Raw genomic sequence first — 142,760 nt, forward strand, 5'->3', positions numbered from 1 at the left:
TCCTGCAGCACTATGATCACAGGCCACACCTGGCTTCCTAGGCAGTTTCTGGATGGAGGACTATGGTCAGGGCGTGCAATCACCCATAGCCTGGCCACCACAGGCCAGCGACAGATATAAGGGAGAGTGTGAGCCCTGACGACTCAGAGTCCCCGCCTGTGGGGAGGAAGAAGACCCCGCTGGCACACGCGCAGCAGGGCTGGTCTCGGCCAGGGCTGGCACATTCTGGTGACACATGCAGCTGAGCCTGGCTCAATAGCCTGAGTTCTCCTTCCCTCTGGAACCAGACTTGGCACCCCCTGGGGTCATTCTCCTCTTGCAGGACCACTGGTGGGAGGAGCCCGAGCTCTGCCTGCTCCCTGGCTTTGTCCCTGGGCTGGCTTCTTGTGCTGCCTTAGCTCAGCCCCGGGGCTTCCAGAGGGCAGAAGAAAAGGGCACAGCTCAGCATGTGCATGGCGCGGTGGGCAGAATCCAAGTGGGTTCTGGCCTGCTCACCCCTTCCGTGTGCACAGCCTGCAGCCTGAGTCCCCTCCCACCATCTGTGTCACCTTCAGCCACTGTCTCTTCCTCACACAAATAAAAAAAAATTGTTTTATGACTCTGGGGGTTTGACCCGGACAGGAGCCTCTGTGCTGAGCTGCATTCCCAGCCCTTGTTACTTCCTTTTTAACACAGGATCTCAATATGGCTTGGGTTGAGCTACAAGCTGTGATTCTCTGAGTATGGGGTCCCAAGCAGGTGCCTCCTCCTCTCTGCCACTGTCCCATCAGGCCCTGACCTGCAACTCAGCCCCAACCTCAGGACAGTGAGGTCCCCTCTGTGGTGCCACCCGCCCTGCAGTGGGGACACAGCCCAGTGGCGCCTCCCCCCGCCAAGGAGCCAGTGTTTGGCTTGTGGTGAACGGGCAGCGGCTGCTGTTGCCAGCCCCCTGCAACTGCTGCCTTTTCCACTCCTCCGGCTGCCTCCAGTCTCCTCCCGGCCTGCATCTTCCGACTGCCACCACCTGAGTGGTCCCTGAGATACAGCTGTGCCCCATCCGCACTGGCTCCAACACGCTTGCTCTAGGAAACCAGAAACCTGCCCCGCCCCTCACAAATGTTTCCTTTGCAGCACTGGGGACTGAACCCAGGGCCTTCCCAGAGCTGCAGCCCCAGCCTTTTTTTTTGAGCCAGGGTCTCACTATGCAGTTCAGGCCGGCCTTGTGCTCACTCTGTAGCCCAGGCTGGTCTCAAACTTGCAAGGATCCTCTTGCCTCAGCCTCCCAAGTGAGGGGACTACAGGTAGGTGCCACCACGCCTGCCTTGGTTTTTGGTTTATTTATTTTTTTGAGCCAGGCTGGCACTCAACCTCACCCGAGTGTCCAGGCCCAGTAGGGTTGTGCTCACCATATCTTGTGCTCCCTGGGTCTTTCCCACCTGCGCTGGCTGGGCGCCAGGCAGGAAGCACCAGGGTCGGTCCCACCACACAGGGACTCAGGCCCCCCCTACAGTGCCAGGTGGTCCCTAGACAACCGCCTTGCAGCCGCCAGGAACATGGCACCTGCTCCGGCAGGGAAGGGGCTCGCAGGGCCTTCCTGCCTGCTTCTGTCCCCCCCCCCCCCACGCCACCACAGTAGCCACCTGGTTCCAGAAAACATGGATTGTTAAGAAGGTGGGCGACGCTTTCACTTTTTTTTCTTTTTTTTTTACTTATTTAAAAAGGCCTTGGTGACAGGAATATAGTGTAAAAATCATTGGAAAAACTAAAAGGCATTGATACATATCCGAATATACACTTTGTACATAAATTATACTTCCTTTAGTCTTTCTGTGAGGTCCTGGTTGGGCGCTGAGGTCCAGTAATTGAGGGGTCCCGGCAGCTGCACGTTCAGGCCGGTGTAGTCTACCATGTACATTGGCCACTGCTGGAGAGAGGGACATACAGTCAGGATGCCAGGGACGCTGCAACACTCCGCTCTGCTTCTCCCAGGGCTTCCTTAGACCCTGCTTATCTTGGGCCTGCTGAGGTCCAGAGAGGGATGCGGTCTCTCCAAGGTCAAACAGCTTGCAGTGGGCTGAGAGCCTTTGTGTGACCCAGGGCTCCCCTTCAGGGCAGATGGTGCCTGGGATGACTTGGGGTGCAGACAACAGGCAGAAGGAGGCTTGGGTTTTTGGGGTCTCCAGGAAAAGGTGGATGGGAAACAGCCCTGGGTGCGGAAGTCTGAAAACCATTTTATTTTTGGGGGTTGTTGTTTTGAGACAGGCTCTCACCATATAGTTCAGGCTCGTCATGAACTCATAGAAACCTTCCTACTTTAGTCTCTGCCTTGCCTAAATTAATTTTCATATGTCTTCAACCATTCTTAGTTGGACTCAGGATTTCAAACTGGAGCTGCTGTCTTTTTTTTTAAATGCTACATTCCCAGCTCTTTTTAAAATTAAGACAGCTTCACTGAGTCACTCAAATGCCCAGGTTGAGCTCAAATTTGGGATCCTCCTGCCTCAGCTTTCCACCGTGTTGCGATTACAGGCATGTACTACGATGCCAGGTTTTAAGATGCTATCTTGAAATCAGAAAGAGCTCTCCAGGGTGTGTCCCTAGTGAGGAGAGGGGGCAGAACAGAGGAGCTCTGGAGGTGTGCGGCATCACACCCCGGGCACCCTGTGCCTCCCTGACAGGCATCGGGCGAGGGAGGCAAGGAGAGGGGCGGTGAGGGGTGGATCCGGGCAGCTTTACCACGAGTGAAATCTGGTTGGTAGACGCCACTGACTCTGGGTTGGAGGAGGAGGAGGAAGATGAGGAGGAGGAGGACACGGAGTTGCCTTCAGAGACTCTCTTCCTCTTGCGCTTGGGGGCGCTGTCTCGAGCTGCCAGGAGAAAGGGCTGCTAGGGCGGGTGTGGGGGCCTGCCAGGTCAGTCTCCCACCTCCCCGGGGAAGACGTGAAACAGAGCCTCCCCTCTCGAACTTGTGGGGATCGCCCTGCCTCAGACTCTGAGTGCTGAGGCACAGGTGTGCAACCCCACATCTGGCTTGTCGCTGCGTTTCAATCCCCTCCCAGTGTTCCGGGTTCCTACTTCCCCAGTTCCTTCCCAGACCGAGGACCTCCTCCTCTTGTGCCCACTCAACTGTCTGCTTTGCAGGTGCTGTGCCCTGCCCAAGGGACCCAGCGGGCCCAGGTCCTCCTCAGAACCTCCTGGCCCAGCCAGCCTGGGGGTCCGGCTCCCCAGCACCCTGAAGCCCTCCCATGCCCAATAATACCCACTCAACAGGAGGACCCTGTAAGGAGGTGGCCTTGCCACTGTGCATGCTGGGTCCTGGGACCGTCCCCTCATGGCCTGGGCCTTTATTCCTCTTAAATATAGTGTGATTAAGGTATCTCAGGAAGTGGGCATGGCAGTGTGCACCTGTAATCCCAGCTAGCCAGCCCTCCTGGGAGGCTGAGGCAGGGGAATTGCTTATGCCCAGGAGTTCAAAGCTAGCTGGGCAACAAGGAGTCACTACCTAAAAAGAAAAAGATCTTTGCTTGCTATCCCAGCACTCAGGGAGGCTGAGGCAGGAAGACTATAATAAGTTCCAGCCCAGCCTGGGCAATTTAGGGACTTAGTGAGGCGCTGTCCCAAAATAAAAAGTAAAAAGGTCCTGTAGGACTACTATGAGGTCTCATGAGATAGAGAAGCCAAGTGCCCCACCTAGCACCTGGTGACACTTACACTGAACCCATGTGATACAGGTTCTGGTGTTGTGTGACAACCCTGAGCTGAAATCACAGGTACAATAGGCAGGGAGGGTTCCAGGGAAAGAAACTACCTTTCAGTCAACAGTCCTAACTTCAAACCCGCTGCTGCCACTTACCAGCTGTGTGACCGCAGGACAGTGTATAGACCTCTCTGAACCAAGCGGGGAAAACGGTGAGACCTGAGTCTTGGGAGATGGTAGGTGCTAAGGCTGCATGAAGTAGGACCTGCAGGGGTTCTGCTGTTGCTAGATTTAATTGCTAGGAATGTAAGAGTTACAACAGATTTGTTTCTTTCTCTCTCTCTCTCTCTCTCTTTTTTTTTTTTTTTTTTGAGACAGGGTCTCACTATGTAGCCCAGGCTGGCCTTGAACTCATGGCAATCCTCCTGCCACAGTCTCCTGAGTGCTGGGATTGCAGGTGTGTGCCCCCATGCCCAACTCTTAAAAGAATTTTTTTAGACAGTTGTCACTAAGTTGCCCAGGTTGGGTTTGAACACACAGGCTCCTGCCTTAGCCTCTGAAGTGGCTAGGACAGGTGTGCAGCATGGTGCCTGGCTCCTGTTCCTTTTTGTCCCCATGGGGCAGAAGAGAGGCTTGCCCAGCCACCAACTCACCTGGCACCTTGGCATCATTGGAGGTTTCTGTACAAGGTCTGCAAACCAACAAAACAGGGTGGTGGTGAGGAAACGAGGTTCCCTTTCTTCTCTTGCTCCCAAATACGGGAGTATCAGTTTTGTTTTGTTTGAGACAGAGTCTCACTGTGTGGCCTTGAACTAAAAGTGATCCTCCTGCTTCAGCCTTCTGAGTGCTGGGATTACAAGTGAGCATCACCATGTGTGGCTTGTGAAGTACAGTTTGACTCCTCCATGTTCCCTAAAAGCCTATGTGTTGAAGGGTGGGGGTAGGAGGAAGTGAGGTCATTGGGGTTGTGGCCTCAACAGGGGTGCTGGGACCCCAGGCTGCTTGGCTCTCTGACTTTTGCCCCAGTGTAGAGTGTCTCTGTAGGCTCAAGGGACCAGGGACTAAAATCTCTGAAACTGAACCACTAGGCTGTGTCCTGATCCCTGAAAGAGTTGAGCGCTAATATGATGTAGTTTTGGATTCTGGCAGAATGTGACACTACACATTTGTATTCTCAGCTACTCAGGAGGCTGAGGCAGGAGCACTGCAAGTTCAAGGCCAGCCTGAGCAATTTAGTGATATGGAGAGAAATGATCTTGGAATAAAATACAACACAAAGCAATAAAGGGCTGGGGTTGCAGCTCAGGGCAGATGTCCAGAGCTGGGTTTAATCCCCATGCCTGTACTTTGGATTTGCAGGTTCTGTCCGTGCCCACAGGGTCTCGGCCGCACTCACTGGAGCTGGTTGATGATGACTATGCGCATGTGTTCCCTAGCCTTCAGGATCTTCTCCAGCCGGTGGATGTCATAGGTGTTGGGGTTCCGGAAAGGGATGTCGTCAGGCAGGCCTGTGACCTCCACAGCGTCTGGGCTGTCTCGGATCAGTTTGTAAGGGACCAGCACAGGCCGGTTCAGACCCAGGGCCTCACCTGGAGGGGACAGGGAGTCAGTGAGGTGCAGGTGTTCCCTTGGCTGGGGACAGGGGCCTCAGGGGGAAGGGAGCTTCCAAGGGGCGAGTGTCCGAGTGGGCAGGATGGGCGGCTTGGAGAGGCCTAGGCCGGCGTGGCACTGACCGTATTTCTCGTTGAAGAGCTCCTTCACCTGCTCACGGAGGATCACTTTCTCCCCCAGCCTGTTGGCATCATCCTCATCTGTGGGGACAGACGGGGATGTGTGGGGCTGTGCAGGTGGGCAGCCTGTCCTCTGCACCCACTTCCTTTCTTTCTTGCTGGAGTACTGGGGACTGATATAGTACTCTGCCCTGAGCTACAATCCCAGCCCTTTTTAAATTTTCTCTTTTGAGAGAGGGTCTCACTGTTGCCAAGTTGGCCAGGCTGGGCTCAAACTTTCGATCCTCCTGCCTCAGCCTTCCAGAGTGCTGGGATTATAGGTCTACGCCACCACATCCTGGCTTCTTTCTGTTTTCATACAGTGCTTGGAGGCCCAGCCTGGCCACATGCCAGGCATGGCATGAATGTGTCCTCAAGGATATCCCTGCCTGGGTCTGAGCGGGAGAGGGTGGGAGACAGGTGAGGCTTAGGCCCTGTACCCTTTCTGCTCCTCTGTTGGGCTCAGGACAGTTAGGCTCCGGGCCAGGGAGCTGCAGGCAGCAGAGCTAGGGAGGCCATGCTGGGCAACTAGGTGCCAGCTCTGACGTTCTGAGTCTGTTTCCCTGTGAGGGCCAGGGATCGGCACCACACCCAGGAAACACAACAGTTTCTGCTACTAGGTGACACTGTCCACTGTCCCTGCTCACTCAGGGCAGGAGCCAGGCTTTGTTGCACAGGTCAGACCTTTCCTGTCCTCTCCTGTCCCCTCCCTGAGGTCCTAGCCATACAGCTGAGTGGCCAGGCTGGTGCTGCCCCAGGGCTTGGCACTGGCAGAGCCGTGGTGAGGAGTGGGTGCAGAACTACCTGCAAAGGGGTGGCTGCACTGTCTAGGTGACAGCAGCCAGCTCCAGACTCCAGCCGGACACCCTGTGGGCTGAGGTGTCAGCCAGGCAAATGATCTACCCTGAGCTAAGGATGGCCAGTGAGTGGAGGTCACTCTGGGCATGAAAAGGATTTCTCCCTCATAAGAGGGAGAGGCGAGAGGAGGAAGGGCTGGCCTCTGAGAGCCAAGGCTGGAGGAGGTGCTTCGGAGAACTGAAGCCGGGTGTGGTGGCACATGCCTGTCATCCCAGCACTCGGAGCTGAGGCAAGATCACAAATTTGAGTCTTGCCTGAGCAACACAGCAAGATACTGTCTCAAAAAATAAAGTGATGCCAAGCAAAGCCCAGACCCAGAATCTCCTTGCTCCTGCACACCCATCCTTTGGTTCTCATTATTCCCTGAGCCTGGGCCTCCCCCTAAATGCTGAGGTGTGCACTGAACTACTGGATGAACCCTGATGGGCACCCCAAGCCAAGCGCCTGACTCCACCACTCCCCAGGCCCGCACCCTCCTGTCTCAGCCAACTGCCCCTTGTCAGCAAGTTCAGCTGGAACTGCGGAGGTCAAACTTGGCTCCTGCTCTTTCCCAGCCCACAGCAGCACATTCTGCCAGTCCTGGCATTGGTGACCAGATGCACCTAAAGGCAGTGACTCACTGCCTGGCTGCCACCAGCCCCTCCCACCCCATCTGCCTTTGCCCAACTGCCCCAGAGGTCCCCTGAAAACTCAAGCTGGAGCCCCCACTCCTGCTCAGAGCCACCCTGGTTTTCCATGTCCAGCCCGGCTGGGCTCCACTATCCCTCCCCAGTTTGGCCTCATCTGCTGCCCCCACTGACCCCTTTGAAGGCGGCCTCAGGGATGCCTGCCATCTGCCTACTGTGCTTCCCACCTGCCCAGCTCAGCACTGCCCCCTTCACTCAAGGCCTCCCAGACTCAGTAGCAGCACTTGGCTGAAATCTGGGGCCAGGCAGGTAGCTTGGAGGTTAGTGCTTGAATGACATATTCGAGACCCGGGGGTTCCATCCTCAGCACTACAAAACACGACAACAGCCACTAATATCCCTCCCCCAACTTGACACATTTTATGTGCTTGGCAGACTGGTTGATGACTCTGTCCATACTTGCCCTGGGCCTTGTGCTCCAGGACCCGGCCCGGGGGCTCTTGGAGCACTGTCTTGAACGTCCCCATCCCTAGCTTTGCTACCAGACTCCTTCTCCTGAGGCTGTAAGCACTGTGCCTGTGGTCGCACCTACATCTCAGGTAGCTTGGGCCTGGAATGCCACAGTATAAAGCACCCCTAACCTGAGGCTCCTCTTATTCTCTGCTGAGCCCTATGGGCCAGGTAAAGGACAGAATCCCCCTACCTCTGTGCCCGTGGCCTCAGAAGAAAGCAGGCGCCATGCCAAACCCAGGCCTGGCAGCCAGGTGTCTGCTGCCCAGAGGCCCCACCCCACCTGGCAGATGCCAGCTCTTCCTGGGAGACAGATCATTACTGCAGCCTAATTAACGAAGAACAGTGGAGATAATGAGGTGAACATGTGGCTGATGCTGGTTGGGGCATCTTTAGAAGCTGGGAAAGGACAGGTTTATTTTGAGCTCTCAAGAACATGACAGAGTCGAAGGTGGACGGGGTGGGGAGGCTGGGGCAGGAAGGCAGAGCCCAGAGGGCAGTTTGTGACTGGGGACAAATGACCCTCAGAGCTTGGGCAGTGGAAGCGAGAAGGGAAGGAGGCACTGTGGGAAATATCACTGTTCCTTGGATCCTCGAGAAATGGACACCCAGAGACAGATGGTAACTTATCCAAGATCACAGACAGGAAGTTAACTCATCCAGGATCATAGATAGTAAGTCAACTTATCCAGGATCACCCAGTTCAGAAATGGCAGAATGAGATCCTATGGGGGCGAAAGGGGCCTATCCCAGTCCTGTTCAACCTCCACCCCTAAGGCGTCAACCCAACTGGGATCCTGGTCCTGCTCAGGTCCCCTCCCCGAAGCCCACGCCACCCAGCACCTAAGAGGTTCAGAGACCCCACAGCGGGGACAGATAGGCAGAAGGGACTGCTGAGGTCTGTGCCACTTGCGCCTCTGCCAGTAGGACCAGACAATGCTGGGGGCACGAAGGGGATGCAATCCCTGGCTTTGCTCTGCACAGAGCAGAAGTGGAGGTTCTGGGGTGGCCTGCAGGGCTCCTTGGTTGGCCCAGTCCCCATGGTGCTCAGGCTCCTGCCACGGGGTCATCAGTGTGAGAGTTTGCTAAGGCCAGGTCTGCAGGGTGCAGTCCACACTGCAAAGCTGGGCCTTCCAGGCCCTCACGCCATGGCCTGGCCGCCTTTCCACTTCTGAGCAGGGCGGGCCTGGGGCAGGAGACATGGTGCCCGCAACTCTGCCCACTTTCTAAGGAAGGAAACTGAGGCCCAAACAAGCAAATTCAACTTGCTGGAATCATACAGGAAGCCGCAGCTCTGCTCAGCCTGCTGGGGGCCTGGCTCTGGGGTCCCTCCTGCCATGTGGCACAGCTGTGTGTGTGGGTCACCAGCCTTAGACACACACAAAGCCACCTCAAGAAGCCCTTTGTCATCTTCAGAGCAGCCAGTGGGCTTCCTGATGCAAGGCCACTCACCTCTGGCTTAAACACCTCCCACCTTCTCATACTAGTCTTTTTTTTTTTCCCCCACTTTCGCTATTCAAGCCCTAGAATGCTGCTTCCTGCTTTGCTCTCATGGTTGCCCACAAGGGCTTTTGTTTCTCTTCGGTCACACCCGAGGCTTTGTGCCCACACAGGGTCTACCACTGACACCGCCACCCCAGCCCTGAAAACCACTGCCCTGACCCATGGGGGTCACTCTCCCCAGCTCCAGTGCCTCTGTTCCCCCAGGGACCCCTGGAGCATGGCTCTAGTCGGGGCCCACTGGTCCCAGACACAGTCTTGGGGACCAGCAGCCCCTCCTTGGGCCCTGCTCCCCCAGCTTCCCTTCTGTCTCTCCTCAGGGTACGGATGTGTGGTCACCATGGTAACCACAGAATAATGCAGATCACACTGTATCATTTGATGGACTAAAAAAACCCTCCAATGCCCCAAAATAAGCTAGTTTTTCAGCGACGACCAGGTTGAATCTTGGCAGCTTGCGTGGGCTGGCCACCACTGTCCAGCATTTGGGGACCTTGGTGTGATTTGGGGCTCAGGCTGCTATGTGCTGCTGCCTCTTGGAGGCTTGGTTTGCTCAGGTGCAAAATAGGAAATAGCACCCTCGAAGTCCCTCCTGGTTGCTGATGTGCCCAGCACCAGGCTGGCACGTGGATCCCCAGTGAGCACTGGAGTGGTCACATTCTGTGTCATCTCCTGGTCCTGGCTGGGGGATGCTAGCTCCTGGGCAGGACAACCCTGGACCCCCGATGCACATGGTTGTCCGCAGAGTTGGATCTCTGGGCACAAGGGCTACTCTTTGCCAAGGGCAGGTTGAACTTGCAGGCAGCCTTGGCCTGGCTGCGGAAAATAACCATGCTCCAGTCCGTCTGCTAGGTTTCAGCTGTGCACATGCAGCCCCTGACCTCTCCTCTCTAGCTGTGTCCTAAGCCTCTGGGTGACTGAAAGTGTCAGCCCTTCTGTGGTCTCTGTCACCTGTTTCTGTTTTGTGGTACTGGGGATGGAACCCAGGGCCTTTGCCCCAGCCCTTTATTATATTTTGAGACAGGGCCTGGCTAAGTCACCCCAGGCTGGGTTCCAACCTGCAATCCTCCTGCCTCAGCTGCTCAAAGTACGAGGTTACAGGTGTGCACCACCGGGCCTGGCTTCACACATCCCTTTCATTTTCTCAGCTTGCCCTCTGTGCTTCATCCTCATGAGGACCTCCTGTACATGGCCTGGAGACCCTGCCGATTCCCCTACCCATCCCCTCTCCAGCTTTGATTGCTGAAAGGTGAGCTGCTCCCGGCAGGTCCTACAGGTCCTCTCCCATCTTCTCCCCTAAACGGCTCATCCCAGCGCTGCCACGGCCACCTCTGCACTGCCGGATCCCCGTCTGGCCTCAGGGGTTGTGGACCGAACCAGTGACAGTGATCAGCCCTCAGACCCGCCCTGGGGCCTCAGCCTTACCTCACAGGTGTCACCTTTGGGGCCCTTGGGGCTCACCCTCGGGTGACCCAGCATCTAAATCAAATCCTTTCCATACAGGATGGTGCCCAGTCTCCGGCAGGAGTTCCTTAGTTGCAGAGTGAACTAACTGTCTGACCCACCATTCAGACCTGTCCCCATCACAAGGCACAGACTCTGTCAGCTGCTCAGGACAAAATCCTAGTGCAGCCTTGCCCTCTTTCTCCCTCCTCCCATGTCCTTCACACTAGCTCTTTTTTGGAGTTCAGGCTGTCCTTGAACTCATGGCAATCCTCCTTTCTCAGCCTCCCAGGCATGGGATTATAGGCACGCGCTGCCACACGTGCCTGCACCACTTTCACAATACATCCAGGGCTTTGGCTCTGACTGACCCCGGCTTTGCTATGGGGGTTTTGTTCTCACTTTGTTCTGCGGTGCTGCGTGGGGTGGTGATGGTAGAATCTAGGGTCCTGTGCACGCCAGGCAGGTGCTTGTCACTGAGCTGTGGCCCAGCTTTTCCCCTGGCACTTTCTGCCCATGCCCTCCCTGTCTGCAGCTCAGACTCCTGGTGGCCTCCATGAGATTGTCCTGTCTCAGCTCTGCAGCACTTGTCACTATGAAATAGGGTGTTCTGCTTCCTCTTTAGCCATACCCTCCATGGGAACGTAAGCATCTTGAGGGCAGAGATCTCAGTCCAGCTGCGGGTATCTCATCTGGCCCACAGTATGCACTCAGTACGGTTTTGTTGGGCGAATAATGAACCAAAGGATGAACAATCTAAGAAGTCCAGACAGGACCAACGTTGTTGAAGCCTCTGGCCAGGAGAGGGTGCCAAAAAGCCACTGAGCTGGATGGGGAAGGAGGCAGGCACCAGGGCGTGGCCCCACTATCCTGGGATGGACCCCAGCCTGGGCCCTGGGACAGCCAGCCTTTTATACTAGTAAAACACGGGAGACCTCGGTTCAAATCTCAATCATCCTTTATAACATGCTGTGCAGCTGTGAGAGGGCTCCTTCCCCTCTCTGAGCCTTACTTTCTTCCGGGGAGGTTGGTGACCTAGTCAGCTCAGGCAGGGAGGCAGTGAAGCCCAGGGAGGGAGAGTTAGAAAGCATTTTAAGGACGCAGGGACACGTTTGTGTTTTAAGGTTAAGTGTGTTGCATAAATTTACAGAAGCAACAACAGTGAGAAATAAAATTAATTAAGTTTGGGGCAAATCTGGAAGAAATGTATTGTACAAAGGAAAAGCCATCTGGATTGTTAAGAGTTCTGTATTTTGCGAATTTTTCCTGTGGGCTGATATATATGCATTCCTTTTGTCTTATTTCAACTTTTCTTTTTTTCTTTTTGAGACAATGTCTCACTGTGTACACCAGGCAGGTCTTGAACTTGTGGTGATCCTCCAGCCTGAGCCTTCCAGGGGCTGGAATTACAGGCATGTACCATCACACCCAGCATTCCCTTTGAGTTTTATGAACCAGAATGTTCTGCAGCTGGCATGGCACCAGCCACCCAGACAGAAGGTGTCTGCTTACTGGCTCTGGTGCGTGTTTGTCCCCAAGAGCGGGATACTGAACTCGGACGCAGCCTTCCTGGGTATCCCTGGTCACCTGCACCCTGGTCCCAGTCTGTGTCTCTTTTTCACCCTGGGAGGAGCTTTCTCCAGTCCCAGAGGGAGCCCAGCCCAAGGCCCTAACCTGAGGCCTGGACTCCCATCCAGTGGCTCCCGCTGTTCCTCAGGGCCCAGGCAAAGCCCAAGCTCGCCTTCCAATCCATCCACCCCTGAGCATGCTGAGGTGAGAGGAGCCACTAGATCTCATTTGGGAAACTCAGGCCCTGAGGGCAAATCTGTCGTAACCAGTTGGGACAATGTTGAAGGCCTCCTGGGGTCCTAACCCCTTGTCTTTTTCTCTTATTGTATGCTACTAAGGACTAAACCCTGAGACTTTACCTGGAGCTCCACCCAAGGGACCCTTTTAAAAAATGTTTTAAGATAGGGACTTGCTAAATTGCTAAACTACCCAGGCTGGGTTCAAACTTGTGATTCCCCTGCCTCAGCCTCCCAGAGTGCTGGAATCACAGGTATTCATCACCAGGCCCAACATCAGAGCCATTCTTGGCAGCCTAAGGAAGAGCCCATCCCAACCTCACCCTCCTAGGATCCTCCCTTGGGGTCTCCTCCTGCCCAGTGCTGACCCTGCAAGCTGCATCCTTTACTGAGATGTCCAGGCCCTGCCTCCACTCAAAGCCTAGAGCTGCCTACACCAGGATGATCCCGGGAACCCTGCCTTTTTCCTGACCTAGGCAGGGGTTGGGGCAGGACAGGGGACAGGGGACAGGGGACAGGAGGGCACAGCCTGTTCAACACCCAATCCTGGAAGCTGAGGCCTGCAGAGGCTCTGCTCCAGCCTCTCCCCCAGCACTGTGGCCCCCATGCCCTCCACCCCACGGCCAGCAGCTCTTACCTGGCTTAGGGATGAGTCCTTGGAATGGCCTGGAAGAGAAACAGAAGGGGTTGGGGGAGACTGGGAACAGGGCAGCCACCTGGGGACCAGCAGCACTGGCCTCACTTGGGAGCCCTTGGAAAAGCCATCCCAGCCCACTGCAGAACTTGCACTTCAAGCTGGGTATAGTGACATATGCCGTCATTCCCGCACTCCTGCAGACTGAGGCAGGAGGATCCCGAGTTCAAGCCCAAACTGAGCAACTTAGTGAGACCATTGAAATAAAAATTTTAAAAAGGGTTGGGGGTATACCCAGTGCAGGGGCCTTGCATTGAATTCCTCAGTTCCAAGAGGCCTGGGTGCAGTATTGGGGTGCTGCTGGCCAGGCAGAAGGTACTCATGAAGGCCCTGGAGGCTGTGAGGGTGTCCTGGGGGGCTCCCTACACTCTCAGCAATCTATAGGTCATCTCACGCCCACGCATGAGACTTTAGAGGCTTGGGACCTGCCAGTTCCAGCCCCCATCCTCCTGGCTTTCCTCCCTCCCTGCCTCAGGCGAGGCAAGTACCTGGTAACGGTGAACTTGATCTTGTCAGCCACTGCAAGGATCCGCTCCAGATTCTGGGAGCCAAAGGTGCACGGCTTCCGGAAGGGGATTCCTGGGGGCAGCCCCTCGATGATCACCGAGCCAGGATTGCTCTTGATCCGCTTGTAGGGCACCTGCACTGGGTACTTGATACCCAAGGCTTCCCCTGGGGGAGAGAGGGAGCATGATGCCCATCAAGAGCAAGAGGGGGCACAGAAGTTTGCACAGTGGGCTGAGGTGGGGTGTGATGCAGGGGTTCCATGGCTGGCAGCCTGGTGCATCCACCCTGAGCAGTGCCCACAGTAGCCCTCCTGGTTCAGGGCTGGCCCTGCACGGGCAGGCAGATTCCGCAGGGGGTGCAGCCCAGACTCGGGGCCTTCAGTACTTCTACCTGAGCTTTGGCTTCAATTCTGCATGAAATTTTTGTGGAGGACTGTAGTCCCCATGCTGGGCCCCACCCCAGCTAGCCTGGTACCATCCTGAGCTTCCCGATCACGGCGGTCACAGTGGTCCCGTCCCAACTTGGGCTGGCTCGGACATCCAAGGCCCAGCTAGACGCTGCCTCTCTCAGACCCCTGGGCGGGGCGGGGAGGGATGGAGCACCCCATGGCAGCCCGTGGGGCTCCAGCAGCCAGCACCCTCCCCTTAACAGAGCTCCAGCCCCAGGAGTAACAGGGGCACTTTGAGGGGTGGTAGGTTAGTTTCCATCTCCTGGATCCTGGGTGCTGCAGGGCTGCCTCTATGTCCCCTTCTGCTTGGGCCGCAGGAAACAGTCTGATTTGTGCTCCGAGTGTGGCAGGAATGGACTCCCTGAGCCACCGTGCTGCCCTTGGTCATGGGGTAGGGCTGTCTGCAAACTGTGACTCAACTACTGTCAACTACACAATCCTGTGGTCTTAAACACATGTGCAAAGTCAAAGACTTACTATCACCATCTTACTTCAGAACAAGTTCATTCCTTCAAAGGAAAACCCCATCCGCCTCAGCCGTCCTGCCCAACCCTACATGCCTTCCTGCAACCAGTAACGTCCTCTCCACTGCCCTATATCCATTTCTGTTTTCTTTTTTTTCCGTTTTTTTGTTTTTTTTTTTTTTTTCAGTACTGGGAATTGAGCCCAGGGGGTGCTCTGCCCCTGATGTACACCAGCAGCCCTTTTTATGTTGTTCTGAGATAAGGTCTTACTGAGCTGCCCAGGCTGGCTTTAACCTTGTGATCCTCCTGCCTCAGTGTCCTCAGTAGCAACCCCATTCCTGGGTCAGCTGTGGTATAATGTCAGGCCCATCTAGGGCCTGTCATCAACAAGCTGAAAGAGAACCATCAGCTCTGGCCCTTGCTCCCCCTGGGAGGACACTGCCCTGTCCCCCAGCTGTCAGTGCAGTGTCTGTCCACCCCTGAAGCCGGGCATCTCCATCCGCCTTCCATCAGTGACACGCTCTCCTGTCAAAGCAGTGCTGTAAGTAACCCAGTCATAAACCCTGGCTCCTTTAAAGGCTTGGCAGAGTCAGCTTTCCCTCCTGCAGCATGCAGATGAGATGACTGGCGCTGCCTGCAGCCGTTCTCCAGTCAGTGGGACCCCAGGCTGAGGCAACAGACCACAGAAACAGACAGGAAGGACATCCCTGAGCTGCCAGATCCAGCTGACCCAGAAGGTTGCTTTGCTGTTGGACTTCTCATAAGGTTGAATCATGGCCAATTGCACTGTCCTCAGATAGCACATCTGTGATTTTTTTTTTTTTTTTTTCCTTTTTCTATCGGTACCGGGAATTGAACTCACAACTGCCTGCTTGCAAGGCAGGCACTTATGCCACTGAGCTAAATCCCCAGCCCCTCAGATAGCACATCTGTATCTTCTCCAATCCTGTATACCCCACCCTGTGTAATATAGGAATCTCTTCCGTAGCGGGCTAGCTGCTGGGGCTCTGCCCTTTATAGAGGACTTTGTGCTCTTGCTTGCTTTTGCAGGTTTTGCAGTGCAGGGCCTTGCACATGCTGGACAAGCACTCATCTCTGGGCTACAGTTCAGGCCTTCTAGGTCTGACCACAGGGCCTTTGCATGTGCCAGGCTCCCTGTCCAGTTGGACTCCCCTCCTCTGCAATCTGCCTGGCATCTCTTCACTGGTGGAGCTCTGAGACTGCGACCCCAGCTGGTTCCTCAAGCAGCCTGTGAGTTTCTGGTGTAGCTCCAGAAACAGCGCCTCCTAGTGTTAGACTCCATATGGCGGCGACACTGACCATATTTCTTATTGAACAGGTCCTGGACCTGCTCCCGCAGTGTGTTGGCGATGTCGATCCGGGACAGTCTGGCATCGTAATTTTCTGCAAAGTGAAAACAATCATTCTGGATGCTGTTGGCTAAAACGGCACTCAGAGCCTTTTGGGGAGCGTGACTGTCTAATTATGGGGAGTTCCTGCTCTGGCAATTTCAGGCCTTGGAGTGGCCCTCAGAGCCCCTTAGCCACCTTCAGCTCACAGATATGTGTGCTCTTCCGAAAAGACGCATGCTCTGTTCTGCGGCAAGGAGCTGGAAATTGACATTTAAAATGACCGAAACAATAAATAAGCCCCAGGGGTGGTGAAGAGTCACAGAGAGCGGGTTCCCATGCCTGGTGGGGTAGGGTGGGGACAGAGCTGGTAGGAGTGGGGTCTTAAAGTCATGAGCCGAAGTCTGGGGACATCGCTCAGTGGGACAGTGTTCCTTGGTTCCATTCTCAGGACTATTAAAAAAAAAAATTAGCCTGGGTGTGGTGGTGCACACTCAACATCCCAGCAACTCTGGGGGACTGAGGCAGGAGGATTCCAAGTTCTAGCCCAGTCTGGGCAATTCAGCCACTTAACAAGATGCTGTCTTAAAAGTTATAAAAGGGCTGAGGAGGTAGCTTAGTGTAAAGGCCTGGGTTCTACTCCCAGTAATGCAAAAAACATAAAAAGAAAAAAAAAAAAAAAAGGCAGAAAAGGCATAAAAGGCATGGGCACTTGGTTTCTAAGCCCTAATCCAGCCTCCCCCACCTGCCAGCAAGGTCCAGCCTGGTAGGGCACTGCGGCTCACTTTGTCTCTGGTCCCTGTGGCTGGGGGTTGCCCTCCCCACACCCCACTTGGGCTCCCAGCACAGCACCTCCCTGAGCTCAGCCTTACCTGGGAAGCCCTGTCTCCTTGGGCTCTCGTCCACAAGGGGGTCCCTGGAGTCCCTCTCTGGGGCAGGCAGGGGAGAGAAGCCAGGTGAGGAGGCGGCCGGGCTGACGGGGCATCGGCAGGGCTGGTCCCCGGGGGAAGGCAGGGAAGGAAATGGGAGGGGCGGGCAGCCCAGGGTCCACCCGAGCTCAGGTACCTTGACTGTCAGTGACAGGCTCCTTGACACCCTCGGTGAGCAGCTCTGGCCTGGAAGACACGGCAGGACTGTGACCTATGCCCCTCGGGTGTCCTGGAAAGCAATGCCCTCTCTTTGGGGCTTCTATCCTCTACACAACTGTACAGCAGACCCTCCCAGCTGGAGGGCCATGCCCAGCCTGGTGTCCCTGCTCACCCACAGGAGCTAGGGTTGCTCTTGGCTGGGGAATCAGCCTCGGTGGCTCCACTGGACTGACCCACTGACACCCTCGCCCTCAGTTCCAGGACATTATCTGATCACTGCCGCCTGGGCTTGGGGTGCACAGCATGTGGGGGGATATGGAATGGGATGGAGGGAATGGCTAGTAACAGAATGGGCTACTTTATGCAAAATCTGAAGCTAAAGCTGGGTGCAGTGGCACATGCCTGTCATCCCAGCACTCAGGGAGGCCGAGGCAGGAGAATGGCAAGTTTGAGCCCAGCATGGGCAACTTGGTGATTCAGCAAAATCCTGTCTCAAAATAAAAATGAAAAGGGCGGGGGACGAAGCTCAGCGTGAAGGCACTGGGTTCAGTGTCCAGGACGAGGGGAGAAAGGAGAAAAAGACAAAGGAAGGAAAGGGAGGGGCTTTGGCACCCAACGAGGAGGACGGAGCCTGGCGCTGTTCCTGGTGCTGCCCCTGCCCGGCAGTGCCCAGTGCTGCCTGGCGGCGCCTAGGGCCAGGCCGGGCCTCACCTCTTGATGATGAACTGGATGCTGTTGCTGGCCTCCAGGATCTTGCGCAGCTTGGCGATGCCGAAGCAGTTGGGTCGGCGCAAGGAGATGCCCTCTGGCAGCCCCACCACGAACAGCTCCTCGGGGTGCATCAAGAACTTGGAGTAGGGCACCTTGACTGGTTCTGAGATGCCAATGGCCTCAGCTGAGGACAGAGAGTGGACAGCAGCTGTGCAGGGCCAGCCAGCAACCAGGCCCAGCCCTGGATGTCAACCTCACCTGTGCCAGATGGGGAAAGACACTTTCCAAGAGCTGGGGCCATAGTTCCCTTGCTCCTGGGGGTACATGTGGTTTGTCTGAGGTCACAGAGCAGGGGATATGACCTGGACCTGAGGAGCCCAGAGCCAATGCCGGGCCATCCCCACCCCCGGCCAGTGTAGAAGCCACTGACAGCTGCTGAGATGTGGCCTGGGGTTTACCTAATACCACCTGTCCTCGGTCTCCTCTCACTGAGGCCAGCCAGAGAACAACCCATACCACTAAAACTTACAGTGCACGCTGCATACCTGTCATCCCAGCACTCTAGGAGGCTGACGCAAGAGGGTGGCAAGTTTTAGTCCAGCCTGGGCAACTTAGTGACTTGGTGAGATGCTGCCTCAAAATGAAAAATAACTGAAGAGCTGGGCATGTTGCTCAGTATAGGACCAAGGCTTCAATCACCAGTATAGGAAAACAAACACACCACCGAGTTCTTGTGGGTTTAAGTTCATGTGTCAAGAAGAGCCAGACCTGAGGCCCTGGCCAGCCTCCTAGTCCTGGTGCCAGGCCTCACTTCTCTCATCTGTGAAATGGGTCTCAGCACAGAATTTCGTGAGGGTGCAGTGAGGGTATGTGTGAAACCAAGACACGGCCTCACTCCAGCACACAGGGAGCTTAATGAGGAGCAGCACTCCTTCCTCTCTTCTTTCTGTCTGTCCTGGAATTTTTTCTTTTCTTCTCTTTTTAGGTTTTTTGAGAGGGTCGCTATATAATTCTGGGTCACCTTGAACTCACCATGTAGCCCAAGTTGGTTTCAAACTTATGGCGAACCTTTTGCCTCGGCCTCCCAGTGTGCTGGGTTTACGCTTGTGCCCCTGCACCTGGCCTGTGGACTCCTGAAGGAAGAGCTGTGGCTTAGGAGTCCCCAAGTGCTCGAGGATTGAGCTCTTTTAGCAGTCACACACCAGAGTCACTACCTCTGGCTGAGGCGGACTGCGAACAGGAAGGAGGGTGGCAGGCAGAGTGTCCCCAGGGAAGCGGCGGGCAGCGGCTCTGTCCACTGGGCTGCTGTCCCTCTCGTGCGTGACCCCGGCCTGGTGTACGCCAGCCCTCACACTCACCGTATCGCGTGTTGAAGAGTAGCTCCACCTGTTTCCGCAGCGGCCGGATCACATCGCCGTGGCTGTCTGGAGGAAAAAGGCGCCTGCTGAGTGGCCGAGAGCACGCTGCCTCTGGGCTGGCGCCTGGCCCTGCAGGCACAGGGAGAGACCCCGAGGCCTGGGCTGCACCTCTGGGAAGGCTTCTCCAGGGTGAGCCGAGTGGGGCTGTGATTCCAGCAAGCAGCCAACAGTCTGTTAGACAGGCCCCACCCGCCCCGCCCCCTGTGCCCCACCAAGTCCTCAGCTTCCTCTCTCACCCCAATCCCGCCTCCCTGCCACTGGAGAGAGTGGGAGGAGGGGAGGAGGCAGAGACTGGGGACAAGATGGTGAGGGGCAGGGGAAGGAAGTGGGTGGGTAAATCCAGGCAGGTCAGGCTCACCCTCCACGGGCCGCTCCTCTGGCCGTGGATCCTCGGTGGGTCCTTTGTCTGCAAGAGAAGACAGTGCTGGAAAACCGTCTGTCACCTCCTGCGCTCACAGGGAGGGCAAGGGTAACACAGCCCAACACCTCCAAAGGAGGTGCACCGTTCCAGAGGTGCCTCCCTCCCCACCTCCTCAGGAGGACATGTGGGAATAAGACAACTTCCATCCTCTTGGTGTGACATCAGGGGTCACAAGTGATGTCAGCTGGCAGTGACACTACAAACAAGCTGGGAATAGAGCGAGAGGCAGGTGACAAAATGGCTCTGGCCCTGGCTGGGACAAGCGGCTACTGGGCTTCAGGCTGAAGATGGCTGCAAAGTCTGACGCCTGACACACTGCACACTCTGAGCTCAGGAGGCAGCCACCACTTGTGGTGTACAACATGTCATCCCAGCACTCGGGAGTTAGTGATTTATCGAGACTTCTGCCTCAAACTGGAAAGGGGTGGGGAGGTAGCTCAATGTGAAGGCTCTAGGTTCAATCCCCAGTACTGGAAAGAAAATAAAAACAAAACAAAACAAAGGCCAGGATCTTGGAGTCTAACTCAGAACAATGCTGAGAGATGGCACGCTGCCTCCTCAGCCCCAGCCATGCTCCCTCCACCTCAGCACCTCGCTGCAACTGTGTGATCTCACTGCCCCACGCATGGACTCACTAAACTCAGCAGAATTTGAGAAGAGACATGACCAGACCTCCAAGATGCCCTGAAGCCTATCCAGGGGCGGAGGTGCCTCCCACACAGGCTTCCCAACCTGTGCTCAGTACCTGCGGCCCCTGTGGGCTGCTGCCCAGGACTAGCTCGAGTCCACCTGACCTAACACCAGACCCTCCCTTCAAAGTCACCTCACCACATACTGCTGGGCCCTGGGACCTCCAGGACACCGCAGAGGCAGTGCTGGGTCATCAGCCTGGGATGTTACATAACACAGTGAGGTTTTTCATTCTTTTTTCCCCTTTTTTGTGGTACTGGGGACTGAACTCAGGGCTTTCACACTAAGTTAAAACTTCAGCCCTTTTTATTTTGAGCCAGGTCCTCACTAAGTTTCCCTGGCTAGAATCAAAACTTGTCATCCTGCTGCTTTAGCCTCCTGAAGTGCTGGGACAACAGGTGTGTACCAGCCAGCACACACCTGTTTTCTTAATAATCTCTTTTTTTTTTTTTGTCTTTTTTCTTTTCATCGGTACCAGGGATCGAACTCACGACTACCTGCTTGCAAGGCAGGCGCTTATGCCGCTGAGCTAAATCCCCAGCCCCTAATAATCTCTTAAAAATAAAATACTAAGGGCAGGGGATTTAGCTCAGCGGCATAAGCGCCTGACTTGCAAGCAGGAGGTCGTGAGTTCGATCCCTAGTCCCGATAAAAAGTTTAAAAAAAAAAAAAAGAGCAAACAAAAAAAAATAAAGTACTGTACCTGTCATAATTTTTATTTTTATTATTTAGAACAGCATCTGTTGATAACTGCTGGAGGCAGGAACTGGTGATAGGAGACTCATGAAATTTATGTGTGTGGCTGAATCATTTTGATTTTAACATGTTTTTGAACATTTCTAAGATGTTCAAAAATACATGTTGAAATCTACCCCCTCATGACTTGACAGCTGTTCTATTTTTGCATACATTTAAACTTTTCTGTAACGAAATATTTTCAGTATCACAAAACTAACATAAATGATTTCCCTTTCATCACATTAAAAAAAAGAATCAACCCCTCACCCACTACTACAAGCCTGTGTAGCCTAAATCACTGTGGTGGCGCAGGTTTATGTTTTTATGGCTTTTTTTGGGCACCAAGGATTGAACGCAAGCCTTCACACTGAACTACCCCCCTAGCTCTATTTTATTTGTTGAGAAAGGGTTTCACTAAGTCACTAAATTCCCCAGGCTAAGCTGGAATTTGTGCTCCTCCTGCCTCAGCCTCCCAAATTGCTGGGATGACAAGGCAGTACCACCACACCAGCCCTTGCCCAGATCACTTCAGGAGTCAGCTCTGGCTCTGTCTCCACCCCTCTGTGGTACATTCTAGAGACCAGGACCACAGTGTGTCTTGCTAGATTGCTCCCATTAGCCACAGGGCCCCTGTGGCTTCCTGCCTTCTAAGAGCCAAGGTCCTGGTCCTTTCTCCGAAATGTTCACTCTAGTGGTACCCATGGGGTCACCTCATTGACCTCCTTTCCCTCCCCACTCTGCTCCCATTACCATTGCTCCTTGTTTTCTAAGACTCAATGGGTCTAGGCTACCTCAGGGCCTTTGCACAGGCTGTTCCTCCAGCAAGTGCCTTCCCCATATCCACAGGGAAGTCCTGCAGGTCTGCTCCAATGTCATTTTCTCAGCGAGGTCCTCTCTGGACTCGCTAACCCCACAGCGACCATCCCTCCTGTCCCATGCACCCCTATCTGCTCACTGTTGCTCTGTGCCTTGGTGTCAGTCCCCAGGGCTTCCGCCCATTGGCTGACTGCTCTGATCCCTGCTCTGTGTCCAGGGTCAGGCACACAGGTGCTTGGTGCACAGCTGCAAAAAAATGAATGAACAGATGAACCTGTGTGGGGTCTCTCGGGAAGCTGATGCAGTAACCAGGTAACCTGCCCAGCTACAAACCAAGCCCAGTCAGGACCAGCTGAGGCAGGGCTGCTGGGCAAGTACAGGGTCAGTGTCCCTCATCAGAAAGCCTGAAAGCCAAACTGCTTGGCAATCCAGAACCTTTGGAGTTTCCCACAAGATCTCTGAGCAGAAAGCTCCATACCATGAAGCTTTGTGCCATGCACAAAACTGTTTTCCAAGTGACTTTCAGGCTAGATACATGTGGAGGAAATGGACCTTGTGTTTGAACATGGGGTCTTGGGCTGTGGATGTAGCTTAGTGGCGAGTGTGCACACATGTCATGCAGAACTCCAGGAGGCTGAGGAAAGAGGGTCACAAGCTCAGACTCACACGGGGTAACTGAGCAAGCCCGTTTGCAAAATAAAAAAATACCTACCGGAAAGCCAAAGAAATTAAAATCAAAGTCATTGTTCTCCATCAGTTCAGTGGCTGGTTCCGTCCCCACCTACAGACCAGAATCCCTGTGGAGCCCTCCCTCTAACCCAGGCAAAAGCAACTGTCTCCCGGGGTGGGGTGGGTGTGAACTGAAAGCCACCACTTTATAAACCCTCTACATGGCCAGAGACAGTGGTACATGCCTGTGATTCTAGCATCTGGGAAGGCTGAGGCAGGAAGGCTGCAAGTTCAAGGCCCAGCCTGGGCCACTGAGGAACTTAGTGAGGCCCTGATTCATAGCTCAGTGTGAAGGTCCTGAGTTCTACCCCCAACACTGCAAACAAACAAACAAACAAATCCAAATTCCAGACCCTCGTGGTTGCCAACCCTGTGGGGGAAGGGATGCTCTGTTGTTCTGAGGCCCTCTTCGGCAGAGCCAGACTTCTGACACCCAAATCCCGAAGCTGGGGGCACCCTGGCTGCCCCTCCCCACTGCTCTAGCACAGCCACCGAACTCACCGGCCGCCATTTCCATGCCGTAGCCGGAGTCCTCAGAGGGCAAATGATCCGGCAGCGAGTCCGTCATCTCCTCGGAGGCTGGTGAAGGGTCTGCAGGGAGAGCTCCGGGTGACCAGGGCCCCATCCCCTGCTACCGCCATGGTCCCTCAGGGCCCAGTGGGCATGGGCCGTGACCCTTTCGGAAGCCATGCGCTGGGGTGTGATGACTCAAGTACCCAGGGCTGTAGGGTCTCTGGGGACCCTGTGCCGAGTGTCCTTGGTAGGGACATCTCTTCTTTTTGAACCCCAGGCCTCCACACTGAGCTATGTCTCCAACCCTTCTTATCTTTCATGTTGAGATGGAATCTTGCTAAGTTGGCTGGCCTGGGCTGCAACTTGTGATCCTCCTGCCTCAGCTTCCCAGGCTGCTGTGATACAGGTTTATTCCTTCTCTACAGATGTGGAAAGCGAGATGCAGGTTCGTGCTCTGAGTCCACAGCACCCTCAGGTTCTCTCTTTGGCCTCACAGATCCCAGGGGAGCTGGGGCAGGGAGGTGAGGGTGGGGTGACCCTCAGGAAGGTCAGAGGCAGCTCCCATCACAGAGGGCAGGGACACAGCATGCTCAACACCCCCCACTGTCACTAGAGTTAAGCCAGGGAACACAGCTTGGGGCTCATCCTGGTGGACAGGCAACAGTGTGGCAGCCATAGGTCCAGCTCAGCTCCTCGCCCCTCACCTTACCTGGGATGGTGACCTGAATGATGTCCAGGTCCTCAGGCTCAATTTTGATTGGCCGCAGCATGCTCGGTTCCCCGGAAGTTCCTGTGAATAGGGAACAGAGATCCCATCAGGTTTGCTGGGGTGGGGGTGGGGGTTGTGTCTCAGCACAGCCAGGTGGCTTGGTTCACCCCAGAGCATTCACACATCAGGGCTCAGGCAGGCCTGACTTGGCACTGGGTCCCCAATTTACATAGCCGGTAAGAGAGGCCCACAGAGGGGATGCTGCTTATCCATGGACATCAGCAGCATACATGACACAGGCTCAACTCTCACATACTTTGGGCTACTGCAATGTGAGGCAGACGTGTACCCTGCGTCCTTGGGGGCCCGAGGCTGAGCTGGTGCTCACCCTCCCTGCCTGAGGCACCCCACATACCACCCTGCCCCTTCTCACCTGCCCCGAAGTCTTCAGAGACACTGCCTTTGTCTGACCTGGAGAAGGGAGGCAGGAGGTAAATGGGTGGCCACTTTGCTTAGGGGGTACCCTGCTCAAGACATATGCCAAGCAGAGGCCCCGGGGCCCAAGGGTGGCACCCTGACCCCACACCTTGCCACTTCCAGCATGCTGTTGCTGAGAATCACTGTCTCCTGTGGCCCCACCACGCTCCTGTGCGCTGTTCAGTGTGGATGGCCTATGTGGTCACTGTCCCCACCAGCCTGGGAGCCACCTGGGGCCCCTGGGATAGAGGGCTGCTAAACAGAGGGCCAGGGCTGAATGGGAAAGAGATAAGTGGCTGGTCCCGCTACCTTGCAGCTCAGGGCCTAGGTGGGACCCCTGGAGACCTCTTGGGGACAGTGATCAAGGCCATGCACTGGGCACAGGGCCTGTGGGCACTCAAGGGCACTGGCTCCTGACAGGTGTTGCCTGGCTTAGTTCTCAGAGAAACAAGTCCCCTAGTAAGGGTGCGGGGTCCACACATGCTGACCAAGGACCTGTGTGGGGCTGGGCCTTACCAGGTGGTGGTGGCCAGGTTGAGAATGGCAGCCCTGGATCCCTCTGTGGAGGTGTCCTCGGGTGGGCTGGCTGGCTCCAGCTTTGTGGCATCTTTGGTAAACTTGTTCCCTAGGGGTAGCCGGGGATGGAGATGAAGGTGCTGTGGTCGGGCCTCCACAGGAGGCTTGAGGGGTGCCCTTGGGCTGTGGTGTGGCTGCAGACCCTCCTTGTGGACTGTATTCAGCCAACAGCAAGGACAGGAACTCCTGAGGGCCGTGTCCCCAGGGAGGGAACAGGAGCCCTGGGCTGGGGAAGGTTGGGGACTTGGGGGGACAGAGAGCAGCAGGCAAGACAGGCAGCAGCCAGGGGGGTGACTCCCTGTCCCAAGGACGTGCTAAGCGGAGACTCACAGGCAAGGGGCTGCACCTGTGTTCAGTCATGCTGGAACCGGAGGAAGGTCTGTTTTTGGGGTGGTATTGGCGCCTGAATCCAGAGCCTTCACATTAAATTATATTCCCAGCCCTTTTTAAAAAATTTCTTATAACAGAATTTCACTAAATTGCTTGCTGAGGCTAGGCTGGAATATTCAATCTTCCTGTTTCAGCCTTCCAGAGTACTGGAATTTACAGGGGTGTGCCCCATGCCCAGCTAGGAAAATGACCTTCTCACTCCCATTTCACAGATGCAGAAACTGAGGCCCACAAGACCTTGCCCAAGGAGGCAGAACCAGATCAGGGCCCAGGAGCATCACATTCAAGGCCTGTGGCTTTTCTTGCTTCTGGCAGAGCCTGCTTCTTCGTCCCACATTTGTCCCCTACACAGGGAATCTGCGTTTAGTGTCCTCTTGTCCAGTCCTCCCGCACAAGGCATTCTCTACTGTCCTGCTGTGGCTCTGGTACTACAAACTGGGGGTGCAGCCAGGCCCCAGTTCCCCCCACTGCCCCTTCGTTTGCACATGGGGAAAGGAACACAGCATCTTTACAGGACGTCTGTTTCATCCCAGCATTTTGGGAGGCTGAGGTAGGAGGATTGCAAGCTCAAGCCAACCTAAACTTGAAAGTAATCACCGTCCAGGGCACATTAAGCTGTGCAGGGTTTCAGTCTCCTGACACTGGGCCCACAGCTGTCCCAGGATACAGAAGCTGCAGCCCAGTGAGGGGCCAGGAGAGTAGGGTGCAGGGTGACCACTTGGTGCACACTTACCTGTGAAAATCCGTTCATCGAACATCCTGAGAAGAGAGGAGAGAGCTGAGGAGTGCATGTCAGGGACTCTGGTTCCCTTCCCGTGACATCCCTGGGTCTCATGTACGCTGCTGCAGTGGGACCCAGGCTCTGGGCTGGCTGCGCATGGGGCAGGGACGGCCACAGGCTGGAACCTCAGGACATCTGGGATGGTGTCACCACAGCCAGGGCCACCCTGGTGGTCCCTGAAGCAGCCAATCCACTTGTCACACCCTTTCCACCAGTGATTGGGAAGGAGTCATTTGCTTATCCTGTGAGTAGCCAGCACCACCAGTGTCCCCTCGGTGACAGGCATGGGGATGGCACGAGCTGGATCAGTCAACGGATCACAGCACTCAGGGTATCTTAGGAAGAAGAGGAAACCAAAGGGTGCTCTGGCTTGGGGCTTCCCTGGTCACCAGGGCCACAAGATAGGCCCACGGGGCTGCTTAGGGGATCGGGCAGAGGGGACCTGCATCGTGCAGATCAGTCTCCTGGAGGCCAGGCTGGGAAGACATGGACAGTGGCAATCAGAGGCCAGGGCAGAGCTGGTCATGACTGGGGCCAGTGACTGGGAGGCTCTGTGGGGCTAGACAAGGGGAAAGGGCCTTGGTTACTAAATGCAGGGTGCAGGCAGCGTGGGACAGGTGCAGGGTGGGGAGCTTCATGTTCAGCACCCCCAGAACACATGAAAACAGACACATACCACACACGCTTATACCATACTCACACCCCACCCCCCCCCCCCACCACACACTACACAGATATACACATCCCCGGCAAATGGGCTGGATAGGGCCCTGCTGGGTGCAGGCCCCCTCTGGGGTCACAGCTCCATGCCCTGGCCCACCTATGCCTGCATGAGATACCTGTCCCTCTTGGTTTTGTGTGTGTGTGGTGCTGGGGACTGAACCTGGGGCCTTGTCCCTAGGCCAGCTCTCTGCTATGAGGCCATATACCCAGGCGCATTTCCAGTTTATTTATTAACCAGGAGCATGGGGGTAGAGGGGTGGGGAGCAGGGACTGCAAGATTGCAGGGCCCAGCCAGGGCAGGAGCTACCCAGGCTGTGGGTGGGCTTGATGGGCAGCCAGAGGCCTCCACACCCCATCCCGATGCCTAGAGTCCCTCCTACTCCTTTCTCCCCCTTCTCTTTTTTTGAGGTGGGAGATAGGGGGCTGGTGATGGAACTCAGGGCTGAGTGTGGCCAAAAGACCTCCTCTGGTCCTTGTCCTCCAAGCAGGTGGCCCCAACTGTGTCCCTGTGGGAACACAGACCTGGGAACTGGAAGCCAAAGCACAGCATGGATTGGGGTCCAAGGAGACTGGTACCCCAGTAACAAGCCCTATGGGTCTGGGAGACAGCACTCAGGCAGCACATGCCCAGGCCTCCTGGGCTGTGCAGACTCCCTCTTGGTCTCCATCTGGAGTGACAGAGAAGAGGGCTTGAGGACTTGAGTGGGGCAGGGTGTCACCCACATCTGGTCACCTCACCCCAGCACCCTGTCAGGTCAGAGCCCCTTCACCCCTCCTGTGCAGCCTGTGCACCCACACCCTCAGCTCCATCTGAGCCCACAGCGAAGTCCAGCCAAGACCCAGCCTGTACCTCTTTATGACAAAGTGGATGCTATGTCGCTCCTCCAGGATCCGCTTCAGCTTGGGGACCCCATAAGTGCAGGGGCGCTTGAAGGGGATCTTGTCTGGGATGCCCACGATCTCCACGGCCTCTGGGTCACAGGCAATTTTCCTATAGGGCACGGGGACCATGTGGTCCAGACCCAAGGCTTCCGCTGGAAGAAGGGGACAGCTCAGTGGGAAAGGGAGGCTGCAAGATGCCCAGGGATGGGGCGCAGGGCACTGTCGCCTTCCTATTGCCTCTCAGTACCACTCTGGCTAGACACAGTGGAAATATCACATCATGCTGCATTTTAAAACTTGTTTATTTATTTAATTGTGGAACTAGCAATTGAACTCATGGCCTTTTCACTGAGCAACACCCACAACCTTTCTTAAGTTTTGACAAGAGGTCTCTACAAATTACTATGTTCTCCAGGCTGGGCCTGGACTTGCAATCCTCCTGCCTCAGCCTCCCAGAGTACTTGGATTATGGGGGCACCATCATGCCTGGCTGCTTCTCTTTTAAAAGATGCCCGTATCCTCCCAACTCAGTGACAGCCGAAGCCGCAATGTGTTACACCTTCATCTTGGACTTTGCCTAGCCCTCTTGGCCCTTCACTGCCCCACCTGGGTCCCTAGACCCTGCCGCTTCCCCAGCTTGCCAGGTACATGTCCCAGGCTTTTCCTCCTGTCCTCTGCTCCAGATACCTGCATGCCTGCCTTCTCTGGTGTCCTCTTAGGCAGTACTGTATCAGCCCAGATCTTCTCTTTCCCTCCCTGCCACACTGGCCTCATCTGCTGTCCACTGTCACCACCTGTCACTAGGTATGCATTCATCAAGGTGTCCCTCTGTCACCGAGCCCCCACACCCTGTGATCCAGACAGGCCAGGCTGCAGCAAGGGCTCCCACAGCACTGGTGAGTGAAGGAACAGGTACAGGCCAGGGGCTCAGTGGGCACGGCCACGTCTTCTCCCATGTCACCAGACCCGAGAGCAAGGCACCAGGAGAAGTGGCAGCCCAGCCCATAGCATGGCAGGCAGTGCCTGGCTCAAGAGTGAGACCTTCGCTTCCGTCCACTGGCCCCTACTCTCGTCCACTTGTTCTGAAGCACCTACTATGTGCTCCACACCATGGTACTGCCTCGGGTCCCTGTTCTGGTTTAAATAAAAGTGTTGGCTGGGCACAGTGGTACACATCTATAATCCAAGTATGGGATCCAAGCATGCAGAATGAGCTGCTAGAATGCGGCTCGAGTGGAAGTCATGTGCCTGGATGGAAAATGCAGACCCTGGGCTGTCTTTCTCAGCTCTGTCCCTCTCTGCTTCCTGCCTCAGGAGGCGAGTACACTGCCTGCTAGGGCCCTCCACCGCCGTACCTCGGAGTGAGCCACCCAGAATAAACGTCTCCCACTTCATGCTTCGTATATTAGAATGTCTGCTTATGGTGACAAATTAGTGATCAATACCTGGGAGCTCTCAGGAGACAACTAAGCTGTCTGGGAGCCCTCTCTCCTGCTCTGTGACTTTGAGTGGACCCTTGCCAGGCTGTGGGTGGGCTTGATGGGCAGCCAGAGGCCTCCACACCCCATCCCGATGCCTAGAGTCCCTCCTACTCCTTTCTCCCCCTTCTCTTTTTTTGAGGTGGGAGATAGGGGGCTGGTGATGGAACTCAGGGCTGAGTGTGGCCAAAAGACCTCCTCTGGTCCTTGTCCTCCAAGCAGGTGGCCCCAACTGTGTCCCTGTGGGAACACAGACCTGGGAACTGGAAGCCAAAGCACAGCATGGATTGGGGTCCAAGGAGACTGGTACCCCAGTAACAAGCCCTATGGGTCTGGGAGACAGCACTCAGGCAGCACATGCCCAGGCCTCCTGGGCTGTGCAGACTCCCTCTTGGTCTCCATCTGGAGTGACAGAGAAGAGGGCTTGAGGACTTGAGTGGGGCAGGGTGTCACCCACATCTGGTCACCTCACCCCAGCACCCTGTCAGGTCAGAGCCCCTTCACCCCTCCTGTGCAGCCTGTGCACCCACACCCTCAGCTCCATCTGAGCCCGCGGCAAAGTCCCACATCCCCTAATATCCCTTAGAGGGCCACAGGAACCAGCAGGCTCCCTTGGGACCGGCGACAATGTTTCCCTGTTGATGTAGCCCTGGTGTGTTGGTGGCTTTGGCAGCCAGATCTCACTATGAAGTCACACTTAGCTCGTTGTCAAATTAAACTCTTGAAATCTGAACAGCTGTCAAACCGTTTCTTCCCGGCAGCTACTTCCTGCGTCACCAGCACCCCCCTTCGGCACCCGTGTAATCCACGTGAACGTACCCCATGGTCTTCGGTCCATAGGGAACACTCTTTCTAGCAGCCAGGAGGCTGGGGAACCGGGACACGGGCCCCCATGGCTGCCTGCGGGCAGGAGTCTGGCTATACACAGAGCCACCATGCACCGTCTGGTTCTCTATCACGTTCCAACACATTCCAGGTAACAATGTTCTCCACCCAGAAGGCTGCATTTCTCCCCAATTCTTCCCTCCCCCCTTATGCATCATACCCATCATTAGTCAACTTTTATTTTTGCCTTTTTCTTTTTTTGTTTTTTTTTGAGACAAGGAGTTCTTAAACTCAGTATGTAGGCCAGGCTAGCCTCTTGGAGATCCTTAAACTCTTGGAGATCCTCCTGCCTCAGCGTTCCAAGTGCTGGGATCACAGGTGTGCATCACCACACCCAGTGACCAGCCAACTTTTCAACCAGATTTGGTGGCTGTAAGCAGGAGGGGCTGGTCCCCCAGATGATACCCTCACTCACAGGTCTCCCAATGCTCTTGGGTCTTCCTTGTCCAAGGGTGGCTCAGAGAGGCCTCACCATGCCAACCTCAGGTCCCCTCCTGACTCTGCTCCACCTGCTGTGTATGGAAAGAGCTCAGCATTCTCCAAAGTCCAGAGATGCTTGGGGCCTGAGGCCGGCGGGCTGCTGAGGTCTCTGTGGCTCTGCTGTGCCAGGCCAGCTGGCAGGGCCTCCCTGGCAGACACACGGCTCCCGCCTGGCTCATACCTGCCCGGCCTGCACAGGAGAAGCAGGAGTGGTGGGATGCGCTGCACCATGGGCACTGGTAGCCCATGGCCGTGCTCAACCACACCTGGGCAGAAGAGGGGACTCCATTCCCAAGAAGGGCCTGGACTCCCTGCCTGTCCACCCTGGGCCCTCCACAGGGCAGTCCTTCCTCCCCAGCCCCAGCTACCACACTCCTCTGCTCACCAGCGCCCTCTGCTGTGTATTCATGTGCAGGAGCCCCAGCCCCAACCCGCGACCCTGTACGCATGTGCCATAGTGCCTGCCACTGTCCAGCTCTGGGCCGCGCCGCACGACCCTGTGTGCCCCTGCATAGCACCGTACACAAAGCTTCAGTAAAACCCCTCAAGACCAGAATGCCAGAGCCACAGAGTCGCCAGGTCCCGGGCACAGTACTGGCCCTTAGAGAGCAGCAGCCAAATGTCCGAGGCAGGGAGAAGGTGCCTGCAGAAGGGTTGTGGGGATGCACCAGGCCCGGACTGGAAACCTGAGGCTCTCCTGGGGGTGACGCCCACACTGAATCCCCAGGAGTATTTAGCGGGCATAAAGGCTGTCAGGCAGGGGGCACAGCACACTCAGAGGCCATGCGGCAGTGCCTGTGGTGCCATGGGGAACCTCCTACCATGCAAGGCCAGCAGATTCCTCTGGACCCTGGGGTGGCGAGCGTCCCCCACCCTGCCCTTCTTCCTGCAGTGACTCAGACTCTGGGGTTCCTGCCCCCCTGAGGAATCTGGAAAGCAAATATTGATACAGCCGCCTCCACCCAGACACAGGGAGGGTGACAGGAGCCAGTGAGTGCAGGCACGGCAGATGGCTTGCGCCACCCGTTTGGGGACCAAAGTGGCTATAGCCGGCGCCCACTCACCATATCTGCTGTTGAACAGGATTTGCACGCATTCCCGCAGCGTGTTGATGTCCTCCGTGTCCTTGATGAAGGCGTCCCACTTCTCTATGGGAACACACGGGCCACCATTGAGGGTCCTTGTGAAGGCCAAGGACAGTTGAACTCTGCCATAGCCCTGAGTCCAGCTGGCACCTAGCCTGTCTGTCCATCCCCACCTGGCCCCACGAAACCCAAACCTTCAGACCTGTAGGACCCTCCCAGAAACCAGAGGACAGGGCTGGGGCATAGCTCAGTGGTTAGCAGTTGCTCTGTACTCACAAGGCCCTGGGTTCTATCCCCAGCACTGCAAACTAAGTTAAAAACAAAAACAAAGCAACCTCTTGGTACTGACCACTGAACCTACGGGCCTCGCACCTGGCTTTCTCTCCCAGAGCCGGACCTGAGACCAGGGGGCTTTTCCCAGCACTCGGAGGCTGAGGCAGGAGGAACACTGAGAGTTCAAAGCCAGCCTGAGCTACATAGTGATTTCAAGGTCAGACTGGACTACACAGTGAGACCCTGTTTTAAACAGACAAAAATAGGCCAGGTATGGTGGCACTCATTTGTAATTCCAGCACTCAGAAGGCTAAAACCGGGGGAATCACTGTGAGTTCAAGGCCAGTCTGGGCTACAAACTAAGCTCAAGGCCAGTCTGAACTGCATAGCAAAACCCTGTCTCAACAGGACAAAAAACCAAAACAAACACCCCCCCCCCCCCGAAAGTCTCTCATTGAAGGGGAGGCTGAGACTCAAAACAAAACTGCTGGGAAGTATTAGTTCAGTTCAACCAAATCTCAAACTGTCCTCCTTTTCTGTGTGGTATTTTTAAAATCTGTCCTTCATTTTTATTTTTGCAGCACTGGACATTAACCCTGTGTCCTGCAAGCACTAAGCAAGTGCTCTACCATTAGGCTGTAGCTGCAGCCCCGCATTTTTTGTTATTTTGCTTTGATACCCTTTAAAAACATAAATTCTAGCATTCCAGGTACCTGAGGCAGGTGAATCACCAACTTGAGCCCAGCTGGGGCAACTTAGTGAGACCACGGTTCAAAAAAGTGGGGGAACAGAATCTCACTGTATGAATGTCTACTTTGTATGCTTTAATTTTGTAATTTGGACAACTGTTTCTAAGATGACAATATGTAATCTATTAACTAGTGATTTTTTACTGTATATTTTTTTTCTTGAAATTCTGTATTACTTGTACCTTTTTCCTGCTTTGTTTTGTTTTTTTTTTCTCTTTAAATAAAAAAAAAAGTGGGGGAGAGGGGCTGGGGATGTAGCCCAGTGCAAAGACCCCAGGGTCAATCCCCAGGCAGCCTGCAAATGTGACAGCAGCCTCAAGCAACACTATGAATGTGGGCTCTTGCAAGACTGAACCAGAGTCCTCCAGCTGAATTTTTCCTGAATCTGAGCCCACAGAAACCATGAAGCAATAAACATTTGTTCTAAGCTACATTGAAAGCAATTTGTTATGCAGCAGTAGCAGTAGCAGGTAGCTATTACACCCTATTGTAACTCACAACCCCTGGGCAGACCTGTTTTTGTTTCTTCCACCAAGACTCAGTGGGCCCCTTTGCATGTCGGCCCCACAGCACATGGATGCCCACTGCGGCTGGAATGCTGTGTGGGCCCCACCTACCTGACTTGTCGTGAACAATGGAGAACAGAATACGCTTGGAGGCGTGGACGTTCTGAATGAGAGGTCCAGTGGGTCCTGTGGGCTTCTGTCCTGGACAAAGCAGAGAAAAGCACAGGTTCCTGGTGGGCCCAAGAGGGTGACTCCAAGCCCAGGCATAGCACCTAAGGCTCGGAGTAGCAGCCTTGCCTGCCCGGTCACCCCCAAAATGAGCCTAGGCCGCATGAACTCGGCCCAGTGTCCTGGAAGCATCTGAGTCACTGGGGAGCAGGTTCTGCTATCCAGATGTTGTGTCAGCAAGAGCAGGACACGGGGCCAACTTTTCCAGGTGAGGATGCAAAGCATGTATATCCTGTCCCCCAACTCAGCCCACACGCTTGAGGGGGTCTGGGTCTTTTCACCTCCTCATAGATATAAATTCACAAATATAACTTCCAGGTATGCTGATGCATCCCTGAAATCCCAGCACTCTGGAAGGCTGACGCAGGAGGATTGGAAATCCTTGAGTAACTGAATGACTAACTGAATGAGACCTTGCCTCAAGGAAGGAGCTGCAGATGAAGCTCTATGCAGAGGCTCCCTTGAGTTTAATCCCTAGTATGGAAAAAATCCCACCAATTAAAAAAAAACCAGAAAAACCCAGTGCCTATAACTTACAAGCACTCACATGCTACTCACCTAGCACTGGGAGGTGGGGGTTACAGACCAGTTCTCAAATTTGAGCTTATGGAACCTCTCACAGACTCAAAAACACGCTGCTCCTGCCCTCAAAGTGCAGTCCAGCCACGCTGGGGTGGGCCTGCCACCCTGCATTTTTTCTGCTTTTTTGGTGGGGCTTTTTATTTCAATGCTGAGGGTAGAACCCAGGGCCTTGCACTCCCAGGCAAGTGCTCGCCCCTGAGTTGCACCCTGCGCTGAAAACAGCATCGCCAACATACTTCCCAGAGATGTTACGTGGTTGCTGATGCTCTTTCATTGCAGCTCTGGCAAGAGGATTATAGACTGAGCGTCCCTGACCCAAAACACTGAAATCCGAAATGCTCTCAAATCTGATCCTTTTGAGACCTTGCACTGTACCACATGTGGAAGATTCCATATCTGACCTTGAACAATGATCAAAGTCAATAAGCAGGTGTACTTCAAATACCATATAAAATGATCTTAGCACTCGGAGGCAGAGGCAGGAGGTTTGCAAGTTAAAACCCCATCTGAGTGATTTAGTGAGAGCTTGTCTCAAAATAAAGAATAAAAAAGGGCTGGAGAATGTAGCTCATTGTGAAAGCCCTGGGATTTCAAGTCCTGGTACTGCATGAAAAAAAAAAATGAACTTTAGGTTATGTGTATAACATGTAGATGAAATAGAAATGAAGTTTGCCCTTAAACTCAGATCCTATCCTAAAGGTCCCTCATTATGCACATGGGAATATTCCAAAACCTGAAAAAAATCCAAAACCTGAAACTTTTACTTTGTAACTTCTGGTTCCAAACATTTCGGATAAAGGATGTTCAATCTCCACACACATCTCCATGTTACAGATGAGGAAACTGAGGCTCAGAGTGGTAGATCTTTGCCTGGCACCCACAGCCACTGAGCAGAAGGTCAGAATCTGAACCTAAGTCTTCCTCCCCTGAACTGTTCCCCAGCACCTTGGATCCAGTCTGGGTATACAGTAGATGCTCATTAAAAGCATGTAGACCAAGTGTGTGAGCTGCTTTCAGGCTTCTCAGGGAGTCTCCCAGGCATTTCTCCATCCCGGGGCAGGGACCATTCCACAGATGCCAGGGCAGAGACTGGGGGTCCAGTTGGGTATCAGCCAGGACAGCACCTGCCCAGCCCACTGCTGCCTGGCCCTACCTTTGACTGGCCTCCCCCGAGCAAGCCCACCCTGAAGCACCCCAGTGAGCCACCCAGTCAGGCCAGCAGCATTACCACAGCAGTCGGAGAAGTCCTGGGCACTGGAGGCCTTGGGTTCAGGCACTGGCAGGCCCAGACCCAGGTCGCCAGAGGCAAGGGGACAGGCGACAGGCTCCTGCTTGAGCTCGCGGATGATGGTGTGGCCAGGCAGGCCGGGGCTGTAGAGGAAGCTGGCCATGGAGGAGGTGGCGGCGCTGGGGGGTAGGTCCTGGGGGTGCACCTTGGGGGCCTGGCTGTGCAGGCTGCAGTCCCGGGATGTTTTGGGCAGCAGGGAGACACCGTTCAGCTCCACCAGGGCCTTAGAGTCCTGCCCGCCATCCTCAAGAGGCCTGGGTGGAAGAGACAGAGGGACATCTGGGGACCCACTTGGGCTCTGGACCTCAGGCCCCCCACCTCCCAGAAGGCACAGGCCTCACTGCAGGCCTGTCACACCTGAAATGGCCATCTCTGGTCCCCCACCTGTCCCCACCTTCACCTGCCCAGCACTGTCAGTAGAACCTTGCAGTGGGTACAGTGTGACACGCCAGGCGGCTGTGGATGCTGGGACCCTGGTCTCTGCATGTGCCACCCTGCAGCCAGTTGCAGCTGCCCCAGCCTGACTGTCTCTGGTATCCTTTGCTGGGCCGTGTCTCTCGTGGTCCCTCTGCGACACAGGGGTCCCCTAGGAACTGACCCCACGCTGCCCCTGGACTGGGAACCTTGGCCCCAGAGTCTCAGGCTCTTGCCCTCTGGCTAGCTCCGTGCTGCCCACTCACCTCTTGAGCTTGAAGCGGATACGATGGCTATGTTCCAGGATGGCCATGAGCGCCTTGGGGTCATACTCAGCTGGCCGGCAGAAGGCCAGGCCCTCGGGCAGCCCCTGCACGGCCAGCAGGCCTGGCTCCCGCAGTAGCCGCTCATAGGGCAACGGTACCACGTTGGCCGTGCCCAGGGCCTCACCTGTCAGGGGAAGACACAGGCTGAGCACAGGGTGATGGGTGACCAGTCTCCCCCTCCCTAACCAGTGCATGTTCAGAGCACAGCCAGTCCTGGGTGGGCCCTGCTATCTGTACCCAGGGCCTGAGGGTCCCTGTTCCCCGGCAGTCACTCAGACACTGGGGGAAGGACAGTGGGAGCTGTAGCAGGGGCTTGGGAAGGAGAATACCAGGCGAGAGAGGTGGCATGGAGACACAGGCCAGGAGCTGGGGGAAGAACAGAGAGGGGATAAGGGAGAAGGGAGGAGAGGATGTCAAGAAGGAAAAAAGAAGGGACTCAGAAAAAGAGGGAGGAGCCAAGAGTGCACAGCTGGAATCCCAGCCACTCAGGAGGCTGAGGCAGGAGGATCACAAGTTTGAGGCCAGCCCAGGAAACATAGCAATATCCTGTTTTAAAGTTTAAAAAGTAAATAAATAGGCGCTGGGAATTTAGCTCAGTGGTAGAACGCTTGTCTAGCAAGCTGCAAGCCGTAGGTTCTGTCATTAGCACCAAAAAATAGAAAACAAAAAATCTTAAAAAACAAAAAACAAAAAAGTTAATAGATAAAAAGGGCTGGAACTGTAGCTCCATGTGAAGGTCCTGGATTCAGTCCCCAGTGCTAGAAAGAAAGAGAGCAAGACAGATGGACAGACAGACTGAGGAGTGTGGGAGAAAGAGGAATGGAGGGCAGAGAAGGGTAACACAGCCAGGGCTCTGGACACACGTGGTCACCCCAGCCCTGCAGGTCCTGCTAGGGCCACCTGACTCTGCCTGTGGTGAGCACAGGCCCAGGTGGCAGAGCTAGCCGCGTGTGACAAGCCTTCCTGTGCCCCGCTCCCTCGGCCTCCTCTGGAATCAAAACAGCAGTTTCCTCAGAGACCTTTGTTCCACAGACCCAAGGCTGTGGCAGGGAGAGGAAAACAGGGCAAGTGAACAGTAAATGAGGGCAGTTCCTGGTCCAAGGTCATCTAGCAAGCGTGAAGGTCAAGGCTGGGCCTCCTTGAGGCGCTGCAATCCGACACTTCCCCAGGGAGAGCAAGTCAGGTCCTTCTCCTCCCTCTGCCTCAGACTTGGCTGAACTGTCAGCTTTCACTCAGTCATTTGACAAACACGCTCTGAGCACACACTATTTCTGGACTCTGAACTATAAGCTGGGGACATCGAGAAAGTGCAAACATACCCCCTAGTGAGGAATAGGGCACAGCAGGTGTCAAAGGGGCTTTAACCCAGGGGAGAAGGCTTCTGGAGTAAGCCTCTGTTGGAGCACAGGCTGAAGACACAACTTCTTCATCAGACTCATGCTTTGGGAAGAGGCCCTTGGTCCCAGGGCAGGTGGGTGACAGAGTGGAGGGAGCAGGATCCAGTAGCAGCCCGAGAAGGAGACCCAGTCTTACTATAGAGGACGTCGAACACCTCCTCCACCATTTTGCGCAGCAGGTACACGTCTGAGCCGTGCTCCAGGGAGGACCGGGGGGCGCTTCGACCGCTGCCCTCACCCCGCAGCACCTTCTTGGGGTACTCTGCCTCTGCATCCTTCCACAGGGACCCTCCTGTGGGACACACACATGGGTTACCACAGGTACACCTGGAAACCAGCCTTCAGGCTGGGAGGCCCCTGCCTGGCTCGGGCTCCAAGCCTCACGCACGGGGAGTGAGTGATCGAGCCCTGCTTCAGACACCCGCCCAGAGCCAGCACAGTGTGTGTGTGCATCTCATCGCTGGCCACACCCAGGCAGGCTCCTCCACTCCCTGGCCCCTGCCACCTGACTCAGACCTGGGGTTTCAACCCACAGCTGCCCCTTATCCCGTCCTGGGAAGAGGCAGGTCCACGGTAGGCTGAGGGCCATGTGGGGAACTGGGGACGTCAGTGGGACGTGATAGAAGCCACAACAGAAAGAGCCTGATGGCTCTGCCTTCCCCGCCCAGCTTGGAGCCTGCTCTCTTTTGGGATCCACAAAGCTTGAAATAAATCAGTCGAGTTCCTGGCACTATAAATAGTGGCTCTTTCTGGTTCTTGGAAGAGCAGGTGCCCCTTTCCAGGCCGCGGTGTGGGCCCCATCTCAGAGGCCTGGGCACTGGGCTCTGCCACGCCCACTGTCCTCACCTCCCCACTTAGTGAGCAGATGGCCACGCCCACCACCTCCATTGGTCACACCCACTGGCAGGACGCAGGTCTACCACACCCATCACCTCACTAGTGCCTCACTGTGCCTGCACCCTGCCCCTTTCTGCAAAGCCACAGGCTTGGAGTGCCAAGCTGAAGGGGCTGGCTGGGGAAACAGTAGTACCCACTAAGGATGTATCCGCTGCCTGGGGATGTCCTTCCCCGAAACGCTAGTCCTAGGGACCTGGCTGCCAGATTTGGAGGCTAAGAACAGTAACAATGGCAGCTGGCATCCACTGAGCATGAACAGCCAGGTTCCAGGCACAGCACAAGCTGCCTTCCACATACCCAGTAGGTCCAGACTGGGCCTCCCTTATCCAAAATGCTTAGCACTGGAAGTGTCTTGGACTTGGGGATTCTTCTCAGATTGATCATATTTGCAAGTAACTCCCCCACTTCGAGGAGGGAGGGGGCTCAAATCTAACCACGGAAGTGATTCTTCATCCACAAAGCCTGAGGGTCACACTGTGGGAAAGTACTTTCAGCATGCCCTGTTCTGACAGTGCCCATTCACATGGGGTGGGGGGAGAAATTTCCTATTCATGGCATCCTACAGTGCTCAAAGGCTTCAGGTTTTGGAGTGTTTGGGATTTGGGGATTAGGAATACATCTGACTCCAATCACTCCCATCTCATCGTAGACCGTGGTTTCGAGTCCAAGGTGTGGGCCTCAGTGCTCATCTTGGTGCTGGTCTTTGGGACCAGGCCCCGCCTCACCAACGAGGTGAAGCTGGCCTCCCACAGGAACTAGAGAGGAAGGGACACGAGCCTGGAGGGTGAGGAGTATCTGACCAGTGTGGGGCCAGCACACAGGACTGGGGCCTAGGGCAGGGAAGAACTGCCGGCTGCAGAAGGACCCCAGGCTCTGAGCTGTGTGGCTGGCCTTTTTGAGGATCCAAGACCCCCAACAGGGGGCCCATGCTATGTATCTTGGTGGCACGGCCACCCCCCAAGAAATGGTACTGCCCCCTGCAAGAAATGGTATTGCGTCTGCCCACCTCCATCCCGGGCCTTGGCTGTTTGGCTCCCGAGATTAATGCAGGCCCTGAGCCTCAGTTTCCCAACTACAAATGGGGGTGATTGTTTCACGTAAGGCGATGTGGTTCCCACACATGGTCTGGCCCAAATCCCTCAGTCCCCATGAGCCTCTAGGAGGCAGCTCAAAAAATAACCGTGACAAAGACAGAGCCCACCCTGATGTCAGGAGGTGGGAGCTTGAGGGGGTCAGGGAGTCTCACATGCAGGCACCCAGTAAGCCTTTTTTTTTTTGGTATGGGGAATAGAACTCAGGACCTTGTGCTTGCCGGGCAGGCACTTGCGATGCTGAGCTATGTTCCTGGCCACCCAGTGGATTACAGCATCTGGTCCCTGTGCTCAGAGATGCAGGTGAGAGAGGAGGTGGGCTGCAATAGCAGGTCTAGGGCCTCTGCACAAATGTGGGTGGGGTCCAGCCACTCTCTCGATTAGCTGAGGGGCTGTGTGGCCATGCAGGAAGCCCAGTCAGCTTCCTCTTTCACACTGGACACCTGGTGGGTGGGCCAGGACGGACAGGGGTACTCACGGCAGAACCTGAGGAAGTCTGGCTGCAGCTCCTTCCTCGCACTCAGAAACATCCGGCCCTTGGCAGTGCCCACCACGAAGGCGCTGTCATCATGCACGGCGATGCAGGCCACTTCAGCATTCAGCTTGGACAGCGCGGAGCACTGAGGGCGGCAGGAGTGTGAGTGGGGTGCTGGGCAGGCCCAAGGCCCCTTTGGGGGTGTGGGGTTGAGAGTTCCTGGCTGCGGGGAGGGGTCTTGCCCAGCACTGTTCAGGTCACAGAATGCACAGCAGAATGAATGAATGAGGACCTGAGTCTGGCCCAGGGGTAGAGGAACACGGGTGACAGGAGGAGAGGATGAGCCCTCCTCAAGCAGTTCTGGGCTTATTTCCTGCTGTGGCCACCTCCTGCTATTAAGGGACAGGGACAAGTTACAGCCTTCTCTGGGTTCTGGGTTCATACCAGGGATTCTCTTGAGCTTCCAGTAATGCCAAGGTGAGGGTAAAAAAGCCATAACCCAGGCTCACCTATATGGGTACAGGGCTCACTGCTGCCTTCTATGGCTCAGAGTTGAGACTGGCAGCCCCAGGATACAGGGATAACCCACAACTGAGGCCACCATGTTGCCAGCCCATCCATCTTCCTACAAACCTCCTGCCTGATCTGTGCTGGTTTTTTGTTTGTTTTTGCAATCCTGGGCATTGAACCCAGGACCTTCACACTGAGCTACATCTTTGTACCTTTTAAAATTTTTTCTTTTGAGACAGGGTCATATTAAGTTACTAAGTTGCGCAGGCTAGGTCAGAACTTGTAATCCTTGTGCTTCAGTCTCCCTAGAGCTGGGATGACAGGAGTACACCACCAGACCTGCCTTGATTTCTATCTAAGCCTGCTAGTGTTTGCTGACTGCCAGGAAGTCTGTCCTTTGCCTGGAGTCCCTGTGCTGTGTGACTGCATATGGTTTTCTTGACCTCTCTGGGCCATAATCTGCCTCTTCTGCCATCCCCAGGTGGGTGTTGCCCTGGTAAGAAAGCTGAGGGTGGCAGGGGACCAGTGGACCTGCTCCCCAAGATGTCCCACTGGTATATTCACTGCTTGCTCTCTAAGATGGAAACAAAGTCTTACTGTCCTCTTTTGCAGCTGCAGCACTATAGAACATTAACCTGAAATGAAATACTCAGCACGGTTACTTCCCCTGAGAGAGTGGCTGTCGGGGCTGCAGGGGACACTTAGCCACGGTCCCTGTTCAGCACAGGGGACATACTCACCGCATGCGCATGAGAATGGGACAAGCTGGGAGGGTGGGGGAAGAGGGCCTGGCACTGCGGACAAGGAGCTGAGGAGCGCCCTGGACTAAGTCACTGCCAGCAGGAATACCATACCGCAAAGTGCCCTCCAGGAAAAACTGTAAAGGCCTAGGGCAGGGAACTTCTCTTGTTTATGCCACCAGGGCAACCACAGGGCCGCCGCCTCCTCTGTGATGGCTCAGGGACACCAGCACTGCCCAGGGTAAAATAACTGTTTAGGGCAAAGGACAGGGTTCTTTTCCACTCCACCCAATATCGTGGGCACAGGTCACCTCCGGCCATGGAGCACTGGGAATGAGACTTGTAAGACAGAACAGCTAGACTGTATATGTTTCATTTTTAAAAATATGTTTCATTTTAACTAGTCAAAACCTAATGTAAATAAGCTAAGGTGTGGTGGCAAATGCCTGTAATCCCAGGAAGACCTCAAGTTCAAGCCCAGTATAGGTGGAGTTCCCAGTATCATAAAAAAAAAAGAAAGAAAGAAATCAATGAAGGTAGCAGCATGTGGCCAGTGGCCTTGGTGTTGGCCACAACTACCACCTGAATCAGCCACATCCCCACTGCCAAACTGGCAGTGCAGCCAGATGCTGAGCAGAGGTCACTGTGGAGACAGAGGCACCCAGGCCAGGTTCTCAGGGGTGTCTCCCACCTCTGGCCCAGACCAAGGGAGCCCTTGGGCCACCTCCAGGAGGAACAATCCGTGACAGGGTGCTATGTCCCTGGGGACATGCTGACATTGTACTCAGGCAGGATCTTGCATTCAAACCTGGTCATGCAGTGTGACTTCAGGCAAAATGCCACCTTTTCTGAGCCCAGGCAGTATCATCCTAAACTGTAGCAATATGGCTGAAAACACGACACAACACAAGACAGTTGTGTAAAGGTGGCCCTGGGGAGACTGTATTACACACTGGCCCATTCTCATGATAGAAGCTCCCCAGAAAAAGGACGGAAACACCCCTCCCTCAGGGATCAAGTGCTATAAGCCTCAGTATACAGGTGACACAGCCAGCAGAGTGACTATAAAGCCTTGAGACACTATTGTGACTTGTGCTTTCTTTTTCTCCTTTTTAAAAAAGTAGTATTAGGAATTTTTTTTTTTTTTTGTCTTTTTTCATTATCGGTACCGGGGATCGAACTCACGACTGCCTGCTTGCAAGGAAGGCGCTTATGCCACTGAGCTAAATCCCCAGGCCCCTGTATTAGGAATTAAACCCAGGATTTTCACACTGAGCTATACCCTTAGGCCATTTTTAAGTTTGTTTTGCTAAACTGCCCTAGACTTGTGATCTTCCTGCCTTAGCCTCCCAGAATGCTGGGATTATAGGCCTGTGGCGACACTTGGTTTATGGCTCCTTTCTGGTGGTGCTGGGGACTGAACCCAGGGTCTTGTGCATGCAAGACAAGCACTGTACCACTGGGCCACTTCCCCAGCTGTTCCTTTCACGTCCAGGACTCCAGCTTCCTAAGGAACCACCCTCCACACCGCGGCCCCCAGGGAACTTCTTAGGAGAGATTTGTGACCTTGCAGGATGGGATGTGACCACTAAGAGGTAACCCAGAAGGACCAGGGCCAGCGGGGTGAAGGCTGGGAGGTAGCACTTATTCCAGGGCTACATTTTGAAGAACTGGACCTTGCTTGGGCCTCCTGCCTTGACAAGGTATCACGATCCTGCTGCAGACACAGAGGCACCGTGAAGAGGGCTGTGCTTAGTGGCCCAAGGGCCAGGCAGGCGGGCACTCACCATGGAGTCTAAGGCAGACAGGAGGCTGGTGATGATCTCGTCTTTGCGGGCGAAGGCTGAGTTCCAGTGGTCAGACCCGCAGCCGTTAGCAGGGAGGTCACAGCGCTTCCCTAGCAAGGCCATGGTCACCTGGAGGGGAGCAAGGACAAGAGGTGGGTGGTGGGCACACCAGGAGGCCACTCATCCCAACCTACGGGGCTTGGGGGAGGAGCCCTGTTTCCTGGTAGGTGGGACCAACGTGGCATTCCTGAAGTGTGCGGAGTATAGCTCGCTCTCCCCAAAGTGGGCATGGTCAGGGACTGACTTTCCTGTCACTCAAGAACCTCATGTGCAGACTCATGGTGAGCCTCTACAGACCTGTATGCATGAAGTCTCGCATGCAGGGGCCTGGTGCACCCCAATCTGCACCCCCACACAGAGCTCAACACCAAGACCAGACCGCCAGGGAGGCCCAGTGCACACAGCTCAGGCTACAGCCCTGTGCTGCTCACACCACCATGGGGGTGTTTGCTGCCCACATCGGCTCTGCACTCCCATCTCTAGCCCCAAACACCCTCACTCACAGGTATTTTGAATTTTTCTGCCCCGTAAACACACTAGAGGCCTTCCTGATTTTACAGGTCTGGTTCCTTTTCGTTCCATGGCCCTTCTTGGGCTACTGTCATCTGCTAAGTGTCCCCTCACTTTTCACTGTCAAGCCTGCTAGGAAGGCACCTGAATACCCCATCCCCAGCATGACCGGCTCGATCCCCTCCCTGGCCTCCCACAGGGCCCTTCCTATGTCACCATGGCTCTGTACCAAGCCACAAACCCCTGGGGATCAGGCAGAGGGCCGAGGCCTTTGGGTCTCCACCTACTTTCTGGTTGTGAGGCTCAGCCTCAGGGGCACAGGCAGATTCTGCAGGATGAAGCCTGGGTCCCTCAATGGGGCACCCTGAGGAAGGCCTCTGCCCAGTTGGGGCTGCCAGTGGGGCGGAAGCCATGGGTCCCACTCTGCCTACCCCCAACCCCTGTCAGGGATCCTGCAGCGTAGTGCTGAGAAGGATTCTGAGGCCTGGTATCTAATGTGCATCAAGCCCCCGGGGTCTTCTGCAGCCACCACAGTCCCTGGAGCCTGCCTCATGTCCCACGTTTGTGCATGGTGAAGGCGTGCAGTCCTAGACATAGCCTGGCCTCTGGTGTGTCAGGAAGCCAGAGTCCCAGCAAGGGACAGAGGGCATCACACACCAGGGCTGAGAAGTATCCACTTCAGTGACAGAAATGGCCACAAGGGTTTAGGATGAGACTCCAGTCTGCCCTTTGGCTGGGGTAAAGACTGAAAGAAGTGGCCGAGTCAGCATTTGGCCAAAACATAAAGCAGCTCCTCCTGTAGATTGCAATTTCATAAAAGTCTGAGATCCAGAGACATGCTAAAGGCCAAGAGGTGGCCACTGGCTATGCCCTGGGCTGTTCTGTGGCTTGAAGGCTACGTAGGCATTGCAGTGTGGTTCCTCACTAAGAGGTTTGCTTCCTGGGGACCATGTCTCCTAGTCACCCCCGGTCACTGCCCCAACCTTCCCCGGAAAACCTCTGGCCACAAGCGTCCAGTTGCGAGGTCCAAATCAAATTAGTGCAGAGCAGGAGGCACCAGACGGTGCTCAGCCCTGGCCTCCTGGCCACTGACTGCACTGGCTTCTTCCGGCAATGTCCTAATCTATTTAGGAAGGGACAAGGACTAAATGGGAGGCCAGGGAGCAGTGGGCTGGGGACCGCACATGATCTGAGGCCATGTCCCGGCTCTCTGGGCCCTAAGAATCCTCTGTCCTGAGCCAGGGTCTAAAGGGCGCATTGGGGGAGCATCAGGGGCCTGAGTGACTGCAGCTGGGATGCTAGAGCCCAGGAGGAGCCCAGGTCAGGTCTGCCAGGACTAGGTAGGTGAATCAGCTCTACCACGCTACGTGTAGTGCAACCAGCAGTTCATAGGTGCCAATGTTCACAGATAAACAGAAACAAGTTCCTGGAGGAGGGAACACAGACATAGCTCTGAGACCTCAGCCATCTGGACACTGACCAGGAAAGGGGCAGGCCCTGGGGCTGGGTCCTTCTCTCCTCCCTGTCCTGCCTGTCCAGCTTCTCCTGTGCTGCAGCCTCCTCCAGTGCCAGTTATAAACTTTTCCAAGTTTCTGATTTCCATTTCTAGCCCCATCTCTGCTTCTAAAAAAACTCAGGGGTAAGGCCGGGTATTTAGCTCAGTGGTACAGCACCTGCCTGGCAAACTCAAGGTTATGAGTTCAATCCCTGGTACAAAAGGAAAAAACAAAAACAAAAACAAACCTCAGGGGAGTCAGAAATGGTGGCACACACCTATACCCTCAGCACTCTGGGAAGCTGAGACAGGAGGACTGCAAGTTTGAGCCGAGCCCAGGCAACTGAGATGGAGAAGCATCTGCCCTGTTACCCTGTGAGACCAGGTAATCTGCCCGGTCGCCTGATACTGATGGGGGTTCTAGGTCTGCCCAGGTCCAGCCCCACCTGGGACCAGGGGTGGCTTCAGGGACAGCTGGGATACTCCTCCCTCCCACCCCATGCCCAGGAAGCAAGCAGCAACACCTGGCATGCATACCTCATCTCCTCCTCCCATGTCCCTTAGGGGATCTGCCCTGCTGCAGTCACAAATGACCTGCTCTCGTGCTTCCTGCTTGGGGTCTCCAGCTGAGTGTGAGTTCCACAAGGCCAGTAGCTGTGCCCACCCCCTATACCCCAACCCTCCCTCCTGGGAACCCCGTGGGTTTTTCGTGGACACCCAACAAAGATCTAGGGAACTCATAAGGTCTAAGTAGGTTAGCTGTGTGTGGTGCCACACTGCTGTCATGGCAGCACTCTGGGAGGCTGAGGCAAACAGATCATATGTTTGAGCCCAGCCCGGGCAATTTAAGACACTTAGTGAGAACAAGTCTCTAAATAAAAAATTTAAGAAGGGCTGGAGATGTAGCTCAGTGCAATTCCCAGTACCCCCCCCAATAAAATTACCATCTGATCTTCCAATTCCACTTGTATGTGCCCAAAAGATTGAAAACAGCGTCACAAAGACATTATCCACCTTCATAGCAGTATTATTCACGACAAGCCAAAATACAGAGGCCACTGAAGTCCCTAGCAACAAATAGGTAGAGAAAATATGCTATAAGGTCCAGGTGGTGGAAAGTTACTCAGCCTTGAAAAGGAAATACATTCTCATATGAGCAACGACACCAATAAAGCAGAATAAGACAAGCAGAAGAGGATGACTACTGTCTACTTCTAACCAAAGAGACACACAATATGGTGAAAGTCACTGAGACAGAAAGGAGGGCAGTGGTTGCCAGGGGGTGCAGAGGACCAAGTAGATTTCAGTTTTGCAAGATACAGTGATGACAGAGATCAAAAGAAGTTGGCAGTGATGGCTTTGTGGCACTGGGAGTGGTTTTGATCCCACTGATAAATGGCTAAAATTTTGTGCAATGTGTATTTAACGCAACAAACATCTGGGAGGCCTCCATGGTGGCACAGTCCTGGGATCCCAGCCACTTTGGAAGCTGATGCAAGAGGACTCCAAGTTTGAGCCCAGACTGGGTAACTTCATAACTTCATGATATCCTGTCTCCAGATAAAAAAACAAAAAGTCATGAAGACCCCGGTTCAATCCTAGTGCTGCATATAGCAGTCGGGTAGCAGGCTGCATGCCCTGGGGGTCTACTCTGGAGCTAAATGAAAGTGGCTGCCTGGTGGAGTTTGAAGGACTGAGCAACTGGGGTGACAAAGCACCCCTCTGCTCCTGAGGTGAGCAGGCAATCAGCAGCCTGCATACTCATGCACACACTTATGCACACATACACATGGAAGTCCTTCGGGCCGGTGCCAGCGCAGCCCATCTGTGACCATACAGAGAGCTGGGTTGTGGTGACAGGAAGTGGGCTCTGCTCAGCCCCTGCCATGACCTCTTTGAGAGGCGCCCCCCTGTGCTGGCTCGAGCTTGGCTGCTCTGGACACACAGACACTTCCAAGTCCATCCTATGGCTAGGCTCCCATGAGCCCTCATCCCCAATCATCAAGAGGTGTCTGTGTCCCCAAGAGCCCTGGCTCCTGGACAGTAGCCATTTCTTCTGCTTCTGTACCCCAGGTTAGCAAGGCCAGAAGTGGCATCCAGGAAGTATGAGAGACTCTAGAGACATGGAGAGGGGGGTGGTGGGCAGCAGGGCATTGTAGGTGGGGTGGGGTGTGCAAATGCACTGGGGCACAAACTGATATCAGGCTGGAAGGGCCAGGCACAGAGAGGACTCCGCCCTGATTCTGGGATCGCCCTAAGCAATTCCTAAGTCACTTGGTCCCCAGAGCCCGGCCTGTGCTGTGGCCTCCTTTGTGGTGTGAGCAGAGACAGAACCTTGAGGTACTCACACACCAAGAAGCCACAGTGCAAATGAGCTCCATCCTGGGCCAGGGGCCAATTCTCTGACATTTTCCCCCAGGGTGGTGGGCCTCAGTGACTCACTTTCAACCAACCACCCTGAAAGTGCTACCTTGTGATGCCATGGCTAGTCCCCAAAGCCACTAGGCTTCCCCCAGCTTCTGCTTCAAAGCTGATAGCTGCAAAGTGGGGCCATCCTGCTGCTACCATGTCAAAGTCAAGTGGGGCTGGAGACACCCAAGGGTCCCCACTGCAAGGCCAGCAAGTAAGGAACTTTCGGAAATGACCCCAACCTCAGTCATCTTTCACTTGCAACTTTAGGAAAGATCTGTGTGAGCCCACCTAGCTAAGTCCACACACTCCCAAACTGTGAGATTAAAGTAAGACAGGCTGTTGTCTGACACAGGAAATCTGGCGCTATTGGCCACATTCTGTGATGATGGATATACCCAAGGCCAGACCATGCAGGTAGTCGGGTAGCCAGGGGGCTGTGCTGGTGACAGAGCTTGGGAAGACAGTTTAGGGTATCCACACACATGTGCACAAGGTCCCCGATGTGGCACAGAACTGAGGTGGGAGGAGACAAGGGACCAGTGGGCTCCTGCCTTCCTTTTGTGAACCAGGATCTACTACAAAACAACTGGTCTACAAGAAGGGACTTTGCTTTTGTTTTTGAGACAAGGTCTCACTATGTAGTGCAGGCTGACCCTGAACTCATGGCAATCCTCCTGCCTCAGCCTTCCAAATGCTGGGATCACAAGTGTACACCGCCATAACCAGATTTCCAAAAGGGACTTCACCCTTACAGACTCTGGGTAGGCTCAAGAGTGGCTTCCAAAAAGACATTCATACCCTAATCCCAGGAGCCTGTAAATGTGACCTTCGAAGGGAAAGCCACTTCTACAGATGTGACTGAGAGAAGGAGCTTGAGATGGGGATTATCCTGGATGAGCTGCATGGATGATAATGCATCCTTCAGGCCCATTAAGAGGCTGGGAGATCTGCACACACCGAGACATGGCCCTGAAGACTGGGGTGCTGTGGCCACAAACCAACAGATGCAGTGGCCACCAGCAGTGGAAGGGGCAGGAGCAACTTGTCCCCAAAGCCCTGCAATGCCAGATTAGGGTAGATGGCAAGAATTTCAGACCTCAGACCTGCAGGACTGTCTGTGAGAATAAAAATACCTAGTTTATGGCATTACGTCTGTGGTATACGTTACACATCCCTAATCTGAAATACTCTGAAGTCCAAAACTGGAAAATTGACATGTCATGTGCGGAAAATTCCAGACCTGACTGCACACATGACAGGCATGGTTACAATTTAGGCACACTAAAAATAACACACAAAATGACCTTCCGGCTCTGTGCGTAAAGTGCAGACGAAGCCCAGGCATGGTGGTGCATGCCTGTGATCCCAGCACCCTGGGAGGCTAAGGCAGGAGGACAGCAAGTTCCAGTCCAGCTTGGACCGTTTAGCAAACCCTGTCTCAAAAATCAAAAATTTTAAAGAGGGCTGGGGACGTAGCTCAGTACAAAGGCTCTCGGTTCAGTTCTCAGTACTGGGGGTAGGGGAAAAGAACTACGTTTTCTAGACCCTGGTGAAGCATCTCTTACTCAAGCCTCACTGCCCTGTGGACCAGCTGGGGTGTTAGAGCTGATGGAGAAAAAAAAATCCACTCAGCCGGTGGAAGGCAAAGGCAAGTGCACAACACCCAAACACGGCCCCCGCACCATCCGCCACCATATGCTTGTGTTTCTGCACTCCACAGCCTGAGAGAACAAACAGAAAGCAATATCTCCCGCCCGGCTGGGAAGGAGGCTGCTTCTTCCTCCCCACAGCCCTACCTACTGCAGCCAGCCAGCTCCTGCCCAGGATACCCAGGGTGCTTGGATTCCTGGAGTGCAGTCCCCTCCCAGCTGTCCACTCACCCCTCACCACTGTCTTCCCTTCACTGTAGCTGGGAGAGGACATCACAGGCCATGGTCCAGCCTCCCTGACTGCTTATTAGCCTGACAGCTTTGGGCTGGGCAGTGGCAAGGCCTCAGACCCTGGAAGGCAGTCTGGAGTTGGGGTCCTGATCCTGGCTCTGCCCCCAAACCGGCTGGCACTGTCTCTCCTCCCGCTCAGAGCCCTACAGTGTCCCAACATCTCAAGCCAGGTGCTTGGAAGGAGCAGCTTTCCTGAGCTGTATCAGGAAGCTTTTTGTTACTGTGACAAAACCCCTGAGTCAGGCTACTTTATAAAGAAGAGATTCGTTCATACTCACATAGCTGGAGGCTCAGAGTACAGAAGGCAGGACTCAGGGCTGGTAAAATTCCCATATGCCCCACTTTTTGGTTGCAGGAGACGAGGGTGGCATGAGGGAAGGGAAAAATCATAGTTCCTGCACTGCATGTACCTTGGGGAAACTCTGTGGTTCTCTGGGCTCAGACCAGGTTCTCCTCTAGGACTGCTGGGAGAAGTGCACAGCCAGTGTGAATGACCTTTGGGTGCAGCTCCTTTTGACAGCCTCTGCATCTGCCTCCTGGTCTAGTTACAACAGACGAAGATTCCCTGCCAGCTGGTGCTCAAGGAGCATACATCCTGTTTTGTGCCCCAGCCATAGGATGGGTCTAGTATCTTGAGTCTGCTGGGAGCTTAAGACAGATGCTGAGTGGTTCTCAACCTCATATAGCACCTTCTTCTGCCTCTACCACAGGGCTGTACCCACAGATTCTGCCAACCCAGGAGCGAAAGTAATTGAGAAAAAAAAACTGTATCTGAACTGAACATGCATGAACTTTTTTTTTCATCCTAATTCCCTGAACAATACAGAATGACAACTATTTACATCTCACTTACTTTTCATAGCTATAAGCAATGTCATGAAACTGCAAGGAGAGGCCATGCACAGGTTATGTGCAAACTCTATGCCTTTTTCTATGAGGGGCTTGAGCACCTGCAGTCAGGGAACTGTCCGCAAGGTTACCAAGCACCACAGCACCTCACTCCCAGGCATGCTTATAGCGGAGTGACCCAGAGACACTGCTCAAACAGGGACAAGTTCCCAAGTCAAAGGGCGGAGCTGGCCACATGCAGACATGGGGCTGCTCAGTCCTCTCCCTTGGGCCCAGTGGCCTGCAGCCCCTTTAAGCCAGGAGGACTAGTGCCACCACCCAGGAGGGAGGTGACAGAAAAAATTCCTGTTACAGGAGAAAACCAAGTGACCCTCCTAGGCCTCTGCCACTGCACTCATGACAGTCACAGAGTCCATAGTGTGCATTTTCTTTTTTTTTTTTTTTTTTTTTTTTTTGTCTTTTTCCTTTTTATCGGTACCGGGAATCGAACTCACGACCGCCTGCTTGCAAGGCAGGTGCTTATGCCGCTGAGCTAAACCCCCAGCCCCATATAGTGTGCATTTTCATCCAAGACTCTGGCCCACAATTCTTGTCATACTTTCCATACTGTGCAGGTCAGCCAAGTGCTCTACCACTGAGCAACAGCCCCAGCATTTCTTTATTAAACTTCCAAATGTCCTCTGAGATGAGGTGGATGCTGAATGAAGCAGAACAAGTGATTGTAGGCCTGGCTCCAGGCACAGCCCAGGAACAGGAAGTCCCACCCTTCTTTCCAGAAGTCCACCATTCGACTACTAAATCTCACATTTTTCATCTGTGGCATGGGCCATATCACACCTGCTTCCTGCACAATGTTAGCTGAACTAGAATCTAGTTTTCTGTTTTTGTGGTACTGAGGATTGGACCTGGGGCCTTTGCACTGAGCTACATCCTTGAACCTTTTTATTTTTTATCTTAAAACAGGGTCTAAGTTGCTCAGGCTAGGCTTGCATTTGTGATTCTCGTACCTCAGTCTCCCATAGTTCTGGAATTACAGATGTGTCCCACCATGTGCCACTCATTCTAGGATCTACAGCCTTGGTCTCCAGGACTCTGGATAAATTGCACAGTTCTTCAGTTCTTGCTGTGAGGAAGTCTTGTCTAAGCCTCAGTGCTGAGTTTCCCCTGTGGTCTCCTGGGGAATGTGCAGATACCTTGGTACCCCTTGCTCTGTTACTTATCCAAAAAGGATATCCTGGCCCATGCTACAATCTGAATGGACCTTGAAAACAAGACGCTGAGTGAAATAAGTATGGGAATCAATTTTCTACCACTGTAACAAAAGGCCCGGGAAAAACTTAAAGGAGGAAAGAGACTTCAGTCCATGGCTGGTTCCATTGGTTCTGGGCTACCATGAGGCAGGAATAACAGAGTGAAAGTGCCTGGAACAGGAAAGTTCCTCGCTTCATGGTAGCCTACATGCAAAGGTGAGAGTCTAAGGGCCAGGGGTTTAGCTTAATGGTGTAAATACCTGCTTGGCAAACGTGAGGTCCTGAGTTTGATCTCCAGTACCCCCTCTTCCCCCAAAAAGAGTGAGTCTGAGAGAAAGTCCCAAAGACCAGGACTCCATGATCTATTCCCTCAACCAAGCCCTGCCTGTTGTTTCCATCACCTCCCAAGAACACGGATCTCAGCAATGGATGAACCCACTTGATGAAGTAAGAGCCCTAGTGACCCAATCACTTCCTAGATCACTCATCAGCACCTAAGTCTTCAATGGGATGTGTCTTTAAACCACAACAATAACCTATTTGCACAGACAAATGCAGCACAATTTCATTTATATCAGGTTAAGGCAGAGGCTGAGGCAGGAGGATTGCAAATTTCAGACCAGCATGCACAACTTAGTGAGACCCTGTCTCAAAATCAAAATAAAAAAGGCAGGAGGTATAGTTTAGCACAAAGACCCCAAGTTCAATCCTCAGTACCAAAACACAGAAACAAAAACAAAAAACAATAAAAACAGGGTTCACAGCTGGAGGCTGCCCCATATGCAGTCACGTGGCCAGGGTGACACAGGCACAGGCTGCAGGAGCTAATTTTGCTCTACTCAGTGAACTGAGTGCTAAACAGAACCCTTAGGCACTCTGGAAACCGTCCCTCAGCAAGCTAAGTGTGTATCTGGTGACAGACACAGTGCTCACCCTACCACTTGCGCACCCATCCAGGACTCGTAGCCCTTGGGGACAGCCTGAACCCCAGACCTCTACATACCCAACTTGGGTCACAGCACAGCAACATTCTCTCCTGTGGGCCATTTTTCCCCTACGCTAGGGACTGAACCCAAGATCTTTGTACTGATCTACATCATCAGCCCTTTTTATTGTTTATTTTGAGGCAGGGTCTAAGTTGCCCAGGCTGCTCTAGAACCTGTGATCCTCCTGCCCCAGCTTCCCAGTGCTGGGATGACAGGCATATGCCGCCACACCCAGCTCGGACACTTACTTAAACTTAAGGACATTGCTGGGGATGGAACCAGAGGCACAGCCCCAGCACAGATTCCTGCTTTATCCACTAGACGAGGTCTTTCAGGAAAATAAATGTTACTTCTCTGAAAATGAGCAGTAATTCAGACGGGACCCTAACTTCAGTAGCAGCTCGTGGTAACTCCTAATGCATCCTCCCTGGCATCGGCTCTGCTGGAAAACACATCAGACAGACAAACCTCAAACACCAGGGCTGAGCGTCACCAAGATGATGAAAGCACCTGGCCTCAAAGGGCTGAGGCATGTACAGTTCAAAGGCAGGCCAAGCCCCACAGCAAGGGCAGGTGGTGGCTTGCTCAGCAGGCGGGGGCAGGGAGCTGGCAATGTCCCACTTTTTGTCTGAGTGCCAGTGATGATCGGTCAGGGAGAGGCTCTTTGCTTGTAGTAGGTGTAGTGATGACCCTGTAATCTCAGCACTCAGGAGGCTTACGCAGGAAGATCACGAGTTCGAGGCCCATCTGGGATACACAGTGAGTGCAAGGCCAGCCTGAACTACATAGGGAGACTGTCAAAAAAGAGAAAAGGGCCTGAAGCACACAGAAGGGCCCTGGATAGAAATTCCCCTAGGACTCTACACCTGATTTTCCTCTCTTTCACTTTCTATTTTGTAAATTTTCTAGGTAAGTAGGTGACGCTTTTATCATTTGGAATAACAGAACCTTCATTCATAGACCACCCACCTGCCCTGCAGGACAGGAAGGAGGTCCCTGGCACAGGGAGCCTCCTGGCTTCCCTGGGGAGCTGGGGACAGCTCCCCTGACACCTGCTCCTGGAAGGCTGGCTGGCTTCATGGCTGCAAGATGTGGCTCAGCCAGGTCATACTTGGGGACTTGGCAACCCAGGACCCTCTGGTTAAGGCTTCTCTCCTGCCCTGGAAGAGCCCAAGGGTCTCAGCAGCTCAATGGCTGAAAGAGGACAGTGCCTGAGTCTGTCCCTAGGAAGGGAGGTGGCCTGGCTGGGTGGCCAGACAGCTTTGCTGGGTCAGGTTACCAGCGGTTATTTAAAGCTGGCTCCTGCCGCCCCAGTGGCCTGCGTGACGGGGATGGGAAAATGCAGAGCCGCCCGGTGGGCCGCGTGCCTATGGCAACTGGCTGCGTGGCCTTGGAGACTAATCTCTGGCTGCAGGCAGCTCTCCGCGGGGCCCAGGCTGGGGGATGGCACAGTCCCCTCTCCCTGCCAAGGTGCGCCTGGCCAGCTCACTGGCACACAAGTTCCCACGGCCACAGCCTCTGCCACACACATAAGTGGGGACAGTCCCACATGTGGGGACAGGGCCACCGCTCACTCCATCCATCTGACACTACAGTTGGTCCTGCATAGCACCAGGACTAACAGCAGGTGCCCCTTCCCCTAGGGGATCCTCAGGGAGACACAGGACAATGATAATAAGATAGGCCCCCAATTAAAACCAAATGCTTAGATAATGGTGTGTCATCTCAGCAGGCCGGGAGGCTGAGACAGGAGGATGGCAAGTTCAAACCCAGCCTAAGCAATTTCATCAAAACTCTCTCAAAATAAAAAACAAAAAGGGGCCGAGGATGTAAATCTGTGGGAAAGACCTGGGTTCAACCTCCCATACTTCAAGAAACTTTATGGGGATGTATGACACACTGGAGCCGGTGGTGGTGGTCATGTGGGTGTAAACACAGAAACAGTCATGTCTCTAGATTCTCAGGTTGAAGACTACACTATAAGCATACAGTTCTGCTTGCCCTAGAGAGACGTGTGACACACAAGCAGCGTAAGAAGGTCAGGAGCCCCCAGAGGAGCTGATGCCAGGCTCCTGCAGGTCTCGGCTCTCTCGTCCTCAGGGGGCCCTGCACTTCACAGCCCTAGCACCCCTGTTCCTTGCTCACAGATACTGAGCAGATGCTGAAACAGTGCCAACTGCCTGATGCCCAGCAAGCCTGGCTGCCAGTCGGGGCCGCCCACATGTCAGGATCAGGTGTGGTGGGGAACGGTGGCTCTGGTGGCTGCAGGGCTTGGCACAGAAAGTGGTGGGCAAAGCCACTAGTGTGGTTGCAGGTGGAGCCAAAGAGCTAGGAAGATGACCAAAGCTATGGGAGCCTGGACAGTGATGGAGAGGGACAGGCGTGAGACCTGGAGGCACCGATGGCCCTGAGTGGGTGACCGGGCTGGGCTCAGGTCCCCATGGGCAGGAGCAGAGCGGAGTTTGCGTTCTGTGCACTGCTGTGGCCCAGGGCTTATGACATCAGGCTGTCCCCGAGTAGAGTGTCACACTGCTCTGCTGCGCTGCTTCCTGCCTCAGTCATGCTAGAGATGCACTGTTGGGTGACTCTAATGTCATGCAAACCACAGAACACATTGAGACACATGGAGGCGGCTGCAATGTCACTTGAAGATAAATTTTTTTTTTGCAGTACTGAGGGTTAAACCCAGGCTACGTCTCCAGCTCTTTATTTTGTGATGGCATCTTGCTAAGGTGAACTTGCAACACTTCTGCCTTAGCCTCAGCCTCCTGCAGTGCTGAGATTTCAAATCTGCAACATCTGCCTCATGAGGTAATACAATATTCAGGAGTCACTGTCACTTATATGGTCCATTTTGGACAGAAATGTTGTTATGCAGTGGCATGTATGAACAGGCACTTAGCGAGACCCTGCCGTTCTTATTCCTGTCTGCAGGAGTCTGAGTAGCAAATTCAGCTGGAGATTAGGGACCCTAGCAGCTGCTCCTGCCTTACTTCTGGCTCATCTGCATGGCATGCATGTATTTGTTCTTTGTATTTATTTTCGTGGGCAGGGGAAGGAATCCGGCCTCCTGTACTCCAGCTGAGCGCCCTGCTGTGGAGCTGTGCCTGGCCCTATGTTGTCTTGGGCAGCTCCGGCTGGGTGGAAATGCCAATGGGTGACCTAATATGGGTGCTGGCTTGGGGCTCTACCCTCCCTCCACCTATTCTGGAGCCCATGGGGTGGGAGCAAGGATCTCCGGGAAAGTTAGACCCTGCAGGTTGCCACTCTCTTGCAGAGCCTGGGTACTGCCCCTCCTGGGACTCAGTTCCCTCATCTGTAAACTCTGCACTTCAGCTGGAAGGGCCTTCTCAGCCTCGGGCCCAGCACACCCCTTCCATGGTGCAGCTCCCCATGGCCTTCTCCATGGCCCCTGCCCACCCAATGCCTAGTCCCTCACCCACAATTCTTCCTCCTTCTTTCCCATCCCGTCCCAGGGGCTCCCCATGCCAGTCCTAGGCCTGCCTATGCCTCCCCCCAGCTGACCCCTCTATCCCATGCCTCCCTGGGCCCCTGATTAATGGGTACACATTTTCACCATTCTAGTGACAGCGCGGCCTGGAGCTGGGGCTGAACCAGGTGGGTCTCTGTCCTAGACTCAAAGCTTACAGACCATGGTTACCCAGAGCATGTGCACAGGATGGAGAGCTGACATCTGGCCAAAGTGCTGGCCCCAAAGGATGGATGATAGGGTATGAGGCCTGGGGCAGCTTGGGTGGTTGGGGGCAGGAGATAATGGGGACTAGTGAGATCCAAGACACTTCACAGGGTTCTCCAATGCTTATGAGGCCCGTCCAGTTGAGTTCTGATAAAGCAATAAAAGGTAGAGTCAGTGGTATGGTTTGGAGTGGTTTGTGCCCTGAAGACTCACGTACTGGAAGTGTGGGCATGTTGGGAGGTGGTGGCCCTTTAAGAGGCAAGGCCTAGATCTCCAAAGGGTGCTGTGACCCTTGGGAGGGATTCAAGCTGCTGTCCCTGACTGGGTGGGCTCACAAGAGAGCAGCCTGTCATAAAACTAAGCCTGGTGCGATGGTGCACATCGTCATCCCTAAGAGGCTGAGGCAGGAATATCCTAAGTTGAAGCCCTGCCTGGACAATTTAGTGACTTAGCAAGACCCTGTCTCACTCGAAATAACCAATAAGAAAAGTAGGGATTGTTGCTTGGTACAAAGGTTATGGGTTCAATTCCCAATTAAAAAAAAAAAAAAAGAAAAAAAAGAATGGGACTGTTGCCTGCTTGTTCCCCTGCCCCTGCCCCGCTTACTGCAGCCATTCAGCCATTTTTGTCGTGACAAAAAGGCAGCCCTTGCCAGGCACTGGCACAATGTTCTTCAGTCTCCACCAGACCCAGCCTTGGGTCCTGCATCATACATGCACACAGCTGCCTACTGTACCACAGGAGCAGTGAACAGAAGGATACGGGACGTGTAAGTGACCCTACTGTCACAGGCAGGCGGCCACCTTTCAGGGCTCTGCCCACCTAACACCATGACCCTATCTCCAATGCCTTCCTGTGCACTTGCAAGGAGCCAGGAGTGCTGGCAGATAGAGATTGGGAGCCCTGGCCAGGGAGGTTATTGTGCACCAGAGGCAACACCTCTGGTTTGTGAACCCACAAGTACACACACACATCTCAGCACATGTGCACCTTGCCTTCGACACAGCCCCCACCCTATCACATCAGATACCCCAGTGCCATGGGAGGGAGGCAGGAGTGCAGATAACCAACCACCCACGACGGTGCAAGGACCTGGCCATATCCGTAGCCTGTACTGCCATCTCCCTCTGGCTGTCACACGTACCTCTGCCCGGGCTGTGCTACTGTTGACTGACCGCTCTCTGGGGAGGAAGCAAGGACCACCCATGCTCCAGCCCCAGGTAGCTCTGGGGACCTGGCTCCAGCAGCTCTGCTCCCTCACACTGGGCAGCCCACTTACCCTCTCTGAGCTGCACTCTCCTCTACCCCTTCTCTTGCAGGTGGGGCAGACAGGTTGATGATTACCTTCCTGTCCTCACATACCTTCCGGGGCGTGGACCTGACTAAGCTGGGATCACTGCCCTGAGCCAGGGTCATGGCTGTCATGTTGTGAGTAGCAGAGCTGAGCTGGGCATGGGCCCCTGGAGCCCTTTACCCAGCAGCAACTCTACCGGCACAAGGGCATCCCCCACCCCACCCATGCAGGCTGAGAGAGGGAGAGCCCAGGTAAAACAGTGGAGAGTTCCAGCTTCATGGCAGGGTCAGCCAGGACCAAGACCAGGACCAACAGCCGCACCCGTCCCCCAGTGTCCCTGAGCATCCCTGGCAGCATGCGCAATGCCAGCTCTACTCCCCACACCAGTGCCCTGCGGGAGAACATCCACGAAAGGCTGTCCGCTGTCCGCTGTCCACAGGCTGGTTATTCTAAACCTGTCCTTCCTTTCTTCTCTGGCACTAGAAACTGAATTCAGGGTCTTTATGTGGAGCCATATCCATAGCCCTTATTAAATTTTTAAATTTGAGACAGGGTCTTGCTAAATTGCCCAGGATGAGCTTGAATTTGTGATTCTCCTGTCTCAGCCTCCCAGAGTGCTGGGATCACAGGTGATACCCAGCCCAAACCCAAACCCACTTTTTCTCCCCACTCTGATAGAGGGCAAAGAGTCCTTGTGGGGCCAAAGGGAGGCTGAGCACAGGCTTCTCAGAGCCATCATAGAACCCCCAAATGTGAGGGGCCCCCAGTGTGGAGCCCTTATTTTCTGAGCTAAAAATGGGGCCACAAGAAGAGTCCTGCATCAAGACCAAGGCCGTGGAGGACCAGAGCGTGGGCCAGGGAAGCTGCTGCTCAGGCCAGGTCACCTGTCTTGCCCTATCACTTGTGGCAGTGGTGAGGAAGGTCACAGGGGACTCTACACCGAGCACAAGCCCAGCTGTCACCATGTCCAGCAACCACACGCTGCTTCAGGTCTCCAGAGCCACCAGTGACCTGAGATGAGGTGGACACAGCCTGAGGACCAGGACAGATGCAATGTCATTCCAAAATACCCTGGGCCTGTGAGTCTGAGCCTGGGTGCCTGCTCAGGAAGAGACACCACCTGTCCCTGAAGTCCCTGGGCCCTTCCTCAGGAAGCTCCTTAGGGCTGTTACCCCAACCCTAGGGCCATGTCTGCTGGGTCCAACAGGTCATAGCAAGGCCCGAGGGTCCTTCCAGCTGTGGCCAGCAGCCCTGAGGAGCCAAAATTGATGCCACTGTCCCTTGGGGACAGTCCCAGCCTTCACTGCATTCTCCCTGGACCCCATCAGCCCACTTAGCAGCTGGTTCAGGATGCAGGAGGCTTGGAGCCGTGAGAGGCCAGAGAGCCTGGACAACAGTCCTGGAGGGGGCTGTAGTTCGTGATTCTGACAGCTCTGAAAGCTCATCAAGTGGTCTCAGCCCAGAGCTTCAGCTTTCTCACATGAAAAAGAGGAGGCCAGCACATCCTGAGGCCAGCTCTATCAGCGCACAGCTCTGAAGGGCAAAGCACCTAGGCATGGGGGCACATGCCTGTGGTCCCAGCTACTCACGAGGCTAAGGCAGGAGGATCCCTAGAGCCCAGGAGTTCAAGGCTAGGGTGGGCAACATAGCAAGACTGTGTCTCAAAAATGTTAATAAAAAAAAAAAAAAAAAAAAAAAAAAAGCATAGTCAACCCCATCCAGAAGGCCTGGGAACAAGCGAGGGGGGAAAACACACAAGAGGGCCCAGAAGAGACCCCACTGTGGACCACATGTGCCTCAACTCTGAGCACAAGTCACACCAGCCAATGTGACAGAGATCAGAACTCCTGAGGCCCGAGGAACAGTGAGCCCCTAGCTGACTCTAGGGGTCATGCACAAGCCAGGCTGTGTGTCAGACAAACCCAGGGATCCAATCTGGGGACAAATGGCTCTGTGAGCTTTTATAAATGCCTAAGTTTGATGGTTTGTGTCCAGATGTCCCCCCACAGTCTCACGTGCTCACAGGTAGGACTTACTGGAGGTGGCTGGTTCAGGATGTGATACTGAGATTAAGGTGGGTATGGATAATGGAAGTCCCACCCTGCATGTGGGTGGCACCGATCCACAGGCCTGGAGCCTGGATAGGATCGAAGGACTGGTAGAAAGCAAGCTGCTGTTACTGCTGCTACTTGCTGCCTCCTGCCTGCCTGCCATGGACTGCTTCTCCTCTGCGAAGCCAACCTGCATGGGAGCCAGGCAACTATGGACTGAATCCTCTACAAACTGTGAGCCTAAATAAAACCCTTCCTCTTTTCACTCTGGGTGCTAGGTGTTTTGTACCAGCAATAAGAAAAGTAACTAAGACAATAAGCCACACAGCTACCATCATAACCAGACAGGATCCATCACTCCCCAGGCCTGATTCAGCTCTCCCTGGCTCCAACAGCATCATCTGCTCTCTGTGGCAGGTCCACATCTCCCAGACTGTCATGGCAGTGCAGCCACAGGGGGCACAGCACTGGCTGCAGCACCAGGCTGACTCTGGGCCCTTATCACCTCAGAAAAGGCTGCACTACCTGGCAAGACTCCCAGCACTGAGGGAAGCTGAGGCAGAAAGGTAACAAATTTGAGTACCACCACGGCAACTTATCAACCGTGTCTCAAAATGTGCCAGGGATATAGGCCAGTCTAAAGGCCGTGGGTTCAATCCCTAGTACCACAAAGAAAAACAAATTGCCATGGGCCGGAATGGGGGGTTTGCAAGACTAATGGATATAGTCACAGAGTCTCTCTCTTTCTCTCCCTCCTTTTCTTTCTTTCTTTTCTTTCTTTCGAGACAGGATTTCAATATGTAGTTCAGGCTGGCCATGGAAATCCTCCTGCTTCAGCCTCCTGAGCACTGGAATTACAGGTATGTGCCATCATGCCTGGCCCATAGTTTCTTTTTCAGGGTGATGAGAACTTTCTGAAACCAATAACCACTGTACATAAAATGGTGAACTTCATGGTGCAAGACTATCTTAACCAAGAATACTAATAAATAAATAAATGACTACTCAACCATTTTTCCAAGCTGGCTGATCATTTTACACTGCAGGCAGCAGGCATAAGCAATCCAGGTTGGGCACCTCTTTGGTTTCATTCTGGACCTGGGGATAGAATCCAAGGGTGTCCCACCACTGAGCTACTACTGTTTTTTAAATTTATGAGACAGAAATGCCAAGGTGGGGCTCAAAATTGTGCAGTGCTGGGATTTCAGGTGTGCGCTACCTTGCCCAGGTGATCTTGAAAGCAGCAAGGTCTGGGGAGGAGGCTGGGAGGCTAAAACGGGGGTCAGGCTGCACCCCTCAAGGGCTGAGCAGAGGCCAGGAAGCCTGGTGCCACAAGAGGCCAACAGCCGAGCCCAGCACCCGTGATCTTAGCATACTTTCCGTTGCCAGGTGGCCCCATATACCCTCTACATATTCCCAGAAATAGGAAGCTTCCCCAAGTCTAAGCTAGGAGACACACAAGAACCTTTTTCCCTTTAGGCTGACTCCTGTCCTGCCAGAAACTGAGGGCATGCATAAAGGCAAAGCTTTAAGGGGATGAAGATTCTGCCCTCTTCCTCTCCATCTGGACCATGGGTGTGATGACTGGAGGGGACATAGCCATTTTGTGACCATGAAGACAAAATCCAAAACTCTAAATCAAAACCACAAGTACTTCACTCCTCTTTTGATGGTTACAATGACCAGCTACAAGACAGATATAACAAGTATTAATGGTGATGCGGAGAAATTGGAACTCTTATCTGTTCTATGTGGGGATGTAAGCCTATCTGTTCAGACTCAAAGTTCCTCAAAAGGTCAAACCAATTTATATAATTTGACATTTTCATTTCTAGGTATTTATCCCATAGTACAGTATTTATGGTAGCCCACAGCTGGGCAAAATAGGCTAAGGCAGAATCTGCTCTACAGGAAAATAAGGCCAGTGATATAGCTCAGTGGCACAGCACCTGCCTGGCAAGAGTGAGAGGTCCCAAGTTTGATTCCTGGTACAAAAAACAAACAAAACAACCCCCCTCCCCCAAACCCAATCAATCATGTCTACAGGAAAGTACTGAACACTGTGTTAGAGAATAAAAACCAGATGGTGAGAAAGCAGAGTAGTTACTTTCACACCAAGGCCAAAAACTCCAAACCATAGCAAGGCAGGGACCATCTGTATATGAAAAAACACTGAATTATATACTTTTAAGAAATGGTGGGGCTAGGGGTTTAGCTCAGTGGTGTAAGTGCCTGCCTGGCAAGAATGGGACTGTGGGTTCGATCCCCGGTTCCCAAAAAAAAAGAAATGGTTTTTGCTGGGTGTGAAGGTGCACATGCCAGTAATCCCAGTGCTCTGGGAGGCTGAGGCAGGAGAATTCCAAACTGGAGCCCAGCCTGGGTGGTTCAGCAATATCCTGTCTCAAACAAAAACAAAAGGAGCTGGGATGCAGGTCAGTAGGAGGATCCTGGATTCCATCCCCAGGCCACACAGGAAGTAATAAAACACAGTGAGCTACTAAAAATTAAAACGTGACAGGGAAGAAGGGACTGAAGCCACGGCTGGGCCTAACCCCGGCCTCTGCCACTCATGGTTTCATCTCACAAGGGACAAGCAGAATCTTTTGCCTCCGCCTGTCCTCAGCATGGGGGAGGGGGGGGGCGCGACAGTGACTCAGAACCAGGAACCTCAGCCCAGGCTGGTGACCAGGATTTAGTCAAACACCAAACTTCCCGGCACAGCCACTGTGTGGCCTCTGGTATGGCACATGTGCATGTGAGTGCACACACATGATTCCTGCATACACACATGTACGGTGTCACACATGTCTGGACTGCTTATGCTCATAGAAGGGAACTCCAAAGGGCACTTCCCACAGTCACCAGGGGAGGGCATGGCCAGTGAGGTGGGACTGGCACTTAGAGGAGGCCGCCCTTTCAGAGGACCCCCAGCCTGCTTCTGGTTCCTTGCACTGCCTCCACAGCCTGGCTCCAGCTGTCTCAGTGTGCAGTCTGTGATGCAGGCTGTGGCTCTGAAGCCAGGAGGGGACACTTGGGCTCAGGGACTATGGCTTAGAGTAACAACAGAACGCTGAGCCGGACATACAGTTGCATTAGCCCAGTGAGATGGCTGCACAGTACATGAAAACACACTCTAAGAGGAAACACACTCTAAGAGAAAGAGCTGGGTGTGGACAGCTGTGATCCCAGCATTCTGGGAGGCTGAGGCAGGAAGGTAGCAAGTTGAGGCTGGGCAACTTAATGAGTAAGACTCTATCTCAAAATAAAAAGGGCTGGGGATGTAGCTGGGCATGAAGTCCCTAGATTTAATCCCTAGTCTGCCAGAGAGTCCCCCACGACCCCAGCAAACTGGGGGAGCCGGAAGATGGGAAGAAAGGTAGCAAGAAAGAGGGCCCCGTTCTAAGGCCCCTCCTGGGGAGCTCCACCCCACAGGCCAGCCCACACAAGCCTAGTCAAGGCTGATCTTGGCCAGTGCTGAGCAGCTGGGGGCAGCCAAGCCAGTGGTTCCACTTGAGGCACAGCTGAGCCCGTATTCCCTGGGCAGAGGGTAGGCACAGAGTGGGGAATAAGGGTACACCATTTCTCTCTGGGTGGGAGTGGGGGTTGCATAGGGCACAATTTGAGAAAATGCTCCCACCAGGGCCAACACCCAGCTTCCCCAGATGAGCAAGGTTCTCCCAGGGACCCTGTGGGACAGGAAAGCCACAGTGCTCTACTCAGCCAGCTCTGAGAGGGGAAGTCATCCTGAGGCCACATGGGGACTCAGTGGCCCAGCCAGCACTTGAACCTGTGACTTGAACCTGGCTTCAGAGGTTCCAGCATCCACGCTGTGATGTAGGCAAGGCTCGGCCAAAGCCTCTGACTCAGGCTACACTTTGAGGCGCCCCATGGGTGGGTGGAGGGTGATGGGCTAGGATCAAAGGGAGCCTGCGGTTTCCCACCTGCCCAGCTGGGAGCCTCTTCTCTGAGCCCCACCCCTGTGCTGGCCTCCATGCTGGAAGCTGCCACACCTGAAAAACCAGCTCCCAGATAAACAAGAGACACTGAGGGCCTAGTCCCAGTCCAGAGGTGCTGGGGCTGCCAGGACCACCCCAGAGCTGGATGGGTGGGCAGAGGGGTCCTGCCTGCCGGCTGCCACCCAGGAGCGCCCGAGGGCCCTTCCACAGCACTAGGGTGGAAAGGTGGAGCTGCTGAAGGCTTCAGGAAACCAGAATGGGGGGAGGTGATGGTGGGGCGCAGGGGTGAATGCTGGGGTCTGTTGTGACGGCCTTGCAAAAACTAAAGGTAAAACTGTCTAAATCTCACTGGCAGAGAGCTCGTCAGACAGGCTTGAAGTCCTGGGTTCCGTTTCCAGCAAAATACACAGAGGAAGCCCCAACTCTACACTAGGGGTACACACCTCCAATCCCAGCACTCCAGAAGCCTGAGGCAAGAGGACCCTTGCAATAAATTGCAATAAAGTCTGGGCAATTTATTGTCTCCAAATTAAAAACAATAAAAAGGGCTGGACATGTAGCTCATTGTGAAGGTCCTGAGTTCAGTTCCTCCCATTCAAAAAACTTAGAATCTCCCAAGATACCCATGCCGACCACAAGGTCAGTGAGAAGCGGTTTCCTCAGCAGGCCACGACACCCAGGAAAACCACGGGTTTGCCAATCAAAACCATCCAGGTCTCACTGGGTGCCCCCTGTACAGTGCCCACGTGGCCCCCCATCAGGTCCAGCTGATCAGATCACTGTCACAGGTGGCAGGCTGGGACTGGCCCCCGGCAAGCTTCTGTGGCCACCCAAAACCTCAGTGCTGCCCACAGAGGTGTCTGTGGGAATAGCCACTGCTAACTCAGGCCACCCTGGCAATGGCGCAGCCCAAGGGTCTTGTCAACTGAAATTTTATGGAGAGCCCCACAAAGTTACTGAGCTAAATATGGCTGTCACCCAGCGCAGAGGAGGCTCAGGGAGCTGGAGCCCTGCAGCGCTCTATGGAAATCTACAAATGGGTTTTGAATGGGTCCCACAAACAATGCCTTCTGTTTGCCTCTTTTTTTTTTTTTTGTCTTTTTTCGTTTTTATCGGTACCAGGGATTGAACTCAGGACTGCCTGCTTGCAAGGCAGGTGCTTATGCCGCTGAGCTAAATCCCCAGCCCCTGTTTGCCTCTTTAAAGAGCAAAAACCAAACCAGCTGTGGTACCACAGACCTATAATCTCAGCACCGTGGGAGGCTGAGGCACAAGGATGGCAAGTTTCAGCCCCACCTGGACAACTTAGTGATTCAGTGAGACTCTGTCTCAAAATAGAAAAATTGAGAAAGGGCCGAGGGTGTAGCTCAGTCTAAAGGCCCTGGTTTCCATCCCCAGTACCACAAGAAATAACAATAATAATAAACATGAACAATTTAGGCTCGGGGTACAGCTCAATGTTCAAGCCCTTCTAGCATGCAGTGGGTGCTAGGTTCCATCCCTGGGACCCCTACATCTAAAAAACTCAATTGAATAAATTGAGCCCCCTGGAAATGTTAAGCTACTTGCCCAGGGCAAAGCAGCCCCTTTCTTCAGGACCCTAAGTCCCAGGCCAGATGTTAGTGGTGACATCAACAGCCTCCTTCCCAGAAGAGATCTAGGATTTCTATCCCATGCAGCACACAAGGAGAACAGAGTAGCATGGGCTGGGACCACCCCAGCTCCTTTGTCATTGAGGAAGGGGTTCCAAGAGCCGAATGAGGTGTGTCAGGCACTGCCAGCCTCCTGCTATCTGGGTCTGGGGTGCCCACCTCGGCTTTGGGGAACAGGGGCCACAGGGCCCTGAGGGTGGCAGAAGGAAGGTGTAATTTCATCGCAGGGCTTACTGTTTTGAGTCACCAGAAACGCAGGATGAAATTCCAGCTCTGAGGACAAAAGTGCGCAGCTCCCTGGCCCCGGGTCAATGCAGGAAGTGGGGCAGGGCTGGGGGGCAGGACAGCACTTTCCCAGGAAGGAGAAACACCCCTCTATTTGGGATGCTGAGAGGGGTGGAGTTTGGCATATGGCCTGCCAGACAGCCTGCCACCAGGAGAAACCTGCTCCCACCATGCTCAACCCAGGACAGCCCTGTGAAGAGAACACACTGCCGGCCAGTGACTGCGAGTGAAGACGGGGACCAGCCTCTGAGTGCGAACCCATTTATGGGACTCTGGAAACTCGAACTCAAGACAGCACAGATCAGCATGGCCAGGGGCCAGGACAGGGGAGGGGACTGTTGCCAAGAGGCCTGAGGTCACCCTGGGACAGTGGGACTTTCTTTGTCTTGATAGGTGGGGCCCCGGAAGTACACATTGGGCAAAGTCCTTTAACGGCGCACGGAGGACACAGGTGTTCACCAGCTTTGTCGCCGGCCCTGCGTGACAAAAACAACCAAAGCAGGGCAAGCCCTTCCTGGTGAGGACCTGGGGTATTACAAGCACCTGGAAGACCTCTCAGATCCCATCCAGACACTCCCTCACTAGCTGGGGCAATGACAGACAGATGGATGGATGGATGCAGACTCTGGCAGCTGATGCACCTGGCTATGTCCTGACCAGCAAGTGGGCCCATCCTCACCCTGCCCTCTGGGGCAGCCGGAGAAGGTCTGCAGTGAAGGAAGGGATTTCAGCTGCCCCCCCAGCTTGCTCAGCAGCCTCAAGTTATCCCCATCTCTATGCCTGCCTTTCTGCCCTGTAGGTGCCCATGTGCCGACAGTGAAACCCCTGCCAGGGTCCTTCAGAGCATGGTGCCTGCCCAGCACAGGCCAACTAGGAATATCACTTCCATCCCAGATGCAAGCAACGTGCCCAGACAGGCTTAGAGGTCACAGATCAGGGGACCCCAGCTTCTCACTAGGTGCCTTGGGCTCACAAGCACCCTAGAGGCCACATTCCCCACTGCTGGGTCACAGGGGACCCCAGCCTGGGATGGCAGTATTGCAGAATGCAGTCAATCTCAGCAACCACCGTGCAGGGGTTTGAAAGGCCTGAGTAAAATACGTTGAAATGTAATCTCTGCTGTGAGGTTTTAAGGGGGACCTCAAAGACAGACGTGATGAAGATTAGAGGGCCTCATGAGGGTGGCCCCTTAATGGCACTAGTGGCTTAGAAGAGAAAGAGAGAGCAACTGAGCTGGGCATGATGCTGCATGCCTATAATCTCCTCACCCCAGGAGGCTGAGGCAGAAGGATGGCAAATTCAAGCTCAGCCTGGACAATTTAGTCATTTAACAAGAACCTGTCTCAAAAATATATACATACAGAGGACTGGGGATGTTGCCCAGCATAACATCCTGGGTTCAATGTCTAGTCCAGAAAAAAAAAAAAAAGAAAAGAAAAGAGACTCGCCCAGGGGGGCAAGCTTGCTTCATCTTGCCATATGGTACCAAGCCAGCTCTCAACTCTACAGAATCTCCATCAAGCATGGCCCACGATCTCAAACTTGTAGGGCCCCAATCGGAATAAACTGCGTTCTTTCACAATTGCCCAGCCTGTAATCTTCGGTTATGGAAATGGACATGGGCCAAGATTCGCCATACTGTCTTTGGCCCACAAGCATCCTAGAGGCAGGATCTTCATCATGGAAATGAGAGGCTTTAGGAGAAACTGTCTCCCAGTGCTCCCATCTAGCTGTGCAAACTGTCTGCTTCTGTTTTTGCTTTTTTCTTTTGAAGACAAAATCTTGCTATGTAGCCCACACCAGGCTCTGACTTATGATCCTCCTGCCTCAGTCCCCCAAATTAAGGGATAACAGTCATGTGCTACCATGTTTAGCTAGGCTTTACAAATTGTGGTGGAGGATCCTAGCTTGGTGTCCAAATGAGGGTGTTTCTGAAAATTCCCTACCTCCTTCCATGGACCACACTGGCACAGAGGGCTCTGAAACAAGGAATTCCAGGCTGGGGAACTCCAAAAGGCCTGGAAGCCACCCCAAAGTCACCTCCCATGTCACCTAAATTTCACAGCACTAATGGGACCCTGAGGCCACATATGGTCAGGAGAAAACCTGACCCATGTTAGGGTGACCGTAAATCAGGCAAACTTGCTGCAGACTCCCATGAGCCTTGGGGGACCCAGTTATACCCTCTGGCCCCTAACAGTCTCCTGCTCAGAGGCAGCAGCTGTAGGGCTGCAAGATGACCTCAGCCCAGGGTATGCCTCACATGAGCAGCTCCCTGCCGAAGCATACCCCAAGTGCTGCGTTGTCCTATCTGAAACCCAAATTTAACCAGGCGTCCTTATTTTCATTTGCTAAATCTGGCAACTCAGAGCAGGTGGTCCTGAAGGAGTGGGACATGTGGACCTGCAAAGAGCTCTGGGACAGCCAGACCCAGAGGCTGAGAGGAAGGCATCAGGCAGGAGAGTTCTGCTCCCTGCCATGGCACCCCAAGAGCACCCCAAGTCTGTGCATGGAAAAAGTGCAGGACAAGTGTCATCTTGACTGAGAACCCACCACACTCAGGGAGCCATGAAGCTAAACCACCATCAGTCCTAGAGACCCAGAGGAAAGGGAGTAGGTCCCAGGACCAGAAGTCTTACATGAGGGAGATAGAGTCGGGGTATCAGCCAGGGAGGGAAGAAACTGCTACAGCAGTGGGGCTTCCCACAAAGCTCTCTGTCCTCCAAACCCACAATGCCTACCTCTATAGCCGAGGGACATCTAGGCTTGGAACTTCTGGAAGAGCCAGGAGTGGTGGCACAGACCTGTCGAGGCAGAAGGACTACCAAGTTCCAGCTCAGACAGGGCACCTCACTGCCTCACAGACTTAGTGAGACTTCGTATTGGAAAATAAAAAGGGTAGTGTCTACCTGACAAGTGCAAGGTCCTGAATTCAGTTTCTCATACAAAACAACAATAAAAAAACAAAAACAAAAGAGAAAGAAAGAAAGAAAAGCGAGGATTTAGCTCCACGCGAAGACACTGGGTTCCATCCCTGGTACTGCAATCACAAAACAAAACTCCAAAAAATGGCAAGGAAATCATGGGTGCAGCAGCCCTTCTAGAGAGCGTGGAGCCAGCCGGGGAACAACTCTGCTGCTTGGAGGGTCTGCTCAGGGATACTGGCCTGCCTCCTACCAAATCCCAACATCTATTTCTGAAACCTGGACGGCCCAGCCACCAAGTGCAGGCCCCCTCCCATAGTCTCCCCTCCTCCACCTGCCTCTGGGGGTCCCTCCTGTCTCCCTGTGGGTGCCAGGCCTTCTTGGAAACCTCTTTTCAAGCCCGAATCCAGCATGCGTTTCCCTGTCAGTCTTGCACCCCAGGGACCCCTGGAAGCCCCCACAAGCTCCACTGACCTGTGTCCCCAGACACAAGGAAAAGGGATGGGATGTGATTCACAAAGCAGAGCCTCATGCATGGGTTTTGGGGAAACAAAGGTGGGTGTGATAGGGCGGAAGAGTGGGGATTGGGAAGGAGGGAAGAAGGGACTCAGGGAGAGCTGGGTCTCATTCATTCATTAATGCAGGCATGCAGTCATTCAACAGGCGCTGGGGTAATCACCTGCACCCTACCCGCATCCAGAACAGAGATGAGAGCAACTAACTGCGATCAGTGTTGGGACAGAGTAAGGACAGACAAGACATCATGGGGACACAGGCGGTCCTCTGATCAGCCCTGGGGACAAGGAAGGCTTCAGCCTGAGGACAGCAAAGCCATGCCATGGCCGGAAGGTGGAAAGGGAAGGGTAAATGCCTAGCTTGTTCCCTCTTCTAGTCAGGCAGGGCCATTAAAGGGGGCCCCATTACCATTTAGGGAGGGGTGGGAAGAGCCCCTGTGGGAGTGGGACAGTGAGAGAGGGGTAAGTGCAGGGATGGGCTGGGAGGAAGCAAGGCCACCCCGTACAGTGCTGACCAAGGTACAGCCCGGCAGAGACAAACTCCAGATGAGGCAGCACTGGGAGACAATGTCTGTGGTTCCAAGGTCATGTTTAAGACATGAATGCCCCAAACCCTTCGCCCAACAGATCACCCTGAGATGCTTGGTTAGGGTTTCCAAGAGTGGGTGTCACCAAACTGTGCACACCCAGGGGTTTCTGCCCACAGCAGGCACAGCTGCCTCTGAGACCCCTGTCATTATGGCTGCCTTTGGGATTATTCCCAAGACTGCCACCGTGTCACAGGCCAGCTGGGCCCCTGGGAACCTGCTTTAAATGAACAGACAAAAATTATGGGACAAGCATGCTGCCAGTGAATGACCATTCTCTGAGCACCCCGAGGACCATTTTCTTAAGGAGGTTAAGTGTGGCCCAACTACACTGTCTCCTTGAGACCCACTGCCCCACCTCTAAGAACCTTGAGTTCTCTGCTATTTCCTGAGAGCAGGTGGTACACTGTGGAGTCTTGGCCCTTCCTGCACTCCTGTGCCAGGTTCCTCTGGGACCCTCTGAGTTGGAACTGCCAATTTCTAGGTCACCCTTCAAGCTGGCTGCAGAACAGGATGCCCAGAAGCACTGGGTTTGAAACTGCCACCTCAGGCCCAGGCCTGTCCCCAGGTCTGCCACAGATGCCTTCGAGGCCAAAGTCAAGCTCACACACTCCTGGGCCCCAAACAGGTGATCCCTGATAGCCCCCTGATGGCCCCAGCTCCCTGCCAGCCAGCTTCCCATTTCATGCTCCTGGTCCAACTATGGAATAAATAATCGATGCCCAGTGCCCTCTCTCTGGGAATGACACTGCTGAAATAAAAGCGCTGTTTGCAGGCCTCTCCCAAGCCCCAACCTCCAAGAGCCAGCATCCCTGGCAACAGGGCAACTGAACACGTAGAGAGGCCAGCGGTAACCACAGGCAGCCAGGGTGGCGCTGGCCACCCTTCCCCTCTACCCTGCTCCACCAGTGGCCCTTCTCAGAGAGCTGTGGAGCCTGCCCTCCCGGCCCAGGGCACTCATGGCACCCCGCAGGCACAATGCCACCCACGTGCCCAGCTGGAAGACCCCACCTCCCTGGCTCCCTCCACTGAGCCCTGACAGGGACACAGGAGTCCCTGACCACGTCTGGTCCTGATAGGCCGGGTCACTAAGGCAGACACCAGAGCCTGAGTCCCTGTGGCTCAGCCAGGAGGGCATAACTCAGCCCCACAGCGTCTACAGCCTGGGCCCAGCCCAGGGCACCCACTCCCTCCTGAGCGGCCAGCGGCAAGCTAATGTCCAGCCTTCATCCCAGGGACCCCGAGGGAGTGGGGGTGCCCATGAAGCTCCCAACCCCGCCCTCCTTCTCTCCGCCCATCTGCACAACTCAGAGACCACCCACAGCTTCCCTAACTTGTTCCTCTGAACCTTCACCCAACGCTCTTCTGAGTGTGCCCCCAACTCCGGACTCAGTCCTAACGATCCAAGGTGCGGGGCAGTGTGGGACTCCACCTGTGAGTGGGGGAGCAGGCAGCCCGAGGATGGGGCGCTGGGAGCGCGGCCTTCCCAACCCCCCCTTCCCAGCCTGCAAGGAAACGCACTGACCTCATTTGCCCACTGCAGCAGCCTGCGGGTGCCGGCCCGGGGTGCCCCTCATCTCCGGCCCCGGTTGGGGGAGATAAAGGGGGTGACAGCTCTCGACTCCCGCCCCCTCCCCACAGGTGGGGGGCGTCCGCGCGTCAGTCCGCCCGTTCTCTCCCCGGCCCCGAATTCTAATCCCGGTCACGTGCCTCCCCCGTGCACCCAAAAGCCGGACCCAGATTCGGGAACACCTTGAGAGGGAGGCGCGGGTGGGGGTGGGGAGCAGGGGTGGGGGAAGCAGGGCCCGGGCGCCCGCCCCCCTCAAAAGTTTCTCCTACCTTGAAGGATCCCCAAGCGCTCCTGCCAGCTGCGCCCCGGCCCGGCCGGCGGCCAGGACGCGCAGCCTCCTGCCTCTGCCTCCCTAATTAATCCGGAGAATGGGGAAGGCGCGGCGGCGGCGCGGCGGCGGGAGGAGGAGGCGGCGCGGGCGGGCGTGGGGCGCGGGGAGGGGCGCGGGGCGCCGGCCGGGGGCTGCAGGGTGTGGGGCCCCCACCCCCGGAGCGGGCTGCGGCGGTGGCGGCGAGGGCGGGGCGCGGGGCGCGGGCGCGAGCGGCGCGCGGGGAGGCTCTTTGTTCTGTAATCCCAGTAAGATTGCCAGCCATTCGCCCCGGCCCTAATCCCAGCCCCGCGCAACACCACCCTCCATTGGCTGCCATTTACATACGGGATTAGCCCGCCCGCCCCGCGCCCAGCGCCCCGGCCCGGGCACCGCGCACCCCCCTTCTCTCCCCGGCCAGGCCTGCGAGACGGCGCCCTGAAGCTCCGGGCGCCAGGTTAGAGAGCTCTCCCCGAAACCGGGGGCGCAGCAGGGTGGGAGGGTCAAGGTCACCCGGGGAAGAATCCTAAAGCGGGAGGGGGGACCCGGGAGAGGCCGATCTGTTCCACTGGGCACCCACTCGTACCGGGCCCGAGTTGGTCTGCGTCTCTCTTGAGCTTTGTCTCCCGGGACGTGGCATGCCCAAGGTCGTAGCAGACGGCCTGTATTTTTCTGCCCAGCAATCCTTCTGATCCCCACGCATTCTTTTACAGCCCCCACCCCATACCAGTGATTTAGGGAGCATAAATTTTGGGAGCACATGCCGCCCCTTCTGCCCCAAGCCCCTACATCCTAATCAGCACAGGAAGTCTGATTTTCCCTGGCAGGGCCGCGAGTCCTGGGCTGGGCCTCCGCTAAGCATATGGTGGGGACACAGCCCACCAGATCCTTGTCCTAGGGAGCTCCAGGCCCAGAAGGGTGATCAGGGGAGACTGCGGATGTGGGGAACCTAACTTGGCCCACCAGACTCCTCGTGGCCTCCTGGGTATACAGTAGGCCCTGCAGAGTTAACTTGGGCACCCAGGATCCCCCATGGTCCAGAGGACTCCTTCCTCCTGGCAGCCAGAGGCCCTGTGCCCTGGGAGGGTGCTGCACAGAGGTGCAGGGTCAGGGTTGAGACCTCTTAAAGACCCCCTCTGTGCAGACTTGCAGAGTCATAGCACCACTGCCCCATGTTGGCCTAGGCTATTGAGTTCAGATTGTAGGTCTTCCTCTTCCCGCCTGCTGTAAATTTAGGATCTCACTTCTCTGAGCTTCCTCTTTTGCCTACCCTCAGTGTCTCAGTCACAGTGTGACCTCCGAAGGGGATAATGCTGGCATCTGATGGGTGCTGGGCATCTGCCTGCTGGGCATGGTGGTGCATGCCTGTAATCCCAGTGCTTGGAGAGGCTGAGGCAGAAGGATCCTGCATAGGAACCCAGTCAGGGCAATTAGTAATTTGGTAAAACTCTATCTCAAAATTAAAATGAAGTAAAAGGGGCTGGGAAAACAGCTCAGTGCAAAACCTCTGGGTTCAACACCCAATACTGCAAAATATACACAATTAATTTAAAAACCTCGGCCTCACTCCTTCCTTGCAGGCCTGGTACTCTGGGTCCCTCGCTCAGACACACAGTCTGTTCTGGCTGCTGTAGGCACTGGCTCTGTAGCCCTGCTGCCCCTGATTATGGTGTCTTGCTCTCTCTGTGCTGGCCCAGGAGGGGCCAGCCTAAAGCATGGCCTTGGGTGAGCCTCTCTGGAGGATGCCAGTCCCTAGAAGGATTGTCGGGGCACCTAGTGTGCTGGCAGAACCTCTGTCACCCAAGTCCTCAGGCCTGGAGGCTTGGAGGCCTGCTGAGGCCACAGCACCAGTGTGTGTGCTCAGCGCTGCCCTCTGCAGGCGGAATTTGGCACGGCGCGGCTGGGAGCTGGATGAGGGAGGGATGCTGCCCTCCCTCTGGCCTCCGAGTTAATCTTGCTTCCCAGGAGTGCCTGACGGCCAGCCTGACTCCGCCGCACCCAGGAAGCAGTTGGTACAATTGAAGCAGGAGCCTGGCTTCATGAAGGAGCTGTGGTGCACACCTGTAACCCCAGCACTAAGGGAGGCTGAGTTTAACCCAACTTGGGCAATTTAGCGATTTAGCAAGACCCTACCTCAAAATAACACATAAAAAGGCCTGGGAATATAGCTCAGTGTGAAGGTACTGGGTTTAATCCCCCGTATTTCAAAAAATAAAAAAAATCATTAATACATTTTATTTAACCTCCTATACCTTTTTTTTTTTTTTTGTACCAGGGATCAAACTCATGACCTTGTGCTTGCCAGGCAGGCACTTATGCTGCTGAACCAACTCCCCAGCCCAATCTGCTATAGCTAAAACTTTGTCATTTTAACATATAGTAAAATTGAGATATTTCATATTCTTTTTCGTGTGCTAAGAAATCCAGGAGTTTTAGTTTTATTTTGCATTTTGAGGCAGCATTTTGCTATGCAGTTAAACTGGCCTTGAACTTCCTATGTAGCCCAGGCTGGTCTCAAACCTGCCATGATTCTCCTGTTTCAGCTTCCTGAGTGCTGGAATTGTAGGTGTACACCACCACACTCAGCTCTAGGATTTATTTCACATACGCAGAGTATCTCCATTTCTTCTTTTTTCTTTAAAAACATTTCATTTAAGTATTTTTTTGCAGTATCAGGAATTGAATGTAGGCCCTTTTCAATGGGCTACCCCTGCAGCCATTTTTTATTTTTGTGTTTACCCAGGCTCTCACTAAATTTCCCAGGCTGATTCAAATTTGAGATTCTCCTGCCTCAGTCTCCCAGGGTTCTGGGATTGCAGGCACACACCGCTATGCCCAGCTTATGTATTCTTAAAGCTACAAGCCCCTTTTTTCCCCAGTGAATTCATGTAGACGTTCAGTTCATGCAAGAGATGAGCCTGGAATTTCCTCTGAAGAAGCAGGAATACCTCAAGAGCTGTCTGCTTCAGGACACCCCTCCTCCATTGAGAGGCAGCCTTACACTGGCATCTGTACTGAAAAATCATAATAATGATGATTCTAGCATCCATTCAGTGCTTGTTCTAACTCAGGCATGATGCTCATGTCCTACCGGTATTATCTCAACTAATTCCCAGTGAGGGGATAGTGGTTGTCCGTGGCTGTAACTAAATACCTGAGACAGTTAACTTACAAGGAGTAGAGCTTTGTTTGGGCTCAAGGTTTTGGAAGCCCTGGTCTACAATCAAAGGTTCCTGGGGCTTTATGCCTGGTGTGGCAGGGGCAGGTGGGGGAGCAAATCTACTTGCCTCAGAGCCAGGAAACAAAGGAGATATAAGAAAGGATAGGGTCACATAGTCCTCTTCAAGCATGTGTCCCCAGTGACCTGAAAACTCTCACATATCGGCTGTGGTGGTAAACGGCTGTACTCCCAGCACTCTGGGAGGCTGAGGCAGGAGGATCCACAAGTTAAAGCCCAGTCGGGGCAGTCTAGAACTTTGGCAGGCTCTGTCTCAAAATTTAAATGTTTTAAAAGGGCAAGGGTGGGGATCAGGGATATAGCTCAGTGGCACAGCACCTGCCTGGCAAGTGGGAGGTCCTGAGTTTAAGTCTCAGATGTTGAGAACTATTGAAGCTGGAGACTGACCTAGGATGTGACCCAGATATAACCCTATCAAAACAGCAAAGAGCACTTGGTCAGCCACAGGAAGACATTGCTACAGCCCAGAAGAATACCACAACTCTAGATAATCCAAGCCATGGGTTGCTAGGCAGAGGGCTGAAATTGACATTGTCCTTCCCAGTGTATAAATAAACATACTGGGCTGGGGATTTAGCTCAGAGGCATAAGCACCTGCCTGGCAAGTGCAAGATTATAAGTTTGATCTCTGATACCAAAAGACAAAAAACTCAACAACAACAACAAAATGCTGCACTGGTTGAGCAGTGCCTTTGTTCCCGTTAGAAGAGTAAGTGCTCCACCTGACCCCGGCTTTGTTTTTCTTTATTTTTTCTCATCCTCTCAGTGTCCTTCACCCCAAGAACCTCTGGAGCCTCATGGGTCATGGCCCTCAGTACCACAGAGAGAGGAAAAAAAAAAGAAAAAAAGAAAAGAAAAGGCCTGGAGATGTTGTGCTGTGTGAAGGGCCTGGGTTTAATCCCTAACACCACCCTCACTCCCCAAAAAACCTCTAAAAAGTGCTTATTTACTTTTGCAGTCCTGGGGGGATGGGAATCTAGAAGCATTCCAACACCAAGCTACTGTCCCTAGCCTTATTTCATTCCAGAACAGGATTTCGTTGAGTTGCCCAGGCTAGCCTTGAACTTGTGGTTCTCCTGGCCCCAGCTTTACAGTCCCTGTGTTAAGGAGTGGGTCTACCCTGGGAGAGCTCTGGGGGAGAGCCCTTACCTTGTTTGCACAGACCTGGCCTCCAAATAACATAGATGCAGATTTAGTGGGGTTTCAGAGTCCACCCAGAGAAGAAGCAGCCCCAGAGGATCTGGGGTCTGGCACCCTCGGAGACCCAGCACCCCAACTGGTACTGGGGCCAAGGATCAGGTAGGAGCACAGAACCAGCACTGCCTTGCACCTCCTCTTCTTCTGCTGCTGCTATGTCTGGGCTCTCCAGCCTCCCCTTGGGGTTCCCTGCAGCCCCCCACTCTGGCATGAACCAGAAAATGACTGCTCTGCTAGGTGAATTTAGGTACAAATTAGTGAAGACTTAGAACAACTTCAAAGCTAGAGGACAAGAGACAGGAAAAGTGTGGTGGATTGGTAACTGGTGGTCAACTTAAACGCCGGCTGAACTGAGTCAGGTGGGGTGGAGTGTGGATGGGCCACCTGAGGACTGCGGCCAGCATGAAAACGAGACCCGGAGAGGAACGGTAGTGCTGTGGGTTCCCCTAAGTGCTGTTGTTTGGAGCCATTGGTTCCCCTGGAGGAACTTGTCACATTGGCTCCCCTGATATGAACTTGGCTGTTATTATCAGAGGAGCCCAGGATCTTGTTGCTGAGAATGACTGCAGTTCACTTTGGGGGAGCTTTGGTCCGTCCTTTGAGCATTGCTTTCTGGCCCCAGAGGGGGACATGTGAGCTGTTTAATCTCCAGGAGAAGCTTGTCACGCTGACTTCCTGCTATGCACTCAGTTGTTCTCATCACTGGAGCAGCTCAGGACCTCATTGTCACTGAGGATGCCTGTGGTACTTTCCAGGGGAGCCCTGGTCCTTAGTTTGAGCATCGCTTCTTGGCTCCAGTACAGAACTCTCGGACTTCTGGCACAGATCCTTTACTCTGCTGGCACAGACTTTCTAGCTTCTATCACTGACCTTTGGACCTTCCCAGCAAAGATCTGTGGGGCCTGACTTGCATGCGTCATTATCATGGGCTCTGAGTTTTCAGCTGGACTCATGCAGGTGATTGCCATGGGATCTGAACTCTTGGTTGGATTTTCTAGGTGTTTAGTTTTGTGGACAGATTTCCTGTACTTTCTTTGTATTTGACTCTGGGTGACTAGCATAAAATACTACTATAAACTATGCATCCTGGGGCTGCGGGTTTAGTTCAGGGGCACAAGTGCCTTCCTGGCAAGTGCGAGGTCATGAGTTCGATCCCCAGTACAAAAAAAAATTATGCATCCTATATGTAATCATTTTCCTTGCAACCCTTGACTACAACATAAAACATCTTAAAAAAAACTTTCCTAGAAATGGAGGGAAGGGAGGAAAAAGATCAGTGGCAAGCTTTGGGGGCTTTTGGCTATGTACCCCGTTGCGCTGCCCATCATGCAGCTGCCACACATCTCCTCAGGGAACAGGAGAATACTGGGGAACGGAGGACATGAAGCAGCCAACCATCTTGTCGCTGTGATATCATAGCACAGCAAGAAGTGTGTCCATAGCCTGGCTTGGAAGGGGCACATCTGTAGTTCCAGTGTTCTGGGAGGCTGAGGCAGGGTACTTTCAAGTTCAGGACCTAGGCAACTTAGCAACTTGGTGAGATTCTGTCTCTAAATACAAATTCAAAAAGGCTGGGGACAGACTAGATTCAAATTCACACATCTTTCTACTTTAGTTGCCTAAGTCGCTGAGAGAGCAGAAGGGCATGACCTAGCCTGACTGCTAAAATATTTATTTCCTGTTGTAGGGTTTTCTGGAAGCCAGGACTCTGCTTTGGTCCCAGCCCCATGAGGGTCCTGCAGAATCTCCCAGTCTCCCTGCTGTCCTCCACACCATTTCCAACCCCGAGGAGTGGTTGGGTGAGGCTTTGAGCCAGGTGGGCTTCTTCTTTCTCCCTTCTTTGGGCACCGAAAGCCACCTTTGAATGCTGCTCCCCCTGGCCCTTCTTGCTCTGGCTTCCCCCTTGCCCTGGGTCAGCCACCTACCAGCCAGTCACAGAGGCCCTCGATCCCACCCCACACTCAGCCTCCAGGAGGAAATTTTGTGTCGCTTGAATGATTATTTGATCACTGTCTGACTCATCCATTGCTGTGGCTTGGATGTGGTGTGAGTGCCCCCTTGGCTGTGTGTGTTGAAATGGAAGCCCCATTAGGAGGCACTGTGGTGAGGAGGCATTTCTTTCTGGGGTTTAGCACTGGGCCTTCAGGTGGTGGTTAGGGTTAGAGTGGAGCGCCTGTGACAGAGCCCTGGCTTTTAAGAAGAGGGAGGCCAGGTGAGGTGGTGCATGTCTGTTATCCTAGCATACTGAACACTAAATGCTTTGGAGTATGTGCTTCTATAAACAATGGAGGTGTGCACTTTTTTTTATTTAGAGAAAAAAATAAAACAGAAAAAAAGGGTAGAAATAATACAGAATTTCACAAAAAGATAAGAAATCACTCATTGATAGATTACATATTGTTATCTTAGAACTAGTTCAAGTTACAAAATCAAAGCATAAAAAGTGGACAGTCAAACAATGACAGTACAAACTATTCTGTTTGATGAACTAACAAAAGCTTAGTAGCATGGTTATCTATCTTGCACACTTAAACATACATACAGTTATGTCCTTCAGAGCACTTTCTTTCCCTTTCATTATTACAATATCTATTATAAATTTTGGATCTTATTATTCTTTCAGTTTTTTATTATTTTTTACTCTAGACAGACAATATATTTACAAATGTGAATCTGATTTATTTCAGCTATGAGGATAGTCTCAAGTTGCCTCCATTTATCTATGAAAGCCTCAAGATCATCCTTTTTGTTACCAGGGATTGAGTTTGCAACCTGACACTTGCCAGGCAAGCGATTATGCTGTTGAGCTAAATCCTTGGCCCCAAGATGATCTCTTTTTATGGTTGAGTAATATTCCATTGTATAAAAATATCACATCTTTTTCTTGTTTTATTTTAAAGAGGATAAAACAAAACAGAACAAAGAAGATCAGAAGAAAACGTTAAGTGACACAGATTTCAAAGCAAGACAACAGGAGATCTACAATGGCTAACATAGTATCTCTTGTTTTCTTCTAAATAGTTGTCTCTATCTTCATACACAATGAATTCATACAAAACAAAATAGTATAAAACTGATCAGAACAGTGTAATGAAGGTAATATAGGCCTTCAAAACCAGACGATAGAGAACTCAACAATGGGTATTGTAATGTCTCTTGTTGTCTTCAAAATAGCTGTCCATACCTTCATGTATGTTAAAATTAAATAATACAAAACAGACTAAAATCACTCTGAACAAAGAATAAAATCATCACTGGATTTCACAGCATGACAATATGAAAACAGCAATGGATACCATAATGTCTCTTTTTCTTCAAAGTAGCTGTTAATTTCATCATGCTTAATATAATTGATTCTTGTAAACTGTTTAGAAGTTCTAGGCATGTATACCTATTCTTCCTGCATTAGAGGGAAAAATGAAACAAAGCAAAACAAAGCAGATTACTAGAAAAATACAAAAGAAAAAGCCAAATATATATCAATAGCAAAGAGCCCAAAACAATGACGATATATGCCTTCAGAACAAGGTGGTAGGAATATAACTAAGGTTGTTATTTTACATAGGGATCTTCAAAAGAGTTCCTCAGATCTCAGATAAAAACATGCAAAATTGTTCTAGTCCTATGAATGTTAACTGTTTTGTTTCAAGAACTTAGAGAATTTGTGGCACAATCATCTTAGCTATCCTAAGTGTGTTTATACAAAGTTAGATACTTTTTCTTTTCCCTTCCTTTTTCTTTATCCTCCTTTTCCCTGAGATATAATGTCTCCTGTACTTTGAGCAGATTCTTACCCTTTCACTGTATTTATTGAGGATTTTGTATCTTATTTACTCTTACCATTTCTTTTACTTGGGAGGCAATATGGTATTTGCACATGTGAGTTTGATTTACTTCATTTATGACTATGGTCTCAAGTTGCATCCATTTACTTATAAATATCTCAATGTGATCCTTCTTTATAGCTGAGTAGTACTCCATGGTATAAAAGTACCACAGCTTTTTTATCCATTCCTCAGGTGATGGACACTTAGATTATTTCCAAGATCTGGCTATTACAAATTGTGCTGCTTGGGGCTGGGGATTTAGCTCAGCGGCAGAAGTGCCTGCCTTGTAAGCAGGCAGTCGTGAGTTCGATCCCCGGTACCGATAAAAAGGAAAAAGACAAAAAAAAAAAAACAAAAAAAAAAAAACAAAAAAAAAAAAACAAATTGTGCTGCTATAAACATGGGTGCACATATTCACTGTGGTATGATGCTTTCAGTTCTTCTGGGAATATGCCTAGAAGTGGAATAGCTGGAACAAATGGAACTTCCAATCCCACAATGATTGCAGCAGTCTACACTCCCACCAATGGTGCAGGAGTGTTCCTTTTTCCCCATAGCCTCCCCAGCATCTGTTGTTGGTAATTTTTTTTTTTATCCTGGCCATTCTTTCTGGAGTGAGATGGAATCTCATTGTGGTTTTAATTTGCATTTCTGTAAATGAGTAATGATGATGAACATTTTTTCATATATTTATTTGCTATTTGTATTTCTTTATCTGAGAAATGTGTATTCATCTCAGATGCCCATTTTTGGATTGAGTCTTTGAATTTTGGGGGTCTGATTTTTAAAAATTCTTTATATGTTCTAGACAGAGGTCCTTTGAGGGACAGTTGATTAAGATTTTTTTCCCAATTCATGGGTTTCCTTTCTACTATGTTGGAGATTTCTTTTGACATGAAAAAACTTTTTAATACGATGAGATCCCAGTTTTTGATTCTGGGAAGTATTTCCCATGCAGTTTGATTTTTATTCATGAATTTCTACCCCTATGTCTTCAAGATTTCTACCTGCTTTGTCTTGCTGCATATTTAGTGTTTCTGTTTTAATATTTATATATTTGATCCATTTTGACTTTAATTTAGTACATGGTGATAGGTATGGGTCTAGTTTTAGTTTTCAGTGTATAGAGAGCCAGTTGTTCCAGCACCATTTATTAAGGAAACTATCTTTCTTCCAGTGAACGTGTTTGGCCCCTTTATCAAATATAAGGTGGCTGAGTGTGTTTGTAGTTGTGGTTGTATCTTCTAATCTATTCCATTGGTCTTCAGGTCTGTTTTTATTCCAGTACCAAGATGATTTTATTACAGTAGCTTTGTAATATAACTTCGTCAGAGATTGTGATGCCTCCTGCCTTGCCTGTGTTGCTCAGAATTGCCTTTGCTGTTCTAGGTCTTTTCTGGTTTCAGATGAATTTTAGGAATGATTTCTCTTGATCTGTGAGGTATGCTAGTGGTATTTTGATTGGAATTGCATTAAATCTGTATCACAATTTTGGGAGAATGGCCATTTTCTCAATATTTATTCTTCCTATCCATGAATAAGGGATGTCTTTCTATATTCTGAGATCATCTTCAATTTATTTTTCAGGGTATTATAAATTTCCCTGAATAGATCTTTTACTTCTTTTGTTAGATTGATTCCTAAGTATTTCATTTTTTTGGATGCTATTGTGAGGGGTGTGTGTGGCTTTTCATTTCTTTCTCAGTGGATTTATTATTTTTATATAGGAATGCTATTGATTTTGAGTGTTGACTTTGTATCCACCTACATTACTGAATACTACATCTTTTTCATCCGTCTTCTGCATAAAGACAAAGAGGTCATCCAGGAACTCTTTCCTTTCAGGATCACCATCTAGTTCATATAGCTTGGCAAAATCTTGGGAGATCTCTCTTCCCCGGCCTCCATCGGCATCATCACTCCAGGCCAAACCGCCATTCTGCTTAAGTTGCTCATCTGGATTCCAGCTTGACTGCCCAGCCATGGAAACAGAAGGTGGGGCCTTGGAAGCATCTTTGGTATGGTCTTCTTTAGTTTGCTGTCCCTGTTGGGGGAGCCCTGGTGCTGGAAGCAGACCTGACATAGGTGCTCCCTGGGGGTCTACACGAGCTGCTCTCTGCATGTGAAAATATTTGGAAGCAACCTGGGCCTCTTTTTCAGCCACTTCTGCAACATCATCTTCCCCATCCTCATCTTCCAAGACTTCCTTTTCCTCAGGTTCTGAGTTCACATTGCCCCGTTCAAAAACTCGGGCCACTGCTGTGGCTGGTGAAACTCTGGCTAAGGGACCCAGGGCAGAGCTGCTGGCAGGTCTCCTGAGTGTGGCAGAAAGGAGAGTGGGCCGTGTGACTAGCTTTTGGGCATAGAGGAACTGGGCTTCTTTCACCTGCTGTCCCTGCTTCTCTCGGCATCCATCTGCAGAGGGGCCAGGTGCGCCTGCTTCTGGTGCTGTTGCTGCAGCGGCTCCATCACTGCCATGAGCCTCACTCACAGACTGGCCTGGCTCTGGACCAGGCCACAGCCTAGCAGGCACGGTGGGCTACGCTGTGAGGCTCTGGCTGCAGGCTGTACACTAAGCAGCCACTCAGGCCCCAGGCCCGTTAGTGGGAGATTATATGGTTACCATAGTATATCCTCCTATCTTTGGAATAGTTGTCTGTGCTCTTAAATCTAGTACAAGTAGACAAACTGGAACAGAAAAAAACCAAACTAAACAGAGCCATGAAAGCAATATGGGTTTCAAATCATGGTACAAGATTACCAATGTCCTTTACCTTTCCTGTTTAGATAATTCCTCCCCTTTCACTTTCTCAGTGTGCGTTGTACATTTTGGATCCCACTAACTCCTTTAGTTTTTAGGTTAGGGAGGCAACCCACTATTTACCTAAGTGGTTTTGAACCTTTTTACCCCGAACTTGGTCTCAAGTTGTATCCATTTACTTACAAGAGCCTCAAGGTTTTCCTTCCTTATAGCTGAGTAGTTCTCTACTGCACAAAAGTGTCATGACTTTCCAACCTATCTGCAGCTGCTGGATGGGCTACCCCTATTTCTCTCTGGTTCCCTGTCACATAAAGCATTATTTTCTCATCTTTGACTTTCAGTCCATAAACTCTCTTTCAGGTTGATTATACTTCCCATACAGAACATCTTGATGGACTTTATCTCCTGATCTACTCTGCCTGTGTTTCTTTTTATTAGTGTGTCGAGGTCATCCATATTAGTGATTAAGGCCAGTCTTCTGTGCCTCATCTCTGCCATGCTATTTTTATGCCACTGGTTGCCTACTTTCCCCCTTTATTTCACTGTCTGCCCCATTCAGTAAGCCTCCTCTGTCGCTGTTCTTGAAATCATGGTTTCTTTTTTCCTCTCTCTAGAATGTTCTTCGGTATTTTTTGTAGGGTTGGACTGGTGGTCATGAACTCTCCCAGTTCCTCTTTGTCACAGCAGCATCTTGTTTCTCCGTTAATTTTGAGAGACAGTTTTGCAGGGTACATCAGTCTGGTTTGGAGGTTATTTTCTTTCAGGGCTTGGAGTACTTCACTCCAAGCTCTTCTTGATTTAATGGTTTGTGTTGGGAAGTCTGTCATGATTCTGAAGGGTTTTCCTTTATAGGTGATCTGTTTCTTGTCTCTAACAGCTTTACTATTCTGTTCTTATATTGAATTTCTGGGATCTTGATTATTATACGCCTGGGTGTAGCTCTGTTTTGGTTGTAGGTGGCTGGAGTTCTGTATGCATCATATATCAGAATATCATTTCCTTTTCCTATATTTGAGAAGTTTACCTTAATTAGTTCTGTGAATAACCTTTGTAGTTCCTTTGTTTGTAGCTCAGCTTCTTCATTTAAATTCTTTATTCTCAAGTTATAGATCCTTTTGTTGTCTTCTAGCCTTTGTATTGTTACTGTTTTTTTCCTTGTTATTTTTAAAAAGTTTTCCCTTTCATACTCCCACATTGCAAAATTGTCCTCCAGTTTGAATAATGTATCCTTAGTTTCTTTCAAGCTGATTTGCCATCTTTCCATAGTTTTTAATTTCCTGGTGATCTTTCTGTTTCTGCTCCATGTATTGTGTATTTTTAAAATATTCTTCACCAGATGGTTCTCTCCTGTGTTTGAGTTCCTCCCTTCTTCCATTTGTGTCTGCTTGAGGGGTACTTAGTATCTCTTTTATTAATCTTTTTATATCTTGCTTTATTTGGCTAAATATCTCACTTTTGAACTCATTTATGAGGTCCTGAATATATCTCTTTATGTCCACTGGTACCGTGTCTGATGTTACATGTTTGCTATTCTCATTGTCCTTTGTATTTACCTGTTCTGGGTCAATGTTCTCAGGGTTGGGACCTGGGGACTTTTTGTTGTTGCTCCCTCTTCCCATGTTTTTTGCTTCTTCCAGGAGGCCCCAGTTTCTTTCTTTGTTGGTTACAATTCTTCTGAAGCATGCTGGCTAGATGACCCTTTACACTGCGTGCTGGCTAGATTACCCTTCACACTGCAGTGTGTTAGTGAATTGCAGACAGGGACAGCATACGCTGGCCCCTCCCCTCCGGATCAGTTACACTGCTGTGGCCTGTACTACAGAATTACTTTGTGCCACCTCCCTCCGGACCAGCCAAACCTCTGAGGCCCCACTGGGCCAGTGTGGTTCATGTGTGCCACTGCTGCAGGGACTTGACCTCGGATAACCTATTGGGTCTCAGTCAGGTCACAGGACCCAGGCCTAGCTCACTCAAACACTATATAAATTTAAATCACATGATAAAACAATATTATTTTACTTTATATTTTAAGAAAATAGAGAATTGTTATGGTTTGATGATGACTACTTCCAAATCCCAAATTGAAACCTGATTGCTATTGTGGTGATGCCACAAGGCAGAGCATTTGAGAGGTGTTAGGGCCATGACTGCACTTTCATTGGTGGAGTTAATGTGGGAGAAGTACTATTGGCTTCCTTTAGTGTCTTTGTTCTTCTTCTTTATAACATCTGCTGATACACCATGAGGATCCTTCCCAGATATCTGCACCTAGATTTATAAGTACCCATTCTCCAGGACTGTGACAAAGTATTTTAATTCATTTTAAATTACTCAGCCTATATTACTATGATACAAAAGCAGAAAATGGACTAAAGTAGATTGTTAGTAAATAGAGATCATATTTTATAAGAAATGCATAGCATGTATAAACTGAATCTTTAAATTTTTCTTGAAATATTTGAAGTTTTTGCATAAAAATTTTAAAGAATGTCATATTGATACTCATTGCAGCTTTCCTATGTTCTCTTTGAAAATAGGAGAAAATGCATAGTACATTTTCCTCCATGTTTTATATTCTAAATATGTATTTAAAATTTTCATGTCTGAACAATATTCGCCTTAAATGAAAAAAATAAGACACACTATGCATACCCTGTTAATGTTATTTTAAACACTTTGCATCTCCAATATTTCATATTAAAAATTTTCACATGGATTTTTACAAGTTGTGTCTCATTATTTAGATACTGGATATGTTGCAATGCAGCAGGTTCATATTTCTAATCATTTCTTCATCAGTAAAACTTGTGAAGAAGCACAAAATATAGAGAAATTACATTAGCATTCAGTTTAATTAGTCACAACTATCTGATTTGATATTGTTTCTGTATTTAAGCCTTGATGACCTTGATTCAAAATTACCAAGGTGAGAGTTATTCAAATCATTTATGTCACTCAATTTTATTAATTTTGTAACTGAAAATTATTGCATAACTAAACCTAATATTATTCGTTAGAATTCATAATTAGCAGTCTAAAATGTTGATACATCGATAATGAAATGGTCCTGAAATATACTGTCCAAGCAGTTTTACTAACACATTTACAATAATTACCTAGTCTCTATGAGTAATAAAGAAGTAATTGCAATTATTTGAATTAAAACTTTCATAAGCACCTGCCTTGTAAGCAGGCGGTCGTGAGTTTGATCCCCGGTACCGATAAAAAGGAAAAAGACAAAAAAAAAAAACAAGCATGAAAACTTTATATGACACATATTACTAAATTATTAGTAATTTTCAATTACTTAACTTATATTTCACTTGGTACTTGACATAGTTAAAGCACTGCTTGAAAATAGCATTTCATAAAGATGAAGTTTTTTTCTCATCATGAAGCAAGTTACTATTCTTTAAGTAAAATTTCTCAAAGTTAGCATGCATCTCTACAAAACACATTAGGAATATAATCAAATTTATGCTATGAAATATACAAACAATTCACTTATTTCACAAGTGCAATTCATTCATATTTATTATTTTTATATTTATTAAATTTGGAATGGAAACAAAACAGAAAAAAGCATTAAAACATTTCTAATGGGAAAGAGAACCATTTTAAAATATTTATTTTGATAATTAGATATCTACATGCAAATAATAAGTAAGACTGTCATCTCAAACATTGAAAAAATTCAACAAAACAAAGACAGATATGTGTAATAAATTTTTTTGAATAAAACACAGAAATATATGTGGCCAAAGTAAAAACAGACAAATGAGATTATATAAATCTGGAAAATTCCTCCAACACACAGAAACACACACACATCCCAGAATGAAATTAAAAACTGTATATTGTGAGAAAATATTTTCAAACCATGTATCAAAGGTTAATTTTCAAAATACATAAAGAGCTTTATGGCAAGAAAATAGCCTAATTTTAAAAATAAGTAATGGTGCCATTACATTTGTGCATGTCTGTAATTCAAGATACTTGGGAGGCTGAGGCAGGAAGATTGCTTGAGCCCAGGAGTTTGACAACAACTGGGTAACACAGAAAAAAACAATCTAAAATGAGTAAATTTAATTAAATGAACAAAAAATGCTAACAAATAGTTTAAAAACCTGAAAAAAGTTCTTAAAATATCAAATTATCAGCAAATATAAAAGCATGATCAACATCATGAATCATCAAAGAAATGCAAATTAAAACCACCAAATGTTACCAACTTATACTACTTGGTCTATTATCAAAGAGATGGAAAATAGCAAATGTTATTTAGGGAGGAGAGAAAAAGGAACTCTTGTAGATTGTTTGCAGCAATTGAAATTAATAACACTTTTTTGAAAATGGTAAAGAGATTCTTCAAGAATTTTTAAAAAATGTAGAATTACTGTGTAATCTAGTATTCTACTACTGGGTAAATATCCAAAAGATAATCAGCATGTCAAAAAAGACACTTACACTCTTATGTCTACCACAGCATTATTCACAATAACCAAGATATAATATCAGTTTAAATTTCCACAAGTAAATAAAGAAAATGTGACATGCAAAAATTATGCAATGCTGTTCAATCTTGGAAAAAATGCAGTCCTATCATTTGTGACAAGATATATGAACCTCGAGGACATTAAATAAAATAAACCCAAAACAAAATGACAAATACTACATAAATCCATTTATATAGATGGCTGAACTCATACAAGTACAGAGGATAATTATCAGGTCCTCACCTAGATCCCCAATCTCCTAAATGAGTGTAAGGTCAAGGTTTAAATAAAATGAGACAAGGGGTATGATTTTAGGGCTGCATGAGGGTCAAAACCCTTCAGCTGAGCTCAAGACTGAGAGCCGAAACAAAGACTTCTCTTTGTTTAAGTCCAGCAACAAAGGGCAGGGAAACTGAGGAAAGTGTGGGAAATGGGAAGGACCATTTGACCATAGGAGTCATTTCAAAGACTTCTCCAAACAGTAAACTATGCCAGTTTAGGAGAATCATCTTATCTACAGGATGACACTTATGGCAGGATGCAGACTGCAGGAGTGCAATTCCTTCAGCTGCAGCCTCTATTTACTTAATTAGTGCTGGAGCCAAGGTGTCCTCTGCTGTGGCCTTGTCTTGCCCTTTGAGGTATCTCTGGCCTCACAGGCAACTACAGGCCTCAGCCAGGACCAGGGATTCATAGAGGTTCACTTACTATGAATCAGCTCCCTTTACCAGGTAAGGGATTGAGGCTAAGACACACTCAGAGATAAACATAGCCAATTAGTAAAATTTAAATCCTGCTCAGAGCCGCTTCATAGTGGTCTCCAACACGTAATGATGACAGCTAGGGGTGAGCTAAGTCAGGGCTTGAGAAATGCTTAAAGGATGCAAAATTTCAATTAAATAGAAGGAATACATTCAACAGATTTACTATTCAATAAGATGAAATAAGAGCTGTACTGTGTAAGAATTGTTAATAATAGTAGTAGCAATTACTATCAATATAATGTGTTCTTGAAAATCAGTGAGAACAGATTTCATGTTACTCATTAAAAGTGATAATTTGTGAAAAAGTACGTATACTAATTACCTTCATTTTACAATGTACTTTGTATATGTATTTCCAGTCACCTTATTGTACATGATAAATATATATATTTTCAATTACACATAAATCAGACTTACTTTTATTCTACACTGCTAATTGAACTTTAGTTTTCCTTGTATCTGCATAGCCTATAACTTACAATCTTTCTTAGCTACAGTTACTTTTCTTCTTTTTAATCAAACTAAAAACTTTTTTATGTGATTGAGTTTCATGTTTCAGTGAGAAAATATATCTGAAAAGAATTCCACAAGCTCCTGCTTCCATCTGTCCACCAAACTCCATGGATATCATGTTCTGTTTTTTCTCCAAATATTGTGAATGAATTGTATTCATTGTTTTAATAAAGTTTCATCACTATTCTCTCAGGAATGTCATTTCATTATTTGTTTTCTCCCTTGAATATCTTTTATCCTCTTGGCTGTATTGTCCTTAGTAGTAGCAATAACATTGCTATTTCTTTGCACTTACAGCAAAAGAATCATCAAAAAAATCACATTCTCCTTAACTTCTTCTATCATTACATTTTCTCCTTTATTACTCCACTTTTTTCCTTTTGAACGTGGTCTAGTCAACACAGTGCTCTTCGTTATAGTTTTATACTGACTTTTTACCTGTGATGTCTCATTATTGCTATTTCAGTGATCCAGTGTCTTCATTTTACTTTATAAATTAGTTTTAGGGTAATTGACGTAAATGATCATATCTTTACAATTAAAATATCTGTAAATTGACCTTTCAGACATACTCTTGAATTTCCCTTGTCTTTGTTGGAGACTTTTACAGTTAATTTTTTTTTTTTTTGCTTCATTTGGTTCTAAAACTCTAAATACCAGAGATTTCCAAGAACTGGTTTTTGAATTGTTTTCCTTTCTATGTCTACATCTTATCAATTTTCTTTATTTTAAATATATATGGGGCCAGGGATATAGTTCAGCAGCAAAACCTGGTAAGCTCAGGGTCACGAGTTCAATTCTCTGTACCAAAAATAAATAAATACCATATAAATATTTGATACCCTCAATATTTAAATTCACTGTCTATTTTACTTCCCTGAGGAGCAAACTTCATGTTTGACAGTATATTTTGGAAATTTAACAATCACATCAAGGCATTTGTTTAAATAATTTTTTACAATGGAATGCTTATATTTCAATGTATAAATTGGATATATATATATATATATATATAATCATCTTCAAAATCAAGATATTTGAATAGAGACATCTTACTGTTCTTGGAATCATGTCATGTTTAGCTTTCTTTTTTTTTTTTTTATCTACTACCTCCTCTAGCCTAGGGTTCACACATGACAGTTACTCTGATTTTTCCAGTATTTGCAGTACTTATTTCTATCTGCTAGAATTTTCAGTAAATGTAATTGCTTGGTTCTGTATAATTGTTTTAGATTCATTCCTGTTGTATGTATAGAAATTTAAATTTACTTTTATTTTTAATGTTAGTGTACTGCACAGAAACGCAACAATTTGCTTTTCTATTAATCCTATTTTGAACTTCTCTTTTTCCCCCAGTCTTTGGTTAATACTGAAAGATGCTCTTTTGAAAATTTGCACATAATTATTTTTACAAGTAGGGCTTTACATTTATGTAGAGTAAATATCAGAGTGGGATAGGCAGATTATAAGATAGGTGTGAATTTTACTCTTTAGAACTATCAGTCTCTTTTCTAAGGTCATGTATAGTTTATTCTTCCATCAATAACTTATAAGAATTCCAATTCTTTTACACTTTTCCTAATAACTGGCAACATGAATTCTCTAAAATGTTAGCCAGATGAGTGATATGTATAACTGTAGAAATAATATAGATTTTACAAATGCAGAACAAGGATGAGAACTGATGTGTCCATATATTTTATGCTGAAGTATGTGTTCCAATAGTTTGCAAAAAATTTTTTATTAATATTTTATTATTATTGCATTTTAAGAATTACTGTTTTTTTCTTGAACTCACTGTATAGCCTAGGCCTTCCCTGTGCTGGGATTACAGCCATGCACCAACATGCCTGAATTGAGAGTCATTTCATATTATTAATAATTGAAGTATTTCTTGTAGGAAATTAGACATTTTCTTCGGATATTTGTCTGATCATTTCATTATTTTAATTATTATAGAAATCCTTATCAAACTCAAAATTCACAGGTGTTCCCATGATATCTTTTTAAAGATGTGGACCATTATACTTGAAAGAATCTTGTCCTAGGCTGGACACTGTAGCTGGTAAAGCCTTAGAAGGCAGAACCAAGGGGCTCCATCTTCCCCGCCCCTAGGAATTTACCTGTGGCGTGAAATGAATACCAATGAGATACCTGCGCATCACTAATGCCCCTCAGGCCCCACCCAAACCTAAGCTACATGTATGCCCCCACTCCACGTGTCCCAGGGAGAGATCGCCAACCCCGGGAGAGGTTGCCAGACCCTGGGGACTATGCCGGAGCCCGGTGGGTCGGGGTCTCTCCCCGCATTCTTAAAATAAAGGTCATTTATATTTCATACTTCTTATCTTTTCAGCCGCGCCACAATTCTATCAATATTTATGCTTAGAAATCTGATCCATATTAATTTAATTTTTATATGAGTTGTAAGATATGAATTCAAATTGTTTTATACAAACTCTTAGCCTCTTTTTCACCAAAATAATTTTAAAGTATATGATTTGTTTCCTTATAACACTGGGGAATTCAATTGGTTATGAACATTAGCATTTATTTCTGGAACATCTAAGCCATCCCACTGATCAACATGTATATCTTCATGCAGTAATACATTGTCATGATTGTTATATATTTTGAATACATTGTAACTTATAATTATGTTTATATATTTATATATTTAATCATCCAAATTGTACTTTTTAAAATATTAATTTTGGATAGATGAAGCTTTTTCATTCCATTTCTAATTTTTGAGCTAGCTTCAAAGCTATATGAACAAATTATGATCTATAACATGTTGAATTTATTAAAAATTGAGAAAAAGTAACTTCTCAACAATAGTGAATATCATAACACTCACACAAGGTATATCTTTATATTCATTTAAATCTTCCTCAAATTTTGTCAGCTAGTTTTGAAGGTATTAATATTTGTATATCTTTTATCAGACTTATTCCAAAGAATTTCATATTTTAGTTAATTATATTTAGACTTTCCAAATAATTTCATGTTTTCAATTATTTTTAATGTAGAAATTTATTTGAAATTTAATGTAGAAATTTATTTGGTTTTGTTTTTCAGTGTTATATTGTTTTATAGTGATTTATCTTGAGAGAAATTTGAATTTCAATCTAGTATCATTAATGTTTATTAAAATCCTGTTTTATGTATAGTTTTATATGAATCTTTATCAGTTTTCTTGACATTTTCTAATGGATGCTGATGTCCTCTAAAAGTTAAGACCAATGAATTTTTTCTAAAAATAAAAGCAATTTTGTTTTTATTTTTAAATCTGTATGCATTTTATTTCTCTTTCATTGTGTTTATTTTCATTGTGTTATTACAATGACTAAAGCCTCAAAAGCAATAACATTTTGAAGAGTTGGCAGCCTTTTATCATTTCTGATCTTTCTAGCATTTAAAAAAATCTTTCTATATGGAGTAAATATTACCTGTGGATTTTTATATATCCTTTTTTTAAGTTGAGAAGTTTCCCTTCTATTACTACATTGATAATATTTTAAACAGAAACGGATACTAAAATTGTCAAACGTTTTTATTTTCATATCTATTTGTATATATTTTAAAATAAATTTATTTATTTATTTATTTATTTATTTATTTATTTATTTATATCTGCTTACTTATCTCTGCCCAGGGAAAGAGAGAAACTAGAAGCCACGACTGTAGATAATAAGTCTAGCAGCTCATTTGAAAACCCAAACTGTGGTCTATCATCAGTAGAGAACAGAGAATGATCACATTCCTCATCTGCTAAGAGGTACGTGGATATCTTTGTTGAGATGGCAAACGCAGACTGAGAAGAATGGACAAATGGGTCTATGATGCAGATAGTTGATATAGTAGTTTTTTTTGTTGTTGTTGTCTTTTTCCTTTTTATCAGTACCGGGGATCGAACTCACGACTGCCTGCTTGCAAGGCAGGCGCTTATGCCGCTGAGCTAAATCCCCAGCCCCTGTATCAGTTAAATCTTTCCATCATCAGGGGCTGGGGATTTAGCTCAGCGGCGTAAGCGCCTACCTTGTAAGCAGGCAGTTGTGAGTTTGATTCCTGGTACCGATAAAAACGAAAACCACAAAAAAAAAAAAAAAAAAAAAAAAATCTTTCCATCATCAAGTGTTTTTCCAGTTTGCCATTTCACCCTTTTTAAGTTTCTTTTCACTATATGTCATTTTTCCCTTTCCAATTTTTTCTCTGCCTTCTCACTTTCATCTTAATGTTTTTGTTTTCTGTTTACCATTTTTCTTTGTCTTGTTCATTTTTCCTGTGACAGTTTCCTATCACTATTAATTTCCTACTTAGTTCTTAAAATGATGCCATCTCAATATTCTCTTCTCGTATACCATTGATTGCTTTTTCAAAATCATTTGTTTTTTTCATTGCCTGGCTCTCTATCTTCTATATCTTTACTAGTATAGTAGAGCTTTTAAATCTCTAGATAGATAGTTAATTTTATGCTCTTTCTGTTGAATGCCACTTTATTGTTAGTAGAGGTAATGTTGTTTCATTTAAATGATACATACTGATGGTTGATAGTAAGTCAACATTTGCTTTGTATTAGTATTTGTACTATTATAAATTTCTCTTTTCTATGGCTAAGATTGGTGCTCTATTAGTACTTATACTTTGTGACTATTCAATTTGTTTTTGATGCTATAATTGATGTTGTTTCATTACTATAATTAAGATGACACATCTGTTACTATTATAATGGAATACCAACTATATGAATTGCCTTGTAGTCATTAATAATATTATGGCCAATTCCTGGAAAACTGTACTGCTTAAGTACACTGCAACATCCCATCTCTCAAATCAACAGAGGTGGTTGGATACTTGGGGCAGTGCAAAAGACCAATTGTTAGCCATGCCCAGAGGGTATCACAGAAAAATAGACATTAACTAATATCTCCATACTAAAAACAAAGCTTTCTATTTCAATCAACCCACAAGCCTGAACACATAAAAAACAAAGAAACAATAGCAGCCACATCAACAAAATATATAAACATGAAATAAACAGCCAATAAAATGTCTCCAAATACTCCCAACTACTGCAAAGCTAATCAATGGGGCATAAAATGGGAGAAAGCTAATGTCACATGTGTGAACTATTCAAAATAATATCAGCAAAGATAACAAAGCATCAACAAGGCATTTTGCAAGCACAAAGAGGGCCTAACTAAAAAGATATTGGTCCAAATAATAAATGAAGCTGTAAAAGACATTCATAAAAAGCTACAACAGATAAACAAAGTGATACAAAACATGTGTGACAATCATAAAAAGGTATTACAGTCCATATGAGTACTCCACGTAAAAATTTAGAGGATTAGAAATTCTGTAAAAAGTACGGTCAGTTGAAATGTCCAATGTGAATTAGGTATTAGAGTTCTTTTTAAGAAATCTAGATATAATCACTGAACAAGCAAAATGAATACAACATCTCTTAGATGATGCAAAGATTAGTCAATCTAAGATAAATTCAAATTAGACAAAAATCAGAAAACAATAAAAGTGGCATAAAATATCAGCTTAAAATTTCCTTCCTTGTACATTTTGGGTATAACTTGTTTTGGTTTTTGTTTTCTAAAAACTGGAGGTTGAACATTATTTAAGCTCAGTGTTTTCCTAATGTGAGTATTCACTGCCATAAATTTCCCTAATATGAATGCTTTCATTGTTACCCATATGTTGCATTGATATTACAGCTCAATGGTAGAAAATGTCTAATTTCTTCTTTTATTTTATCCGTAACTCAATGGTTAGACAGTAGCATGTTATGCATTTTCATCCTTTATGTAGTGGTTTCCTTTTGCTGATGCTATTCAGCTTCACTGCACTATGGTTCAGTAATATGCATGGTACAATTTCAATTCCTTATTGTCATGTTCTATGAGATAATATGTGGTCTATTTTGGTGAAAGTCCTGGGTACTGATATTAGAAATGTGCATTTTTGACTGGGACACTCTGTAGATACCTACTAAGTTCATTTGCTCAAAGATTTGGTACAGCTCTGATATTGCTTCATTGATTTATTATTTAGTTGATCTGTTTTTTGTGATGATGAGGCAATCAAGTTATTCAGTATAATTGTATTACAATTACAATTGTATATTGTACCACTTGTCTTATTTTTCATGTCCATTTTATATAATTGAGTGAAATGCTTCTTATATGCAGCACATAGTTGGATCTTGTTTCTTGATCAATTCTGCCAATCTGTTTCTTTTGATTGGTGAATTTAGACCATTCACCAATGTTGATTATAAATATTTATTGATATATCCTTATCATATTTTCTTGTTGTTGGGTCTCTTTCTTTCCCTTTTGTGTATTTGCTTGTCTTGCCTGGTGGATTCATTTTGTTGGGATTATTGGAATTAGCATTGTTATCTTTCAGAACATTTTGGACTGTTGGGTTGGTGGCCATGAATTTCATATGTTCTTTTATCATGGAAGCATCTCAGTTTTGAAAGACAAATTTCCAAAAAAAAAAAAAAAAAAGAGAGAATTACAGGCCATTCTTCTGAATTAGCATAGATGCAAAACTCCTTATCAAGATACTCACAAACAGATTGCAGAAAATTATCACTCTGACAAGAAGGATGTCTACAACTATCAAATTCACAAAGCTGGGAAAAACAATCCTAAATTTCAGATAGATCAATAAAAGACATGAAATATGAAAGCGATACTGCTAAAAGAATGTGTCAGAGGAATCACACTACCTGATTTTGAAATGCACTACAAAGCTATAGTTAAATCTAAAGAAACAAAAGTTAATATGATGACTGACTGAAGAGCTTTTGCATAACTGTTACAAAATCCTTGAGATGATCATCTTAAAAGCAGAAAAGTTTTCTTTTTCAATCTCAGTTTTAAAGATATTTATTCAGTTAAGTGATCCACTGCTTGTGGGGCTGTGGAGAGGTAGTGCATCATGGCAGGACCATGGCAGGAAGAAGAAATTCACTTCATTGCAGGCAGGAAGAAAACCAAGATGAATAGGGAGATCTAGACCTGAATACTCCATTTAGGATCCTACCTCCGGCTCCTGACTTCCTTTCATAAGACTGAACCTCTTAAGTATTCCACTAACTACCAATAAAATCATAGGCCTAGCCTAAGCATTCAACATGTGTTTTGGGGGACATTTCCTAGCCAAATTAAAGCAATAAATAAGCCTTAGAGAAAAATAATTTAGGCTGCTTATGTGCCTAATCTAAAACATAAGTTCTTACATACACACAAACATTCAGAGAGAAAGAGAGGATGAGAAACATACATAGAGATGTTTTACTATTAAACACAAAATATTACAAATGATGTGCTTAAGATATAAATGAAACTTTGCGGTATGCAAAGAGGAAATGTGAGTCTATTGGACTTTACTTCACCCTGAAGAAATGGAAAATTATTAAATATGTGGGAAATTATTAAATATGTAAAAAACAAGATAGCTCCAAAGGTTTTGGTTTTAGAGAAATCTTTAGCACTCTGAAAGTTCGTAGAAGTTTTATAGATATAGGATCCTGAAGAAAAACTACCTTAACTAACAGCATCTTAAGAGTGAAACTACTTAGAACATACTGAGTTCTATCTTTTTTTTTTTATTATTTTTTTTTTACCGGTACCGGGGATCGAACTCACAAACGCCTGCTTGCGAGGCAGGTGCTTACGCCGCTGAGCTAAATCCCCAACCTCACTAAGTTCTATCTTTTAACATCAGAACATACAGAAATGAAACAAGATAAAATATGTGAAAAAGATTGCACAGTTCTCTACTGAATTGCTCAAAAACCATGATAAAGTCTCATGGCACTCACTAAAAAATTCAGGGGAGAGCCAAGAGCTAGAAAATGTTTGAAGTTTTACCTCCATCAAATTTTAAAATTCTATAAAATGTATATTTTGGCTTTCTCCATTTCAATACCATTTACTATTTTTATTATTTTAAAAGCAAAACAAATGAAAGATAGAAATGATACAGACTTTCAAAGTTTAGTAAGAATTAGTTCATGTGGCGGCTCCTTGGCCGTTCCCTGTCCCAGCAGCGCCGCCCGTGCGCCTACCGCCAGCATGGAGGTAAAAGGATCTCAGAGTGAAGAACGTAAAGAAATTCAGATATATAAAGTTGATTTCCATGGAAACATCGTCATCCTCTGATGACAGTTGTGACAGCTTTGCTTCTGATAATTTTGCAAACACAAGACTGCAGGCAGCCAGGGCAGACCCTCCGGCCCTCTCAGGTGGCCATGAAGTTTCCAGGGCGACACCAACAAACAGCCAGCGCCCCAGGCCTCCAGAGGATTCTGACAGCGTTTCCAACTCCGATTCAGAAGACGAGAGCAGCATGAACTTTCTGGAAAAAAGGGCCTTAAATACAAAGCAAAACAAAGCCATGCTTGCAAAACTCACGTCAGAATTAGAAAGTTTTCCTGGCTCATTCTCTGGAAGACCATCTGTCCCGGGCCCCCGATCACTGTCGAAGGCTCCCCGGAGGCGCACGTTCCCACGCATGGCTGTCAGGGGGAACCCAGAGCGCAGAGCCGGCCGCCTGCCAGGTCCAGGTCTCGGGTCCTGGGGTCTCTGAGTGCTGTCCCCACTGAGGAGGAGGAAGAAGAGGAAGATGATAAGTACATGCTCGTGAGGAAAAGGAAGGCCTTGGATGCACTGGACGATGACATGCCCAGAAGTCGCCGCCCGGGATCCATGACCCTTCCACACATAATTCGTCCGGTAGAAGAAATCACAGAGGACGAGTTGTAGACCATCTGCAGCACCTCCGGAGAGAAGATCTATAACCGCTCGCTGGGCCCTACTTGCCATCAGTACCATCAGAAAACTATTGATACCAAAACAAACTGCAGGAACCCAGACTGCTGAGGCATTCGAGGCCAGTTCTGTGGCCCTTGCCTTCGGAATCGCTATGGGGAGGAGTCAAGGATGCGCTGCTGGGCCCGGACTGGCACTGCCCACCTTGTCGGGGGATCTGTAACTGCAGTTTCTGTCGCCAGCGAGATGGAGGGTGTGCAACTGGGGTCCTTGTGTATTTAGCCAAATACCATGACTTTGGGCATGTGCATGCTTACTTGAAGAGTCTGAAACAGGAGTTTGAAATGCAAGTACGTAATACCTAGAAGATTGGCTGCCTGCTTTCCACAGCCCACATTTTCCTAGTTGAAGTTTCCAGTTCTGTCATTGATTGAAACCTGAGTTAAGAATCGTGATGGTCAGTTTAATAGAACACTCAGATCAGGTTAATCCCGGTAGATTTGCAGGTGCTTCTAGAACATCATGGAAGGTGAGGCGTTGCCCTCTTTACCACTTCTCTGTGTCCTCTGCCCCCACCTATTTCCATCTGCCACTTACGTTTCCAGATCATTATTTTTTTTTTAATTTGTGTGTGTGTTATATGTGTGTGTGGTGCTCGGGGTGGAATCCAGGGCCTTGCACGTGCTAGGTTAAGTGCTGTGTCACTGAGCCACATCCCCAGCCCTCAAATTCTTTTTCAAAGATGATTGCTAGTGTATATTTGATTTAATGCATGTTGATGTAGCTCTGGAACCTTCCCATAAACCCAAGCACTTAGAAGCATAGAATTGTTAACTCGTTGTTCTGGTGGATTCAGAGATGAGCTTTCTAGCTTGTTTATACAGAAACAATGGGTATAACTGAGTTCACACTGGTTGACTTCTTAACAGAATCAAGGCACCCAGGTCTTAAGACTATGTGAACAAGTTAGGTAATTGTTGCAAAGTGGAGTGTGTTTCTTAAGATGCCTCTCGGAAGAGCACTGAATGCCCCACAGTTGTGATTTGGTTGCTGAGGTCTAGGTGGCTTACACAGTCATCTTCCAGAGGTTGTGGGCAGTATTATGCTGTGCTACTTAAAATTACTGTGGAAAAGACATTCTGGGGAATTCGGATGGTGAAAAATTCAGTAACAGGCTGATAGGAGTCCTCAGCATGAAAGGTTAGAATCTTGGTATTAATGACTAGTCTGGTTTTTATGGTGCCTTAAAATTATCCCTGCCAGTTCCTGTGTAAAGGGTTGAGATTTTAAGCACTTTTGTAACAGTAAGTGCCTTTTTGGAGATGGTACCTTTCAACAGTTTGTTAACAGTGTCTTCCAGTTTTGCCTCTGGGCCTATTTCGCACATCATCAATCCCCTGCCCTTCGTATTAAGTTGGACCACAGTGTCCAGTTCCCCTGCCTGTGTAGCTGTTGCTCTGACTGTTGAGTGACAGCTAATTAGACCTTCGGACAATGAGTGTACATACTGCTTTTGATCTGTAATACTTTTACACAAAGGTTTTTATTTTAATAATAGAATGTTTTTGTCTGCTTTTTAAAATACTGAATCTTACAGTTCTATATTTTTCCTTGTATTTCAATAAAAGGCTGTTTCTACCTTTTCAAAAAAAAGAATTAGTTCATGTATTGCACATCATAATCTTAGATAGTAGTTATTCAGATTACAAGATGTAAGCATGAAATAATGATCAAACAATGAACTGCAATACCATTTAAAACTCCTTTACAGACACATATTAAGATACTCTAATGAGCTTTTTGTTATTGAATGAGATGTTTTCATTTCAACCTCTCACATGTGTATGGTGGCGTGAGTCATCTAACTCTACAACATTGTTGTAAAAGGAGAATGACTGCTACCGCGGATGCTGCTGCTGCTGCTCCTAATAAAAACTATTCTTTACTAAATGCTTAGTGCTGAAATATAGTGAATGAGAGCCTTGGTTACTGCCTACAACACTTCTTCAAGACAGATGATATTGTATACATTTTTCAGAAGGGAAAAACTTTTAAAGGAATTTGCTGTGTTATGAAATAATCCTTGAAACCAGATTTTTCTCTTAAATTTAACAAATAATATCCTGGTATTTTGCTTGAAATATAAAATTAAATATAATGCACAGCTGTAATTCTTAAGAATTAAGCTGAATACTTGTAAAAATATCTGGTTCTACTCATCTTCTAGTATCTTATATATAAGCGGTGATATCTGGATTTAAGGGGGCATTTTAGGTAAAACTGATGCTAGTGAGATATCAATGACTCAGGTTAATAAATAATTTTTGTTAAGACAGGAAGTCCCAATAGCATTCATAACAATATTGGGTGCTATAATTTGATAATGACTTTAGACCAGGAAAAAAGATAAAGTTAAAATTAGAAAAAATGTGTATTATTTTTGAGATATAAGATTTAGAAATAGTGATTGTGTTGATGTAATTATGAAAAAGATCAAGAAAATCAAAGTTTTTAAATGCAAAGGCAAATTTATAAATGTCATGGCTTGTGAAGAATAAAAATAAAGTAATATAGATAATGCCTGATTGCAAAGTCAAGTATCTAATTCAATATCTCTTCTGGGTTATTTTTGTATTGGTTTTCTCTTTAACAGAGAAGTTGAGCAATTGTGTGTAAGTGTTTTTTAATGGAACAGTGTCTTTTAAACTACAAAGCAGAATCTTTACCCCGGGACTCCATCAGCTCCAAATGCACTTCTTACAAAAGGCTGGTAGCTGTGAAAACACTTCATGTTTCCAGTAAGCGGAGCTTTCAGAAGTTTCACTAATGGTATGCTCAAACCTCAAGTGACCAATTTCACTTACAACTCCTGCTGCTCCTGTCTCTTCTGATATTGTCAAACATAAGGTTTTGTTTTTAAATCTATATTTTCTTTAAAGTTAATTTCAAACAACTAACTTCAAGTCATGCTTATTTCTGTCTCGATAGTGTGAAGTCTTAATTCACTGGAGTGGACAATAGTTTAGAAAATGTTTAATAGAGGGAGAAGCAAGATGGCGGATAGATAACAACTGGCTACAGAGGCTCTCTGAGATAGTCAACTTAGAATTCAACATAATACAGAGTGAGGAGCCCCAAACAGAGGGAGATGAATTCTCTCACCCCAAGAAGAAATTAAGGTGACTTTCCAACCATCTGAGGTCCTGCCGCAGTCCTGCTGCAGCTTGCCGTGGTCCTGCCACAGCTTGCCGAGGTCCTGCTGTGACTTGCTGTCCTGTCCAAGGTCCCGCTGCTTTGACATGGAATTTGGGGGCCAGTGAGCCAAAGGGAGAGCTGAGTTGGTGAGGAGCCTACATTGACCTGTGGTGAGTGATGGGAGTGGAGCCATTCCATAAATAGGGGGGCTCCAGCGGATGACATTCTGGGACCGGGAAGGACTGGCAAGTACAAGGGGCAGCAGTCCATTGCTCCCTTCCCGAACGGGATTGGTGGAGTGAGCTAGACCTGGGTCGTGTGACCTGGCTGAGACCCATTAGGTTATCTGAAACCAAGTCCCTACAGTGGTGGCGCATACTAACTACACTAACCCAGTGAAACCTCAGAAGTTTGACTGACAGTGCAGGCCACAGCAGCTTGACTGACCTGGAGGGGAGGTAGTGCAAAGAAATGCAGTGCACATTATAGCAACTTTACTGATCCTTGCGCTGCCCCACTCCAGCTGCCACCTGCGGTGCCTCCAGGCCACCACTGAGACCTGTCACTGCAGGCCCGGGAGTGACTGGCCACCCATCGCTGCCCCCACCCTTGACCCCACTGTGGCCACCAACCTGGAGGGTAGATGGTGTAAAGTCCACCTCCGCTGCTGTGCTCCAGCCGCCGCCACCCAGAGGGGAGGTGACACAAAGTAATACAGTGCAGGATACAGCGCTTGACTGATCCAGAGGGGAGGGGCCAGCATACGCTGTCTCTGTCTGCAACTCACTAGCACACTGCTGTGGGAAGGGTCATCTATCCAGTGCACTTCAGAAGAATTGTAACCAACAAAGAAAGAAACTGGGGCCTCCTGGAAGAAGCAAAAAAAGAGGGGAAGAGGAAGCAACAACAAAAAGTCCCCAGGCCCCAACCCTGAGAACATTGACCCAGGACAGATAAATACAAAGGAGAATGAGAACAGCAAACATGCAATATGAGACACAGTGCCAGTGGACATAAAGAGATATATTTGGGACTTCATAGACAAGTTCAAAAGTGAAATATTTGGCCAAATAAAGCAAAATATAAGAAAATTAATTAAAGAGATACTAAGCCTCTCCCCCTCAAGCAGACACAGATGGAAGGAGAGAACCATTTGATGAAGAATATAAAAAAATATAGAACACATGAAACAGAGTCAAAGAGATCACCAGGAAATTAAAAACTCTGTGGAAAGATGGCAGATCAGCTTGAAAGAAACTAAGGATAGATTATCCAAACTGGAGGACAATTTTGCAATGTGGGAGTATGAAAGGGAAAACTTTTTAAAAATAACAAGGAAACAAGCAATAACAATATGAAGGCTAGAAGATGACAAAATGATCTATAACTTGAGAATAAAGAATGTGAATGAAGAAGCTGAGCTACAAACAAAGGAACTACAAAGGTTATTCACAGAAATAATTAAGGAAAACTTCTCAAATATAGGAAAAGGAAATGATATTCTGATATATGAGGCACACAGAACTCCAGCCACCTACAACCAAAACAGAGCTACACCCAGGCATATAATAACCAAGATCCCAGAAATTCAATATAAGAACAAAATATTAAAAGCTGTTAGAGACAAGAAACAGATAACTACAGAGGAATGCCCATCAAAATAAGCAGACTTCTCGACACAAACCATCAAGTCAAGAAGAGCGTGGAGCGAAATAGTCCAAGCCCTGAAAGAAAATAACCTTCATCACAGATTGATATACTCTGATAAACTGTCTCTAGAAATTAATGGAGAAACAAGATGCTTCCAAGACAAAGAGGAACTTGGGAAATTTGCAACCACCAATCCAAGTCTACAGAGAATACTTCAGGGCATTCTAGAGAGAGAGAAAAGTACTAGGATTCCAGGAACAGTGGCAGAGAGGCCTTAATGAATGGAGCAGGAAACAGAAAGAAGAAGATAAGCAAACAATTGATGGCAAACAAGAGCATAACAGAAATGAGGCAGAGAAGATTTTATTCAAAACTGATATGATTGATAGTATCAAGTCTGAGAGTATAGGCAACTACACTGAAGATGACAAGACTCTATGATACACATTCTCACTTGATACCTGCCTGTTTTTGAAGTTCTCTACTATATACAAAGTTATGTTTTTATTAATACTGTTATGTACTGATATATTCAATTATACTATATCTGATGATATAGCCAATTCTATTGAAGATAACAAGAGACAACACAGGTAGAGCTCTTTGTGCAACAGTCTTATATGTTTATTTCATTTCATGTGTTTATAGGAATATGTTTTGTTTTTCCTTGCTTTGTTTTATTTCTACCCCTAACATAGAAAGGATAGAAATACATGGTAAGACTCATGCATGTGTAGAATCTGTAAACAGTTTATGAGAACAGATCTTATGACACATGATGAAATGAACAGATACTTTGAAGAAAAAGAGACACTAAAATACCCAGTGCTGATCCTGGAGTGTCATAATGTGAAACCCAGCAATAGTATTATTCTTTGTTCAAAGTGATATTAGCCTGCTTAGGTTTATTCAATGTCAACATAATTGCAGATGTGGATAACTGCATGTATGTTTAAGTGTATAGGATTGATAACCATATTTCTAAGTTTTTGTTGGATAGTTGAACAGAACTGGTTACAATCTCACTGTTTGCATCCCACTTCATAAGCTCCACTTTAGTATCTTGAATAACTATTTGAAGAAGACAATCTGTAATCATCAACTATTGACTTTTTACTGTTTATTTTTTCTTTGAAATTATGTATTATTTCTACCCTTTTTCTGTTTTGTTTAGTCTTTCTTTAAATTAAAAAAGGCACTACTGTACCCAGTGCTGATCACAGAGTGTCATGCTGTGAAATCCAGCAATACTACTATTCTTTGTTCAGAATTATTTTAACCTGCTTTAGTTTGTTTAATCTAAACATAAATGAAGATATGGATAACTGCATGTATGTTTAAGTGTATAGGATTGACAACCATGTTACTAAGTTTCTGTTGGACAGTTAAACAGAACTGTTTGCAGTCTCGCTGTTTGAATTCCCACTTTACATATTCCACTCTTGTACCTTGAACAACTATTTGTAAAATGACAATATGTAAACATCAACTTGTGATTTCTTACTATTTATTTTTTTCTCTGAACGTATGTATTATTTCTGCCTATTTTCTGTTTTGCTTAGTCTTTGTTTAAATAAAATTAAAAAAGAAAATGCTTAATAACAATTTCAAATACTGATTTAATAATAAAATATTAACTTTTACTTCCTACAAATTCTACATGTTTTTAATCACATATGTTTAGTTGCAACTGATGCTATGGTACTATGATAGTTTGAACATAATTTTATTATTTCATTATGCTTTCTAAGGATGAGAATTGCATATACAAATATTATATGAGTGCCATTTTTTATTTCACAGAGAGGGAGATATCATATAGAATGACTATGTAGGTTGTGTAATGAAAGTGATCTGTTTATTTATGTATTTTTGTTAGTACATGTCTTAGTTACTTTTTACTCGTCGCTGAGACAAAATACCTGAAGCCCAAGTTGGAAAAGGAAAGGTTTATTTCTTACAGTTTTTGGAGGTTTCAGTCCACACTCAGTTGGCTCCAAGACAGGCAGGCATGGCTGGACCGCAGTTCATGGCAGCCACCGACAGCAAGCTCGAACCAGCAAAGAGAGAGACACACCTTCTTCCTGCAATTACATCACATCCTGGCTCCACCCCTAGCGGGTGGAGCCCTGACACCATCAATCCAAGCACTATACAATGAACCATCACAAATGAACAATGCAAAATCATGAGGCCTGGGGGACACAAACATAAACCATGACAGTACATAGGTGCAGTATATACTATTTTTATTCCGTGTGAGGAGTTGGTACATGTACAAGACACATCTTAGTTCTTTTTTTAATTCTTTCTTTTTATTTCCCTCATCACTTCATCCTCTTCCCATTGGAAAAGATCTATCTTCCTACTTCTTATTAGCTATATTTTATTTTGAAATTCATTGATAATTTCAATGTCCCATATAAAAGAAACCTTGTGATATTTAACCTTTTTGTCTGATCTGTTTCTCTTAACTTTATGGTATGAAGGTTCATCAATTATTTTACAAGTGACTGGAATTTATTTTTGTCTATGGAAGAGTAGTGTTCCACTGCATGTATATTCCACATTTTATTCATCCTTTCATCTATTGATGACATATAAGTCACTAGCAAGATGCAAATATTATGAATTATGCTCTATAATCATACATATACATGCATCACTGTAATATGGTATTCTAAACTGTTTCAGGAAGATAAGTAGAGGGGAATAATAGAGTCAATGGAATTCTTTCTTTTTTTTTTTTTGAGTCAATGGAATTCTTAAAACCTGAGGCCTAGGTGTATAACTGATAGGTCCAATATATATCTACATGCAAAGCCTATGGTTCACTCTCAATAACTGAGAAAACAGAACAGAACAAAACAAAATAAAATAAAAACATTGACAAGTTAACAAAAAATATATAATGTTATCAACCCACTTCCAAAGTCCTCTTTCTGTCCCTCTTTGATAGAAGCTTTCCTTCTCTCAATAAATTCTTTCTATTCTTAACCTCTGTTGTTCCTAGAATTCACTTCTTGATTTTAGAGAACAGGAAAACAGTGTTTTGGACATTTAGCAGCTTGAGAATTTCATTCCCCTATACAATTTGGAGGTCTTCTACTGAGATAATTGGAGGGAAAGAAACAGATAACATACTGAAGGATATCACATCAGTGAGTAAATTCCAATAGACTCTTCAACTCCTAATGGAAGTTCAGCCTAAAGAAAAGAGAAAATCCATGTTCCACCCTGGAGCCTTAACACTTTCTTTCCTTACCCTCTGCTTCACTAGGGCCAACTCAGGAAGGACCATACATGTTGATCCTGTCAACTCTATCAGCTGCCAAGGTTGCAGGCCTGGGCTCCTCTATATATCATAATTGACTCAAATCCTGGGAACCATAGCCTGTCACTGAATGTGAGCAACCATCATCAGCATATTCCAGTAAGCCCATAGAAGACTTAAAATTCTTGTTCAAGAAAAATCAGTGTTTTCAGATAAGGAATCTAAGATGCTATTCTTAGCCCTTTTACTAATTACTTAATCACTTAAAGGAAAATGAAATTCCTTTATAAAGTGGCCACAAGAATATTCAGAGTTCTTACAGCAAACATCTTGATTGGATATGTGACCTGCTTTCTTGTCAAGTACATCTGGATTTCCTTGGCAGTACATCTGGATTTCCTTCCCAAATCTAAGGAGATGATTGGCATAAATCACAGGAACATATTGATGATTTACGAAAGAATTCAATGGTTCATTGTTTAATCCACCATTCCAAGGCAGCTGAGTGTTCTATAAATTACACTCTTAATGGTTCTGGACATAATAAATTTTTTTCTAACAACACCGCTGAAACCTCTTTAAAGATTCTAGTAGGACCTCTCTTAAATAAAAGTAAGAGTCCTATCCTGAGGACCAACAGTTGTAGAAATCAAGGTGGCTATTAACAGATAGGGGATGATTATCTATGGTTAACCCCTCCTACTAAGATGTCTAACTAATATAGGGCATCTTAGTAGAAAGGACCCCTTATGTTGGGATTATAAAAATCACTCCTATTCTCATTGGCCTAATTGTACTAAATACTTAGGCTGAACACCCCTGAACAATGTATATACACATTAACTTTACTGGCTAAAGAGTGATTTTGCAATAAACTTGTTTAATTGACCCAGAATTAGATGGGAAACCCCTAATAGCACTCACTGCTCTTGTGGAACCCAATATGTGGCCCTGTATACTCACTGGATGGATAAAAGATGTATGCTGAGATTTTCATGGTTCAAGGCAGAAATGTCAAAAGTATTGACAAACCTGCAAACCTGCCCTGCCTACATCATCTGTGGTCTAGAAGTGTGTTTCAGTGCTATAACTCATCTGGCTTCTATCCTTATCCCTTCCCTAAGGTAGAGGGTGTCATGCAACACATTGAGGTCATAACTATATTCAGCAGGCCTTAAACAACATGGTGGTTGGCCTCTCTCCTAAATGAAGAAATAAAATTAATGAAGCAAGTGATCCTAGAAAATCAGATGGCATTAGAAATTCTAACAGCAGCACAAAGGGGCACTTGTGCAACTATAAAAGCTGAATGTTGTGTGTACATTCCTGATTCTTCTGCAGTTCAAGGTATTAAGCAACAGATTAATGACATGTCAGATTCTAAAATTCCCTATATCTTCTCCTTCTTCTTTTTAAGGGAAGTTATTACTGGCTCCTCTTGGTGGAAGATTTTGTTGGCTATATTAATAATTAACCTGTTATTTTATCATTTTTCCGATGCATACTTATTTCTGTGGCCTTGTTTTCTCTTGACTTAAAGCTGTACATCTACCCAGGACAAGAATGTGTGGTGCCTGTTGAAGACCCTTAATATAGACCCTCGTGAGTATCTCTGATGCCAATCACAACTACAACTCTCTTCAGCTAGTAGTAGCCAAATCAGAGTTTGACCCTTGCAACCTCATGGAAGTGAGGGGTACGTCTTTAGAGGGAGTATTATTATAGATAGCTGTTAGGTAGAAATGTTGTAGGCAGCCAAACAGGGCTGAGCCTTTGAGAGGTCAATGCAGTAGACATCCATGGTTGGAGGTGTATTCAATGAAGATAAGGCTTCAAGAAAAAGAACTGCTCACCCACATACTTCACCAACGGATGATCAAAAGTGACTGTTATTCTAAGTAGGTATCAGTCGCCTCCATATGAAAGACAGAATCACCTTAACCTACCCGTTCCAAGAAAGCCCTTGTCTGCCTATGTGCACTTGCTACTTACCTTGTTTCCCCACTTGTCCCTATTTAATCAATATTATCTTAGCAACTATACTTGTATATTTATTAGTTGAAAATAATTTTATCCCACCTCACAACTATCCTATGACTTGCCATTGGATAAAAATTATGTATGAGACCATGTTTGTAATCTTATTGATTGATTATAGTTCTGTCCTACTTAAGCCCACCTCACCTCAAGGCTTTGCTCAATTAAATATCCTTGAAAAACAGGTTGGTGGACAACCAAATTTTTGGGTACTTGTACCTCTCAGACAGATGCTATCTTTCTCCTGATGGATTCCTTCTAGTCTTAAAAAAAGAGTAATGATTTGGAAACATGATTATTTAAAAGAGTATTTATTGAAATGTTTATATGCAATAAACTATTCATATGGTTCTCCACATACCCTACAGTATTTATTGTACGGTTTAGTGAAGAAAATATAAAAATTCAGGAAAATGAAAACATACTTTAGAAGTCATTAGATGGAATCTTTGAAGGAAATATAGATAGTTCACTAATGTCTATATGCAAACATTACTACTTGATTAAATATCAAAAATGTATATAATGTATACATATGCAATCACTTCTGTGTAAATACATACATCACAGATGATATCGTGGCACATGAAATTTTATATTTGTTGGAAGTTAAAACTAATTATAAATGCTATCATAATGTTTATTATTATCAATAGATAGTTGATTTATGTCATTGTGAGAAAACTTCAGAAAACCTACATAAGAATTGCAGAGATATTTAAATTTGTAAAACAATAAAGTCATATTCAAGTGAAATCATTTATTTGGTAAGTAGATAGACTATCCAAAGAAAAAAATTAAAAGCAAGAATTCTAAGATCACATTGGAAGACAATAGCACTTCTAAACCTAATTGAACAATATTATATGGGCAAAAGGACAAATCAGTGACATTTTAAAAGTCAATGCATAAATCAAACCATTTGGATGTAAATGAAAAAGTAATTTAGTGCAAATAGGACAGACTTTTGAATTCATGGTGCTTGAAAGACTATATTTACACATGTAAACCAAAAACTGTCTACCCATTTGTCACAACAAACTAAAAATTAACACAACTGCATCATGAATTTAAATCTAAGAGGTTCATATTTAGATGAAAACATGAAAAATCAATGAAGCCTTCAGCTAGGTTAGTAAATGCAATTTAAAAAAAAATTCTCGGTAAGGTATCACCAAAATTAAGTCTGACAATTCAAAAGACACTCAAAGATTGAGGATGTAGTGTAATGTAGAGCACATACCTAGCACATGTAAGGCCCTGGATTCCATCCCTAGCAACACACACACACACACACACACACACACACACACTCTCACATACAACCACTTACAAAAACTAAAAATAGGAGAAAAGATTAGAGAAATATATACCTAATAAAACACTAAGATCCAATTTATATGGATTCTATTTATAAAATGTAAGCATACCACCTAAGACTGTGCCATAAGTTTGGATAGCCACTTCAAGTCGAAAGTAGTATGTAATAAATGAATAAATGAAAGTAAAATCAATTTTTCATTCAAATGATATAAACTAACACTTAATTTAGGCTAAAAGTTGACTAAAGAAGTGAAAAATAAATACTAATACAGGAATACTAATAAATTTTCTAATTCTTAAATTTGAGGCTTTAAAAAATAAAATGTGCTTAAATGTATTTTTTGTATCCTAACTTAGGGACATGTCAAAAGTGAAAGAAGAAGAAACTGCCAATCCATCCCCATAACAAAAAGAAATGAAAAAGAAAAGGAAGAACCCAGCAAGTAATGCAACTTTCATATATTAATTTAAGAAAAATTACACAGATAATTGTATTAACTAGTTTTTTCCAGGTAAATATTAAAATATAGTTGATTCAAATTATGACCAAGGATTAAATTTATAAAGTCACCACAAATTCTGAATTAGTTGATAATGAACTTGTGTTTCTAAGAGAAATATAAAATTCAAATTTTAGGAATCCCTATACTTGACATTTTTGTGAACTGATTAGCACACAAACTTGTTTTATGAATATTACTTTTTCAAGATACTTGATGTATATCTTTGATGTGTAAATACTGATGTCATACCTAAGTGCACTATGATTCATTGTTGAATATACCTAACTCAACAAAATAATTTGTTATACAACATATCAAGACATTCTCATATTTTAGTAACACTAGACAAGAGTATAACTCAGTAATTTTTAGTATTATAATCACTAGCAAAAAATGCACCATTATATACATCATGCCACTGGATGGAGAAGACAAAGGCACTTGTTTACAGTGTAAATGTTTGAAAGATGGTAGAACATTATCTTTGTCTTTGCTAGGCATGTGTACCTCTAGTGACTGAAATTTTGATTTCAAGCTTACAAAAATATTATCTATTATGTCCACCCTTTTGACTTGACCGATTCTGTTCTGTTATGTCACATTTGGTTTTACTCTCTTCCAAAAAAGCAATAAGAACCGTGGGAGCAATGAAACCCAAAATGTGCAAGAGTCACTGTACAAAAGAGAGGAAAAGAAAGTGCTCTAAACTATATAACTGCATGTATATTTAAATGTATAAGATAGAAAATGATATCACAGAGTTTTATTGGATCATTGAACAGAACTGTTTGCAGTATCATTGTTGGAATGTCCACTCTACAAGCTTTAATTTTGTGACTTGAACAATTATGTCTAAGATGGCAATATGTAATCCATTCACTAGTGATTTCCTACTGCGCATTTTTTTCTTCTGTAAATCTGTATAACTTGTACCCCTTCACTGTTTTTTTTTCTTTCTTTTCTTTTCTCCTTAAATAAAAATAAAAAAAAAATTTTAGTGATTGTGCACACATTTAAAGGAAAACATTTGTTTTTTCAAGTAAGCTACAAATGTGCTTTAAGAGATTTCTAATAAATAGGTCAACAATGATTACTGCACCCAGAAAAGTGATACATAAAATGATCAATTGCTACTGAAGTGCTATGGGTTTGAATGTCCCTCCTTTAAAATTCCAGCATTGTTATTATGATAGTATTAAGAGGTAGATCCTTTAGAGAGTGAGAGCTTTCACCTCATGAAGTTTTTACAATCTTACAAAAGAGGCTTCCTTTAGCTTTTAGTTTGCTTGCATTTCTGTTTTCTTTTTGTGAGATAAATATTTCGTCTAAATATGAATTGTCAATACTTTTGACATTTCTGCCTTGATTTTAGTGAGATGCATGAAGGAAGGCCTCACCCATCCAGTGTGTGCTTTTGGATACTAGCCTTCTCAATATTCAGGACTGTGAGAAATAAAGTTCTGTTCTTACAAGTTATTCAGTCTCAGGGTTTTTTTGTTATAGCAGTACAAAAATCTATGATATGAAATTTATAAAGTGGATCAAGTATATCAAGTATACTTATAGTTATGGACTTTCCTATACTGGCAATAATAGAGGTGTATGGAACAATTAAAATAAGACTTTCATTTCTATTTTGTAATAATATGGCATGTTAAAATATGGTCATGCAGTATTAGTATACATATTCATAAAACTCATTTCTCTTAGCTTAATATCTAATATTTAGACTATTAAAATTTTATTTATTTTAAAAAAATTTTATTTAAAAGGAAAAAGAGAAAAACACAAAACAAAACAAAGCGGTGTAAGGGTACAAGTAATACAGAACTACAAAAAAAAAAAAAACAGTAAGAAATCACCAGTTAATAGATTACATATTATCATCTTAGAGATAGTTGCTCAAATCACAGTATCAAAGCATACAAAGTGGACATTCAAACAGTGAGACTGCAAACAGTTGTGTTCAGTGATCCAACCAAAAACATTAATATGGTCAGCTATTTAACACCCCTAAACACACTTGCTGTTGTATCCTTTAGAGCTGTTTTTTTTCCCTCTCTTTTTTACAACAAAATTTACACATTTTGGGTTTTATTACTCCTTAGTTCTTATTACTTTTTTGGGGGGGGAGAGAATAAAGTCAAATATGGCAAAACAAAGCTGTCAGTCAAAACCAAGGATAGACATAGCACATGATGTAAAACAGAGTACAAGATTATCAACAATGGTTATCAATGATGTCTCTTGTTTCCTTAAAAAGAATTATCTATCTCATTATATATTATAAAGTTGAACAAAACAGTAGAGAACAAGACCAATAAAACTTAAGCATTGTAAACATTACAGGACTTCCAAAGGAGACAATAGTCAAACCAGAATGGGCATCTTAGTGAGTCTTATTGCCTTCAAAGTAGTTGCCTATACCCTCAAACTTGATACTATCATACAGAACGGAACAGAGTCTAATCAGTCAAAACAAGATCGTGGGAGTATTACAGGACTTCAAAACAAGTTAATAGGAAATAAAAAAAAGGTACTATTATATATCCTGTTAATTTTTAAAATTTTTCCCCTTAATTAAAACAAACATAAGAAATAACTAAATAATTTTTTTAAAAATAAGGGAGAGATTGAGATAAAACAGGACATAACAATATAACAATACACAGGTCAAAGCATGACTGTTTCAGCAACCTAGTGCTTCACCACAAAATAACCCAACTTAATAGTAGTTACCATAGTGTCTTGAAATATTTGAATAAAACTTCACATACTATAGTTTCAAATATTTCCATATCAAGAAACCCAGAATAAAGCCTTTCCAATTAATAAGTGAAAACTTTATAAGGCTTCAAGGCCACATAATGGGGAATCATGATTACCACATATTTTTATATATTTGAATCATTACTTACATTAGGAAAACTATTCGGTATTCACACATGCGAGATTGGTTTATTTCACTTATGAGTATAGTCTCAAGCTGCGCCCATTTATTGATAAATATCTCAACGTGATTCTTCTTTATAGCTGAATAATACTCCATTGTATAGAAATACCACAACTTTTTTATCCATTCCTCAGTTGATGGACACTTGGGTTGTTTCCCAGATCTGGTGATTACAAATTGTGCTGCTATAAACATGGGTGCACATATTAACTGTGGTATGATGCTTTCAATTCTTCTGGGAATATGCCTAGAAGTGGAATAGCTGGAATAAATGGGACTTCCAATCCCAGCTTTTTGAGAAATCTCCAGACTGACCTCCACAAAGGCTGCACCAGTCTACATTCCCACCAACAGTGTAGAAGAGTTCCTTTTCCCCCACAGCCTCTCCAGCATTTGTTGTTGTTGGTTTTCTTGATCCTGGCCATTCTTTCAGGAGTGAGATGGTATCTCAGTGTGGTTTTAATTTGCATTTCTCTAATGACCAATGATGGTGAACATTTTTTCATGTATTTATTTGCCATTTGCATTTCTTCATCTGAGAAGTGTGTATTCATCTCAGATGCCCATTTTTGGATTGGATCTTTGAATTTTGGGGGTCTGAGTTTTTTTTAATTCTTTATATGTTTTAGACAAGAGTCCCTTGTCTGAGAGAGAGTTCACTAAAATATTTTTCCAGTTTGTGGGTTTTCTTTTCACTATGCTGGAGATTTCTTTTGACATGCAGAAACTTTTTAATAAGAAGTGGTCCCAGTTATTGATTCTGGGAAGAATTTCCCATGCGGTTTGAGTCCTGTTCATGAATTCTTTACCTACTCCTATGTCTCCAAGGTTTCTACCTAATTTGTCTTCCAATAGATTTAGTGTTTCTGTTTTAATATTCAGATCTTTGACCCATTTAGATTTTAATTCAGTACATGGTGATAGACATGGGTCTAGCTTTGGTTTTCGGCAAATGGAGAGCCAGTTTTTCCAGCACCATTTATTAAAGAGACTGTCGTTCTTCCAGTGAACCTGCTTGGCTTCTTTATCAAAGATAAGGTGGTTGAGTGTGTTTGTAGTTGTGGTTGTATCTTCTAATCTATTCCACTGATCTTCGGCTCTGTTTTGATTTCAATACCATGTTGATTTTACTACTGTTGCTTTGTAATATAACTTCAAGTCAGGGATTGTGATGCCTCCTGCTTTGTCTTTGCTGCTTAGAATTGCCTTTGCGATTCTAGGTCTCTTCTGGTTCCAGATGAAATTTAGGAGTGAATTCTCTAGATCTATAAGGTATGTTGATGGTATTTCTATTGGGATTGCATTGAATCTGTATAACAGTTTTGGGAGAATGGCCATTTTCACAATGTTTGTTCTTCCTATCCATGAGCAAGGGATGTCTTTCCATTTTCTGAGATCATCTTCAATTTCTTTTTTCAGTGTATTATAATTTTCACTGTATAAGTCTTTCACTTCTTTCATAAGAGTAATTCCTAAATATTTCATTTTTTTGCTTGCTAATGTGAAACGTGCAGTTTCTCTTATTTCCCTCTCTGTGATTTTGTTGTTCGTGTATAGGAATGCTATTGATTTCTGAGTATTGATTTTGTATCCAGCCACATTACTGAATTTATTTATTGTATCTAAGAGTCTTTCCATGGAGTTTAGGGGGTCTTCTATGTAGAGTATCATGTCATCTGCAAACAATGATAATTTAACTTCTTCTTTTCCTATCTTTACCCCTTTTATTTCTCTCTCTTGCCTAATTGCTCTGGCTAGTACTTCCAGTACTATATTAAATAGGAGTGGTGATAAAGGACATCCTTGTCTTGTGCCTGATTTTAAAGAAAAGGCTTTCAATTTTTGGTCATTTAGTATGATGCTGGCTGTTGGTTTGTCATAAATGGCCTTTATTATTTTGAGGTAAAGACCATCTATTCCAATTTTCTGTACTTATCAAAGGCTTTTTCTGCATCTATAGAAATGATCATGTGATTCCTATTTTTGGGTTTATTGATATGGTGGATTACATTTATTGATTTACGTATGTTGAACCATCCTTGTATTCCTGGGATGAATCCCACTTGGTCATGGTGTATAATCTTCTTGATGATTTGCTGGATCCTATTTGCCAATATTTTATTGAGGATTTTTGCATCTGTGTTCATTAGGGAGATCGGTCTATAGTTCTCTTTTTTAGTTGGGTCTTTCTCAGGCTTTGGTACTAGAGTAATATTTGCTTCCAGGAATGACTTAGGAAGGATTGCTTCCCTTTCAATTTCATTGAATAGTTTGAGGAGTGTCGGCATTAGGTCTTCTTTGTATTTCTTGTAGAATTCTGCAGTGAATCCATCTGGGCCTGGGCTCTTCTTGGTGGGTAAGGACTTAATTACATTTTCAATTTCATTAACAGAGATTGGGTTATTCAACAGTTTTATATCCTCTTGATCTAGCTTTGGTACTTCATATGTTTCTAAGAATCTGTCTATTTCTTCTGTGTTATCAAACTTTTGAGAGTAGAGGTTTTCGAAATAGGCGTTGATGATCTTCTGTATTTCTATTGGGTCTGTAGTGATTTCACCTTTTTGATTTCTTATTGCATGAATTTGAGCTTTTTCTTCCCTTTTTAAAATAAGTTTGGCTAAGGGCTTGTCGATTTTATTTATTCTTTCAAAGAACCAACTCTTTGATTCGTTGATTCTTTGGATTGTTTTCTTAGTCTCTATTGCATTGATTTCTGCTCTGATTTTTATAATTTCCTCTCTTCTTTTGGCTTTGGGCTTGACTTGCTCTTCTTTTTCTAGCTGTTTGAGGTGTAGCATCAAGTTATTTATTTGTATTTGTTCTGTTTTCCTGATGTGGGAACTCAGTGCAATAAATTTTCCTCTGAGGACGGCTTTCATTGCATCCCACAAATTCCAGTAAGCTGTATCTGCATTTTCATTTTCTTTTAGGTATTGTTTAATTTCTTCTGTGACCCACTGATTACTCAAGAGTGTGTTATTCAGTTTCCATGTGTTTGTGGGATTTTTGCAGTATCTTTTATCATTAATTTCTAATTTCAGAGCGCTATAATCTGATAATATGCAAGGGATGATTTCAACTCTTTTGCATTTGCTTAAATATGTTCTGTGAGCTAAGATATGGCCTATTTTAGAGAATGATGCATGTACTGCTGATGAGAATGTGTATTCTGATGTTGTTGGGTGGAACATTCTGTACATGTCTATCAAATCCATTTGTTCGCAGGTGTGATTCAGTTCTGTTATTTCTTTGCTCATTTTCTGTCTGGTTGATCTGTCCCTTGGTGTCAATGGCATATTAAGGTCTCTTGTTACAATTGTGTTACTGATAATTTGAGTTTTCATTTCTGTTAATAGTTGTTTTATATAATTGGGTGCTCTGGAGTTTGGTGCATATATATTTAAGATAGTTATCTCTTCCTCTTGGAGTTTTCCCCTTACAAGTATGTAGTGACCTTCTTTGTCCTTTATGGTCATTGTTGGTTTAAAGTTCACGTTGTCTGCAAACAAAATGGCTACTCCTGCCTTTTTTTGGATTCCTGCTGCATGAGGTATTGTTTTCATCCTTTGACTTTGAGTCTGTGAGTATCCTTCTGGGTTAGATGGGTTTCCTGTAAACAGCATATGGTTGGATTTTGTTTCTTGATCCATTCTGCTAGTCTGTTTCTTTTGATTGGTGCATTGAGACCATTTTCATTAATGGTTATTACTGTTAAATGCTGGTTTATTGTTTACATGTTATCTCTCTGCTGTTGCATCCTTATCTTTCTGTTCTGTTTAATTATCTGCTTTGCTTAGTGGTTTTTTTCCTTTGTGTATCTAAACTGTGTTTCAATATTTTTTGCAGGGTTCGTTTGGTGTTCATGAAGTTCTTCAGCTGTTCTTTGTCATGGAAGAATCATATTTCACCATCAAGTTTTTTTTTTTATTTAAGAGGAAAAAGAGAAAAACACAAAACAAACCAAAGCGGTGTAAGGGTACGCGCAATACAGAACTACAAACAAAACAAAACAAAACAAAACAAACAAAACAAAAAAACATAACAGTAAGAAATCACCTGCTAGTACATTACACACTATTTTCTTGAAAATAGTTCCTCAAATCACAGTATCAAAGAACACAAGGTGGACATTCAAACAGGGAGTCTGCAAACAGCTGTGTTCAATGTTCCAAAAACATTGATATAGTCAGCTATTTAACACCCCCAAACACACTTGCTCTTATATCCGTTAGAGCTCTTTTTCTTTTTTTTCCCTCTCTTTTTTACAACAAAACCCACACATCCTGGATTTTACTACTCCTTAGTGCTCATTACTTTCTTTGGGGGGGGGGGAAGAATACAGTCAAATATGGCAAAACAAAGCTGTCAGTCAATACCAAGGATAGACATAGCACATGATGTAGAACAGAGTACAAGTTTATCAACAATGGTTATCAACGTTGTCCCCTGATTCCTTAAAAAGAATTGTCTATCTCACCAGATATCATAAAGTTGGACAAAACAGTAGAGAACAAGACCAATACAACTTAGGCATTGTAAACATTACAGGACTTCCAAAGAAGACAATAGTCAAACCAGAATGGGTATCTTAGTGAATCTTATTGTCTTCAAAGTAGTTGCCTATGTCTTCAAAATTGATACTATCATATAGAATGGAACAGAGTCTAATCAGTCAAAACAAGATCATGGGAGTACTACAGGACTTCAAAACAAGTTAATAGGAAATCAAAAAGAGTTACTATTTATATAACCTAATTTTTTTGAATTTTTTCTTTAATTAAGACAAACATAAGAAATGACTAAATAATTTTTTTTGAAACAATAAGGGGGAGATTGAGATAAAACAGGACATAACAATATAACAATAGAGGTCACAGCATGACTGTTTCAACAACCTAGTACTTCACCACCTTATAACCTGACTTAATAGTAGTTACCATAGTGTCTTTTTCCTTGAAATATTTGGATAAAACTTCATATACTCTAGCTTCAAATATTTTCAAATCAAGAAGCCCAGAATAAAGCCTTTCTAATTAATGAGTGAAAACTTTATAAGGCTTCAAGGCCACCTAATGGGGAATCATGATTACCACATATTTTTATATATTTGAATCATTATTTACATTAGGGAAACTATTCGGTATTCACACATGCGAGATTGATTTATTTCACTTATGAGTATGGTCTCAAGCTGCGCCCATTTATTGATAAATATCTCAATGTGATCCTTCTTTATAGCTGAATAATACTCCATTGTATAGAAATACCACAACTTTTTTATCCATTCCTCAGTTGATGGACACTTGGGTTGTTTCCAAGATCTGGCGATTACAAATTGTGCTGCTATAAACATAGTTGCACATATATCACTGTGGTATGATGCTTTCAGTTCTTCTGGGAATATGCCTAGAAGTGGAATAGCTGGAATAAATGGGATTTCCAGTCCCAACTTTTTGAGAAATCTCCAGACAGATCTCCACAAAGGCTGTACCAGTCGACACTCCCACCAGCAGTGCAGGAGAGTTCCTTTTTCCCCACAGCCTCTCCAGCATTTGTTGTCGGTTTTCTTGATCCTGGCCATTCTTTCAGGAGTGAGATGGTATCTCAGTGTGGTTTTAATTTGCATTTCTCTAATGACCAATGATGATGAGCATTTTTTCATGTATTTATTTTCCATTTGCATTTCTTCATCTGAGAATTGCGTATTCATCTCTGATGCTCATTTTTGGATTGGATCTTTGAATTTTGGAGGTCTGAGTTTCTTTAATTCTTTATATGTTTTAGACAAGAGACCCTTGTCTGAGAGAGAGTTCACTAAAATCTTTTCCCAGTTTGTGGGTTTTCTTTTCACTATGCTGGAGATTTCTTTTGACATGCAGAAACTTTTTAATAAGAAGTGGTCCCAGTTTTTGATTCTGGGAAGTATTTCCCGTGCGGTTTGAGTCCTGTTCATGAATTCTTTACCTACTCCTATGTCTCCAAGGTTTCTACCTAATTTGCCTTCCAATAGATTTAGTGTTTCTGTTTTAATATTCAGATCTTTGACCCATTTAGATTTTAATTTAATACATGGTGATAGACATGGGTCTAGCTTTAGTTTTCGGCAAATGGAGAGCCAGTTTTTCCAGCACCATTTATTAAAGAGACTGTCGTTCTTCCAGTGAACCTGCTTGGCTCCTTTATCAAAAATAAGGTGGTTGAGTGTGTTCGTAGTTGTGGTCGTATCTTCTAATCTATTCCACTGATCTTCGGCTCTGTTTTGATTCCAATACCATGTTGATTTTACTACTGTTGCTTTGTAGTATAACTTCAAGTCAGGGATTGTGATGCCTCCTGCTTTGTCTTTGCTGCTTAGAATTGCCTTTGCGATTCTAGGTCTCTTCTGGTTCCAGATGAAATTTAGGAGTGAATTCTCTAGATCTATAAGGTATGTTGATGGTATTTCTATTGGGATTGCATTGAATCTGTATAACAGTTTTGGGAGAATGGCCATTTTCACAATGTTTGTTCTTCCTATCCATGAGCAAGGGATGTCTTTCCATTTTCTGAGATCATCTTCAATTTCCTTTTTCAGTGTATTATAATTTTCACTGTATAAGTCTTTCACTTCTTTCGTAAGAGTAATTCCTAAATATTTCATTTTTTTGCTTGCTAATGTGAATAGTCCAGTTTCTCTTATTTCCCTCTCTGTAATTTTGTTGTTCGTGTATAGGAATGCTATTGATTTCTGAGTATTGATTTTGTATCCAGCCACATTACTGAATTTATTTATTGTATCTAAGAGTCTTTCCATGGAGTTTAGGGGGTCTTCTATGTAGAGTATCATGTCATCTGCAAACAGTGATAATTTAACTTCTTCTTTTCCTATCTTTACCCCTTTTATTTCTCTTTCTTGCCTAATTGCTCTGGCTAGTACTTCCAGTACTATATTAAATAGGAGTGGCGATAAAGGACATCCTTGTCTTGTACCCGATTTTAAAGTAAAGGCTTTCAATTTTTGGCCATTTAGTATGATGCTGGCTGTTGGTTTGTCATAAATGGCCTTTATTATATTGAGGTAAAAACCATTTATTCCAATTTTCTGTAAAGTTCTTATCATGAATAAGTGTTGGACCTTATCAAAGGCTTTTTCTGCATCTATAGAAATGATCATGTGATTCTTATTTTTGGCTTTATTGATATGGTGGATTATATTTATTGATTTGAGTATGTTGAACCATCCTTGCATTCCTGGGATGAATCCCACTTGGTCATGGTGTATAATCTTCTTGATGATTTGCTGGATCCTATTTGCCAATATTTTATTGAGGATTTTTGCATCTGTGTTCATTAGGGAGATCGGTCTATAGTTCTCTTTTTTAGTTGGGTCTTTCTCAGGTTTTGGTACTAGAGTAATATTTGCTTCCAGAAATAACTTAGGAAGGATTGCTTCCCTTTCAATTTCATTGAATAGTTTGAGGAGTGTCGGCATTAGGTCTTCTTTGTATTTCTTGTAGAATTCTGCAGTGAATCCATCTGGGCCTGGGCTCTTCTTGTTGGGCAAGGACCCAATTACTTTTTCAATTTCATTAGCAGAGATTGGGTTATTCAACAGTTTTATATCCTTTTGATCTAGCTTTGGTACTTCATATGCTTCTAAGAATCTGTCTATTTCTTCTATGTTATCAAACTTTTGAGAGTAGAGGTTTTCGAAATAGGTGTTGATGATCCTCTGTATTTCTATTGGGTCTGTAGTGATTTCACCTTTTTGATTTCTTATTGCATGAATTTGAGCTTTTTCTTTCCTTTTTTTAATAAGGTTGGCTAGGGGCTTATCGATTTTATTTATCCTTTCAAAGAACCAACTCTTTGATTCGTTGATTCTTTGGATTGTTTTCTTAGTCTCTATTGCATTGATTTCTGCTCTGATTTTTATAATTTCCTCTCTTCTTTTGGCTTTGGGCTTGACTTGCTCTTCTTTTTCTAGCTGTTTGAGGTGTAGCATCAAGTTATTTATTTGTATTTGTTCTGTTTTCCTGATGTGGGAACTCAGTGCAATAAATTTTCCTCTGAGGACGGCTTTCATTGCATCCCACAGATTCCGGTAAGTTGTATCTGCATTTTCATTTTCTTTTAGGTATTGTTTAATTTCTTCTTTAATTTCTTCTGTGACCCACTGATTACTCAAGAGTGTGTTATTTAGTTTCCATGTGTTTGCGGAATTTTTGCAGTATCGTTTGTCATTAGTTTCTAATTTCAGAGCGCTATGATCCGATAATATGCAAGGGATGATTTCAACTCTTTTGCATTTGCTTAAATATGTTCTGTGAGCTAATATATGGTCTATTTTAGAAAATGATCCATGTACTGCTGAGAAGAATGTGTATTCTGATGTTGTTGGGTGGAACATTCTGTGTATGTCTATCAAACCCATTCGTTCACAGGTGTGATTCAGTTCTGTTATTTCTTTGCTCATTTTCTGTCTGGTTGATCTGTCCCTTGGTGTCAGTGGTGTATTAAGGTCTCCTGTTACAATTGTGTTACTGATAATTTGAGTTTTCATTTCTGTTAATAATTGTTTTATATAACTGGGTGCTCTGGAGTTTGGTGCATATATATTTAAGATAGTTATCTCTTCCTCTTGGAGTTTTCCTCTTACGAGTATGTAGTGACCTTCTTTGTCCTTTATGGTCATTGTTGGTTTAAAGTTCACGTTGTCTGCAAACAGAATGGCTACTCCTGCCTTTTTTTGGATTCCTGCTGTATGAAGAATTGTTTTCCATCCTTTGCCTTTCAGTCTGTGAGTATCCTTCTGGGTTAGATGGGTTTCCTGTAAACAGCATATGGTTGGATTTTGTTCCTTGATCCATTCTGCTAGTCTGTTTCTTTTGATTGGTGCATTGAGACCATTTACATTAATGGTTATTACTGTTAAATGCCGGTTAATTGTAGGAATGTTATCTCTCTGCTGTTGCATCTTTATCTTTCTGTTCTGTTTAATTATTTGGTTTGCTTAGTGCTTTTTTCCTTTGTGTATCTAAACTGTCAATATTTTTTGCAGGGTTGGTTTGGTATTCATGAAGTTCTTCAGCTGTTCTTTGTCATGGAAGTATCGTATTGCACCATCTATTTTGAATGATAGTTTTGCAGGATATATCAGTCTCGGTTGGAAATCATTTTGCTTTCGGATCTGGAATACTTCACTCCATGCTCTTCTTGACTTTATCGTTTGTGCTGAGAAGTCTGCTGTGATTCTGATAGGTTTTCCTTTATAAGTGATCTGTCTTTTCTCTCTGACAGCTTTTAATAATCTATTCTTGTGTTGGATTTCTGGGATGGTGATTATTATATGTCTGGGTGTAGTTTTATTTTGGTTATGACTGTTTGGAGTTATATATGCTTCACTGATCCTGATGTCAGTTTCTGATCTCATGCTTGGGAAATTTTCAGCTATTACTTCTCTAAATATCCTCCTGACATCCTTCATGTTGTCTCCCTCTCTTTCATTAATCCCTATCATTCTTATGTTATTCTTCTTTGCATCGTCTTGCAGTTGTTGAATTGTTGTTTCCTGATTCCTTGTTATTTTCGAAAGATCTTTCCTTTCCTGTTCACTAGCTGCAATCCTGTCTTCAAGGTCTGAAATTCTATCTTCACTTTCATTAAGGCGGTTTTTACAACTTTCAGTGGAGTTTTTTATTTCCTGTATATCTCTGTGCATCTGCATTATGTATTCTGTTTGTTTCTTATATTGCTCGTCTAGGGATTCTATCTTTTTGTTTAGTTCCTCCAATTTTTTATCTGTGTTTTCTTTAGATATATTTAGAATCTCTTTCATTTCTTTTATCATTTCTTCTTTTACCTGGGAGATTATTTCGAGTTTGAATTTCTTTAAAGCTTCCTGGAGTTGCTTGTCAATTTCAGTGGCTATTGTGTCCGATATATGAGGTGGATGGGATATATTTTCTTCTGTATACATCGCTCCTAGGGTTTCTTGCGATGGGCTGGAGGTTTGAGGTTGTAATTTGGTCTTTCGTTTTGTCATTTTCCTATATTTCTGTGTTTCAAGTGTTATTTGAAAGCTTCCTCAGGATCTGTTGAGAATCCCCTTCTATGTTTGGAGCTACTGAGACTCTGGCGCCGCGCTACCCCAAGCCATTGGGCCTACAGAAGCAGTGGCCCTCCTCTGCCTGCTCAGAACTCCGCAGTTCCAGACAAGCTGGGCCTCAGGGACACTGTGCGCCCACCTGCCCCTTGGAAGCTCCACAGTTCTTCAATCGCAGCCGGGTTAGTGTACTCACCACAGGCCGCAGCACTTCAGGAACCTGTGGACCCTCCCTGGTTGCAGAGATATCCACAGTCCTCCAGACACATGGAGAGGCTGATGCAGGCACCCCAAATCTGCCCAGCTCCTCCTCTGCAGTCCAATGGCCAGGCGCGGCAGCTAAACAGGCTGGGCTAGGCTGATAGTGTGGGCCCGCCCACCCGTCGGTAGCTCAGCAATTCTCCAAGTGTAACCAGAATGGGGAGGCTGATGTGGAAGCCTCAAACCCACCTCTCCCCTTCACTGCACCTGGGAGCCTGGGGGAACTCCAGCAGTCTGGGTGCAGATATCCAGAGTCCTCCAGACACGCAGAGAGGCCAGTGAGGGCACCCCAGATCTTCCCAGCTCCTCCTCTGCAGACCTATGCCCAGGCGCGGCAGCTAAACAGGCTGGGCTAGGCTGGTAGTGTGGGACAGCCCACCTATCGGGAGCTCAGCAGGTCTCCAAGTGAAGCCGGAATGGGGAGGCTGATGTGGAAGCCTCAAACCCACCTCTCTCCTTCACTGCACCTGGAAGCCTGGGGGAACTCCAGCAGTCTGGGCGCAGATATCCAGAGTCCTCCAGACATGCCTCACCATCAATTTTGAATGATAGTTTTGCAGGATACATCAGTCTAGGTTGGAAATCATTTTGCTTTATGATCTGGAATAGTTCACTCCATGCTCTTCTTGACTTTATTGTTTGTGCTGAGAAGTCTGCTGTGATTCTGATAGGTTTTCCTTTATATGTGATCTGTCTTTTCTCTCTGACAGCTTTTAATAATCTATTCTTGTGTTGGATTTCTGGGATGGTGATTATTATATGTCTGGGTGTAGTTTTATTTTGATTATGACTATTTGGAGTTCTACATGCTTCACTGATCCTGATGTCAGTTTCTGATCTCATGCTTGGGAAATTTTCAGCTATTACTTCTCTAAATATCCTCTTGACATCCTTTATGTTGTCTCCTTCTTTTTCATTAATCCCTATCATTCTTATGTTATTCTTCTTTGCATCATCTTGCAGTTGTTGAATTGTTGTTTCCTGATTCCTTGTTCTTTTTGAAAGATCTTTCCTTTCCTGTTCACTAGCTGCAATCCTGTCTTCAAGGTCTGAAATTCTATCTTCACTTTCATTAAGGCAGTTTTTACAACTTTCAGTGGAGTTTTTTTAATTTCCTGTATATCTCTGTGCATCTGCATTATGTATTCTGTTTTTTTTTTTTTAATTTTTTTAATTTTATTTAAGGAGAAAAGAAAAAAAAAGCAGGGAAAGGGTACAAGTTATACAGATTTACAGAAAAAAATGAACAGTAGGAAATCACTAGTTAATGGATTACATATTGTCTTCTTAGAAATAATTGTTCAAGTCACAAAATTAAAGCTTGTAAAGTGGACATTCCATCAATGATACTGCAAACAGTTCTGTTCATTGATCCAATAAAACTCTGTGATATCATTTTCTATCTTATACACTTAAATATACATGCAGTTATATAGTTTGGAGCACTTTCTTTTCCTCTCTTTTGTACCATGACTATTACACATTTTGGGTTTCATTGCTCCCACGGTTCTTATTACTTTTTGGAAGAGAGTAAAACCAAATGTGACATAACAGAACAGAATCGGTCAAGTCAAAAGGGTGGACATAATAGATAATGTAAAAACATAATACAAGGTGATCAACAATGGTTACCATAATGCCTCCCGCTATCTCTAATAGAATTGCCTATATCGTTAGTTATAATACAATTGAACAAAACAGTAAAAAATAAAACCGACAAAACCAAAACATTGGAGACATTGTAGGTCTTCAAAAGTAGATAAAATTCAACAAGAATGGGCGTCATAATGAATCTCATTATCTTCACAGCTGATGCCTAAACTTTCGAACCTGATACTATCCAGCAAAACAGAACAGGGGAACATCAGTTAAAAACCAGATGGTGAGAGTAATACAGGGCTTTAAATCAAGGTAATGAAAAGTCAAAGTGGGTTACTATAATATATCCTGCTATTTTTTTCCTTTAATTAAAAGGATAAAGATAAAAAAGTAAGTAAATAATGGAGTGGAGATTGAGATAAAAGAGGGCATAACAACGAAACAGCACAGATCAAAACATAACCATTTAAGCAGAATAGTGTTTCACCACCAGATAATCCTAACCTAAAAGTAGTTACCATATTGTTTCTTTCTTTGAAATCCTTGAGTACAACTTCGTATACTGTAGCATTAAGTATATCAAAACAATGTAAAACCATTCAAGAGAATGACAGCATTACAGAGTATTTAGAATCGACTAACAGAAAATGAACAATGGTTTCTGTATAATCTCCTTGTCTTTAAAAGGTTTTTGCTTATACTATCGTACATAATAAAATCCAATAAGATACAGCCTATTTAGACCACTGGAGACAGAAGGACAAAAGCTAGATGAGACTTCAAAACAAGATGATACTAAATCAGTATTACCTATTAAGATGTCATTTTCTCCAAAATAGCTGTTCCTATCATCCAATCTTCTCTGCCTCATTTCTGTTGAGCTCTTTTCCTGTTAGTAGCTGTCAGTTTGTCTTCTTCATTTTGTTCTCTGCTCCATTCGTTGTGGCCTCTCTGCCATTATTTCTGGATTCTTTGTATTTTTCTTTTTTTAGAATATCCTGCAATACTCTCTGTAGAGTTGAATTGGTGGTTGCAAATTCCCCCAGTTCCTCTTTATCCTGGAAGCACCTTGTTTTTCCATCAATTTCCAGGGACAGTTGTGCAGGATATCTCAATCTTGGCTGGAGATTATTATCTTTCAAAGCTTGAATTATTTCCCCCCATGCTCTTCGTGATTTGATGGTTTGTGCAGAGAAATCTGCTGTAATTCTGATGGGTGTTCCCTTGTAAGTGGTCTGTTTCTTGTCTCTGACAGCTTTTAATATTCTGTTCTTGTATTGAATTTCTGGAATTTTTATTATTATATGCCTGGGTGTTGCTCTGTTTGGGTTGTAGGTAGCTGGGGTCCTGTATGCCTCATACATCTGAGTATCTTTACCTTTTGCTAAATTAGGAAAATTCTCCTGGATTATTTCTGTGAGTAGCTTTTGTAGTTCACTTGTTTGTGTCCCTACTTCTTCTTTTATGTTCTTAATCCTTAAGTTATGGATCCTCTTATCATCTTCTTGTCTTTGTATTATTGCTGTTTGTTTCTTTGTTATTTTTAAGAAGTTTTTCATTTCATTCTCCCATATTACAAGTCTGCCCTCCAGTTCAGATAGTCTGTCCTTAGTTTCTTTCAAGCTGTTATGCCAGTCTTCTATAGACTTCTTAGTATCTTGGTAGTCCCTTTGAACCTGCTTCACGTATTGTATGCTTTCTCTGTTTTCTCCATCAAACAATTCTCCCCTTTTTTTCTGTTCTTCCATTCCACCACCTGTTTTTTCTTGGGTGGTACTTAGCATTTCTCTAACTATTCTGCATACTTCTAGCTTCAGGTCGTTGATAACTTCATTCCTGAATTGGTCTATGAGGCTCTCTATATGGTGCCTTATGTGTATTGGTGCGGTGTCTGCTATTGCCTGTTTCTCAGAATTGGGGGCCGAGGAGCCTTTCTTGTTGCTGCCTCTTCCCATGCTGCCTCTTCTTCTCTGTTCCTTATATATGCAAGCTTATATAAGAGGCCCAGCTTCTCTCCCAGTCAGCCACAGCCTGATCGAATTGCGCCAGTTAGGTGTTCCCGCTCACCGCTGCGCACCAGGGAGTTACGGACCAGGCAGCCTACGCGTCTCCCCTCCCGGCCACCATCAGGCTCTGGGATCTGGGTTGGGACAGTCTACCAGGTCCGCCAGCGGCGTCACGCAGGCCAGGCACTTTTCACCAATCCCGCCCGAGAGGGGGATGTGTGGCTGGAGTCGCCACCGTGCCCTGCTCCCGCAGGACTGCCCGGGCCCAGAAAGTCTTCTGCTGGAGTCAAACTGTGGTAGAGTGTCAGTTTCTCTCACTCACCTCACCACAAGTCAGTGCACGCCTCCCTGCCGTTTGCAGATTGCCGTTCTCAGAGCTTCTGCGCGTCTCTCTCCTTGCCGAGTCACTGTAGAGGCAGCCAGCCGACATGCGGCGGGAAACCCAAATCGCGGCTTACAATGGCGCGGGGTCCAGCCTCCACACTGAGGCTTTTCTGTTCATGTTTTAGCACCAGGACTGCATTCCAAGTTGGTTTCTCTCAGCCCAGTTTGTTCCTGAGTCAGCATAGCATATCTCCACCTGCTTATGTCTCCTTAATCCGCACCATTCCTGGCTTCTGAGCCGAGTCTTTCAGAGAGCCTCCAGTAGTTGCTGTTATCTGTCCGCCATGTTCTCCCGGAAGTCCTTCTGTTTGTTTCTTATATTGCTCGTCTAGGGATTCTATCTTTTTGTTTAGTTCCTCCAATTTTTTATCTGTGTTTTCTTTAGATATATTTAGAATCTCTTTCATTTCTTTTATCATTTCTTCTTTTACCTGGGAGATTATTTCGAGTTTGAATTTCTTTAAAGCTTCCTGGAGTTGCTTGTCAATTTCAGTCGCTATTGTGTCCGATATTTGAGGTGAATGGCATATATTTTCTTCTATATACATTGCTCTTAGGGTTTCTTGAGATGGGCTGGAGGTTTGAGGTTGTAATTTGGTCTTTTGTTTTGTCATTTTCCTATATTTCTGTGTTTCAAGTGTTATTTGAAAGCTTCCTCAGGATCTGTTGGAAATCCCCTTCTATGTTTGCAGCTACTGAGACTCTGGCACCACGCTACCCCAAGCCACTGGGCCTGCAGAACCAATGGCCCTCCTCTGCCTGCTCAGAACTCCACAGTTCCAGACAATCTGGGGCTCAGGGACACTGTGCGCCCACCTGCCTGTTGGAAGCTCCACAGCTCTCCAATCACAGCCGGGATGTGGAGGCAGATGTAGACGCCTCAAAGCCACCTCTCCACTTCAATGCCCCTGTAAGCTTGGAGGGACCCAAACAGTCTGGGCTCTGGGCAGAGTGTACTGAGCACTCACCACAGGCTGCAGGGCTTCCAGAACCCGTGATGCTCCACCGCCCGCTGAGACATCCACAGTCCTCCAGACACACGGCTAGGCTGATGCAGGTGCCCCAGATCTGCCCAGCCCCTCCTCTGCACACCGATGGCTAGGCGCGGCAGTCCCAAACAGGCTGGGCTCTGGGAATAGCGTGGGCCCACCCACCCGTTGGAAGCTCAGCAGTTCTCCAAGTGCAGCTGGGATGGGGAGGTGGATGTAGAGGCCTCAAACCCACTTGTCCACTTCACTGCACCCAGAAGCCTGGAGAGTTTGGAACAGTCTGGGATTTGGGCAGAGTGTGCTGAGCACTCACCGCAGGCCGCGGTGCCTCTGGAACCTGTGATCCCTCCCTGCTTGCTGAGATATCCACAGTCCTCCAGACACATGGGGAGGCTGATGCAGGTGCCCCAGATCCACCCAGCCTCTCCTCTGCACACCGATGGCTAGGCGTGGCAGTCCCAAACAGGCTGGGCTCCGGGGATAGCGTGGGCCTGCCCACCCATTGGGAGCTCAGCAGTTCTCCAAGTGCCTAGACTATTAAAATTTTGACTATTGATAGACACTTGGCATAATACTAGTCTAACTAGAATATTGAACAGATATTATTAAAAATAAATTTATTTTTCCTTTTTTTTTTGTATTTTTGTATTGTTACCGGTACCAGGGATCGAACTCACGACCACACACTTGCAAGGTAGGCGCTTATACCACTGAGCTAAATCCCCAGCCCTATAAATTTATTTTTAAAGAGACCTTTTTTCTGTCATCTGTACTATGGTAATATATTGTTTGCAACAGAAAGTAAAATGCATTAAATACAGTAAATTGTGATGTGGACATTAGATACTTGAAATAAAAATAGGCTTCATCCTTTTTTGTGGTAGTTTTAACACCTATAAATGAAATTCATTATGTAGCATAAACAACTTACATACATAATGTTTGATACTTATACACCAAAATGTGACTCTTGTTTTACTTGTTTTATATATATATAATCTTTTAAAAATATGTAAATGATTGATGATTTTGTGACATCATTCTCATAATTATTTTATATTAATCCCAGTGTCTATTATATAATACGGATAAAAATATGGTAAAATTATACAAGTTGAACTATCATCATCAATTTTTAAGTGTCAATATCACAGCTATTACTTCATGTTAGAATTTGAGTAATTAGTTCATTCTACATTAGAAAAAAACCTGTTTTTTTTATTTTGTCTAGCTTTCATTGTTTTTCCTTCTCCTCTCTATGCTTCTTTCCCAATAAGAGAAACATCATGATTTAAATATAAAAATGTATACACTGTCTCCTCCTAGTCAAATGACTTCAAAACGCTTTAGTCTAGTAAAAGAATTTACTAATAAAGATGCATCTCCGATTCTTTAGAAAACTAGTTGGTAATCTAGTAAAACTGGCTTAATAAAAATTCAAATAGTTAATTATAAGACAAATATTTCACAGCTATAATTAATTATGACATTACATTTCCATGTTTCTTTTCCGGGTCATTAAGAGGTATGTTCTTTATTTAGTAGTAACTATTTTCCAATAGTCCTGAAACAATAGATTCAATATAGACTCATATTTTTCTTTTGGACTAATCTGGTAGACTGGGGTTCTAGGTCAGGTGGTCAACTTTATTTAGTGAGGTAATGTAAGAACTACTTTCTGCCATGTTATTTTCTATGTTCTGAAATACTAGACTTTATTTTGAATATAGTCTCTACAAATGGTTTTTAATTATTGGGTAAAAGAGAAGAAAACACTTAGGTAAGTATTAGGAAATGCTATAGTTTGGATCTAAAATATCTTCAAAGGATCATGTTAAGGGTGCCAACTTGGGACTATTGAAGGGGGTGGAAAATTTAAGTGGTGAGGCCTAAAGCAAGGTCATAAAGCAACTATATGTGTTCCTTTGCAAAGAGTAATGAGACCTTACTGCATTCATTTCTCTTTCTCTTTTGCTTTTGGGCATGCAGTTTATTAATTTAGCTTTTTCAACCAGTCCTGCTATGCAGGGCATCCACATCAGAGGCCTATGACTAATGGAGTCTGTATGATCAGGCACTGGAACCTCCAAAATGGTGATCTAGAATGAGACTTTTCTCTTTAAAAAGTAATTATCTACGGCATTGTTACAGTAATGGAAAGCTACCACAGGAGATATGTGATAGGTTACTAAAAGGAATAAATGAAATAGATACTGCTGTAGTCAAAGTTTGCAAGGTAATAAATTAAATACAAGGCACATAACTTATAGGATTATTTTATAATATTCACCCAAAAGGTGAAATGCAGAAGAGCACAGTCCATGTGGATCCAAATAATCCAACCAATAGCCTAATCCCACAGCAATGTCCTGCAGAAACCTAGCTGAAGACCTAGAGCCCATGGCAATATCCTCTGCAAGTCCAGCTAGAAGCCTAGAACCCATAATGTTTCATGGAAGAACCCATAATGTTTCATGGAACACGGATCTGCACTGGAACAGCCCAAGAATCTGTGGTGGAAGCTAGACAGTCCACACCAATAGGAAGAAGGATCTGTGTCCACAGGCTGAGGGATCTGCAGCCATAAAGTGATGCTCAAGGTGAGAACTAGGGCTCCCAAGAAGAGAATCACAACTGTCCTCAGCAACAGGGATGACCCAACCTCCTCCTCTGATGAGAATGGCTGAGTTCATATCAGGAAACCAGTGCAACTAGCTCCTCCAGCAACAGCATGCCATCTTCCCCTCCAGTTCTGGTTTTATGTTGTTAGCAACAATCCTCGTGTGGGTCTTCCATACACAGCACCAGGCTTACTTGGTTCAGATGGGGGTTACAAGTTGACCATTAAGTAATCTACCACTGATATTCAGATATATTTATAGTCTTTGCTCTCCTTGATGTATCACCTTTCTGATTTCTCCTTCTGGGAAAACAGTACAAAATGTATTTTGACAATTGCAGTCATCAACAATATCACCTTTTTATACATGGCTTATATATGATGGTTAGTCTAAATATGAAATATAAAAAGTTATTTATATATTTTTAATTTCTGAAAAGAAGATGGGAAACATATGTTAAAGAAGAAAATAATATTATTTAAACTTACATTTCTTGATTTATTAAAATGTAACTTTACCTGTATAATGTTAAATTGCAACCTGATGATGTGTTTTAAGGTTACATCTAAGTATGGCAGCACATAGAAGGAAATGATAGTAGATACATTAGTCAAAATAATTTATTCTAGGACTTCGGAGAACATGGTGGACAGATAGCAGCAGCTACGGAGGCTCTCTGAAAGACCCAGCTTAGAATTCAGGAATGGTGCGGAGTAAGGATCATAAGCAAGAGGAGATATGCCCTGCTGACCCAAGAATGAACTGGACTGAGAGAAACCAACTGGGAATGCAATCCTGGTGCTATAACAGGAACAGAAAAGCCTCAGTGTGGAAGCTGGAGCCTGCGCCATTGGAAGCCGTGATTTGGGTTTCCTGCCGCCACTGCTGTGTCTACATTGGCTCAGCAGGGAGAGAGACGCGTGAAAGCTCTGCGAACGGGAATCGGTGAATGGAGTTGAACGCAGGATGGGCAGGGAGCTGTGCATTGACCTGCGGTGAGTGAGAGAAACTGGGACTCTTCCATGGTCTAGGAGACTCCAACAGAGGACATTCTGGGACTGGGCAGACTTGCGGGGAACAGGGCGCTGCAGTGACTTCAGTCACGTATCCCCCTCTCAAGCAGGATTGGTGAGCACTGCCTAGCCTACGTGATGCTGCTGGCTGAGACCCAGTAGGCTAGCACAACCCAGATCCCAGTGCCTGAAGGTGATCTGGAGGGGCAGGCCCTACATAGGCTGCCTGGTCAGCAACTTCCTGGTGTGCTGCTGTGGGCGGGAACACCTAGCCGGTGCAATTCAATCAGACTGTGGCCTACAGGGAAGGAAGCTGGGCCTCCCATATATGCTTGCATATATAAGGAACAAAGAATATGGGAAGAGGCTCTTTGGCCCCCAATCCTGAGAAAGAGGCAATAGCAGACACAGCACCAATAGATATAAAGCGCTATCTCCAGAGCCTCATAGACAAGTTCAGGAATGAAGTTATTAATGACATGAAGCTAGACATAGGCAGAATAGTTGGAGAAATGCTAAGCACCACCCAAGAAAAAACAGATGGTGGAATGGAAGAACAGAAAAGGAGGGGAGAATTGTTTAATGGAGAAAATAGAGAAAGCATAGATAGGGATATGGTTAGGGTTGGGGTTAGCATTAAGGTTAGTGTTAGGGTTAGGGTTTAGGGTTAGTGTTACTGTTAGGGTTAGGGTTAGGTTTAGAGTTAGGGTTAGTTTTAGGTTGAGAAGTTAGGGTTAGGGTTAGGGATAGGTTTAGGTTTAGGTTCAGGGTTAGAGTTAGGGTTAGGTTTAGGGTTACAGTTCGGGTTCGGGTTAGGGTTAGGGTTAGACAAGGTTAGGGTTGGGGTTAGGGTTAGGGTTAGTGTTATGGATAGGGTTATGGTTAGGGTTACGGTTTGGGTTTAGGGGTTAGGGTTAGGGTTAGGGGTAGGTTTAGGGTTAGGGCTTAGGTGTTAGGGATAGGGTTAAGGTTTGGCTTTGGGTTATGGTTAGGGTTAGGGTTAGGATTAGGTTTAGTGTTAGGGTTAGGGTTACCGTTAGGTTTAGGATTAGGCTCAGGGTGAGTGTTAGGTTTAGGGTTAGGTTTAGGGATTAGGTGTTAGGGATAGGGTTAGGGTTAGGTTTCGGGTTAGGGTTAGGGTTAGGTTTCGGGTTAGGGTTAGGGTTAGGGTTAGGGTTTAGTGTTACAGTTAGTGTTAGGGTTAGGTTTAGGTTTAGGGTTAGAGTTAGGTTTAGGGTTAGAGGTTAGGGTTAGTTTTAGGGTTAGGTTTTTTTTTTTTTAGGGTTAGGTTTAGTGTTAGGGTTAAGGTTACAGTTAGAGTTTATGGTTAGGGTTAGGGTTAGGGTTAGGATCAGGGTTAGGGTTATGGTTAGGGTTAGTTATAGGTTTAGGGTTAAGGTTAGGGTTAGGTTTAGGGTTAGGGGTTAGGGTTAGGTTTAGTGTTAGGGTTAGGTGTTAGTGTTATGGTTAGGATAAGGGTTAGGGTTATGGTTAGGGTTAGGGTTAGAGTTAGGGATAGGGTAAGGGTTAGGATTAGGGTTAGAGGTTAGGGTTAGGGTTAGGGATATTGTTAGGGTTAGGGATAGGGTTAGTGTTAGGGTATGGGTTAGTTTTAGGGGGTTAGGCTTAGGGTTAGGATTAGGTTTAGCATTAGGGATAGGGTTAGGGTTAGTGGTTAGGGTTAGGGTCAGCGTTAGGTTTAGGGTTAGGGGTTAAGGGTTAGGGTTAGTGTTATGGTTAGGGTTAGGGTTACAGTTAAGGTTACAGTGAGGGTTACGCTTAGGGTTAGGGTTAGCGTTAGGGTTAGTGTTACGGTAGGGATTAGGGTTAGGGTTAAGGTTAGGGTTATGTTTAGGGTTAGGGTTACAATTAGGGTTAGGGATTAGGGTGAGGGTTAGGATTAGGATTAGGGTTAGCGCTAATGTTAGGGTTAGTTATAGGTTTAGGGTTAGGTTTAGGGGTTAGGGTTAGTGTTATGGTTAGGGTTAGGGGTTATGGCTAGGGTTAGGGTTAGGGTTAGGGTTAGGTTTAGGCTTAGGATTAGAAATTAGGGTTAGTGTTAGGGTTAGTGGTAGGGTTATGGTTAGGTTTAGGGCTAGGGTTAGCGTTAGGTTTAGTGTTTGGGTTAGGGTTAGGTTTAGAGTTAGCGTTAGACAGGGTTAGGGTTAGGGTTAGGGTTAGACAAGGTTAGGGTGAGGGTTAGGGATAGGGTTAGGGTTGGGGTTAGCATTAGGGTTAGGGTTGGGGTTACGGTTAGGGTTAGGGTTAGGGTTATGTTTAGAGTTAGGGTTAGGGTTAGAGATTAGGTTTATGGGTAGTGTTAGGGTTAAGGTTAGTGGTTAAGGTTAGGTTTAGGTTTAGGGTTAGAGTTAGGGTTAGGGTTAGAGGTTAGTTTTAGGGTTAGTGTTAGTGTTAGTGTTAGGGTTAGGGTTAGGATAATTTTAAGGGTTAGAGTTTAGTGTTAGGGATAGGGTTAGGGTTAGGGTTAGGGTTACGTTTAGGTTTAGGTTAGGTTTAGGTTTAGGTTTAGGGTTAGAGGCTAGGGTACGTGTTAGGTTTAGGTTTAGGGTTAGGGATAGAGTTAGAGGGTAGTGTTAGAGTTAGTGTTAGTGTTAGGGTTATGGTTATGGTTATGGTTAGGTTTGGGGTTAGGGTTAAATTTAGTGTTAGTGTTAGGGTTAGGGTTAGGGCTAGGTTTAGGTTTAGGGATAGGGTAAGGTTAAGGATTAGCATTAGACGTTAGGTTTAGGGTCAGTGTTAATGTTAGTGTTAGGGTTAGGGTTAGGTTTAGAGGTTAGGATTAGGGTTATGATCATAGGTAGGGTTACAGTTAGAGTTTATACTTAGGTTTAGGGTTAGCGTTACGTTCACGGTTAGGGTTAGGGTTTTGGTTAGAGGTTAGCGTTAGGCTTAGAGTTACAGTTAGGGTTAGGGTTAGAGGGTTAGGGTTATGGTTCGTGTTAGGGTTAGTGTTAGTGTTAGGGTTAGGGTTAGAGGTTAGCGTTAGGGTTAGGGTTAGCGTTAGGGATAGGGTTAGGGTTAGGGTTAGAGTTTAGGGTTAGGGTTACAGTTAGGGTTAGGATTAGGGTATTTGGTTAGGGTTAGGGTGAGGGTTAGGGTTAGTGATAGGGTTAGGATTAGGGATAGGGTTAGGTATAGGGGTAGGGTTAAGGTTCGGGTAAGGGGTTAGGGTTAGGGTAAGGGTTAGGGTTAGTGTTAGGTTTAGGGTTAGGGTTAGTGTTAGAGGTATGGGTTAGGGTTTGGTTTAGGGTTTGGTTTAGGCTTAGGGTTAGATTTAGAGGTATGGGTTAGGATTTGGGTTAGGGTTAGGGTTAGGGATAGGATTAGGGCTAAGGTTAGTGATACAGGTTAGGGTTAGGGTTAGGTTTAGGGTCAGGGTTAGGGTGAAGGTTACCGTTAGGTTAGGGTTAGAGTTAGGTTTAGGGTTACAGTTAGTGTTAGGGATAGTTTTAGGGTTAGGGTTAGGGTTAGGGTTAGGGATAGACAGGGATAGGGTTAGGGTAGGGTTAGGGTTGGGCTTAGGGTTAGGGTTAGGTTTAGGGTTAGGGTTAGTGTAGGTTTAGGGTTAGGGTTGGGTTTGGGTTAGGGTTAGTGTATGGTTTTAGTGTTAGGGTTAGGGTATGGTTTTAGGGTTAGGGTTAGGGTTAGGGTTAGGGTTAGGGTTAGTATTAGGTTTAGGTTTAGGGTTAGGGTTAGGATTAGGTTTAGCATTGGGGTTTAGGGTTAGGGTTAGGGTTAGGGCTAGTGTTAGGGTTAGGGTAAGGGGTTAGTTGTTAGGGATAGAGTTAGGGGTAGGGTTAGGGATATTGTTAGGTGTAGGTTTAGGTTTAGGGTTAGGGTTAGGGTTAGGTTTAGCATTGGGTTTTAGGGTTAGGGTTAGGGTTAGGGTTAGTGGTAGGGTTAGGGTAAGGGGTCAGGGTTAGTGTTAGGGTTAGGATTCGGGTTTGGTGTTAGGGTTAGGGTTAGGGCTGGGTTAGTGTTAGGATTAGGGTTAGGGTTATGGTTAGGGGTAGGGTTAGGGTTAGTGTTAGACAGGGATAGGGTTAGGGTAGGGTTAAGGTTGGCGTTAGGGTTAGGTTTAGTGTTAGGGTTAGTGTTAGTGTTAGACAGGGTTAGGGTTAGGGTAGATTTAGGGTTAGAGTTGGGTTTGGGTTAGGGTTAGGGTTTAGGGTTTGGGTTAGGGTTAGAGTATTGTGTTAGGGTTAGTGTAAGGGGTTAGGTGTTAGGGATAGGGTTAGGGGTAGGGTTAGGGTTAGGGATATTGTTAGGTTTAGGTTTAGGGTTAGGTTTATGGTTAGGGTTAGGGTTAGGTTTAGGATTGGGGTTTAGGGTAAGGGTTAGGGTTAGGGCTAGTGTTAGGGTTAGGGTAAGAGGTTAGGGTTAGGGTTAGGGTTAGGATTAGGGTTAGGGTTAGGGTTAGGATTAGGGATAGGGTTAGGTTTAGGGGTAGGGTTAGAGGGTTAGGGTTAGGGTTAGTGTTATGTTTAGGGTTATGGTTACGATTAGGGTTAGGGATTAGGGTTAGGGTTAGGGTTAGGGTTAGCGTTAGTGTTAGGGTTTTTTATAGGTTTAGGGGTTAGGGTTAGTGTTATGGTTAGGGTTAGGGTTATGGGTTACGGTTAGGTTTAATATTTGGGTTAGGGTTAGGTTTAGGGTTAGCCTTAGGTTTAGGGTTAGCGTTGGGGTTAGGTTTAAGCTTAGGGTTAGGTTTAGGGTTAGACAAGGTTAGGGAGAGGGTTAGGGATAGGTTTAGGGTTCTGGTTAGCATTAGGTTTAGGGTTAGGGTTAGGGTTATGTTTATGGTTATGGTAGTGGTTAGGGTTAGGTTTATGTTTAGAGTTAGGGTTAGGGTTAGAGGTTAGGTTTAGGGGTAGTGTTAGGGTTAAGGTTAGGTTTAGGTTTAGGATTAGAGTTAGGGTGAGGGTTAGAGGTAGTGTTAGTGTTAATGTTAGTGTTAGTGTTAGTGTTAGGTTCATTTTAAGGGTTAGAGTTTAGTGTTAGTGTTAGGGTTAGGGTTATGGTTACAGTTAGGTTTAGGGTTAGGGTTAGAGGTTATGGTTAGTGTTAGGGTTAGGGATAGAGTGTGAGGGTAGTGTTAGGGCTAGTGTTAGGGTTAGGGTTAGGCTTAGTGTTGGGCTAGGTTTAGGTTTAGGGTTAGGGTTAGGGTAAGGGTTATCATTAGACGTTAGGTTTAGGGTCAGGGTTAGTGTTAGTGTTAGGGTTAGGGTTAGGTTGAGAGGTTATGATTAGGGTTATGATCAGGGGTAGGGTTACAGTGAGAGTTTATATTTAGGGTTAGGGTTAGGTTAACAGTTACGGTTAGGGTTAGGGTTCGTGTTAGTGTTAGGGTTATGGTTATGGTTAGGGTTGGCGTTAGGGTTAAGATTAGTGTTAGGGTTAGGCTTAGGGCTAAGTTTAGGTTTAGGGTTATGGTAAGGGTAAGGGTTAGCGTTAGATGTTAGGTTTAGTGTCAGGGTTAGTGTTAGTGTTAGGGTTAGGGTTAGGTTTAGAGGTTAGTATTAGGGTTATGCTCTGGGGTAGGGTTACAGTGAGAGTTTATATTTAGGGTTAGGATTAGGGTTAGGCTTATAGTTAGGGTTAGGTTTAGGGTTCTGCTTACAGGTTAGCATTAGGTTTAGGGTTACTGTTAGGGTTAGGGTTAGAGGGTTAGGGTTATGGTTAAGTTAGGGTTAGTGCTAGGTTTAGGGTTAGGTTTACTGTTAGAGGTATGGGTTAGGGTTTGGGTTCGGGTTTGGTTTAGGTTTAGGGTTAGTGTTAGAGGTATGGGTTATGGTTTAGGGTTATGGTTAGGGATAGGAATAGGGTTAAGATTAGTGTTTGTGTTAGGATTAGGGTTATGGTTAGTGTTAGAGGTTAGGGTTAGGTTTAATGTTAGCGTTAGGATTATGGTTTTTGGTTAGTGTTAGGGTGAGGGTTAGGGTTAGTGTTAGGGGTAGGATTAGGGATAGGGTTTGGGTTAGGGTTTGTGTTAGGTTTAGGGTTAGTGCTAGAGGTATGGGTTAGTGTTAGGGTTAGGGATAGGATTAGGGTTAAGGTTAGTGATACAGGTTAGGGTTAGGGTTATGGTTAGGGTCAGGGTTAGGGTGAAGGTTACCGTTAGGTTAGGGTTAAGATTTGGGTTAGGGTTACGGTTAGGTTTAGGGATAGGTTTATGTTTAGGGGTAGGGTTAGGGTTAGTGTTAGACAGGGTTAGGGTTAGGGTAGGGTTAGTGTTGAGGTTAGGGTTAGGGTTACGTTTAGTGTTATTGTTATTGTTATTGTTATTGTTATTGTTATTGTTAGTGTTAGTGTTAGTGTTAGGGTTAGTGTTAGACAGGGTTAGGGTTAGGGTAGGGATAGTGTTATGGTTGGGTTTAGGTTAGGGCTAGGGTTTAGGGTTAGGGTTAGGGTTAGGGTATAGTGTTAGGGTTAGGTTTAGGGTTAGTGTAAGGGTTAATATTAGGTTTAGTGTTATGGTTAGGTTTAGGGTTAGGTTTAGGTTTAGCGTTGGGGTTTAGGGTTAGGGTTAGTGTTAGGGTTAGGGTAAGGTGTTAAGTGTTAGGGATAGAGTTAGAGGTAGGGTTAGGTTTGGGATTATTGTTAGGTTTAGGTTTAGGGTTAGGGTTTGAGTTAGTGTAAGTGTTAGATTTAGGGTTAGGGTTAGGGTTTAGGGTTAGGGTTTGGGTTAGGGTTAGGATTATGGTTAGGTTTAGGGTTAGGTTGAGGTTTAGAGTTAGGGTTAGGGTTAGGGTTAGATGTTAGATTTAGTTTTAGGGTTAGAGTTAGGGTTAGGTTTAGAGGTTGGAGTTAGTGTTCGGTTTAGGGTTACGTTTAGGGTTAGGGTTAGGTTTAGGATTAGAAGGTTATGGTTAGGGTTAGGGTTAGAAGTTAGGGTGAGGGTTAGGGTTTAGGTGTTAGGGATAGGGTTAGGGGTAGGGTTAGGTTTACGGTTAGGGTTAGGGTTACGTTTAGGGTTACGGATAGGGTTAGCGTTAGGGTTAGGGTTACAGTTAGGTTTAGAGATTAGCATTAGGTTTAGGGTTAGGTTTCGGGTTTCAATTAGGGGTTATTGTTAGGGTTAGGGATAGCGTTGGGGTTAGGGATTAGGGTTAGGATTTGGTTTAGGTTTATGGTTAGGGTTAGGGTTAGAGTTAGGGTTACGGTTAGGGTTAGGGTTACGTTTAGTGTTAGGTTTAGTTTTAGGTTTAGAGTTAGAGGTATGGGTTAGGGTTCGAGGTTAGTGTTAGGGTTAGGGTTAGTGTTAGGGTTAGAGTTAGACAGGGTTAGGGTTAGAGTTACGGTTGGGGTTGGGGTTAGGTTTAGGGTTAGTGTTACGGTTAGCGTTAGGAGTAGAGGTTGGCGTTTGTGGTTAGGATTAGAGTTAGGGTTAGGGGTTGGGTTAGTGTTAGGTTTAGGATTAGGATTAGGGTTAGGGTTAGGGTTAGAGGGTTAGGGTTAGGGTTAGGGTTAGGATTAGGATTAGGGTTAGGGGTAAGGTTAGGGTTACCGTTAGGGTTATATTAGGGTTCGGGTTCGGGTTTGGGTTAGGGTTAGAGGTTCGGCTTATGGTTATGTTTAGAGTTAGGTTTAGGGTTAGGGTTAGAGTTTAGGGATAGTGTTAGTTTTAGGGTAACGTTTAGGTTTAGGGTTAACGTTATGGTTAGGGTTAGACAAGGTTAGGGTTAGGGTTAGGGTTAGTGTTAGGGTTAGGGTCAGGTTTCAGTTTAAATTTACGTTTTCGTTTAGGGCTAGGGTTAGGGTTAGGTTTAAGTTTAGAGGGTTAGGGTTAGTGTTAGGGTTAGGGTTAGAAGTTAGGGTTAGGGTTAGTGTTAGTGTTAGTGTTAGGGTTAGAGGTTAGGAGTTAGGGATAGGGTTAGGTTTACGGTTACGGTTATGGTTAGGTTTACGTTTAGGGTTATGGATAGAGTTAGGGTTAGAGTTAGTGTTAGGGATTAGGGTTAGGTTTAGGGTTAGGTTTCGGGTTACGATATTGGGTTAGGGTTAGGGTTAGGGTTAGGTTTATGGTTAGGGTTAGGGTTAGGATTAGGGGTAGTGTTATGGTTTGGTTTAGTGTTAGACTAGATTAGGCGTTGGGTTAGGGTTCGGCTTAGGTTTAGGGAAATGGTTAGAGTTTAGGGTTAGTGTTAGAGTTAGGGTAAGGGTTTGTGTTAGGTTTGCAGTTAGGTTTAGGTTTAGATTAGGTTTAGAGTTATGGGTTAGTTTTATGGTTAGTGTTAGGGTTAGGCTTAGGGCTAGGGTTAGGGTTAGGGTTAGCGGGTTATGGTTACGGATAAGGTTAGGCTTAGGTTTAGGGTTAGGGTTAAGGTTAGATTTAGAGGTTAGGTTTAGGCTTAGGCTTAGGGTTAAGGTTAGGATTAGAGTTAGAGGTTAGTGTTAGGGTTAGTGTTAGGATGAGGGTTATGGTTAGAGTTTAGGGTTAGTGTTACGGTTAGTTTTAGTGTTAGCGTTAGGGTTAGGTTTAGGGTTAGAGTTTAGGTTTAGGGTTAGGTTTAGGTTTAGGGTTAGATTTAGTGTTAAGGTTAGGGTTAGGGTTAGAGTTTAGCGTTAGCGTTATGATTAGGGTTATGTTTAGGGTTAGCGATAGTGCAAAGTTTAGGATTAGGGTTAGGGTTATTGTTAGGGTTAGGTTAAGGGTTAGGTTTAGGGTTAGGGTTAGAATTATGGTTAGAGGTTAGCTTTAGGTTTAGGTTTAGGGTTAGGGTTAGGGTTTGAGGGTTTGGGTTAGGGTGAGAGGTTAGCATTAGGGTTAGAGGTTAGGGTTAGTGTTGAGGTTAGGGTTAGGGTTAGGGTTAGGGTTAGAGGTTAGCGTTAGTGTTAGGGTTAGGCTTAGGATTAGGATTAGGGTTTGGGGTTAGGTGTTAGGGTTTAGGGTTATGGTTCAGGTTAGGGTGTAGTGCTAGGGTTAGGTTTATGGTTAGGGTTAGGATTATGGTTAGGGTTAGTGTTTAGGTTTAAGGTTAGGTTTAGGGTTAGAGGGTTAGGGTTAGGGTTAGGTTTAGGGTTTTGGTTTAGGGTTAGGGTTAGGGTTAGTGTTAGGGTTAGGGTAAGAGGTTAGGTGTTAGGGATAGGGTTAGGGGTTGGGTTAGGGTTAGGGTTATTGTTACGTTTAAGTTTAGGGTTAGGGTTTGTGTTAGTGTAAGGGTTAGGGTCAGGGTTAGGGTTTAGCATTAGGGTTTGGGTTAGGGTTAGGCTTATTGTTAGGTTTAGCGTTAGGTTGAAGTTTAGGGTTAGGGTTAGAGTTATGGTTAGGGGTAGAAGTTAGATTTAGTGTTAGGGTTAGGGTTAGAGTTAGAGTTACGATTAGGGTTAGGGTTAGAGTTTAGAGTTAGGATTCGGTTTAGGGTTATGGTTAGGGTTAGTGTTAGGTTTAGGATTAGAGTGTTAGGGTTAGGGTTAGAGGTTAGGGTTAGGGTTAGTGGTTAGGTCGTAGGGATAGGGTTAGCGTTAGCATTAGGGTTACGGTTGGGGTTAGGTTTAGGTTTAGGGTTACGGATAGGCTTAGCGTTAAGGTTAGAGATTAGGGTTAGTTTTAGGGTTAGCTTTCGGGTTTCAATTAGGGGTTAAGGTTAGGGTTAGGGATAGGGTTTGGGTTAGGGATTAGCGTTAGGATTAGGCTTAGGTTTATGGTTAGGGTTAGGATTACAGTTAGGGTTAGGGTTAGGGTTAGTGGTAGTTTTTGGGTTAGGTTTAGTTTTAGGGTTAGAGTTAGAGGTATGGGTTATGGTTATGGTTAGGGTTAGAGGTTAGTGTTAAGGTTAGGGTTACTGTTAGGGTTAGGGTTAGACAGGGTTAGGTTTAGAGTTAGGGTTAGGGTTAGAGGTTAGCGTTAGGGTTAGGGTTAGTGTTAGGATTAGAGGTTAGGGTTTGGGTTAGTGTTAGGTTTAGGATTAGGTTTTTTGGTTAGGATTACGGTAAGAGTTAGGGTTAGTGTTAGGGTTAGGGTTAGGGATATGGTTAGGTTTAGGGGTAGGGTTAGAGGGTTAGGGTTAGGGTTAGGGTAAAGGTTAGGGTTAGTGTTAAGTTCAGGGTTAGGGTTAGTTTTAGAGGTATGGGTTAGGGTTTGGGTTAGGTTTAGAGTTAGGTTTAGGGTTAGTGTTAGTGGTATGGGTTACAGGTAGGGTTAGGGTTAGGGTTAGGGATAGCATTAGGGTTAAGGTTAGTGTTAGTGTTAGGGTTAGCGTTAGGGTTAGGGTTAGGCATAGGGTTAGAGGTTAGGGTTAGGGTTAGTGTTAGGGTTAGGATTAGGGTTTTTGGTTAGGGTTAGGGTGAGTGTTAGGGTTAGTGTTAGGGTTAGGATTAGGAATAGGGTTAGGTTTAGGGGTAGGGTTAGAGGGTTATGGTTATGATTAGGGTTAGGGTAAGGGTTAGGGTTAGTGTTAAGTTTAGGGTTTGGTTTAGTGTTTGAGGTATGGGTTAGGGTATGTGTTAGGTTTAGGGTTAGGTTTAGGGTTAGTGTTAGAGGTATGGGTTAGTGTTAGGGTTAGGGATAGGATTAGGGTTAAGGTTAGTGATACAGGTTAGGGTTAGGGTTAGGGTTATCGCTAGGGTCAGGGTTAGGGTGAAGGTTACAGTTAGGTTATGTTTAGGATTAGCGTTAGGGTTATGGTTAGGGTTAGGGATACGTTTAGGGTTAGGGTTAGGGTTAGTGTTAGAGGTATGGGTTAGTGTTAGGGTTAGGGATAGGATTAGGGTTAAGGTTAGTGATACAGGTTAGGGTTAGGGTTAGGGTTATCGCTAGGGTCAGGGTTAGGGTGAAGGTTACAGTTAGGTTATGTTTAGGATTAGCGTTAGGGTTATGGTTAGGGTTAGGGATACGTTTAGGGTTAGGGTTAGGGTTAGTGTTAGGGTTAGGGTTATTGTTAGACAGGGTTAGGGTTAGGGTAGGGTTAGGGTTGGGGTTAGGGTTAGGGTTAGGTTACTGTTTGGGTTAGGGTTAGGGTTAGGGTTTGTGTTAGGGTATAGTGTTAGGGTTAGGATTAGGGTTAATGTTAGGGTTAGTATTAGATTTAGAGTTTGGGTTAGGTTTAGGGTTAGTGTTAGGTTTCGCATTGGTGGTTAGGGTTCGGGTTAGTGTTAGGGTTAGGGTAAGGTGTTAGGTGTTAGGGATAGGGTTAGGAGTAGGATTAGGGTTGGGGTTATTGTTAGGTTTAGGTTTAGGGTTAGGGTTTGAGTTAGTGTAAGTGATAGGGTTAGGGTTGGGGTTTAGAGTTAGGGTTTGGGTTAGGGTTAGGATTATGGTTAGGTTTAGGGTTAGTATGAGGTTTAGGCTTAGGGTTAGGGTTAGGGTTAGGGTAAGGGTTAGAAGTTAGGGTTAGGGTAAGGGTTAGGGTTAGGGTTAGGGCTAGGGTTAGAAGTTAGAGTTAGGGTTTGGTTTATGTTTATGTTTAGGGTTAGGTGTAGGTTTAGGATTAGAGGGTTAGGGTTAGGGTTAGGCTTAGGGTTAGGGTTAGGCTTAGGGATAGGGTTAGGGTTACGGTTAGGGCTAGGGTTACGTTTAGTGTGACGGATAGGGTTAGCGTTAGGGTTAGAGTTACAGTTAGGTTTAGAGATCAGGGTTAGGTTTAGGGTTAGGTTTTGGGTTTTGATTAGGCTTTATTGTTAGTGTTAGGAATAGGTTTGGGGTTAGGGATTAGGGTTAGGATTTGGCTTAGGATTATGGTTAGGGTTAGGGTTAGAGTTAGGGTTAGGGTTAGGGGTAGGTTTAGGGTTAGTTTTAGTTTTAGGGTTAGAGTTAGTGTTATAGGTTAGGGTTAGGGTTAGCGTTAGGGTTCGAGGTTAGTGTTAGGGTTTGTGTTAGTGTTAGGGTTAGGGTTAGACAGGGTTAGGGTTAGGGTTAGGGTTACGGTTGGGGTTGGGGTAGGTTTAGGGTTAGTGTTATGGTTATGGTTAGGGTTATGGTTAGGGTTAGGGTTAGATTAGGGTTAAGGTTAGGGTTAGGGTTAGGGTTAGAGAGTTAGGGTTAGGGTTAGGGTTAGGGTTGGGGTTATGGGTCGGGTTAGAGTTAGCATTAGGGTTATGTTAGAGTTCGGTTTTGTGTTAGGGTTAGGGTTAGAGGTTCGGCTTATTGTTACGGTTAGGGTTACGTTTATGGTTAGGGTTAGAGTTTAGGGATAGTGTTAGTTTTAGGGTAAGGTTTAGGTTTAGGGTTAGCATTAGGGTTAGGGTTAGACAAGGTTAGGGTTAGACAAGGTTACGGTTAGGGTTAGGGTTAGTCTTAGGTTTAGGGATAGGGTTAGGGTTAAGGTTCCGTTTCCGTTTAGGGTTAGGGTTAGGTTTAGGTTTAGATTTAGAGGCTCAGGGTTAGTGTTAGGGTTAGGGTTAGAGGTTAGGGTTAGGGTTAGTGTTAGTGTTAGTGTTAGTGTTAGGGTTAGGGGTTAGGAGTTA

General features: G+C 46.6%; 1 protein-coding gene, 1 long non-coding RNA gene and 1 pseudogene across 10 annotated transcripts; 2 read left to right on the forward strand and 1 right to left on the reverse strand.

The window, feature by feature from the left end:
* Positions 1 to 1,661: 1,661 nt before the first annotated feature.
* Positions 1,662 to 71,027, reverse strand: Gtf2ird1 (GTF2I repeat domain containing 1). 8 transcript variants are annotated; one of them, XR_010042449.1, is made up of 27 exons: positions 42,503 to 42,631; positions 39,469 to 39,610; positions 37,139 to 37,294; positions 35,546 to 35,729; positions 34,806 to 35,119; positions 32,879 to 32,968; positions 31,219 to 31,302; positions 27,280 to 27,463; positions 25,659 to 25,684; positions 24,476 to 24,584; positions 23,916 to 23,953; positions 23,483 to 23,563; positions 22,762 to 22,851; positions 19,225 to 19,272; positions 18,807 to 18,872; positions 17,449 to 17,632; positions 16,715 to 16,764; positions 16,522 to 16,578; positions 15,621 to 15,704; positions 13,370 to 13,553; positions 12,825 to 12,853; positions 5,410 to 5,487; positions 5,073 to 5,265; positions 4,330 to 4,367; positions 3,833 to 3,974; positions 2,716 to 2,846; positions 1,662 to 1,900 (listed from the first exon to the last, which is right to left on the reverse strand). XR_010042449.1 is itself a non-coding variant. In XM_063234501.1 (26 exons), the coding sequence occupies exons 2-26, from the start codon at positions 42,623 to 42,625 to the stop codon at positions 2,539 to 2,541; spliced, it is 2,940 nt and encodes a 979-aa protein (XP_063090571.1). In that variant the 5' UTR covers positions 42,626 to 42,631; positions 70,805 to 71,027; the 3' UTR covers positions 1,662 to 2,538. The 8 variants fall into 8 exon arrangements, 6 of the variants coding, with proteins under 6 accessions (XP_063090571.1, XP_063090572.1, XP_004999470.2 ...); XR_010042448.1 differs by having other exon boundaries at positions 1,662 to 1,903; XM_063234501.1 differs by lacking the exon at positions 3,833 to 3,974 and adding an exon at positions 70,805 to 71,027 and having other exon boundaries at positions 1,662 to 2,846.
* Positions 71,028 to 71,056: 29 nt separating this feature from the next.
* LOC134472563 (uncharacterized) lies at positions 71,057 to 109,897 on the forward strand. 2 transcript variants are annotated; one of them, XR_010042450.1, is made up of 4 exons: positions 71,057 to 71,299; positions 91,297 to 91,419; positions 106,099 to 106,160; positions 108,276 to 109,897. It is a non-coding gene; the product is annotated as an uncharacterized LOC134472563 (long non-coding RNA). The 2 variants fall into 2 exon arrangements; XR_010042451.1 differs by lacking the exons at positions 106,099 to 106,160; positions 108,276 to 109,897 and adding an exon at positions 99,428 to 100,598.
* Positions 95,708 to 99,405, forward strand: LOC134472562 (cell division cycle-associated protein 7-like; annotated as a pseudogene).
* Positions 109,898 to 142,760: the final 32,863 nt, after the last annotated feature.

This window comes from Cavia porcellus, unplaced genomic scaffold, assembly GCF_034190915.1.
Source record: "Cavia porcellus strain 051 isolate PalLab524CR breed Dunkin Hartley unplaced genomic scaffold, mCavPor4.1 scaffold_23, whole genome shotgun sequence".
Lineage (NCBI taxonomy): Eukaryota > Metazoa > Chordata > Mammalia > Rodentia > Caviidae > Cavia > Cavia porcellus.

Excerpts from the sequence above, each read along its gene's own strand:
- Gtf2ird1 (XM_004999413.4), bottom strand. Across the intron at positions 35,730-37,138 it reads GGTGTTCGACGTCCTCTATA|GTGAGGCCCTGGGCACGGCC; the intron begins GTAAGACTGGGT and ends TTCCCCTGACAG. Across the intron at positions 12,854-13,369 it reads ATCAAGTTCACCGTTACCAG|GCCATTCCAAGGACTCATCC; the intron begins GTACTTGCCTCG and ends TTTCTCTTCCAG.